Consider the following 144,179-nt stretch of genomic DNA (forward strand, 5'->3'; position numbering starts at 1 on the left):
TCTTCAAAGACTGTTGCTGTAACTTGGAACTGTGATGAAACAGTGGGCAATACATAAAAAAGTAGCCTTCTGAATCAGTGTACTGCCCAAAACAAAGTGTGCCTGAAACCTCAAATCAAGCTAAATGGGAGCAGGTGGTTCCCAGCTTCTAATAGACTGCAGGTCTCCAATCATTTATGCTTACCTCAGGGATTGTGTGTGTGTTGTTCTATTGGTCAACCACAATGTTTTTTTATTATTATTGTATTGCTTACAATACTATATTATCTTTTTTTCGATCAAATGAAATGATTGTGCTGTGATGTGTTTTCCTCTTATATCACATTCAACTGCCCAATACAAGTTCCCAAATGTATGTTTATTTGTTTTCCTAAACTCCAATGTAACTTAAATTAATTTACCATAACTCAGTGATAAAATGATGAGTTGAACAGAAATAGCCACTATGGTTTAAAAACTAGCCTCATGAATGTTTACCACAGTATAGCCTGTTTGCTTGGTAATTTGGCCGTTTACAGATGGATTTACAATGCATTGTGCATTGCTTTGCCATGGTTTACTATACCTTTTCATGTGTTTTATAGATATGTACACATACTGTATATACTGTATATAATTTCATACTTATATACTGTATATCAGATTCTCTTGAACCATTGTCCAGTTCCCCAGTCCCTAATCCTGCACTTATTTAATGTTTTAAATGTAATTTTCAGATATAACCTGCAGGGAAATTGTGAGACTCTGTGGAAATACTCTTAAAAATAATTATACAGTATGAGTAAAGTATATGAGTTGTTCTGTCTTACATTTTATTTAATTTTTACAACAGTGTACTGCAGTACATTGTAAAGAGTATTTCCACAGAGCCTCACAATTTCAGAGCCTCACAATATACACACATATATGTATATGGAGAAATATATAAAGAAATTGTGAGGCTTTGTGTCAGAAGTCTATGTGTATGCTTTGAATTGTTTTGTATAATGTAAATTTGAATTTGTAATTTTGATGCCTTGTGCTTAACTGTATTCTTGCACTTTCTATTGCGCTTATATTTTGTAAGTCGCCCTGGATAAGGGCGTCTGCCAAGAAATAAAAATAATAAATAATAATATATATACGCAGACACACAAATAGACTTCTGATCTGAAAAGCTTCTGAATATATTTATCTGGGCTAATTTACAGGAAGTGTATTACAAGTAAGGGCTAACTTGAGAAACTTCCAGGTACTTGGAGAAAAATAATATCTTTAGGCAGTAAAAATACAATTATATTTCACCTCCTTCAGGGTCTCTGGCAGACTGGAGTCTATTTTTAAGCTTGTACAGCCTTTTTGGATGGTAATATGCTTCCCATGTGAAAAGAAACATTTCAATATTCTCTGGGGAGAGAGACAAAGAGTCCTGCATATAATAAGACGTGCAACAAGTATGAAACTAAATAAAAGCAAAGTGCAGATGACAGACTACTTCTGTATGTTCTTGACAGTGTATGCACCGTGTTAAAGCAGCAAAGATTTACAGATGTAGTTACCAAGTCTGTTAGAGGCACAGCATTTGTAGCTTGTATTTTCAATCCATATACACGCCATCCATTTTTCACAGTTTGCTTGTGAACAGCACTCTCCTTGCTGTTAAGAAATGCAAATGGAATCCTTGGGCAATAAAGCATTAATAACCTGCATGGCTGTGTGTATATGTGTATATATATCCATATCGACACACACACATAATACTGTGGAGAAGTATGTGCCCAGTCTGATTTTCTGCATTGTTTGACATTTTACACATTTAGTCAGATCTTTTTGTGGGTTGTAGAAGTATATAGAGGGAGTCTGAGAGGGTGCTTCATTTGTTTGGCATGCCAGGTAATCAAATATGCAATATTCAGATGTAAAAAGTCAACTTGTCACAGTTAAAATATGGAAAATATGGATCAGCTGCTTGAGTACTTTGAGTACCAGCCCAATCGAATATTAATCTGACTTACTTTGGCCCAACCATTACAGTGAAGATGTCAGCACATAGAGGCACATCGTGCCAGGAGAAGAATAAATTCCTGAAGACCTCTGGAAAAAAGTTGTTGATGACTATCAGTCTGGAAAGGGTTACAAAGCCATTTCTTGACAGCCTACTGTAGCACGGCGGAACCCGCTGATCATTAAGAAGGATATGTGTAAGCAGAATGGAGTAGTGATAATTGCTGGAACATTTAAATGTTTTTACATACATGGATTCTTCATTTAACCAGCTAGCGTGATGTTCATGTAACATACATTTTAACAGGCTTGACGAAAATATATCACCCTGTTTTACAAGGCCTCCATGTGGGACATCATGCTACACCAGGTTCCAAAGGCTTAATTTAATAATTAATACTTGATCATGCAAGATGTCACCTACAAATAAAATTCTGACAAACACATGGTCTGTTCGGGACATATGGAGGTTGTTTCTGAAGAGCTTCACTGAAATGTAACTTCAGAGAAAAGAAGTGGAGTAACAAGCTGAAATGAAGGGTGTGGGCCTCTTCCTGCCTGTGGTACTTTCTACCCAGCTACTATTCAACATCCCATTCACTGGCTAAGTTCCCAATTTCAGACCTCCATCTTCATAACATAACTGGCCACATATGGGAACTCTATGGCTTTATACTTATGTCAAGCCTCTATATAACATATTCCAGTGCATCATTTTATAATTAAGCAATTCATCTGTGTGATGTATTCAGTTTTCATAGGGACAGCCAGCTTTTAACAACCAGTGTGTGTAAATAATGTGATTCATTATATTATGCCCTTTGTGAAACATCACTAATATGTTATAAAAACAAATACAGCTCAAGCATAATCGATATAAACTCCGATTGGGATTTTATAATGGAAGACCAGGACTAAAAGAAAGCGGGTGGGTGGGGGGGTTGCTATCATAGATGCTTTGCTGAACATGCCTCATTGTAACTTCCCTTGAGAATCCAAGGTGAGATTTACATAGGTGTGGGAAACCTGCTGATTACAACCTCAAACTACAGATACACAGAGGTATCAATTACAGAAACACAAAAGGAAAAAAATAAAAGTATTTATTTCTAAACAGTCAGTCAGCATTGGACTGATTACATCAATAATGTATCATTATCTTTCATCAAATACGCATCTCATTCATGTTCAAGGGCATTTGGGGCCTTCATCAGAAGTACTAGACTAATTAAAAAGCCTTCTCTAAACATAATCCTTAATACCGACTTTTAACCTACAGTGCAGGATAAGTTCTTCTTCAGTGTATTTATCCAAGCGGGTAGTTTAAGCGCCATCTGTATGCCAGAGATTTTCCAGCACTATTGATTTTCTTGCAGAATTAAATATAGGATTTCATAAATTTAACAAAATGGCTTTAAGAAAAATCCAATTATCCCCCACAAGCTGCTGTAAAACTCATTAAAACCCAGCAATTTACTTCAGTCACTCTGACTATGCAAGCAAAAGCCTTTTGTGCTGTGTTAAAGACTAATGCAAAAAAAAAAAAAAAAAAAAAACAGCCCTCATAAAAAGCACAGTGTGCTTTTGTGTTAGGCCTGGAATCTTTGAAGCCGAGATGGGATTTCACAAACCCACCTACCTTTAATGGAAGGGTGTCTTGGAAGAGAAGAAGGAGATGAAGATAAAAAAGAAAGAATAATAATGAAAACCCATTAGCAATTTCATTTAAACATTTTCATGCGTAGTTCGTAACCGGAAAAAAAAAAGTTGAAGACGTAAGTATCATGGATAGACAATACCAAGGTTCCTACATACACTTCTGGTGCGTAGGCCCCACTTCCTGTGTAAAGGTACACCTCAGATATTGACCTACTTCCACTACACTTCAGTCCAAATTGCACAAGTGCACCTTTAAGATATGTGTCTACTGGCAGACCTGCTGTGCTCTTTAAGATCTATATCTGGGAGACAGGGCACACACAAGCTTGATAGAGGAGCTAGGAAGACTGATGTCTGTGTTTGAAATGAACAGCCCCTAATTTATACAAGTTTGACGAGCAATATTAGAAATCTATCCCCGTTTCCCTAATGGAAAAAAAATAAATACAAATAAAATGATCTTGAGGTTATGTTATTTGTGTATACAATAGCAATAAAAAGACAGTACAAGGTCGGGTACTTCAGTTATTATTTCTGATGTTGTCATTTCCTTAGATTTATAGCTAAAGAAATAAATGAGATAAACACATTCCATCACCTGTATCTTATATCTTAAAGCTATTTATATGACAATGCTTTTAGTTTTTTTATGAACCATTTTGTATTATGTAATTACGCTCAAGTACTTCCTTATTGCAAAAACCCAACAAAATAACTACTAATAGATATAAAGCCTTTCACATCACAGCAAGATTAATGGCAGCTTTTCGATGCTCTTTTCATTTCAGATCACTGGACCATGACCATCAGACCATGGCATTGACTCCATATGGCCTGGCTGTTGATGTTTTTAAACAACAATGGACTGGGAATGGATTAATGGAAAGCCAGGAGTAACCAGGATTGGAAAGTAGTTTTCTTTGCAGCTGTAAGGGCTGCTAGAAAGAATTTACGATTTGCAAAGGCTAGACAGAGTTTAGAATGATGGTTCTAATTTGAAATCAGATTGGAGTTGGTTGAATTTCCATTTACTTCAGAGATGCAGGTAGCCGCCAAGTGATTCCAAAAGGATGAATATCTTATATAACACGTGGCTGTCGAGCGGGCGGCCCAGAGTAACTGTGATTATGTGTGACTATGAACAGGAGATTTACGATTTTATGAAAACATTCTGCTATCGAAAGTCATGGAATAACAATGCATGAGAATATTAGAAAAAGTCATGTTTTTTTTTTTCTTTATTAACAGCACCTTGAAATGTCCAATGTAATGGTGAAAACACAACACAATTTGTGTCATGTAAATGTAGTCTGGTACAGTACTGCGCATGTTCAAAATTACCAGATTTCCTCTTGGCCTGCTACTCCCTCTGGGCTAGTGCCCTGCATTTTCGGGGAAAAGATGTGTAGACGTCTATCAGAACTTTAACTGGCTCGTCATGTGAACACGGTCATGTGAACGTACTGTCTGATCTTACCTGCCTGAGCGATCAGACTACCTGTCTATTCGGATCTGGGTGGAATGTTGTGTACTACTCCTGATGTTGTGGTTCAGTTTGATGGATAAGTGTCTCATTTCCACTACCTGGGATCTATCTATCTACCTTATTTAGCATTTTGGTGCTGTGGCCCATATTGTGTAGCCATTTACATAAGAATTATGCATTATGTTAGTTTATAAGAAGAGGGCAGGCATTTACACACCTAAGAGGGCAAAGGGTATATCTGTCTAGGGTACACAGATTACCTTGACTTTGTTAAATAGATAGATAAATAAATAAATACATAAATAAATAGGCAGAGAAGGCATATTAATCTGTGCACTTTATTCTTGACAATGGAGGCAGCACCCTAGGGAGGTGAGCTGCATAAGCCTCTAAATTAATTCATCTTTTCAAAAAACATTCGTTTAATTTTGACAGGGAGTATAACCCTGGAGTAAATAAGTTCAGTGCGTAGGTGTAGGGCGAGACCTATTTCAGGTGGAGACATGGAAAAAGCTTGGATGTAGACTGCCTCTACACGTCATCAGGCATTCAAACATGATTCAGAGGCCTGAGGTTTCCTGAGCAGAACTGGACCCATTTTATATAATGGACTTACCAACTCCAGATCAACAGAGCCGCACAGCATTATTCAGTTGCGTATAATGTGCGCATCAAAATTACAAATATTTAAACATGTATTGCTATCTAATTCATATAAATTGCATGTATATTGAAATATCCAATTCAAATTTGGTTTATTGACATCACAATGAGGTTTGATTTCCAAAGCACATACCTGGCATACACTTACACAGAAATAACATATATTATATAAAAAAACACATGAACATTGTCCTGCAATACACTGCATCTCCTATCTCTCCCTCTGTGCCATTAGCACTGCTGTACAGACACTGACATCTGTCTCTTTTGATTAAATTGTGATTCAAATGAAATTAAATATATATTACAAGGTTGCCAAGTGTGCTCTCCAAACATTCTTCTTCTCTTTGGAGTTCATTTAGTGACGTTGCTGTAATTTTCTCATATATAATTCCATCAAATATACAGTCAATATACAAACTCATTTGATTGCAATATATTGCTTACAACACATAATTCAAGATAATACCTTGGATTGAAAGTGATTCATGCAAAGCACAGCACAATACTTTGATGGCATCAACATATGATAAGAGTTTCTAAAGCAGATACAGACAGAGTAAAACTGACACATAAGACAACTTTATGCAGCAAGAAAGAATATGAAATTACAGTAACTCTCTCATCTGGTCCCTGATGTGCTACATAAGTCTACATGATCCACTATATAGCACCCCATGATAACCCCTCCAGTACTTAAACCTATACATCAATCCCAGTCTTCACCACATTTGAAACAAACACATTTAATCACATAACAATCATTATTGTAGCAAATACATGCATGGCATAAATGACTGAATGCATTTTTATACCAGTGTGTAGCCAGAGATTTAATATTATAATACTGTAATTCACTATTATTCATAAGCATATGTGTTAAGTATATTTTTGCATATCATCATATTAACATAGCCTGCAGTTAATAAAGGTTGAAATATTTAATCAATTCAGGGGCAAAGGATGTGAAACTAATTATCCTTTAAGCGCTGAAACAGTCAAATAAATATTTGGATGGAGATCTGTATTTACTTTTTACCTACTTCTCATATCTTTATTGGATGGTTTCTCTGCCCTTTTGTGCATGAAAAAGGGACTTATTTGATTAATTGTATGTTTATTTTGCCTTGCCCATGTGTAATATTATGATTGTTTCAGTTTGCAGGACAGAAAACCCTTAGCCTTTTGGTAATGTGTAAAGGGAAGGTGCAATATAGAACTCAACAATATTTTAATTAAATTTTATTTAAAACTAGGCCATGATATAGCCTATATTTCTGATTTGGTTCAAATGAAATATATAGCATATACACCGCATTGTGATTTACTTTACAAATCATAGGCAATATTTTACACAAGTACAACTACAGTACAAAACTTAGCTATGTACACTGATTCAGGGACATTTTTTTTTTGTAATATGTATATGTGTTTCTGTGTGTGTATATATATATATATATATATATATATATATATTTCCTTTGAGTTTCAAAGACAAACATTCTCATTCACATCAACATCAACTGGACATCAGACTCCTCTCTTAAGCTTCACAAGATGCAACCCTTGCAAGTATTGAGACTCCAAGGTGAATAGGGTTACGCAGCAAAGCGCATCACAGTGTGAAATAAGTGTAACTGTGCCAAAGCATGATAGCCATGTAAATTAAATGTGTCTTTATCATCATATCTTTGTCCTGCTTTATCTGGTGATATTAGAAAATCATAGCCAGCTATGACTGCAGTTAATCCATTGAAGACCCGCCCATTATTAAACAAAGTTTATCTTTTTCATTTATTATTATTATTATTATTATTATTATTATTATTATTATTATTATTATTATTATTATTATATTTCTTAGCAGATACCCTTATCACATTATTTATAAATACAATTACCTGTTTACACCGCTGGATTGTTCAAGGGTACAACAGCAGTATACCCCACCTGGGATTGAACCCATTATATTTTTTTAATCACTATTAAAGTTTGATCTTAAAATATGTACAATTACAGGCATTAAAATCAAGGTTTGTTTATTTTTATTACAACACCACATGCAATATGCCGTGGATGATATTGATCTGCAGTTGTTTAAAAAACCTTGGTCGTATCTTTCAAGTGGAAAATATCAAAACAATACAAATGGAAGATCTCTTCTGTAAACTCACATCACCATAAGAAAAAGAGAGACAAATGCTAAACATTAAGGGTGATTTTGAAACTTTATATTCAAGTGCATTAATGGTGCTGTAGTTGTATTTGGTTTTTGTTTTTTCTCCCCCAGTAACTATGACATATATTAAATCAGACTTCGGCTTTCCATCTGGATAGACACAAAACGCCTGTGGCAAAAAAAGCTGTAAACAAGTGATACATTGGGAAATTGCTGGTGCTGGTTAGGTTGAAGTATTTATTCAATCTCCCTCTATGTCTAAACTGGGGACCTGTGGTTTAGCTGACATAATGCACTGCAATTTCTACTAGCAAACAATGATGTAAAAACAGTTATTTAATGGCTCTTAGTTCAGTGCACAGGCGATCAAAATAAGTGTGCCTGAAGCTGATACTCCCAGCATGGTATTGTACTCGTCAGGTCTTTCACTTGGGTAACAGGGTAATCTACTTCTCACATAACCCAAGCCTCAGAGTATTCCAAATTTGAGCAATAATAAGAAATGTATGATGCCAATTTTGAGATCTCTTAACAATCTGCTTTTTCTGCTTGTGGTCACTGAAAGATTGAAGAAGTTCTGCAAATCGGAGGCGGGGGTTCATTTCTTTAATGATTTGACTTACAGATGTCTGTTCCAACAGCTCCCTCAGTAAAACAAACAACACGCACAGTGCTGGAGTTGTGTGGCCAGTGAAGATTTCCCTGGAGTTTCCTGCTCATCCAGAAAGTCTCATCTTTTGCACAGCTACACAAGAGGACTGCATTGATCTCTAGAGAAATGCCTTCAGGTTTGTGCCTGGCTCACTGCATCTCTCCAAGGAATCACAAACTTGCTCAGACCAAAAGAATAATGAGAAAGTTTATGTAACCATAGAAAGAAAGGGAAACAAAGTGTGAGAAAACAAACACCCCAAACAGAGCTTGTTACTAATAATGTTTTTATTTATTTATGTATATATAATTTTTGTTCAGATATCATGAGAAGCAGCATGAGAAACATGTAATTTTGTTCCAAACATCAACCCGTATAATGAATAAAATCAATATCAATATCACTGCCAACAGTGTTTTCTTTCTTTCTTTTCCTTAAAACAACAAAAACAACAAGTACTTTGAGTTTGTTTTACATGCCTCCAGGAGGGATTTATATATATATATATATATATATATATATATATAACACAGAATACATTTGTAGTGTATGGAAGGTTTTAAGCATTTACATATCAAAAGGCCTTTCTCTGAACTATTTTGTGTGCTTTAGGCAGTATAAATAGAGCCTGCAGCCTTATTCCACAAAAGTTCTGACCTGTTTTTTGTTTGTTTGTTTTAAAGAATATAGTCCAATTTCCAATTTATTTTACTTTTTATTTATTTTATTTTGTTGCCTGTAAACAACAAGTAGTAAGAGGTGACGGCTTTTACACTTTTCCTGTATCCACATCTTCTTGCCTTAGATCCCGTTCAAGTCCACCCCAGTCTTGTAGTGCTGACAGATGAATTAACAGGTAACTGAATTCTGGGTAGTTTCTGTTGACACCCCCTGCATGTTTTCTCCTGAGCTCCTTAGCGGAAAAGGCATTGAACTTTGCAGCCACTGAAGTATGTAAGTGCTGACGGAATCTGGATGAATGGTCAAGTACAATGGCTTTGGGACACTTAAATAGATTTAAAAAATAATTATGTAATGTCATGCAGACCTAGACACTGATACTACAGGGTATTGACTTGTTGCTTTTTTATGTGAAATACATCCCAGAGAAAGTAACTAATTTTTGTTAAAATCCACAAAATACCAACAGAGGGTTTATCCGGGCATATTGTTTTCCACTTTTCAAAGTAATTTTGTTCAGAATACATCTTCCTGTCTTTATTTGTGTGCTGCTAAGGAGCTGCAAGACCCTCACTGATGTGAAGTGAAGTATACACTTATATACATCCCGAGCAAGAATTCAGAATTCTAGCATCAACAAGGCATTTTCGCCCACAGGACTGCCGCTCCTTGATCTGGACCGTTCCATACCTGCTTCTTTCTGCACTTGAGTCCTCTACTTCCCTGGCTGTTTGCACAGTCGTGACAGAACCACACCTTGTATCAATAAGTAAAGACAATTATCCCCAGTCCAGAATCAATGCATAGTAATTACTGAAATATATGTGTAGATAGTTATTTCCACAAGTAAGATACAAATGTGATTTCAATTGATAGATAATCTAACAACATGTATAGCCAATTCCCCATTCTCAAAATGAATCCTCATTAAACTTTAGTATAATTGATTAAAGTACATTCATAGATAGGTTATGGATCAAATATTCAGTAAAATAATCATCATAAAAAAATATATCAAATATATAAAAATCACCAATATCACATGAACCTACACTATGAGAGAAATTATTCAATAATTACCATTTATATAATTCCTCAGAAACACATGTTCAATTAGTGGACAAAAATACAGCCAGGTATTCTTTCTATGTTAAATTCCCAAGACAAGGCACCCCAGTTTGGAAATAAAGAAACAGACAACATTATTGTACGGCCATTATTGGGACTGGACAAATATCAAGGCTTCATGAAAAAATGAAAAAATAAATTACAGGAATCCAGACTGTATACACATGTTTTGATGAGCTTACCAAGCTTACTGAAGCTAGAGGAGAATGCCTTTCATTTCAAAAGAACAAGCAAACAGCATAATTTTACTACATTCTGACTTTGAAATTTATTATCACAAGGATCGGATATCAGCACTACAATTTGGAAAAACCTAATGAAAAAAACAATGAGAATAAAATGGAATGCAATAACTCTCTATGAATATTGGAAAGAAAAAATAACTCCAAGAGGACCACAGATATATAAAGCGTCTTCCTTTGGGATGAACTATATGGAATTTCTCCAAAAATGGGAACAGATCCTTATTAAATGCTCAATGGATTTGATTAATTTAATTATCTACCAAACAAAAAGAAAGAAAAGATTGAAAAAGAAGTGGTAGCTTTGGAATAAACCCTAAAGGATCAGACTGAATCCACTGCATACTACAAAATGGGACAAAAAATTCAAGGGACTCAAGGGACACTTTTTAGAAGGGTCTAAAAGATTAAAAAAAACAATTAAAGGAATGTTACAGACTACAAAATGTATAATTGGAATGGACAAAACAGACAAAATACAGAATACATCCTAGATGGTATAAACAGAAAGGAGAATACTTGACAAACTCATCAGCTAGTGATCGTGACTGCATTGACCAAAGTGATGCAGACAATGAACCAGCTCGTTTTTTAGAGAACGACAGTCAAATTAAGGAGGAACAAGAGGGGGAAGAGACGTAACACCAGAGCTAAGGAGATCTCAACACAATGCAATGAAAATCCCACGGTAATTGACCTTTACCCTGTCTCCCCCACAAATAAGTCTACATAGCCATGGATTGTCTTTTGTTCCAACCAGTAATATGAATGTTCTGGGTATAAAAATAGATTGTTTTAATTTACACATCAACTGCATTTGAAAAACTATTTTCTTAAAAACACTTAATCGACTGTTTCAGAATTATCTGATAATGTCTCAAGAACTAAATTTAAAATTAAATCTTATTTTCTGCCAAATACAAACTTAAATCCTAATATTGTTACTTTTGGACTTCTATTGAACTGTGATATGGACACACTTATTAAAAGGAAATCTCAGCCCCCATATTACAATCTAATATAAGAACAATCTGCTTTGAAACAACTGAACTTGAAAAAATATATTACAATCAAATCAGCAGACAAAGGTGGAGTGATCATTGTGATGAATACAGTAGTCTACAGAAGTGAAAATAGATCTCAAGTTGGATCAATATTTGGAGAGCGGTTGGCTCAACAAATCAGAATGTGATTTTTTGAAGGTAGACTATGCTATCTGTCCAGCCTTCTATTGTCTTCCAAAAGTGGACAATGACACAGTCAACTCTCTGGGGAAACTGACTGTGTCCGGTATAGGCTCGATAATAGAACCCCCATTCCAATACATTGATTTTCATCTACAACACTTTGTATATAAACTTCCTTCATTCTCTGACACATGATGTTTAAATTGCATAAAATAAATGGGTTTTGAAGAGAATCACATTCTTGTGACATTGGATGTAGCCAGTTTGTATACCAACATCCCAAATACAGGTGGATTGATATTGGAATTATTGGATTTTTGCTTAAATTCAAATTATGGCAAATACTCTTTTACAAACCAGAGGTACGGCTATGGGAGCAACTTTTGCCCCAAGTTTAGCAAACCTGTATATGGGATGTTGGGAGAAAAGTTTTATTTGGAATGACACTCATTTGTTTTTACACCACATATCTCTTTATGGAAAGGGTACATTGATGACATATTATTAATTTGGTCTGGTTGTGGAGTACATTAATTCAGCTGATGACAACTTGCAACATAAATGTGAAATAGATACACAAAATACTTATTTTTTAGATTTGGAAATGTACAGACATGAGAATAAGCTACATACCACTCTATTTAGCAAACCAACAGACCAAAAATATTTTTTCATTTCTAATAGTCAACATCCATGCTCCTTGATCAACAATATACCTAGAGGACACTTATTACATGTGAAACACAATTGCTCCACAGAGGATCAATTTGTTGACAAAATTAGGAAATTCAGAAGAAAAGGATACAAAGACGATCTTCTTAAGAAAACTATGGTCCAAGGGAGTTGCTGTTCCTTTCTTTGTGTGGTTTTCCACTGCCACATATTCTATATATAACAGTCTTGATAGGGTTCTTGGATCATTAAGCTACTAACAACCAACTGAGCGAGATGGGCTTAACTATCTCCTCTCATCCATAACTGTTCTTATGTTCTTATAATTATTATTTAAATATACTGAATGATCTCATTTGAATCTTAGCTGAGTCTCACACTGAGCCTCCCTGTGAAGAGACATTGTGATTGAAAAAGATAACTATTATTTACAAAACTAGGACCAACTTACACTTTTACATATAAGCATATGTTGGGATTACCAGGCTGGTATGTATCAGACTATTATTTTCCTTCTGACAACACCAATCTGATATTATAACAAAAGGGAGTTAGGCACTCCTAATTCACATTTTAACAATGTTGTCATTTTACTAGTCTGCTCAATGCTGAAAACAGATTTGTCCTGGGAGATATGTGAGGGCAGAGGTGTTGAAAGGACTCTACCCTTTGGCCCATGGGCTGCAATTGCACTGCAGTCTACAAAATGGCCTGCCCTCAGAACACTCAATTACCCATAATACTATGCAGGTGTACAAAGGTAGTGGGCAGACTTGCACAGGATCAGATTGAAGACCAGTCCTACATAAAGAGGGAGTCGTATTCGTAAGTCATAATGGTAGTAATAGTAGTAATAGTAGTGGTAGTAGTGGAAGTAGCAGTTCTTGTAGTAATAATAATAGTAATAGTTATTTATAGTATTAGTAGTATGTAACTATCCTATTGGTTGTTTTGGCCCTTTTTTGGATGAATACCAGATCAGAGTTCATGAACTTTCTGGTTCTGGTTTTACAACGTTTGATTACAGGAGTCCCCAATACAAACAAAATAAAATAAAATAAAATGCATAGGTGTCTTCTTGATGATTAACCCTGCAGTGACAATGCATTTTTTTAATAGTTGTGTTGAAACCAGTTGAAAATCATGAGTTGTGTTGCACTTAATGTAATTAAATAATTCTACATGATAAAAGACTACTTTATTAAAAGGTAATTCACAATGTCATGTTAACAAGCGCATTTATACACCATTTGCCTTTACGATAATTCACTACCTTAGTCCATTAATTAAGTAGCAGTGAGAAAAAACAAGTGTCACGTTCATATTATGAGTTTAACTGTGCGCACAGCTGTGAATAATCAATACAGAATGGTTATAAATTAATGGGGGGAGGAAAGAAACATGTCCACTTGCAAATGCTTTTAAGAAGAAAGCATCTTAATAGAATTTCAAATTACGGTTTTCATTAAAATAGATACATAGTCTCTCTCAATTCATATTTCCTGCTCAATAAATCTATGTTGATATCTCTGGGAAATTAACCTCACCTAAAATGTCATGTTATACTAAATCACATTATCTTTACTGGAGGGAGACACAAAATATTCATAATTTATAATATTGCATTATACATATCTGATCTGTATTTTAACTGTAAAATATGCTACTGCTACTATGCAAGGATTCATGTTCATTTTTTATTTTTTTAGTTCATAAAGACCATTGCACAGACATTTGCTTGTGAGTCCATTCTTCTGTCTGCCTGAGAAAAAAAATTCTAACAAAAACAAAATGTATTTTTCTCTTTGATATTATGTTTGAAACCATACTTGCTTTTGTGGTATTGAAGTGGTATTCACTTCAGTTTATGTGCAGCTTTGTGTGTTTTGTGTAGTGTATATCTTCTAAATTGAGAACTTCAATTGAATACATTTAGTGTAAAGGTACCAGGCATAACCCATTAAATATGTCAAAATAAAATAGTACTGAAAGAATTTGTGTATTGTGGGTTTTTTGCTTTTGTTGGTCAAACAACCTGGACCAAAATGCACCACAATGGCTTTGCTTTGCTGTGCATTTAGATCCTTCCATTCTCTTCTCAGTGTGGGTTGAATAACTAATAATAAGTTCTGCTACCATCTACATGCTTGTCTGTATCCTCAAGTGAAAGAAGTGAGATCTTCGTTAGTCCTTTGTCACAGTCAGGTGTATTTGACATTCAGACCCAACCTGCAAAAACCTGCCAATATTCTGCAGACTTTGCCAAACATGTCCCCCTGCCACAGTTCTTGAAGCAATTTCTTCCTGTCTGACAGAAAGCATTTACCATTGGCTACAAAGCCCCTGCTGCCTGGCTCATCTTGCTGTGTGTGGGCAAAGAACGCAGAGGTCTTTAGTCATTCATCATCGAAGTTGGCTGTGCTCTGATCAGTGTACAACTAGAGCCAGAGAAATGTTGTGAGATCTCCGTTTTTGACATCATGTCCGCTATATCACCTCCGCCTTAGAAGTAAAGGCTGCAGTCTTAGTAAGTACAGCTAGGAATTTGAAAATAAAGGTAAAAAGTGCACAAAGTGGCACCATACAACATTCTGACTGTTGTGGACCTTTTGCATTAGGAAAAATATAGATCTATATCTATAGTGTGACAAGATCAGCTATCCTGCCGAAAACTGAAAGACTATTTAGGTGTGCTGGTCTGGGAGGCTTAACTGACTGATTATACACATACACACACACACACATATACACTGATCAGCCATAACATTATGACCACCTGCCTAATATTGTGTAGGTCCCCCTTTTGCCGCCAAAACAGCCCTGACCCGTCGAGGCATGGACTCCACTAGACCTCTGAAGGTGTGCTGTGGTATCTGGCACCAAGACGTTAGCAGCAGATCCTTTAAGTCCTATAAGATGCGAGGTGGGGCCTCCATGGATCGGACTTGTTTGTCCAGCACATCCCACAGATGCTCAATTGGATTGAGATCTGGGGAATTTGGAGGCCAAGTCAACACCTTGAACTTGTGATTGATCAGACCAGGCCACCTTCTTCCATTGCTCCGTGGCCAAGTTCTGATGCTCACCTGCCCATTGTAGGTGCTTTCGGCAGTGGACAGGGGTCAGCATGGGCACCCTGACTGGTCTGCGGCTACGCAGCCCCATATGCAACAAACTGCGATGCACTGTGTGTTCTGACACCTTTCTTTCAGAACCAGCATTAACTTTTTCAGCAATTTGAGCTACAGTAGCTCGTCTGTTGGATCGGACCACATGGGCCAGCCTTCGCTCCCCACGTGCATCAATGAGCCTTGGCTGCCCATGACCCTGTAGCCAGTTCACCGCTTTTCCTTCGTTGGACCACTTTTGATAGGTACTGACCACTGCAGACCGGGAACACTCCACAAGAGCTGCAGTTTTGGAGATGCTCTGACCCAGTCGTCAAGCCATCACAATTTGGCCCTTGTCTAAGTCGCTCAGATCCTTACGCTTGCCCATTTTTCCTGCTTCTAACTCATCAACTTTGAGGACAAAATGTTCACTTGCTGCCTAATATATCCCTCCCACTGACATGCCATGATAACGAGATTATCAGTGTTATTCACTTCACCTGTCAGTGATCCTAATATTATGGCTGATCGGTGTATATATATATGTTAATATATAAAATAGATATATGGATGTATGGAAGATGAAATAAGTATTTTCTGTGCATATTCTGTCCAGATTCCTTTCACAGAACCAGTCCACAGAGCCATCAATACATTTGTGAAGAATTAACTTAAAAAAGGAGGTGCCTTTCAGCGCTTATACATGAGTGAACCTTCTGTGACTGAAGGTGACATTCTCTACAAAATCAAGCTAATGAAATAACTTTATAGTAATGTGGTGTTTAAAATGTACATGTGCAGTAGGTCTGTATGGTTTATAAACCTATTGTTTATACAGTGAGGGAAAAAAGTATTTGATCCCCTGCTGATTTTGTACGTTTGCCCACTGACAAAGAAATGATCAGTCTATAATTTTAATGGTAGGTGTATTTTAACAGTGAGAGACAGAATAACAACAAAAAAATCCAAAAAAACGCATTTCAAAAAAGTTATAAATTGATTTGCATGTTAATGAGGGAAATAAGTATTTGACCCCTTCGACTTAGTACTTGGTGGCAAAACCCTTGTTGGCAATCACAGAGGTCAGACGTTTCTTGTAGTTGGCCACCAGGTTTGCACACATCTCAGGAGGGATTTTGTCCCAGTCCTCTTTGCAGATCCTCTCCAAGTCATTAAGGTTTCGAGGCTGCCTTTTGGCAACTCGAACCTTCAGCTCCCTCCACAGATTTTCTATGATATTAAGGTCTGGAGACTGGCTAGGCCACTCCAGGACCTTAATGTGCTTCTTCTTGAGCCACTCCTTTGTTGCCTTGGCTGTGTGTTTTGGGTCATTGTCATGCTGGAATACCCATCCACGACCCATTTTCAATGCCCTGGCTGAGGGAAGGAGGTTCTCACCCAAGATTTGATGGTACATGGCCCCGTCCATCGTCCCTTTGATGCGGTGCAGTTGTCCTGTCCCCTTAGCAGAAAAACACTCCCAAAGCATAATGTTTCCACCTCCATGTTTGACAGTGGGGATGATGTTCTTGGGGTCATTCCTCCTCCTCTAAACAGGGCGAGTTGTGTTGATGCCAAAGAGCTTGATTTTGATCTCATCTGACCACAACACTTTCACCCAGTTCTCTGAATCATTCAGATGTTCATTGGAAAACTTCAGATGGGCCTGTACATGTGCTTTCTTGAGCAGGGGGACCTTGCGGGCGATGCAGGATTTCAGTCCTTCACGGTGTAGTGTGTTACCAATTGTTTCCTTGGTGACTATGGTCCCAGCTGCCTTGAGATCATTAACAAGATCCTCCCGTGTAGTTCTGGGCTGATTCCTCACCGTTCTCATGATCATTGAAACTCCAAGAGGTGAGATCTTGCATGGAGCTCCAGACCGAGGGAGACTGACAGTTATTTTGTGTTTCTTCCATTTGCGAATAATCGCACCAACTGTTGTCACCTTCTCACCAAGCTGCTTGGCGATGGTCTTGTAGCCCATTGCAGCCTTGTGTAGGTCTACAGTCTTGTCCCTGACATCCTTGGACAGCTCTTTGGTCTTGGCCATGGTGGAGAGTTTGGAATCTGATTGATTGATTGCTTCTGTGTACAAGTGTCTTTTATACAGGTAACGAGCTGAGATTAGGAGCACTCCCTTTAAGAGAGTGCTCCTAATCTCAGCTCGTTACCTGTATAAAAGACACCTGGGAGCCAGAAATCTTGCTGATTTATAGGGGATCAAATACTTATTTCACTCATTAACATGCAAATCAATTTATAACTTTTTGAAATGCGTTTTTCTGGATTTTTTTGTTGTTATTCTGTCTCTCACTGTTAAAATACACCTACCATTAAAATTATAGACTGATCATTTTTTGTCAGTCGACAAAAGTACAAAATCAGCAGGGGATCAAATACTTTTTTCCCTCACTGTATGTGGAGAAACACAGAAACACAATAACTGGATTCCTTTGCCTCGTGGAAATGAGAAAAAACAGCTTACTTTGCATTCAGTTGTAAATATAATAAGTTATATAAGCAAGGTATCTAGATTTTGCTAGTTGGTATAGTGTCACCTCTCAGCTCAGACAGTAACACTTCCAGCCTGTACTGCCCTTGTAATGCATCACATTATTGATGCAAAAATACCAGCCAGATGTTTTATTATAAGTGTTCATACTAACTACAATTTGTCAATGAGAACAAAAGGTAAGGTTATGGATACAGCGGGCTTACATCTATTCAAGGAGCGTGGGTTGCATTTAGAATTATTTGATTCTTTATCGCTTGACAGCATTTTTCTTTTTTTTTTTTTTCCTTTGTTGTTTAACCCCTGGTTCTTCATACTTACATTAACATAAATGCCTAAGTGAAAGGGGACAAAATCAGCAAGAAGCTGGTTTGTAAAGTGATTTTGAAAGCCTGATTTATGGAACTAAATTGTCCAATTTATATGTTCGTTTATATTAACTGCTTGAAAGCAGTTGAGGATATAGAAAAGGATCTGCACACATTTTATTTTCTCAACAAGATACCAATGTGACCTGTTACAATGATGTGTTTCGAGGGCCTACAGGTCTATATATAATATAATATAACATAATGTAATATACTATAAAATAATAAAATATATTCTCCCAAAAATACTTTGACTAGTGTGATGAATTAGAAGACACACATGAAGAAGAAACACAAAGTTCTGTGTTAGCCAAGGGAGAACATTTCCTCTGAAACCAGAGAATTGTTGTGTTTTCAAAACTGTTTGTTTCCCTGTTGTCTGAGAGTAATTGCTAAAATGTTAAAGGTGCAAATCTAAAGGATGATAAAAAAAATAATAATAATGTATCTTTTAACACACCTAAAAACGTATTTCGGTCAGTGGAATCAGCAATTGGTTATAGCTGAGCAATGTCCGAATGGCTTGGAAAAAATTGTCTACTAGATCTGTAAAATCAGGAATCTCTCTCTCTCTCTCTCTCTCTCTCTCTCTCTCTCTCTCTCTCTCTCTGTATATATATATATATATATATATATATATATATATATATATATATATATCCTTACCACCTACTTTAAACAAAGCTTTATTTTATTTTATTTTTATTTTATTATTTTAAAATGTTTGTTTTACACTTTTCCTAGAACTCTTTTGCAAATCTGCAAAATTGCAAATACTTTTATAAACCTGTAGCACATATAACTTATTCATAATTGTATCTGATGCCAGTTCTATTTAAATAACTCCTTCACTGAGCTGGTGTTACAGACATCTCTTACTTTAGTGGATTTGAAGTGGGAACACACCAAACTAGGCCAAACACTCAAACACAAACTGTTTATCCAAAACCAAAGGAGACCCTTTTCTTCCTTCTCAAAATATTATATCATTGAGGGGGAGTCTCCTCAAATAATCCTGAGAATTAGTTTCACTATTTAAAGAAGGGTTGAAACAAAAAGTTTATGCAACTGCTTACTGCAAGTGTGAAACATAATATGCTTTTTCTGTACTGTTTTATTGCACTTTGTATTGCTCTTGTATTTTGTCGCCCTGGATAAGGGTGTCTTCTAATAAATTATTATTATTATTATTATTATTATTATTATTATTAATAATATTAATAATAATAATAATAATAATAATAATAATAATAATAAAATTGTTGTTTTTCTAAAAAAAATATTTATTTTTAGTTATTTAATGAATGGCTGTGTGGGCTTCCTTCTGTATGAACTGTACCAACATTTACATTGCAGATATCTTAGAAGGAACAGGAATTCAAGTATAAACTCTGATTTCAATTAACTTTTTTCGGTCCACCTGAGCTCTTCAGCTACTTAAAGCCACCATTACATGGACGGAGCGGACTCTCCGGCAAGTTAAGACTTCCCTCGACCAGCTTCTCATGTGCCTACCTTTACAGCCACCTACTTCCCTGATGTTGGCTGCTCCGGCTCCTGCTGCCTCCTCTGCAGTTCCTGTCCAGCTGGTTGTTCCAGCGAAATACGATGGTTCCCCAGACCATTGATTACCAACCAACTTTTTAGCTGCTAAATTTGTGAAAAAGTTTGAATTACACCCTTTTAATTCAGTTAAGTGTTCATTTGAATAATTTAGTGCTCACTTGAAAACACAAACAAGAATACAGGTACTCCAAGACCAATGCCTGAGAAACACTGTTCTGAATACATTTGATTGTGTGGGTGACATTATTAGGGTCACATAAATTCCAGAATATCAAGACATTGTGACAACCACAATTTAATGCACTGCCACATGTCCCAGTCAGAGGTCGCCATCACCCTCTCCATACCAGTCACCTCTACTAGTTTCAATCAGTGACTCAATCAATCTTACAGCAGCAATCTGATTACTCACCACAAACCTGCTCTACATCATCTGCTTCTTGTTTAAAAACCGCTCCCTGACTCTCACTTACTGCAAAGTTTTGTCAGTTTACCTACAACTCTCCAAGCAGTCTCCCTGTGCCTTGTATTATCCTTTGTATCCTTGACCTTTACCTCTCGATCATGACCTTGGACTTACTTTTAAAATGGTTTCAGACCACTTACATTTTTATTTGTTGAAGATTATTGTAGTCATATAGATAAATATAATTGAAGCTTTCAAGCATTTTGTGTCTTATTAGATTCAAGTATTTAAGATTAGTGTGGAAAAATGAGGGCAAAGACGACTGAGTCATTCAGGGCGGGGGGTCTGGGGTTCTGGGGTTCCTCCCCCAGAAGATTTTGACAACTGGAGACCTGAAATGCGCCATTCTGAGTAATTTCGAAGTAAAAAAAACAGCTCAAAATCTCCATGAAATCAGGCAGATTTGGACTCAAACATATCTTTGCTTCACAACCACACATCACCAGCAAAAAATATGCATCTGCATTGGAAATCATTTGTTTCCATCACTGATGTAGAAGTTTCTAGGTGAACACAAGCTGTTGTGTTTTTGAGGAGTACAAAGTGCTGCTCTTGCCCAGTCTAGACTGTGTGCAGAGATGCCAAACCTGGAATCTGCGTGCAATCAACTCACTGACTAACTAACACTAGCTCTATATAGGACATCCCATATTAATGTGTAACATCCTATTGGCTAATAACCAGGAATTGCAGCGACTAGGTTCCGCACTGTAACAAGCACTGAGTGCAACAAACCTCCATAACATTACATAAAAAAAAAAAATATATATATATATATATATATATATATATGATAATAAGTTAATTAAAATTATTCTCGCGGTCCAGTCAAAAGCGTCTGGCGGTCCGGATTTGGCCTATTGACGACCCCTGATTTAGACCATTAAAGATCTCAGTGTAATTTACAGATGTTGAACATGTATATCAGTAGAATGCCAATATAAATCACAGATCTAATGATATGCATGCAGAGATATTTTTTGATCAGCTTGAACTGGCTGCAGTAAGCTTTCAGCTTGACCTATGTAGTTTTCTCGGGTGTAGTGGATGTACCGCACAAATGTGTGATAGGTGTGTGTGAAGGTTGAAAAGGTTGGTAAACACTGAGTGAGGACACAGTAGTCAGGTATCACATGAGAAATCGTAAAGATTGTAATGTCGATTACTATACTTAATACATTCCTCCACAGCAAAACCATCAGAATGATGTCCAGTACATAAATACAGCTTTAAAAATCCCATTCCACAAATACATTATAAGCTTAGGGGAGCATGGGGTTTTTCTAGTACCCTTGCAAGCAACTGAGGGATGGCAGTTGTACTGGAAAATTATGAAAACTGAATAGCATGAAATTCTGATTGAACATAATTGAATTTAATTACAACACAATCTTTATGTGGTTATTGTTTTTTCTTTCTTTCTTTTATTTTCTTGGTAACAATTTAGGCATCCATTATGAATCACTATAAACAATCTATTAACGTGTTATTAATTATGTTATAAATGGTTATATGAAGAAATTCTAACAATATTATAAGAACATAAGAAAGTTTATAAACGAGAGGAGGTCATTAGACCCAACGTGCTCTTTTGGTGTCCATTAATAACTAAGTGATCCAAGGATCGTATCCAGTCTATTGTTGAATATTCCCAAACTTTCAGCTTCAAATACATCACTGGGGAGTTTGTTCCAGATTGTGACGAATCTCTGTGTGAAGAAGTGTCTCCTGTTTTCTGTCTTGAATGCCTTGAAGTCCAATTTCCATTTGTGTCCCCGGATGCGTGTGTCCCTGCTGATCTGGAAGAGCTCCTCTGGTTTGATGTGGTCGATGCCTTTCATGATTTTGAAGACTTGAATCAAGTCCCCACATAGTCTCCTCTGTTCCAGGGTTCCAAGGTTCAGTCTCTCCGAGTAGGACATTCCTGTCAAACCTGGAATAACCTCTGTGAAATACTATTTTAGAATAATAGGTAATTATTACAATCTTGTTTGTTTTCTAAGATACTTCCATTTTTAGCATTTGCCCGTTTCACTTCCTGCTTTTTTTACCTCTTGCTGTTATAGTATTGAAAAAAGCTCTTTGCATTACTTTTAGCTCTAAGAGCTGTTTCTTTCCATTTCCCTCTTTGCTTTCCTGATCCCTCACTTAACATCTCTTTGCAGTTCAACATATTCTTTGTAATTTGTTTTGTCTCTATCCCTTTTGTCCACATTGTCTTTCTCTTGATATATTTTTGCATACTTCCATTAAACCATTTTGGCCAATTGTTATTTGATCCTCAATTTGCTAAGTTTTGGTACAAATTTCTCCTGAGCATCAAGTAGTATATTCTTAAAATATAACCATCCATTTTCAACTGAATCTGTATCCAGTGTGCTCCAGTCTAACTCTTCTAAGTGCCACCTCATACCTTCAAGGTTTGCTTTTCTAAAATTGTAGACCATTGTTTTAGACTTGGTCCTTGTTTTTTGAAAGTATGCCTCAAAGCTAACCATATTGTGGTCACAGGTCGCCATTGGTTCTCTAACTAATGCTCTTCTGACTTTATCCTGGTCATTTGCAAATATCAGATCAATGAATGTTTTCTCTCTGGTTGGTTCACTGACAAATTGAGTTAGAAAGCAGTCATTTACCATCTCAACCATTTCTATTTCTGCTTCTGTAGTTCCAACTGGGCTTTCCTAGTCTTTGTTTGGGAAATTGAAATCCCCCATTATAACAGCCACATCCTTTCTACATTCAGTCCTGATTACACTGTACAATGCAACATCTTTCTGAATATCTGAGTTGGGTGGTCTGTAACACTCTCCTACCACTAATCCTCCAGATCTTTAATTCATAAATTTTGTTTGCAATTATTATGTTTCGTTAGCAGGATCTAATTTGAGTTCTTCTACGTCAATGTCATTCCTGATTATAAAACATATTGTTTGCTATAACATGTTATAATATATATAACATACTTTCTAGCAGGTATTATATTACAATTTTGACATTCCAAAATCTATTATCATAAGCTGCCATGCCATTTATTAGCTGCTATAAAACATCTTATAATGTAATTTAATTACATCACATCAACTATAAGAACACTATTTAGATACATTATAACACAAACATAGGGTACATTTAAAAGTACTATTTATAAATAAATTTAATTTTGCAGCTATTTTAAGTATAATATAGTATATCATCATGCTATATTTGTATATTTCCCATTACATTGCCAGGAATTCTGTATGTATTCTAATGAAAATAAATGGGGTCTGCAATTTTTACTTACATATCCTTGACTTTTTATATCCTGCAAAACATTAAACTGGCATACAAACATTGTCATATCCCTGTGCATAGATGTTACTATATTGTCCATACTGTCCATCCACATCTGTGGGAATTGATAACCACGTCACTTCACTTGCTATTGAATTGTGTCATTTCTTTTAAATCCTATTATACTACGTTTTGAGAGATACTACATAACCCTGGTAAGTAACCTATCATAATAATTAATTATTAAAAAATGCCAATTACAGCTGTTATTGCTTGCTGGTATTAATCAATATATAGACTTGTATTATAGCCCTTAAGGGCTATAACTTAATCATTATTGTATGGAGGGTGTGGTGTATTCACAGCACAGCTAAAACATCTGTGGTCCATGTCATTAAAAACATACCCTCTGAAACCTGCTAGCTCTTCAAAGAGAATGCCAGCTGACAACTTGCCCTTTAATTTATATTATTATAAATATACAATTATCATTATATATTAGTAAACACAAATAACACATCACATGACCCTAACACCATTGTATAGACCTACACTTAAAATACAAATTGATTAAAATTAACATAACTAGTAATACAATTATTAAATTAAACTAAAGTGATGCAACATTTGTATCTATAAGAGCATTATCAATATATATATATATACACTCACCTAAAGGATTATTAGGAACACCATACTAATACTGTGTTTGACCCCCTTTCGCCTTCAGAACTGCCTTAATTCTACGTGGCATTGATTCAACAAGGTGCTGAAAGCATTCTTTAGAAATGTTGGCCCATATTGATAGGATAGCATCTTGCAGTTGATGGAGATTTGTGGGATGCACATCCAGGGCACGAAGCTCCCGTTCCACCACATCCCAAAGATGCTCTATTGGGTTGAGATCTGGTGACTGGGGGGGCCAGTTTAGTACAGTGAACTCATTGTCATGTTCAAGAAACCAATTTGAAATGATTCGACCTTTGTGACATGGTGCATTATCCTGCTGGAAGTAGCCATCAGAGGATGGGTACATGGTGGTCATAAAAGGATGGACATGGTCAGAAACAATGCTCAGGTAGGCCGTGGCATTTAAACGATGCCCAATTGGCACTAAGGGGCCTAAAGTGTGCCAAGAAAACATCCCCCACACCATTACACCACCACCACCAGCCTGCACAGTGGTAACAAGGCATGATGGATCCATGTTCTCATTCTGTTTATGCCAAATTCTGACTCTACCATCTGAATGTCTCAACAGAAATCGAGACTCATCAGACCAGGCAACATTTTTCCAGTCTTCAACTGTCCAATTTTGGTGAGCTTGTGCAAATTGTAGCCTCTTTTTCCTATTTGTAGTGGAGATGAGTGGTACCCGGTGGGGTCTTCTGCTGTTGTAGCCCATCCGCCTCAAGGTTGTACGTGTTGTGGCTTCACAAATGCTTTGCTGCATACCTCGGTTGTAACGAGTGGTTATTTCAGTCAAAGTTGCTCTTCTATCAGCTTGAATCAGTCAGCCCATTCTCCTCTGACCTCTAGCATCAACAAGGCATTTTCGCCCACAGGACTGCCGCATACTGGATGTTTTTCCCTTTTCACACCATTCTTTGTAAACCCTAGAAATGGTTGTGCGTGAAAATCCCAGTAACTGAGCAGATTGTGAAATACTCAGACCGGCCCGTCTGGCACCAACAACCATGCCACGCTCAAAATTGCTTAAATCACCTTTCTTTCCCATTCAGACATTCAGTTTGGAGTTCAGGAGATCGTCTTGACCAGGACCACACCCCTAAATGCATTGAAGCAACTGCCATGTGATTGGTTGGTTAGATAATTGCATTAATGAGAAATTGAACAGGTGTTCCTAATAATCCTATAGGTGAGTGTATTTATACACAGCACTGTGCAAAAGTTTTAGGCAGGTGTGAAAAAATGCTGTAAAGTAAGAATGCTTTCAAAAATAGACTATAGATTATATCTATCAATGAACTAAATGCAAAGTTAGTGAACAGAAGAAAAATCTACATCAAATTAATATTTGGTGTGACCACCCTTTGCCTTCAAAAAACAGCATCAATTCTTCTAGGTACACTTGCACACAGTTTTTGAACTTGGCAGGTAGGTTGGCCCAAACATCTTGGAGAACTAACCACAGTTCTTCTGTGGATTTAGGCAGCCTCAGTTGCTTCTCTCTCTTCATGTAATCCCAGACAGACTCGATGATGTTGAGATCAGGGCTCTGTGGGGGCCATACCATCACTTCCAGGACTCCTTGTTCTTCTTTACATTGAAGATACACTCACCTAAAGGATTATTAGGAACACCTGTTCAATTTCTCATTAATGCAATTATCTAACCAACCAAATCACATGGCAGTTGCTTCAATGCATTTAGGGGTGTGGTCCTGGTCAAGACAATCTCCTGAACTCCAAACTGAATGTCTGAATGGGAAAGAAAGGTGATTTAAGCAATTTTGAGCGTGGCATGGTTGTTGGTGCCAGACGGGCCGGTCTGAGTATTTCACAATCTGCTCAGTTACTGGGATTTTCACGCACAACCATTTCTAGGGTTTACAAAGAATGGTGTGAAAAGGGAAAAACATCCAGTATGCGGCAGTCCTGTGGGCGAAAATGCCTTGTTGATGCTAGAGGTCAGAGGAGAATGGGCCGACTGATTCAAGCTGATAGAAGAGCAACTTTGACTGAAATAACCACTCGTTACAACCGAGGTATGCAGCAAAGAATTTATGAAGCCACAACACGTACAATCTTGAGGCGGATGGGCTACAACAGCAGAAGACCCCACCGGGTACCACTCATCTCCACTACAAATAGGAAAAAGAGGCTACAATTTGCACAAGCTCACCAAAATTGGACAGTTGAAGACTGACTGGTCTGATGAGTCTCGATTTCTGTTGAGACAATCAGATGGTAGAGTCAGAATTTGGCGTAAACAGAATGAGAACATGGATCCATCATGCCTTGTTACCACTGTGCAGGCTGCTGGTGGTGGTGTAATGGTGTGGGGGATGTTTTCTTGGCACACTTTAGGCCCCTTAGTGCCAATTGGGCATCGTTTAAATGCCACGGCCTACCTGAGCATTGTTTCTGACCATGTCCATCCCTTTATGACCACCATGTACCCATCCTCTGATGGCTACTTCCAGCAGGATAATGCACCATGTCACAAAGGTCGAATCATTTCAAATTGGTTTCTTGAACATGACAATGAGTTCACTGTACTAAACTGGCCCCCACAGTCACCAGATCTCAACCCAATAGAGCATCTTTGGGATGTGTTGGAATGGGAGCTTCGTGCCCTGGATGTGCATCCCACAAATCTCCATCAACTGCAAGATGCTATCCTATCAATATGGGCCAACATTTCTAAAGAATGCTTTCAGCACCTTGTTGAATCAATGCCACGTAGAATTAAGGCAGTTCTGAAGGCGAAAGGGGGTCAAACACAGTATTAGTATGGTGTTCCTAATAATCCTTTAGGTGAGTGTAGTTCTTAATGACTGTCGCTGTATGTTTGGGGTCGTTGTCGTGATGCAGAATAAATTTGAGGCCAATCAGATGCCTCCCTGATGGTATTGATGATGGATAAGTATCTGCCTGTACTTCTCATTGAGGAGACCATTAATTCTGCAGAAATGCAGCCCCAAACTTGCAAGGAACCTCCACCATGCTTCACTGTTGCCTGCAGACACTCATTCGTGTACCACTCTCCAGCCCTTCGGTGAACAAACTGCCTTCTGCTACAGCCAAATATTTCACATTTTGACTCATCAGTCCAGAGCACCTGCTGCCATTTTTCTCCGGACAGTAGATGGGTGTACCAGGGTCCCACTGTTTTCTCCCAATTCTGAGCTGATGGCACTGCTGGACATCTTCCGATTGCAAAGGAAAGTAAGCATGATGTGTCTTTCATCTGCTGCAGTAAGTTTCCTTGGCTGACCACTGCGTCTACAGTGCTCAATGTTGCCAATTTCTTTGTGCTTCTTCAAAAGAGCTTGGACAGCACATCTGGAAACCCCTGTCTGCCTTGAAATTTCTGCCAGGGAGAGACCTTGCTGATGCAGTATAACTACCTTGTGTCTTGTTGCTGTGCTCAGTCTTGCAATGGTGTATGACTTTTGACAGTAAACTGTCTTCAGCAGCCTCACCTTGTTAGCTGAGTTTGGATGTTCCTCACCCAGTTTTATTCCTCCTACACAGCTGTTTCTGTTTCAGTTAATGATTGTGTTTCAACCTACATATTGAATTGATGATCATTAGCACCTGTTTGGTTTAATTGTTTAATCATACACCTGACTATATGCCTACAAAATCCCTGACTGTGTGCAAGTGTACCTAGAAGAATTGATGCTGTTTTGAAGGCAAAGAGCGGTCAGACCAAATGTGGATTTGATTTAGATTTTTCTTCTGTTCACTCACTTTGCATTTATTTAATTAATAAATATAATCTATTAACATGTCTATTTTTGAAAGCATTCTTACTTTACAGCATTTTTTCACACCTGCCTAAAACATTTGCACCGTACTGTATATATACAGGGGTGGAAAGTAACGAAAGTAACGAAAGTACTCTCGTTCATGTAATTGAGTAGCTTTTTCATGTACTTATACTTTTTTCAGTATTTTTCAAGTTTGGTAATTTTACTTTTACTTAAGTATGTTCTGAGTAAAGTATTGTACTTCGCTACTTTTACAATTTTTAAAAATGTGCTTGACAGACAAAAAGACCAGTAAATGAAGGCGCAATACATTGAGGTAAGTTAACTAGCTATCTAGCCACAAGTATTAGTCAGTAGGGGTGTACATTTTTTTAATCGAAATCGAAGATCGATCGAAGCGAGCGTTTCATTTTCGACCATCAAATTTAAAGACAGTCATGATTTATTTATTTATTTATTTATTTGGCTTCGCCAAACCAATATTAATTCAAGTATCAGAAAAAAAAAAATGACAGCAGACAGTAAATATCTTGGCATGCGTTCTTCTATGTCACTAAATATTTGAATTAAATACTGATACGGTGTTTCAGCTGTGAACTCCTCAAGTGTAATAAGTTATAAACACTTTCTTATCCAACCGCGGAACCTGCAGTTTATGCGGTAGGATATACTGAATACAATATAGCCGACAATCTGGGCTTTGTAATAAAAATGAGTAATTGTGAAAGAGTTATAATCGTGTTGATTCCTGAAACGTGATTTTCTACAAGTCATATATTCATATATTATTGCCATTATTTATTTTCTTAGCAGATTTGCACCTGCTATAGCTCTCATCTGCCTGCCCTGTGATCGGCTCAGCAAGTTTCTACCTTTCCTGTGGAATTCAGTCTCGATCTCGTTGCAAACCCAGGTCTCTGGATCAGTGCGTTGATCAGTCATCTGTTTGATGCTATTTATTTTATATTATAGGGCACTGTAGTGTTGAAAAGTATGTTTACTGCATTGATGCACACAACTGTAATATGGAGCCATTTCAAAGCGCTTTCACATTGCATAATACTATAGGCTATGTAATATTTCAGTTTCATGCTAATTTTATAACTAGTTCTTTGTTTTATAATTGTATATGTCTTCTACGTTGTGTGCATACTGATTTATATAATGTATTGTGTGAAGTTTGTTTCATTTATTTTTTTCTTGTGTATGTGTATGTGCACATTTTGATATACAATTGAAGAATGGCAGCTGATCTAGCTCGTCTGCCTGTCCTCTGATCAGATCAGCAAGTTTTTAATGGTCCTTGGAATTCAATCATGAAACTCCAGAAAAACTGTTCATGCAAATCTAGAACTACTTAAAGTCCATTAAAGTGCGTTTCATAAGCCCTTACTGTTAATTTACTGTTAATACTGTCATTTCTGTTTTCCTGGATGACAGTGTTAAAATAATTGTTAGATTTTTATCTACAATCAAAAATTGAACCGAATCGAAAAGTTTTGGAATCGTTACAACCCTATTAACAAACATTTGAAGAGCTTTGTGGCAAAACGTGATAATTAAGCCAATTCCACACATAACTCAGGTTCTTGCTATGGATTTACTCCTAGAGAGTACCCTTTTCATGTAGTATACACAGTTGAATCTAAAATGATTTATGTCTTGTAATCCCAACAGCTTTTTCCCCCCCAAAACACAACATTTGACATTCCAGATTTATATCAAAATGCAATATACTGTATCCATTTTCAAAGCAGCACTGATCTTTGAAACAGTAAACGTTCACACAATCACAATGAATACATCATTCAGCAATTTTGATTAAATATCAGCCAAAATCACAAATTACAAACCCGTACTTAATAGCAATTTGCTGTTTGTAAAGAGATGTTTCTGTAAAATAAAGGGACAGATTACACTTTCTTTAAAATAACCTCATATAAAATATAAAAGTGGAATGACATGGAATGACAGGCCTGGAATATCGAAAATGCACTGAAAACAGCACAAATAGGTTTCACTGCCTATATACATAATTTTCAATCACTGTGAGTTTATGTTCAGGAGGCTGAAGGTGTACATTGTATTAATCTAACAACTGCCCTCTGCACTTCAGAGTCTGGTTATTGTATGAATTTCTGGAGGTTGCAATGTCATCAAGGCCAGCATTTTATTTATTTATTTATTTATTTATTTATTTATTGACTACATTCAAATGAGCCATATGCATCTGAAATGTGAAATTTCAACATACATTGAATCATCTGATTGTGCCTTTGTAGTTGTGTTAATAATTCAAAACCTTCCTGTTTTCAAATCCTGCTTGTCAGCACCTCTGTCAGCATCATGCTAATAACCTCTATATCACCAGAATGTTAAACTGCTATCTGAAAGTCAAAATATGAAAATAGGAATAAAAATACTCAGATATGTACTTTTATGTATATATATATATATATATATATATACACACATACATGCACCCACCCACAAATACATACATATATAAAGAAACCAAATAAAGGAGAAATGGGAAGTGAAGTAATTTTATTTTGTGATTTTACTAAAGATACTGAGTTACTGATGAGCAGCTTACAAACTCGAAGAGTCAGAGCAGTAGCAAAGCAATGAAGGAAACATTGAGGATTTAGGTGTTTAACAGTGTCAAAATCTGCTTGAATTGTGTTTACAATACTGCACTGTCACCACAAAGCTGAGGTTTTGATGTTCATCCTAAGTGCATATACTATATTAGTGCATCAATTCTTTTGTGGGTTAGTATTCATCGTCAATTCATATAATGTAGGTTGCCTATTAACTGCTATAAATGTAACTGTATAAAACGAATAACCAAATATTTACTGTGAATTAAAATAGCAATTACCCTGTGTCCTAGTGTACCAAGTTATAATTAATCTTCAAATGGCTTTGTCACAGCTATGTAGGTGTTCAAATAGGCTGATTAAACAGCTAGCATTGGCAGCCTATTTAATAATACAGACACACTCCTATTTTGTTTACAAATATATGCATTATTGCACCATCGTGCAAATCTGGGGAGGTAAAATATGTGCAAATATGAGGCACAGGATTGTCTAGCTGTGTAGGGTGAGGTTTTCCTTCTGTTGCAGTGTCTCTTTCCTAACCCAGGTCTGTATTACCCACTGTGTTAATAAATAGAATTGACTGAATTAAGCAAAAAATTATGAGTGCAATGTTTAATTGGAGTCCACTGAAAGTTTATGCTCAATACACAAAATAATCAAACCATTTATTGTTGTTCAACATAATCAAGCATCTTACAGGTTTTCTCTACATATATTTACAAGGTGGATTCTGAACATACTTAATGTATATTAATATATCATGTATACGTTAATCAGTGAATATATATCATTCTGAATATACTGTACTTCTGCGTTACATTCTTTTATTTTTTGAATATATAAGCAATCAGTCTGAAGACTTTTGAATACCAATAGATATATGGATAATATAGAGGAGGATCCACCCCAAACTGTGCTGTGCTTCCCCAGACCCAGGTGGAGTTAAATTATCCGGGTGGGTGGGGATCACATGATTCACTGTCCCTCTGTGACTGGCTCTCACCTCAATAAAGCAGGAAGACACCGACCTCCAGGTGAGGAGAGGCAGGTGTAGAGCCAGAGAGTGGAGTGTTGGAGTGTGTGTGTGTGTGTGTGTGTGTGTGTGTGTGTGTGTGTGTGTGTGTGTGTGTGTGTGTGTGTGTGTGTGTGTGTGAGAGAGAGAGGGAGTGCGAGAGAGAACTAATTATGGTACTGAACTTAGGCAGTAAGGTTTTGTTTTGTATGTTTTGGATTTGAGCACGCACACTGTATATAATAAACTTTTGCACCATACCTTTCAGAAGAGTGTGGTAACTGTCTAGGGGAATGATTGACTGATTGAGACAGTAATCTGATTCATTATCATCCTGGTCGGTCAATCATTGACAGGCACACCTGAGTGTGTTTTTTTGCAGCAGCAGAAACCTCTTAAATACATATAAAGATTTCAGTTCACAGTTCAAATTAAACTGGGCATAAGTATGTAAAAACAATAAAACAATAATAATAATAATAATAGTAAAAAAGGGATAAACTCAATAGTTTAAAGTTATCCAATATGAATTTTGTGTGAAACAGTCTTCTCCAGAGAGAAGCATAACTCACATCAATTAGTTATGTATTTAGATGTTATGACTGCCGTATCACTTCAATGAAAGGAAAATAGATATAGATATTTTTATATTTCCACTAAGCCTTGCAATCCACTGGAGGACCGCAGAAACCAGACTGTGATTATATACCCCCTTTTGCCCTCTTAAAGCGATTTGTCCATCAGCTTAGGGATAACACAATGAATATCGATTTGGATTGCATGCTCGCCAAAAGACAGACTGCCAGTCACCTCCGCATGGATGGAGTCTGATGGAGTCTGAAGAAAACTGCCATCCTTTGCTTGCGTCACCATTATAGTTTTATGATTTGTCCCGTATATTTTTGGATAACTTGGTGGACATGTTTATCACTGCGAAGGACATCTCTTAATACTATTCATGACAATGGAATTAGTCCCCCTCCCTACAGCCCTCTTTTTTGTTTCCTTTAAATATGGTGTAGTTAATCCAATGTGACATAAACAGGATAAGTTCCACCACATTAAATAATGTCCATATGGCTGCTTGCATCCCTTAATGACTAGAATTGCCAGCTACGTGGATTTTTTTTTCATTAAGGCTTTTAGCAGTCTGGATTTATGACAAGGCATTATATAAAGTGATTAAATTCCAGTGATGTTTTTTTTTTTTTTTTTGTCTCCTTCAGGGTTTAATTCAGGACTTTTGGAAAACATTGTCAGTACTAGTGCTTTTTATTATTATAATTATTGTTTCTAGGGGAGGGAGGTGAACTGAGTATTCTGCATCGTCATTAGATGGATAATGCAGTCATGAATTATACTGATACAGTCACACATTAATATTCAAGCACGCATATTCATAAATGTAAGCAAGAACAAAACCATGGGAAAATCTCCCTAAGATATCAATCATCAAATGAAGGATGATTGAAGAGAACAACCACACAGTAACAGCCAGGGAAGAAGATTGCAAATAACTACGTTCATGGTATACTAGACACCTGCACTTCCTTCAGTTGTTTCTCTGAGGAACTAATTGAATTAGAGACTGTATTCTCTATATTTTTGTTATATCATTCTACAGTATTTAAATTTTGAAAATAGTACATTTCTACTATTCTTAGATGACTGGACTCATGACTGGAAGGTTGTGGATTCAAATCCTGGGTGGGGCAGTGCTGTTGTACCCTTGAGCAAGGTACTTCACTTAGATTGCTCCAGTAAAAAATATCCAGCTGTATAAATGGGTACAAATGTAAGTCGCCCAGCCAAATGACAATAATAATAAATCTAATAGTAATAATAATATGCTACCCCCCCACTTATTTAATGTCTGTGTGTGGCTGTTTAGATTGGTTTCCAAATAAGTCACTATATATCTTACTGTCTAAAATGTCTTGCTTTGATTTCTTCTTTCCTTCTTCTTGTTAATAAAAGTGTTAGTACATGTGATATGAAATATTAATGATATTAACTCACCTCACACCTTTTCTCATTTATACATTGCTGCAAAATCCATTGGTAATGGTTTTGTTCAGTTGAGAATCATTTAGATTAAACTGCCTGTTTACGGGTTTGGCTTGGCATTTGCCCCTTGCCAAGAGCCCACCAAAGTGGCTGCCAATAGGTAGTGCTGGCAGACACCACTTATCAAGGGTTGTTAGGTGCCAGACTAAGATAGTAAGGAAGTGCTTAAAACAGTTATTTTACACAGAAATGCACTTTAGACATTTCTGGACTTAAAATGTAATTTAAATAAATAACACGTGTAACAAAGCGAGGGGCAGGAATGAGGGATTGGGTTAAAGACTAGGTTTAGGGTTAGGGCTTACACATGTGCTCAACAGCAGAACTCAGTGGAAGTGCTTGAAGCATTCATGTGTTATTCCTGTGGGATTCATACATTCATTCATTAAGAATTGGTGCCTATTAAAGTAAATTGTTACCATTATATATTGTGTTTAGTTTATGATATTTCTTCTTCCAGATTGTTATATTTATTTATTTCTCCCACTATGTTGCGTTATCCCTTGTGTAAGCCTAACCCATTTCCGGCCTGTGACAATGTCTCTCTTATCACTTCAGCTAAAGTCAGTGGACTGGCATGCTGAAAAATGGCATCATAATCTGTTAGTTGGACAAGGCTGATCATCCAGGCACTCATTAATATTGCATGGTGGTAGATGTGGGAATTTGATCTTGCCAAAAGACATTAATAACATTTGTTTATAAACGTACACATACTTCTTGCCAATGTACGTCAAAATTACTATCAAAATGGTCCTTGCTGACTTATACCTACAGGACAGGTATCCCAGTAGATGAATATGGTTGTTTTCCTCCCTTTTTAATTTTTTTTTAAATACCCTGTGGTGAACGTGCCATTTCCAAAGCTTTGTAGCTTTATAGGGCCTCAGGGAAAACGTGTCATATCTCATGATCGTGCACTTTTTTTCAATCTTTAATTCAGTGTGATTCCCAGTCTGATACTGGAATACGATCATAATAGAGACAGACAACTTAAGTTCCTCTGAAGGGCTTGCTTAGCAGAGACAGGGTATGGTTAAATGTGAGCCATGGCAGTAAAGCCTAGTAATGCAGTGTTGCGCATAAGTGGTGGTATTTTGATCAAATCGCACTAAATTGATGGGGCCAGTAATTTCAACAAAACAGCTCACTTTCATAGATGATACATCTGGTAAGGCAGGATCACAGTCCTTGCATTACTTACTAAAACCCAACTCTGTATTGCTTTGACAACAATAACTTATGACCTTGGGGGAGGATAACAAATTCCCCAGATAAAATTAAATAATAAATTGTAACAAACACCACGGACTAAGGGGAGAACGTTAACACCGGTACCAAATCAATAAATAAACTATCTTAGCCTATCTTGGTGTCAGAGTGGGATCTACTTTCAGAAAGCACAAAGTGGAAAAGTATTTAATTAACACTCTCATGACAGCTTAGCCATGGATTTTCCCCAAGTGTTCCCCACTTGTTACGTGTGCTCAGTCTCGCCGATGGGGTAGTGAGATTTGTTTAGCTGATACTGTGCTTGCCCCAGTCTTTGTCAGTGAGTGTGTCCAGTTTACCCCTCCCGTGTCTCCTGTGTGTCCCAAAAATAACTGATAATACTGGTGAGATAAAGTTACAAGTTATCCGTGAGAAGCTTATAGCTGCCCATGGGCTTACATTTCCATCACGCAGGTTTGGGTTTTGTACAGACACACTAGGCTAGTCCACAGCCGGGTGCCACAACATGTACTTTTGGGCTAGACAAGGAGGGTTGTTAGTTAGAATAGTCAGTTTCCCCTAGTATGATAGATAGGTGTTCTGACGTGGGCTCAGACTTGTAGCTAACTCCTCCCGGAATAGATGGCACAGTCACACAAAACACTTTCGTAGAAAAACTGTTTAAATTTAAAGGCAGCCCAGCATGAGAGAACACAAGTGCAAAAATAAAGAAAATACTTATAATTTGTACTAAACAATATCAAACTTCATTAAGGCACACTTCCCCGAGCTATACAGTCCTACTGCCTATCCAGCCCCATCCTTCTCCCCCCCTAAGGAAAAGCCATCCTTATATATACACTCTGCCTCACCCACAAGGACATCCATTTATATTCCCATATTCCGATGTATATTGGGCTACATACTCAGCCATTTTATTTACCACCATATGCCTTGGCATATAAAAAACAAATCATGATAATAATCTCTACCAGCTACCATCTAATACCATGATATTCTATATTCAAATAAGGTTCCCACATCCCTAAATAATCGCACCGTCTACTGGAGCTCTATTTGTTTTTATATATTAGACCGTTCTGTGAAACCTGGAAAAAGTGTGAGGAATGGAATGTTTAACCAGTTTAAGTAATGCGGTGTGTGCACTCACCGCAATGACTAAGATTAATGGGTAGATATATGTTTGGAAAAATCTGATGTCTACTTGTATCTAGTATCTGTATATATAAAAGTGTGTTTACCGAGTGCAGCCCACGGACAGTGATGGCTTCTCCGTCAAATTACTTCTTCACCTGAGGCAACGATATTAGGCAACCGAGACAGGTAATCCGCAGTCACATTTTCTTTACCTGCTTTGTGAACTTGAAAGGCTGGAGTTCAAGGTACTACCTGGTTACTCTACAGTTGCAGTCCTTCATGCTCTGGATCCAAGTCAGTGCCCGATGGTCTGTATGAAGGTCAAACTCCCTGCCAAGAAGACTTAGACTATCAAGACATTCTTTCTTGATCGTCGAGTACCTTGTTTCTCGAGGCAATGGTTTTCGACTCAGGTATAAAACTGGCCGTTCTTCACCTGGGTCTGCCTCAGCCAACACAGCACCAATGCCAACCCCAAAAGCATCCACCTGGACCAGGAAACGCTGCCCTAAGTCTGGACTCTGAAGCACTGGGGATGAGGCACATAAGGTTCATGAAGGCCTGAAAAGCACCCTCCACTCCTCTGTCCACTGTACGGGGTTGTTGGCCATCTTACTGGTGAGGTTGGTCAGCGGTGCAGCAAGGGTGGAAAACTGGGGAATGAACCTATGGTACCATCCCACCAAACCAAGGAAAGATTTCACCTGAGTCTTGGTACGGGGTCGAGGGCTGTTTCAAATAGCCTCCACTTTGTCCACTTGAGGCCGGACTTCTCCCCTTCCCAAATAATAGCCCAGGTACTCGGTGTCCTGCTTTGCCCAAACACGCTTTTGCAGATTAAGTGTGATTCCTGCCCCATTAATCTTTCCAAGGACCCTGCACAGGTGCTCCAAATGTTCCCTCCAAGTGTGACTATAAATGACCACATCATCCAGGATCACTGCAGTCCTCACAACCCTGGAGGACCCGGTCCTTCAGCCACTGGAAGGTCGCTGGCACCCCATGAAGCCCAAAGGGCATGACCTTAAACTGGAAGAGGCGATCAGGAGTCCGGAAAGCCATCAAGGACTTTGACTGTTCCTCAAGGGGAACCTGCCAGTACCCCATGCACAGATCTAAGGTGCTGATAAAATTGGGTCTTCCAATCCTCTCCAGCAGGTCATCGATCCTCTGCATTGGCATCACAGAGGGACACAGCATTCACCTTAAGGAATTCTATATAGACCCTCAGTGAGCCATCTTTCTTTGGAACAATTACAACGGGACTACTCCAGTCACTTTCTGATTGCACAATAACCCCCAGCTGCAGCATGGTCCTGACTTCATCCTTCAGAGCCCCTACCAGTCTTTCTGGCACTCAGTAACCCCACTGACCCACAGGCATCTGGCCATATTTGATCCGGATGACATGCTGCAACACAGTGGTCAGCCCTGGCTGCTGTTGGAATAGGCTGGGAAAGTCATTGCACACCCTCCACAGCTCAGCTGACTTGTTCACATTGAGGTGGGTAAGGTCCACCTTCCCAAGCTCCTTTCAAGCCTCCACAACACCCTCATAGTCATCTTCCTCTGCCACCTGGCGGGCCAGGAATAATGTACTCCTAGTAGGATCCCCTCTGTCCTTCCAGGCCTTTAGGAGGTTCATATGATAAATCTGCTTCTCTTTCCCATTCTCTGGATGTTGCACCTCATAAGTTGTTGGATCCCTTTTCTTCCCCATTGTGAAGGGGCCCTGCCACTTTGCAAGAAGCTTGCTAGGTGAAGAAGGCAGCAAAAGAATAACCTTCTGGCCTGGCTGGAACTCTGGCGGGCATGCTGGTGATACCAGACCTTCTATGTCATCTGAGCCTCCTGTAGGTTAAGCCTTGTTTCTTCCCGATACTGTTCCAGCCGGTCCCTCATCTGGAGCACATACTGAATGATGCCCTGATCCTTGGAAGTAACCGCCAGCCCCTCCCAGTGTCTCTTCAGCGAGTCCAGTGGTCCCTGCACTGGCCAACCATAAAGGCGTTCGAATGGTGAGAAGCCGGTAGATGCCTGTGGCCTGTGGCGCTATACGCAAAAAGCAGAAAAGTGAGCCACTTATCCCAGTCCCTCCCGGTATCTGCCACAAATGTCCCCAGCATCCTCTTCAAGGCCTGATTAAACCGTTCAACCATACCATTGGTTTTGGGATGGTAAGGGGTTGTCTTCAGGCCGATGATCCCCAGCTCCTGGAAACTACATTGGGCTACCTACTCAGCCATTTTCTTTAACACTATATGTCTTGGCATATAAAAACAAATCATGATAATAATCTCTACCAGCTACCATCTAATACCATGATATTCTATATTAAAATAAGGTTCCCCCTATCCCTAAATAATTGTGTCGTCTGCTGGAGCACGCATGCCCAAGATGAAACGGGCACGATGTAGCCAGCCCATACACAGCCGATCGGGTTAGGACCCCAATGAGAAATGTGGAATTACAGCAGCGTATTCAGGACAACAAGCCAAACAGACAGATCAGGCAGTTCCTCCAAACTGGATAAGCAAGCAAGAAGAAGACTGATCAGAGAAGTCACCAAGAGGCCAATGACCACTTTGCAAGAGCTACAGACTTTATGCCCAAGATTGGTGAAAGTGTGCATGTGACAACATTATTGCCACAAATCTGGCTTGTATGGTGGGGTGTCAAGAAGGATCCATAACTCAAGAAAGCCGAAAACATTCTGTGATTCAAGAGATTCCGCACAGATGCTCCTCCAGTCCGCTACACCAAAAGAAAAGGTCTTCTGGCTTATCACTGTACTGATTTTATAGAGGGGTTATGTCACCTGTAACATACTCATGTACAATACAATTTAAACACCACTGACCAACAGTGAGGGAAAAAAGTATTTGATCCCCTGCTGATTTTGTACATTTGCCCACTGACAAAGAAATGATCAGTCTATAATATTAATGGTAGGTGTATTTTAACAGTGAGAGACAGAATAACAACAAAAAAATCCAGAAAAACGCATTTCAAAAAAGTTATACATTGATTTGCATGTTAATGAGGGAAATAAATATTTGATCCCCTATCAATCAGCAAGATTTCTGGCTCCCAGGTGTCTTTTATACAGGTAACGAGCTGAGATTAGGAGCACTCTCTTAAAGGGAGTGCTCCTAATCTCAGCTCGTTACCTGTATAAAAGACACCTGTCCACAGAAGCAATCAATCAATCAGTTTCCAAACTCTCCATCATGGCCAAGACCAAAGAGCTGTCCAAGGATGTCAGGGACAAGATTGTAGACCTACACAAGGCTGGAATGGGCTACAAGACCATCGCCAAGCAGCTTGTTGAGAAGGTGACAACAGTTGGTGCGATTATTTGCAAATGGAAGAAACACAAAATAACTGTCAGTCTCCCTCGGTCTGGAGCTCCATGCAAGATCTCACCTCGTGGAGTTTCAATGATCATGAGAACGGTGAGGAATCAGCCCAGAACTACACGGGAGGATCTTGTTAATGATCTCAAGGCAGCTGGGACCATAGTCACCAAGAAAACAATTGGTAACACACTACGCCGCGAAGGACTGAAATCCTGCAGTGCCCGCAAGGTCCCCCTGCTCAAGAAAGTACATGTACAGGCCCGTCTGAAGTTTGTCAATGAACATCTGAATGATTCAGAGAACTGGGTGAAAGTGTTGTGGTCAGATGAGACCAAAATCAAGCTCTTTGGCATCAACACAACTCGCCCTGTTTAGAGGAGGAGGAATGACCCCAAGAACATCATCCCCACTGTCAAACATGGAGGTGGAAACATTATGCTTTGGGAGTGTTTTTCTGCTAAGGGGACAGGACAACTGCACCGCATCAAAGGGACGATGGACGGGGCCATGTACCGTCAAATCTTGGGTGAGAACCTCCTTCCCTCAGCCAGGGCATTGAAAATGGGTCGTGGATGGGTATTCCAGCATGACAATGACCCAAAACACACAGCCAAGGCAACAAAGGAGTGGCTCAAGAAGAAGCACATTAAGGTCCTGGAGTGGCCTAGCCAGTCTCCAGACCTTAATATCATAGAAAATCTGTGGAGGGAGCTGAAGGTTCGAGTTGCCAAAAGTCAGCCTTGAAACCTTAATGACTTGGAGAGGAGTGGGACAAAATCCCTCCTGAGATGTGTGCAAACCTGGTGACCAACTACAAGAAACGTCTGACCTCTGTGATTGCCAACAAGGGTTTTGCCACCAAGTACTAAGTCGAAGGGGTCAAATACTTATTTCCCTCATTAACATGCAAATCAATTCATAACTTTTTTGAAATGCGTTTTTTTATGGATTTTTTTGTTGTTATGCTGTCTCTCACTGTTAAAATACACCTACCATTAAAATTATAGACTGATCATTTCTTTGTCAGTGGGCTAATGTACAAAATCAGCAGGGGATCAAATACTTTTTTCACTCACTGTATATCAAATCTTCCCTTCATTTCTAAGGATCTACAGAAAGTAATTAAAAAGCAATTGCAAACTATTTTAACAAGCAGTTGAATTGGGGACAAATCCCTGCCCTGATTTGCACATGGTACTCCACTGCTCCGCTCCCTCCACTGGCTCCCGATCCCGGCACGCATTCAGTTCAAGACATAGACCCTCATCTCTCCATACCCCTCCAGACCTCTCAGTCTTCCTGTGGTAGAAGACTAACCATGCCTCCTCTCCACTCCCTTTCCTCCAGAGCCCACTCCTTTTCATACCTGACCACTAAGTGGTGGAACAACCTTCCCATTGAAGTCAAGACCGGTGAGTCCGGCAATTACTCAAGACACATCTTTTCAAACTGTATTTATCAAGAGAAAGAAAATGTATAACACATACAAATTAGATAGAGACGAAACAAAATACAAAGAATATATAGAACTGCAAAGAGATGTTAAGAGAAAAGCAAAGAGGGAAATAAAAAGAAACAGCTCTCGGAGCTAAAACTAATACAAAAAGCTTTTTTCAATACAATAACAGCAAGAGGAAGTGAAAAAGCTAAAAGCTAAACATTAAATGTAGAAAATGTTCTAAATGAGTATTTTACAGAAGTTTTTATAAAGAAAAAATGGTTATACTTTACAATAAAGTACCGTGATTCCTCATTAATTAATATATGAATACCACAGGAAAAATACATGAATATGTCAAGCAATTGACCACCAAATCTTGATATACTGCTTAGAAAACCTTGTTGGCCTATCTCACCATCATAAATCATATCTGACAAACAGACTCCAAAATATAGAGATTAATAGAACTACTGAAATATAACTGAGGTTAATTATGGAGTACCACAGGGATCAGTCCTTGGACCTATACTTTTTACATTGTACAGTGACTCTCAAAAGTATTCACCCCTCTTTAACTTTTCCACATTTCATTGTGTTACAACATGAAATCAGAATGTATTTAATCAGAAGTCTTTGCCACTGATCAACACAGAAAATAATTGAATACATAAGTAATCACTCTCTTCAGTCAATATTTGGTCACCTTTGGCAGCAATTACAACCATGAATCTATGTGGATAAGTCTCTACCAGCTTTGCACAGCTGGACACAGCAATTTTTGCCCATTCTTCTTTGCAAAATTGCTCAAGCTCCATCAAGTCAGATAGGGACCTTTGATGAACAACAATTTTCATCTCTTTCCACATATTCTCAATTGGACTGAGGTCTGGGTTTTGACTGGGCCACTCCAGGACATTGACCTTTTTGTTTTTAAGCCATGACAGTGTGGCTTTGGTTGTATGTTTAGGGTCGTTGTCCTTAAGATTAATCTTCTCCCAAGTCCCAGTTAGGAACCAACTGTAGGACATCGCAGAGACAGGTGTCTTTAACCAGAAATCATGTGACACACCTTATTTGCACAGCGGTGGACTCCATTGAACCAATTACATGACTGCTAAAGATAATTGGTTTCACCACAGCTCAATCAGGTGATTACTTATTACATTCAATTATTTTTGGTTTTGTAATTAATTTAGAACAATTTGCAGATTTTATCTTTCACTTTGACATTATGGATATTTTCTTTGTTGATCAGTTGCAAAAACTCCTGATTAAATGCATTCTGATTTAATGTTATAACACAGTAAAATGTGGAAAAGTCCAAGAGGGGTGAATACTTTTGAGAGCCACTGTAATATATCATATTTTCCGTACACCTGAGACTGTCATACTATACAAAATATCTTGTACTGCTTTGCTCAGGCATTTAACCAGTACATATTTTTGACTAGAGATTATGTTTTTAGCAGCATGACAGAAGCTCTTTTTTTCAGAAGAGGGCAATGCAATATAAGTAAGGAAACTGGCTTTAACCCCTTTAAGGAAAGAAATCCTAGGTACAAATGTGAGAATTGTAACCTGGCAATTGTAGATGTCACACGGTCATAGGTCACACGATTTGTATCTCTCAAGCTCCATCTGGTGGATGATGGATCCAATGCAGGGTTAAAAACTAAGTCAGAAAACAGTCGTAAAGTCTGGGGCCGGAAATCACTGTATGAAAGGAGATCCATAAAGCAGGGTCGGTAAACTAGCAGGAGGTCTGGCGATCAGGCAAACAACACAAGAGAGGTACTCCAGAAGGCATGGTCGAGGAAGGGAAAGCAATGGTCAGTAACTAGGAAGCTAACAAATAACAAAAAGCTCAGATAAATTTGGTGATAATGGAAACAAGACTTTGCAAGGAAGTCTGCTAAAGGAGGGGAATATATGCTGAATGAACAGAGATATGTAACAGGGGACAGGTGTGAGTTAATTGAACAGGGAATGCAAATCGATTATTCACTAATAAGGTGTGGGACAGAAAACCTGGGCAAAGGAGAGAGAAAATGGTATAACAGGGGCATCTGGTGGTGAAATGTGGAAACAGTCGAGCTAAAGACATTACAAACGCAGATTTTATATTGTAATATCCTGCATGCTGCCCCAGAATTCCCTTTCTTTTGCATTTTGATACTAACTTCATAGAGGCCCCTCCCTTTTTTTAGAGCAGATATTGTCTTATGAACTGCACACAATATGTGTCCTCATTAATCCATAAATGACATATCACATAGTATAGTAATCAAACATGACAGACAAACATGATGTTGTTATTTTTCTTGTGTATTTATTGTGTTGAAAGCAATTTGCTTCATGTTCTGTTGCAGCAATGGCTGACAGTTTACACACTTCAAAACCAAACACACACACACACACACACACACACACACAAGAAACCTCCAGAGGGATCTCAGTCTTTCTGTTGTCTGTCACAAAGAAAACTGTCTTCTTCAATACTTTAAAGGAGACACTTTATATTATGTCTTCTCTTTGGTTCTCTCTGTCTGAATAATTGCAGTGTGACAATGTACTGTGGTTTACATTCACACAAACATTTTTCATTACACCACCTGAATAAGAACTTTTTTTTTTGTATTTGCAACTTCCTCACACAATACAAATGTGTGGAATGTAGGACAGCCTAAATTATTGTGCATTTAAGATTCTGTCATCTGTATTCTCGTTAATTGTATATTCCTTCTTCCCATAGTTTATGGAAAAACCCTTTTGATTCTTTATAAAATTTACAGGAAAGGAACAGCACACAAAATGAATAAATAATAAAAAAAATGAAACATGCAGAAGTGTCCCGAGTGATTTCTGCATAGCATTATGTTTTTGTGTTTTTCCCCCAAGGCTACGGCTGCATCTCAAAATGCACACTGGCTCCCTACACCCTTTGACAAGTGTACACTTTGCGTGATGTTGTGCTGATGTCACAGAGTGTGCACTTGAGTGAGCGAGGGTGGAGGGTGCAGGTGAAGCTAAAAACGCTCAATGGGACACACTTCAGCGTCAGCATTCAGCGTCTTTGCCTTTGACCGAAAAAGTACCTACGCAGTATTTTCTTTTTCTGTCTCTGTATTTAATAATAATAATACTAATACTAATACTACTACTACTACTACTACTAATAATAATAATAAAAATAATAATAATAATAATAATAATTTTGAAATACATTTTCCGTTAATATCACCTCCTAGTTTTATAGGATACTATTTCAGCAATTAATTCATTGATAGGTGCCAAAACTATTTTGGCTTTCTAATCATATATTTAAATAATGATTATATAATAATTTTATATTATCTATCTATGTATTATAATTTTCTTGATACATACTTTGGCAATTTCTACAACTGTCTAGCTAGCATTACATTACATTTATATACACCCATATTTTCCCATTTGACTTGCCTCCGCCTTTAACACAAAGAGTGCTGGGACTTCAGCGCTTTAACACTTTCGCATAAGTGTACTATTTTGTACACTCCATCGAAGAGAGCATTGAGGAGCACAAAAAGCTCGATTAGGCTCCCTTCAATTGTTCCCTAAGGGATTGGGACACCCCTTAAGAGGGCCACCATAGTACTTACACCCCGCAAGAGAAGGCAACGAGGGAACAATGTGCGATTTGGGATGCAGCCCAATACTCCAGCTTGATAATACTACTGCCAAGGAGCAAAATTACAATATTTGATTAAAGATAAAAGGACCTCTTAAACAATCAAGAAAGGTCTTATATGCATGTATTTAATCCACCATGTTCATGTAAGCAAGCTATCTATAAGAGAATAATCATTGTCAATATAATAACAATCAATAAATATACTGCTAAAAAAAAATAAGGGACCATGTAATCATTATCAACACCAATTCAATTAAACTTCAGGGATATCAATATGTCCAGTTAGGAAGCCTAAGTGATTGTGAATCAATGTCACCTGTTTTGGTGCAAATGAAAGTGACAACAGGTGCACTGGAGAGGCAACAGCAAGACAACCCCAAAAAAGGGAATGGTTTTACAGGTGGTGGTCACAGACAATTGCTCTCTCCTTATCCTTCCTGACTGATTCTTCTCTAGTTTTGCATTTTGCTAGTGTCCTTGTCACTACTGGCAGCATGAGGTGGTACCTGCAGCCAATTCAGGTTGCACAGGTAGTCCAGCTCCTCCAGGATGGCACATCCATACGTGCCGTCGCAAGAAGGTTTGCTGTGTCTCCCAGTACAGTCTCAAGAGCATGGAGGAGATACCAAGAGACGGGCCGTTACATGAGGAGAGCTGGACAGGGCCATAGAAGGGCATCAACCCACAGCAGGACCGGTATCTGTTCCTTTGTGTGAGGAGGAACAGCAGGAGCACTGCCAGAGCACTACAAAATAACCTCTGGGTCCAACCTGGGCTACTGGTGTGCATTTTTCTGACCAAACTGTCAGAAACAGACTCCATGAGGGTGGCATGAGGGCCCAACGTCCTCTAGTGGGACCTGTGCTCACATGCAGCTCAATTGGCATTCGCCAGAGAACACCAGAATTGGCAGATCCGCCATTGGCGCCCCGTTCTGTTCACAGATGAGAGCAGATTCACACTGAGCACATGTGACAGACATGAAAGAGTCTGGAGATTCCGTGATGAACGTTATGCTGCCTGCAACATCATCCAGCTTGACCGGTTAGGCGGTGGGTCAGTGATGGTCTGGGGAGGCCTATCCTTGGAGGGTCGCACAGACCTACACATGCCAGCCAATGGTATCCTGACTGCTGTTAGGTACCGGGATGAAATCCTCAGACCCATCGTCAGACCTTACGCTGGTCCAGTTGGCCCTGGGTTCCTCCTGGTGGTCATGTGGCCAGAGCGGGTAGGCAGTTCCTGGATGACGAAGGCATTGATGCCATTGACTGGCCCTCATGTTCCCCAGACCTGAATCCAACTGAGATCCTCTGGGACATTATACATTGGTGCATCCGACTCCGCCAAGTAGCGCCACAGACAGTCCAAGAGCTCAGTGATGCCCTGATCCAGGTCTGGGAGGAGATCCCCCAGGACACCATCCGCCGTCTCATCAGGAGCATGCCCAGACGTTGTCGGGAGTTCATACAGGCACGTGGGGGCCATACACACTACTGAGTCACATTATGAGTTGCCGTGATGAAATTCACACAAGTTGGAACAGCCTGTGATTTCAATTGTTTACTTTGATTTTCGGTGTGAGTTTAAATCCAGCCCTCAATCGGTTGGTGATTTTGGTTTCCATTGACCATTGTTACGTCATTTTGTTCTTAACGAATTAAACAATGTACAGTAAAGATTTTGATCTTTAATATATTTCGTTCATCGAGAGCCAATGTGTGATTTATGTGTTCCCTTAATTTTTCTGAGCAGTGTATATTACTTGCAAATAAACTATTAATTTAAACTATGAAATAAATCAAGAGATTATATGCACAGTCATGGATTTATGACACAGTGCATATAAAAGGCTGGGATCTTAATGGCAACACTTGAAGCTCTCCTCATCCCCTACTCTACCTGATTTATCTAGTAAAACACAAAGCAAACCTTCCTCTTTTTGATGGAGTTTAAGGACTTATGTGTGACCTCACAGCTTTTGGGTAGTATTCTCTTTCACAGATAACTGTGGTTGTATTTGTAACCTATTGTTATCTTTCGAAGTGACAATACTACCCAAAGAGGGATAGGGTACAGAATACCCAAGTCACCGTGAGGGAGGCCAGCAGCGGACAGAGAAGGAAGCTAGCCCTGAGGCTACAGCCTACTAGGAAATGTGGCCTCAATTTACAGAAATAGACAAAGAGGGGGAGGAAACCAGCAGGGACCCACAAACCAACAATCAGTAAACCAGGAGCTGGGACTACAGGGCCAGGCTCTATTGGGAAACATGGTTAGCAAACTGAAAATGGAGGAGCATTGAGCAATAGATTCCTGCACACCATCCAGGCAGGAACCCAGGAGCAGGGTCAAAGGCCAGGCTCTACTGGGATATAAAAATATCACATACTGATCAAGGCGTAGGAGACAACAGCAGAAGCCACACTTCACTGCTCATTGCATACACAAAAATAAATCCATTTTTTTTTGGAGGGGAGCAGTTCATAACAGCGACACCTGAGGCTAGCAGCCTACCAGGATGCACAGAGGCTGGCAGACAGGTACAAGTTGATGGGATGATGCTTCTCAACCGCCCACATTACAGCAGAGGCAAGGTACATGTGCTGCACAGGGTACTGAAGCTCAACTGAAGCCAGCTCCAGATTCCCCACATTCAGTCTGTAGGACCAAAGGAAATTACGTCATGAAGCCCAGCACGGCTGCACCAGTGTCAGTTAATGGGGTACCTTGAAAAAAAAACAGGATGAAGCCATGCTACAAGTAGAGTGCACAGACACTATGATGCATGCAGACTCATATACCATCGCAATAGTGTGAACAATCCAATGGTACAGCCACTGTTTAGCTGGTCTGTGGCGCGGACCCCCTTGAACAGTGAAGTTAGCGGCAACAGCTCAGACGCGTCGGAGATAGAATGCCTGCACCCACTGCCCCCGACGTGGACAATGACTGGTCACCAGCACCCCGGCCCTGATGGGTTCCAACAGTCTATGACCCACTCATTCACCCCACAGCAACTCTCAAATTGATTGCACTGCTACATGTAAAAGCCTCCAAACCAAGGATCCAGTTACAGGATAGGCAGCAACTCCTCCAAGAACAGTTACACACCACAGAGGCCTGGGCCATTCTCACAAACAGCAAGAAGAGATGCCACATGCAAGATTAGCCACCACCACTGGGCTTTCCAGGTACAATACAGAAAGTGCAAGAGCTTTGATACAAACCAGCTGGTCTTCAGACAGCACAATGCCCTCTCCATCATCTGCAGGCACAGGGATATGCCAGGTTGGTCATTGGTTGTGGTTATTTTCCTGCACATTGCCAAGAAATATGTGTACATTTAAGGAAAATTTGTATTAATGTTTCTTGGCAAGATCAGATCAACTTGTCTGCCACGTTGCAATATTAATGAGTGCCTGGATGATCAGACTTGTCCGACTAACAGATTATTATGCCATTTGTCAGGTTGCAGACACCTGGGAGCCCCTCAGCAGATGTGTTCTTTCAGTTTTTTTCAAACTAATTTGACTGTCTGACACTTGCTGTGGTTCACTTGTCGTTGCCAAGCTGGCAGTAACCTCTTGGGGATACCCATTTCCGTTTTTTTACTCTATTGCTGTGCGTTTGTTTTATTTCTACATTTAGTCTGGCACATACTACCTCATTATCTAATATGTTGCTCAGGCTCTCCCATATATATATATATTTGTATTTTTTTATTTTTTTATCTTCTGCATTCAGCTCTTTGCTTATACTACCGAGTGCTATCTGTTTGTGGTAGTGGTCATTAAAAAGTTATACTGGAGAGAAGCAGTGGCAGCCAAGCAATTCTTATTACCAATTAGATGTTATTACAGGCCAGCCAGATCCCTTCCTCTCCTGCCAAGACTTAGTTTAGTTGATATTTTGGAAGAAGACTTATTTTTAATTGGGCCATAACAGACTTCTCATTCATTCATGCTTTGGGGAATAAAGTCCTGCATAACCCTTCAGGCCCCCAACCCCCTCCTTCCCTCTGTCTTCTGATTGTATTGTATATCTTCAGATTTGTCAGCAAATGTTTATTTTTCTAGCAGTTTTTAATTTGAATCCACCTCAATATGAATTTCTGACAATAAAGGCTCATTCTGTGTGTTCAAATATCATTTTCAATAAACTCTGGTGGCTTTGGACACCTCAGGTACAGACCCTTCTATAAATGTAACATTACGCATGTTTAAAAATTTAAAATGATCAAACCAGAGTACATTATAGTGCAACCATGGCACATCTTACGAACGATAGTACAAAAAAATAGCTCATGTAAATAAAATAAAACAAAAACTTGAAGAAATTACATTGTTATTGAAATTCAGACAGTTTTGTTTATCAGTTCTAGTTGACATCATGTATTTGCCCATTATTGGGGAAGTTTATACCAGTATGTAAAAACGTTTTTTTTTTTTTAATTAAAATTTTCATTCAGAAGCAAAAAGTGTGTTTTTTTGTATTTTGAACCTTATTTAAAATTGCATTTAATGCATTTAAATGTTAAATAGATAAAATAATAATAAAATAAAATAAAACAATAAAATAATTGCATATGTGCCACAGAGTGCACTCCCATCTGTTTCTACACATACTAAGTATGTCATTCCCTCCCACTGAAAACTGCAAATGCATGGTACAAAGAGCATTTGAAGCACAGATGAGTCTTCAGTGAAGAGTATATAGCATGGCATTGATAGTGTTCATATATGAAGGACCACACAAGGATCTTGACACCTACTTACTGTACAGCTGTATCACACACTTAAATCCTGACAGTTAATCATAAATGTCATAAGGAGAGGTTTGTTTTATTACATTATATGAAGAGTGATAATTAGTTATGCTAGAACATATTCACGTGAGAACTGGCATATATATATATATATATATATATATATATATATATATATATATATATATATATATATACACACACACACAGTATGAAAGTAACATAAGTAAAAATAATATAATATTTTCTGTTTCTGTACTCTTTTTATTACTTCTGTCTCTTACATATTCCTCCTGAATTACTGGGGCAATGGGGTTGATTTCAGTAGGTAATGCCAATACAAATTCTTTATTCTGTTTTAATTATCATTTTGTTTGGGGAATAAAATTGAAACATGTTTAAGTGATTTGGCACATTTGGACTATGGCCCCAGACCAGATATCAACTGCAGCCCACCTGCCAAATGCAAATTATAAAAGCTGCTTCATGGTAGGTTTGGATTCAGTAGAATGTTGAACAAAGAACTGCCATCACGTATTATCTTTCTAATTTTAAAACAGCAGCCGAGCCAACATTTTGATTTGGTTTGGGTCTATGTGTGGTGTGTTGCATCCTGGCCAAAATGAACGGAAATATTTGAACATTGGCAAAACATGGAGCATCATCTCAAAATAAATCCACCACAGAGTAATGTGTAAGTCCCTGTATTTACAAATGTTTAAGACAAATAATACCTTAAACTTAGCCATTACACTTTACATTAGGGGTTGCAAACTACATATAGATTTGTTTTATTAATTGGAATGTTTTAATAATTGCAATAACATGTTAAGTAACATGTAGTAACCAACATTCATATAGACAAATTGTATGTTATCAATAACTATTACAGTGTTCCCATATGTTAACACGTCAGAACTGTATAATGCTTTGTTCATAGATTCATAAAACGTATACGCATGCAGAGACAGAAATTCAAATCTGCATCATACTACAAAGTATAAAATTACATATATAAAAAAAGAAAGTAGCAAGAGATATGACATACATAATCATGCAAAATGCGGGTTTTGTTGTCTCTGTCCGTTGGGCGATAAATGATCCAGGGAATAAAATGTTTTTCTTTCTCTACAACCTCTGGTCCATTTGCATACAAAGAAACTGTGTTTTAATTTTTTGGGGAAAATATTTGAATTAACAAATTGGATAAATAAGGCTCTTGACCTCTATAACAGGGTGGAATTGGTTAATAAAAAATATAGTCCATGAAACAACTTGAAATACAATTGTATTTGACAGTTAAATATTTTATTAATGCTTATAACACCATAATTGGTTACATTAAGTTACTTTACTTTGGTATGCTTAGCCGTATGTAAACACCGGGAACACTGACCTCTCTTATCAAACGTTCTAGGAATTATTTTCAATTTTCAAAAGAGATTTGCTTGATTTGAATGATTACCTTATTAATTTCTAAAACTCTTGCAACTTAAAAATAAAAAAAACAAAGTGAAAACCTCAAGGGAAAAATGTTCCAGCTCTCTCTCCCTCTGTCACCTCTTTGTGTTCCTTGCTGAAACTGGTTTAAATTGATTTCACATTCTTACTTTTACAATAATTGAAGAAAAGAAAAAACATAATATCATATTTGTGTTGCTTTCAGAATGGATTTTGTTAACATACACCTGTTCTCCATTAGGTTAATTTTAAAACCAAAGACTCGATATTTTGAAGTTGATTATTCCATTTTCAAATCAAAGATGCAATGAAGAATAACAAATGCTCAGAACAATCTTAAAGGTAGCGCTGGATTCATTATCATATATCTCCCCCACTCTTGTAACGGTTGTAAATAAAATATTCTTGAACTATACTATTAAATCTCAGAAAATAGACAATATACGTCTAGCGTTTTAAAGCATTGATGGAATTTTTATGGGCAGGATCCATAAATCTATCAGCAAAATATTAAATATATTGTGAAAAGCCATCTTTTGGTATATGTTCATTATGTCATTTATAGTGACCTGATGAAGGTCCTTCAAGATAGAAACATGCAGCTATGCATATTTTTTTATGTTTTGGTTGAAAAATGCAAATGTTGTCCGTGTATTCTGCAATGAAACACTGTGGATTTAATGCACTTGCACTTGAATGCATTATTTAACCTATGCAGGATATATGAAATAAGTTACTACTGTAACCTTTTGGACATGCTCAAATTTTTTGAAATTCTGCCTTCGCAATAGCCTTTCTGTACCTTTCCAAAAACATTAATGTTTTTATTCTCTGGGCCTAATGGCCTATTTTTTTTTTTATGTCACACCTTTGTATTAATTGTTTAAATCTGTAAAGCACTGTAGCTACCTTGCAAAGGGCACTATACCAAATACAAATCAATCGATTGATTGATAGTTACAGTTAAGTATTATAAAAAACAAAGATTCAAACCAGCAATACAGAGCGTTGACTGCTCCTACATCTTGTTTTTACTGGTTTAGCCATTTGAAAGCTCATTCTTTCACTGTAAAAATATGTTTTCTGCTGACTTCATTAATGTAATTTGTTGCCTAAGGCAACTTACAGGATTTATACGAATCATAATACAAATATTTCACCTCATTTTAAATAGAAGTATGGTCTGGTATTCCTACTGTTTTAATACATATGTCCAGTGTTTATTTGGTTTTAAAAAGGATGGGATTTTCAGTTTAAATGTCACAGGGCTGGGAGACAGCATTAGACTGTGCATGGGTATGTGAGGTGTAGATTGTAATTACCTGGAAGGAAGTTCTGAGTTCTGTCTGTCTTCTTTTTTTAGCTAGCAATTAGAATATGCCCATTGTTATTTTGCAAAGGAATATTTGTACATCAACACATTGTGCCTGTTGTTTGTTTATTTGTGGCTCAAAGGCTTTTATCTCTGAAGAAAGCACTGTTGTAGACACAAATCCAGCAGAAAATGCCACTCTTCATTGCATGCTGAGAGAATTGTGATATTTGTAGTTTATAAAGGGAAATAAATCAACAATCATTTATATATGATATCTAAGAGAATTGAAATTGCTGACATTTGAACGGAATTAAAAGTAGTCCATAGTATGCTCTCGAGGCAGTATGTTACCCATCAATACTCTCAGCAACACAAGTAAGCAGAGTGACAATACAATAATATATTTAAGTGTTTCAAAGCCTAGTGGAACAAAGACAAAATACACAAGGTGGATTGTCAGTGGCACAGCAGATGCAATAAAGGTGAAAACTATTGTAAACATTCAGTTTAAACACTAAGGATAATGATAGACACAAATATAGTGGTAGTACAGATGTATGGCACTGCAATGTAAACTAGCATATTCCAAAGTTTTGTACACAGGTAAAAGTGCATAATATTAAAAATCAAATAAAATTATGATCTGTAAAAATGCATTCCTCAAAATTATAAAACTATAATTTAAGGATTGCAAATATCACTTACAAAGGATTTATAAACAAATCAAACAGTATTGTACAATTTTACAACTTGTTAGCAAGCAGCAGTTAATTACTAGATGTCAGTTAGTAGCTGGTTATTAACAGGCTGTTCATATTTTAATATGTTTCAGATTATAATGCACTTAAACATCATTTCAATCCCCTGATCTCAGATATTACCCTGAGAACATACACCAGTATAGACATCGGAAATATTGAGTTGAAACTCAATATATATATGGGGTATATATATATATATATATATATATATATACACAAAAGTATACAATTATACATTGTCATGATGGAGCATGAAACTATTCTGTGACATGAGACACTACTGCAACAAATACAAGTCCAAGAGACATTCAATGTTTTGCAAATGCACACAACACTTACAGCTTTTTAATTGCTGCTTAATCACTGCAATATTAATCACATTAGAACTGCTGTCATTTCAGGAAATATCTCTTGCTTAATTGCCACCAGAAACATAATCAAATGGTAACTCAGCATTCTGTGCTATAAATGTTCCTCACTGAAGATCCTAGACGTTACAATGTGGAGGTTTTGTGTGATGGGGTTTAGCCAAGTAGAGGTGGGATACATGCCAGCTTTCAATACTTTTGCATTAAATCAGTAGTGTATTCAAACCCAGAAATGACATATAATAGCTAGGGTTGCTCAATTTAAACTTTTCCTTTCTTTATTTTTTTAATTGCAAAGATTCCCAGAACATAACACACATTTTTGAAACGTAATTGTTTTGTTACAGCTGACCCATGTTGATTACGTCATTGGTCTGTCCAGTTTGCAGTGAATTTCTCTGCTTCATGTGATGCCATGCGTTTGTTGTGTTTTCTTTTCCTTCTGCATTAAATTATATCAGTCCTGTCATCTCTGTGGGAGAGATGTCCTCTCTGCATACACTCTGTTACATTAGTAGCCTACAAAAGGGAGATGCTTATTAAATCCTACCATCTTATTTTCCAAATGGACTTAATGTGAAGTAGTCTCAGCCCATCATTGCAGTAATTTTAACATTCAGCAGGTGGAAAAAAGGTTTAAAAGACTAACTACAAAGAAACACTTGATTTCAAAAATCCCAGTGTTCATGGGAAGATCTGTGCTTGGCACTTAGCAGGCCACATTATAAAAGACAACTGGAGAGAGAATAATTGACATATTTGGAAGTCATTCAAAATTGTGCATGAAAACGGGGGCTTAAGTCTTAGGTCACAGATGTAGATGTACTGTATCCTCAATAACTGTGACAGGAGAGCTGAGGTGGATGAAATACGTGTCCAAACAGTGATCTAGTGGTAAAAAGATGATTCATGCTTTATTTTTAAAAACAACTCGCACACTTTTACAGAGTGCGCATTTAGCCATCAAACGCAAACCATGAAGTGAACAACAGAGAACAAAAAAATAACAAATCTTTCAAGTTAAACAAGGAAAAAGAGAAATAATATTTACATACTTTATTTCTTTTGGTTGAGACCAAATACTGAAAAACAAAAGGGGGGATGGTTGACACAGTTAATTCTTATAGAATTGCTATTTCTTAGAATTTCACAATTTCAATTAAATAAATAAAAAACAACACTTGTTCTATCAGATTCCCGACTAAGAATCACAACCCTTATACCCAATGGCTAGCTAACTAGCTGTAAAGAGATATGTTTACAAGACCTGCTACCTTTTAGAGGGTTAACATATTCTAGAATAAATGTAAAATTAAATATTTTCAAAAAAGTACCTCCTTGCAAATTTTAAAAAGGAGACCAAAGACACATTTGCTCAAGAAAGGAAGAAAGAAGATAAGTGATGACAAGCCCCAAATAAGAGAATGGTGCAGTCCAGATACACAAATGGTCTGTACACAGGTCAGTACTTGATTGAGGCCAGAGATTGAACCCCTCAGAAATGCATCATACTTTACATACTTGTTAAAGGCAAGGAAACAAAATAAGTGCAGAGAAAAAGGCTGTCTAGTTCTTTGCAGAGAGAAAATCATTGATTTATTATTAAACATTGTGTCTCTTTCTTAAAGGATCCTCATCAGCTGACCAAACTGGACGCATAAGTTATTATTTTTAGTTTTTTTTGGTATGAAGAGGGAAAGGACCAAAAGCCTTATTTTAAAGTCAGAAAAGTTTTTTTAAGAAAGGTCCCAAAATGGAGGAAGAATACAGAGCCAAGATGGTGCCAAGTCCAGGGGGCGCATTTGTTTAGAGCGTTTCAGTTTTTAGAAAAAACTCCCTTTTACTACCTAAAAATAAAATAAAACTTTAATAAACTCATACCTCTAGAAAAATCTGAGTAAGGATTACAGACCTCTACATCTAGAGGGCAAGCTTCGGACGTGGCAACAACGACTGAAAACAATGCTGGAAAACACTGACATTGTATCCTAAAAGCAGTTATTAAGCAAATGAAAGAGTTTTGCACAAATTAAATACATATTCACAACAGCAGTGAATGTCTTAGTTGCCACAGCTTTTGTTTCCCTCCCACAATTTGTATTTATAGCATTATATTAAAGTATCCCATCAATATATGTAACTGATGTCAATGTGAGAATGAGTTGTGGTTACTCAAACTTTACCCGAAAGCAATGTTGATGTTTGCCACCTGTTCATTTTTTATATCAAGATGTATGGAGTCTTATCAGCTTATATTTTTGATTCCAAATATTTTTGATTGCTACCAGGGCTCATTTAACACGTCAGAGCCCCGGTAGCATGCTAGAACTATGGCTGGTTACCATGGCATCATATCCACTGCGCCGAAGTTTTGCCAACTGTCTAAAGACAGATAAGCCATTGACTCGATATGATAATATTATTTTCAATAATAGTGGTCATTTTTCCTCAGTTGGAGGGTATTTGTTACAATAAACATTTTACAATATCTAAAATGCTTAAATCTCTATTATCAAGGAGAGCCAAAGTCATGCAGGTTAAACAGTACCTTTGCATCACCAGGTGTGGAAAAGGGACAGTACAGATCATCACATTGTCACACCAGTTTGTGTTTTTCCACATGGAATGTGCATGGGGCCACTACATGGGAGGCAGCTTTGTTCTTGTGGTTGTTCCAAATGGAAAGTGTATTTATAGAAGCTTAAAATCATACATCCACATTTGTCTACATCCAATGTCTGACCCATAGAACTGGATCGGGCAAATTATTCTGATCTTTTTCTTGCTAGGCCTAAGAAATTGAGGCTGTGTGGCACTCCTTCAGCTACCTCTCCTGGTCCTTGCCAGTTTCAATCAGAGAAGTCTTCACATTCCCCTTGTTCAAATCTCTGCTTCTCATGCACATGCACTGCACATCACTTTTTAACATATTCTGCACTGGCTAACACGAAAATGCACAAAATTTTGGGGCAAACAAGCAGACATGTTTAGGGGAATTATTGAGGGGAGAAAACAGCCATTCAAAACACTGACTGTGAGATGGTAAACAATGCATTGTAGATGTATGATTTGAATAAGATATTCATGGGTTACAGCTTTTTTGAAACTCAGATATATTGTGTATGATTTTCTTGTAGAAATAAAACAAAAATACTATGAAATATATAAAATATTATATATATATATATATATATATATATATATATATATATATTCAACATTGATTACTGGACTTTGCTGGACCATGGCCCTTGCATGTCCCTGGATTTTTCTTCAGCTCTGTACCTGAGTTTGTTCCCTTGGATTCCAACCTGTTACATATATATATATATATATATATATATATATATATGTACACACACAGAGACAGGTGACAAATTAAAGGAAAAAACAACATAATGTGTCTAAGTAAGGTTTTGGGCACCACGAGCTGCCAGAACAGCTTCAATGCTCTTGGCACAGATTCTACAAGTCTCTGGACTCTACTGCAGGGATGTACACCATTCTTCCAAAAGATATTCCCTCATTTGGTGTTTTGATGATGGTGGTGGAGAGCGCTCTCTAACACGTCGCTCCAAAATCTCCCATAGGTGTTCAATTGGGTTGAGATCTGGTGACTGTGAAGGCCATAGCATATGATTCACATAATTTTCATACTCATCACACCATTCAGTGAGCCCTCGTGCCCTGTGGATGGGGGCATTGTCAACCTGGAAAAGACCACTCCCATCAGGATAGAAATGTGTCACCATAAGATAAAGGTGATCACTCAGAATAACTTTGTAATGATTTGCAGTGACTCCTCCCTCTAAAGGGACAAGTGTACCCAAACCATGCCACAAAAATTTCCCCCACAGCATAACAGAGCCTCCGGACCCCCTCACTGTAGGGGTCAAGCAGTCAGGCCTGTATCGTTCTCTTGGTGTTGCCACACACACACTCACCCACTTGTCGAGAACACTAGCCAGTTGAGCATCTTTGTGACTGAAGCTGCTGCCATTCGTGCCCCAATAATGACCCCTCTTTCAAAGTCACTTAGATCCTTTCCTCTTGCCATCTTGATCTAAAATCGAGGTCAGCTGGGCCTGCTCAGCATTTTTATACATGCCACAGAGCATGATAGGATGTCAATTGCTTAATTGTATCATACAGTACACCTGTTTGGTGGCATCTGCATTTGTTATGTTCCTCCACTCATTTATTTAAGGTTTTTCCTTTAATTTGTCACCGGGCTGTATATATACACTACCAGTCAAAAGATTTAGAACACCTCAATTTTTCCAGTTTCTATTGAATTTTATGCAGTTTAATGTCTCAGTGTATTCTTTCTACAATGGAAATCAAATATTGTTCGAAAAGTTCTTCCCAAAACTTCTGTTGCAGAAGTTCCCACAAATGTGTTGCACTTTTAGGTTGCTTTTTCTTTCACCCCTCTGTCCAGTTCATCCCATGTTTTGGGTCATTATCTTGCTGTAGGTTGAACCCCTGACCAACTAGGCATATACCAGAGGGTATTGCATGGCACTGCAAAATGCTGTGGTAGCCGTTTTATTTCAGGGTGCCACTCACTCTGTGCAAGTCGCCGACTCTGGATCCAGCAAAAGAGCCCCAGACCATCACGCTTCCTCCTCCATGTTTGACAGTTGGTGTCACACACTGAGGAATCATCCTTTCACCTACTTTCATACTTCGTGGCCCAGGCAACTCTCTTTTTCTTATTTTGCCATCTTAGCAATGGCTTTCTTACTGCCACTCTATCTGTGAAACCTGCAGTTCAAAGTCTTATCTTCACAGCTGAAACTGAGACTTGCTTACTGTGACCAGTGTTAAGCTGTGATTGAAGCTGTTGTCCTGTGAGCCGCCTATCACACAAGCTGTTGACTCTCAGAAACTTGTCTTCCGATTCTGTTGTGGCTTTGGGTCTGCCAGACCTCTTCCTGTCAGATTTTCTTCCAGTTTCCAAGTGACTTTTGATGGTGTTTCAATAAAAACTGGAAAAACCAGTGTGTTTTAAAACTTTTGACCAGTAGTGTATATATATATATATATATATATATATATATATTGTGTATTTCCAACAATTACCCAACAGTGGCTTGTGTACTGTGTAGAGGTTGATTTTGAAGGGCAACATTACCACCAAAGCAGACTGATATTTTGGATAATTTGGATGGTGAACTTCCCGCATTGAATTAATTGATTTCCATTGAGCCCTACATCTTCCAATGCCATAACTTGTCACAATGCTGGGAGTGTAACGCAGTGAGCGTTTCAAGGACAAAGTGTTGAAAACCTGTCACATCCTGCCCAAACTACTGACCTCAAATCCACAGGATACTTGATACCTGATACTGGATTGGACCTTCAGGAAAAAACTGCAGAAGCATAATGTCTTCTTGCACTAGAAACTGTGGGGGGGGAATGGCACAATTTAATCTGGTATCTAGGGAAGAGAAAGGACTTACAGCTATAAAATTCACTGATAGCAGCAGCCTTTTGGTATTTCTAGGGTTGTCTCACTAATACAGTGTACGTTCTCAATGTTACAGCATGGTGTCGAAACACCATTGCCCAATATCCTCCATATCGTTTGTCTTTCCTTGTGTACATTTGTCTGTCTTTGTTTGTGGTCCAGAGTCAGTCATGTGGTGTGTGAGAAATTTCCACAGATGTATTTCAGTGAAACAAAAAAATAAAATAAAAAACACAACCACTTTGAAAAGGGAACGAGACTTTATACAGCGTATCCTTTTTTTCTGATGTGAGCCGTATGCTAATCCCTGTAGTTAGTTAACAAACCAAAAGCCTCCTTTAATAGTTCTCATTCACTTTTTATTTTCTTCCCTTCCTCATTTCTTTACTGCAGATTCATTACATTAAAATTAAACGCTCCCTGTGAAACACAACAACTGTCACTTTTAGTATTTCTTTGCTTATTTTCTCACTGGAGCCCCATGTGTTGTTAGATGGGTAGGAAATGAGGCATTATCGCAAAAGTACCCTATTCTGAAAACTGACAGGTGTAATCATTTTAGAATACTCATATTATTCCAATATATCAAATCTATTTTGTAATATAACCAGCGTATGCAGTATATATGTATTTGTTTGTTGTTGTTTTTTTTTATTTACCAGATGTGATATACAATTTAGAGGGTTTTGCTTCCAGATATATTGGATTTTAATGTGATGACTCAAAACTAATCTATTTTAACAGTCTACTGGAACCTTCTTTTACTCTCTATGTTGCCATGACTTTGTGTATGCTTGGTGTGGGTTGTCTTCAGGAAATTTAGTCATGGATCAGCAGAAGTACTTCTCTGGCTTGGTCTCTATCATTCGCTTCCATCTGGGAAAAAATCACATTCTGCAGAACTCCTTACTAGATTATGATCCCAAACACAGTTCTCGAAAAAAAGGTTTTGAAATTGATTAATGAAATGATAATAATTATAATAATAATAATAATAATAATAATAATAATAATAATAATAATAATAATGGTTCTTAACAATACACACACGCTCATAAATCATATGTATCAGAAGTGATACAATAGAGAGAAGTGTTGCTGCATTAAGAAGCTGTTGCTCTGAATAATAAAGCCTGTTGCAGGAAACCTGTCTCCCTCCCTTTGTTGTTTTGGTGGTGATCCCTCATAGCATAAAGCAGATATCCCTACAATATTTACATTTTGCATAGAATTAATACTGGCACTGTGGGTAGACCTACAGAAAAAAAATATTTGCATATATATATATATATATATATATATATGAATATATCTTGAAATGAATTTAGAGATATATCTACATGATAATTTGGCTTGCCATAAATTCATGAGGAATTAATGCCCATTATTGTAAAGTGTTACCCAAAAACCAGCAACGGACAGGGACAAAATGTTACTGTTAACTTCTACAAATAGTGAATACATAATGGTTTGCTAGACATAGGCCCAAACCTCTAGCTATCAAATACAATTATACAGTATGACAAAATATTACAGAACTGTATTCCAAGCCAATATGAATCTTTGAACCACAAGCTAATATCTGTGACAAGAGGAATGTAAAGAGTTTGATGCAAATGTCAAAAAGATGTGTAATAAATTTAAATGGAGAACGCAAATGTTTCTCAGACAGAGTCTGTGGTTCAGCTGAGACACCCGCACATAAAAAGTCAATCGAGCCTTCTGACTAGCATGCCAGCACTGCCATTGTGGCATGGGCCTCATTTGGATCTACATGGACTAGTAAGCACAGCACAATAATAAAAAAAACAATAAGGAAAAAGCACCAACCCCACTGTCTAAAAAAATACCCAGCGGAGTCAGACTTGGAAGAAAAATATTCATGTGATGCAAAGCACATGTCCAGGTCAACAAATGTCAGAGGAAAAATGTCACATTGTCTGATAGGCCATTGCATTTATGTATCAGAGACGACTGAAATGTAAGAAGTGGTGAAGGTAGCCGTGGCTTTTGATTTAATATAAGATTTTTATGTTATTTTATTTTTTAACCTGTATTCACTTACATATTTCCAGAGCTTATGCATAAGGGTAGATACCTTTGAGAAAGTAAATCACTTTAATGTAAATGAAGATGATTTAATTTCATCAAGATGACTTTCCAAAATATCCCCAGATTTTCATGTAGTTCTGTCTGCTAGTGAAAAAGATCTGAACTATTGCAGTGTCACCCACTTGCTGATTATTAATTTTGGTCATCAAACAAATGAGACCCACATAACTGTCGAGGATCACATCTCTATTTTCATCCATACAGCAAGTGTGTATTTATGTGCAGGAAATGAGCCTGGGTGAAACGGTTAACTAACTCAAGGTTAGATGAACATACACATATGTTACATGTTAAAATTAGCAGGCTTGACATTGAGATCGTTTGTTAATACGACAGGTCATCAGGCACAAAATGGAGCAGAAAACAACACTGCAGGATTTTTTAACCTTGCCTCGTCACTTGTGCATGGCCTGACATCTAGATTTCTGTAGAAAGGTCTGTACATTTGAACCATTTTAAATTATATAATTACACATTAGGCTGTTATTCTTGATAAATTCCTGTGTCGCTGGGAAGTAGATTTTTCCTGATTGTTATTTATACACATGCTGGACATTTATAGTATATTACACAAGACACACACCAGCTTTATGAGTTTATTTCAATACATTTTAGCACATACTCCAGAGGGAGACATACTGTACCACAAAAACAATGAGGTGGTTCATTAGTGGCATAGTAGCTGTACTGGTACATCTTTCCCAAGACCTTTCCTAACCAGGTACTAATCCTGCCATGCAGCTTCACATTGCCCACACTGGAGTCACCAAACTGTCTTTGAAGTCAAGGTGGCACAAGGGTTTATCCACACACAATTTAATGAGTTTGACCCATCACTCTGGCAACAGCACTGCACTCTAGTTTATCTTGGCAAGGGAGTTTCTTTACTATTTTTTTTTCTAGCAAGGATAATTAGAAGCAGCCATGCATGCAAATTATAGCATTGCAGGGGATTCAAAACTGTATTGGTCAAATTATTGCATAGGCAACCAACTGCTAAAGATACCATTTGCTTCTTAATGCAATTTCTCCAGGCTTTATAAATGAGCTTTTGGTCTGCTCTCACTGCAGTCACCTTTTGGTGCCCCTTTTAGAGTCTCATCACTCTTTTACCTTGCCAACTATGGTCTCCCGGATTTCTGCCATTTTTGCTCTAATTTCAATTATGGACTGGCAATCAGATTTTGGTCTTGGATCACAACCAGACCACTCTTTTCTCCTCATACTTTGTTGGGCCCCAGTTTCATTGATGCATTGCATATCACTGCACTGCACACTGTGGGAGTTCAGTTTACTTCTCTGAGATTGTCGCAGAAGTAGTAGGCTTACTGACTGGTACTATAAAGGAAATTACTTTATACAGAAAAGGCCTAGTCTGTGAAATGACATGAAGCAGATCAATCAGAATCTCACGTACAATTGAAAAGCGTTAAGGAATAATTCTTCAACCATGATGGCTCAAAATCCAACCTATTGTAATGTTATTTGCATTAAAAATAAAACACTTGCACACTGTGACAGATGTGTGTATTTAACATGGAATGTACCACCAAGATTAATATCTCATTATCTTTATTATTATGATGATAACTATAAGTATTATTATTTTATTTTACTTTCCCACAGGATATCTGGTGGGCAGCAGTATATTTGGAGGACAGTATTTAGGACTGATTTTGTAAGCTTTTTAATGTTAGATTGTAACATTATGATTTTATCAGTACCATATTTAAAAGTTTATATATAATACATAATCCATATGGTCTTACTAGCATTGTGTCAGAGCATTGTTTTGGATAATTATTTAATTTAATTATTTTTCCAATACAATCATCACCACACAGGCTTCAGGAAAAACATACTGTAGCCCACAGACAAATGAGGTGATAAGTGTTGCAAAATTAATATTTTTTTGCTCAAAATTGCTGTGTCGCGACACTTGGAATTCCGTGTTCAAAGTGTCTCTCAAAAAGTAAACAAATGTATTTATCTCAGGATGACTCTCAAGGCAATTTCTATTCCAGTATCAACTTAGGTGTTTAGTGAACAGGTGAAAAAAAATAAAAGAAAGGAACACTGGGATCCACTTGTGAGAAACCTGTCCAAGTTAGTACAGCAATACAACAGCTGTGGACCAACTCTTTCTACTTTGCAGGTTTCATTTTCCTTCGCCTTGCTCCATGCTGCCGTAAAAACAGAAATAAATGTTTCTCCATTTAAACTATCACACACACACACATTTGTTTGGACTGACTGAATATGAAATACAATGCTGTGCTTTACCTCAGCCATACAGGCCTGGTCAGCTGTACCTGGGGAAATGCAGTGGAGACGGGGCATTTTTCATTAGTGACAAGCACAGCCGCCGAGTTGCCAGGGCTTTGGCTCGCCTGGCTTCCTTGGGGCTCTATTCAGTTGTATGGGTTGTCTGTACATGAGGCTGCCACCTGATTCATTGTCTGAGGCAGCTCCTATTGAGGATTGTACATCCTATGAGCTGGGGCCTGTACTAGTTAAGAGTTCATTACCATAAATGTTTCACTCTGTTGGTCAGTTGGTCAATTTAACTAAAATAAATAAATACATAAAATAACTTGTTAACTTGTTGTTAACACATTTGAAAAATAGGAGCCCCTACAAACTATAGCATCTGTATTAAACCCAGGGTAAGGTAATTCTCAATCTAATAATTTGTTTCTTCTTTCTCTGTACATGTCTTGTACATTTTTCCTCTTTCAATCTGATATGGCATTGCATAAATGTGCTGGAGAATTTGAAGGCACGTTGTGTTACATAGCATCGCAGACAATTTGTTTATCCAAGTGTAATGAGCGGGGCATGACTGGCCTTAATCATTTAATAATAATAATAATAATAATAATAATAATAATAATAATAATAATAATAATAATAATAATGATATTATCCAATTATTGATTGTTTTTTTTTTTTTACTTTGTTGATGTGTGCACTTAAATACTCTTTTCTTTGTGATTTTGAAATACTTTTTGACCTTGTTTATGGTTATACACTGAGGAGTAGGCAGCACTGTGGAGTAGTGGTTAGGGCTCTAGACTCATAACCAGAAGGTTGTAGATTCAAATTCCAGGTACCTAAGCAAGGTACTTCACTTAGATTGCTCCAGCAAAATGCCCAGCTGTATAAATGGGTACAAATGTAAGTCACCCTGGATAAGAGTGTCTGCTAAATGACAAATAATGTAATGTTATATGCATTATATTATTTTTCTTAATACCTTTTTAACTGGGTAATTAGTTGCATGTGTGTTTACTTAAGTTAAGCCACATGCTCACCTGGACTGACCCACATTGCTCTCCCTGATTGCCTTCACTTGCACCCCTGACTCCACCTGTATAAGCTGGGGGCTCTGTTCATCCAGGAGCTTACACTCAACTGGAACACCTGAAACCAGAGACACACGCAGTTTCACTGGGAAGCCAAGGGCAAGTGCTGGAGGGGAGAGAGGAAGTGGATGTGGCAGCGAAGAGAGAGCCTGGAGATATCGCGATCGGATTACAATTCATAAGAAGCTTTGGGACGAGACCTGTGGAAGCAAAGACCTGACGGTGAAGATTCCCTGTGCAGCTAAGTACCTTTATTCACTCTTTCACAAAAGCAGTGATTGTGTTGAGATTAGCACTGTCACGGCGAAGAGTTGCAGAAAATAGCATAGCAACTCATTGTGTGGTAGAAGCTGGGACGTGCAGAAGGGGGGGTCCCAATCACCCCTCCCCCGATCTTTGCCATGATTCGCAACCCGGTCAGCCGCCCCCACCCCGGACCACACCTCGTCAGCACCCAGCACCAACCCTGCCACCCCCCCCGGACTGCACTTCGCCCCCCCCCCACGGACCGAAATGCCCCTTCGTTTGTTTCAGCCACTGTCCCCCTCAGGCTGTGCACATCACTGGGTAGAAGGTAAAGTTCTTTCCTTCTTGATTGGTGCAAACAAGCTTACTAAGCAAATTGTAACTTATTAACAAGAGACATTTAAATTACGTTCTACATAGACTTCTTAATTAATAACCTCTTGGTCAAGGATGCTACCACAGTAAGTTTTGAAAAAAACAAAACAATATGCAGGTCAACAACAGAATGCAGAAGCTTAGAGATAACATAACTATATTTTAAATTGCACCACTTGTTATGAAAGGATATCTATTTCTGGGTTAGCACCACCAAGTGGTCATTTTCAACAATTGCTTGTAATTGCAGCCTGCTGTATTCTTGCCTAGTTCTTAGTATTTTTGGATTGGATGCCTTTGGTCACATTGCAAGGCCAAAGTGTGATCAGCCATTTTACTCAGAAAAGTAATAGAGAGAGCATCCTTTGAGCCTGTCTTTTGCAATCTCTACATCTGCTTGTGTTAAACCCTGGAGAAGCTTTGCTTGTAAGTAATATTCTATATATTTTCAGTAAAAGTCAGTTTCCGTTAATATTTTTTAATTTCATTGTGTATTTTTGTTACGCTGTGTAGATAAACAGCTGACCTCATTGTTACATGGTTGCATTGCTATTGAATGTAGTTAATCGGTTTGATGCAATGCAATAATTAAGTAATCATACATTTTTAAAGGTATGATTTATTTACATTATTACCCAATTTCTTAGCAGACACCCTTATCCAGGGTAATGTACAATATAACACATTATTATTACCTGGGATTGAACCCATTGTATACTTGCCTGTATTAGCACTTTTTTGTCCTATGTATGGAGTCTAATTGACAATATTGTTTGTATATCTGTCATTCCAGATCACAAAATAATAGGATCCAGTGCTGTGAGAATGCACATGTTACTCAGGACATTCAAGTAAACAGCCCAAACTTTACTTCAGCACATTGGTCTTAGTTCAAGCCATACAGTACTCATCTTAAGTGTTTAGCTATGTCTACTCATGCAGAGCCAGGCATACGGGAGACAGAATACCACTGGCTGTGGTATTGACATTGTACAACTAACTGCTGACAGATATTGCATTTGCACTTTAGATTCCTGATTTGCTGCTGTCGACGCTCACTCCCCTCCAGTGTCCGCTCCCGGATCCGCATCTGTAAAAGAAGAGACATTAGCACAATCTGTGACGTTTACAACCGGTTCAATCATTGACTAACTCTTACCTGCACTTCTGGGCCCTGATATGTTTATGCATATTGTATATGTAGCAGGGGTTTTTGGAGGCATACACAAGGCAGCTGTTCAAATCCAGATTACCGGTGCCTATTAATGATTGTGTTCTTCTGTTTTATAAAAGCCAGGAAAAAAAGCCCCTATTGTGCACTGCAAACCACACCAAGGCAGGCTTTTTCATTGGACAGTTGGTTGAAAAGGCCAGCCCCTCAGAGCAATTTTGGCAATGAAACTCAAACCAAAATACTAGAACTGATCTGCAAAAACTGGAGTTAACAGGTTACGCTGGTGTTTATGAATGTTTCTACTAGTTTGTTAATAGTTAATGCTGATTTATTAATGGGCTTACTTCCAAGTCATACCACAACATTTGCTCTATAAGTTTACATGAAAGTAGGATAATTGAGAAGTTATAATGCATCAAGTAACAAACAGTATATTAACTTAAACTGTTAATAGACTAGTTATCAATGCTTATAAATAGAAGTAACAAATAGTCTATTAACTGATAAATAATGTAGCCAAAGTTTACTAATACAAGTTACAAATGTTTTATTGTTTATTAATGTACTTACTAATAGTTTGTTAATTGTTATTATTAGGCACCTGTTAAAATAAAGCGTTACCCACGTTTTTTTAAAAGCTTAATTTCAAATTGTGCTCACCATGGGATTCTGTGAGTGAGCTGTATCCAATAACATGAAATCGCCTTGTTCCAGGAAGACCGCTGACCTTGCCAGAAAGGGTCAAGGTTAAGCAAGGATGCGGTTCTGTGTCAGTTAATTAAGATATCGCTTGAAGGGGAGAAAAGAAAGAAATAAGTTTACACACGTTTACTGATAAGTTCTGACTCGCTGACCTTGGCTTTCTGACAGATTTAACAAGTTATCAGACTGACCTGAATCGTAAATTGCAAAAAGAAAAGACAGGCTTGTCTTTGAGGCTGTAGAACAGAAATACATGGAAAATATGGTAATCTTGCACACGTTCAACACACCTGTCTTGCATTTGGGATGGATGGGTGGGTCCTTTGAGTTAGCCTGGGGAGGGGGTTGTTTTATTCATTTTAACTAGACAATTTAAAAGTCTTGCTAAACGAAGAGGTAAATCTGCTCACTTATATTACAGTCCGTAACATGACTGTAACACCATAATGCATGCAAAATAAAGGCCTGTACAGGAATTAGGTGTTTAGCTCAAGACATAGTGAATCTTTAACCTCAATATTTTCCCCTCTTATTGTATTAACCTTTTAAGAGCTTTGGGATTAGACTGGGAAAATAGTTTGGCCAAATTCTAATTTCCCCAAACTGCTTTATTAACAGCGATGAGGTGAATGGTTGTCTTCCCCTTAGAAACAGAAGAGGCATAATTTTTCAAAATAGCATAACAACACAATAAGGATGTAGGTCAGTTTATATGCACCAAACCCTTCATATATAACCCACCAGAGAAAAAACTGGCCGTTACATTGGCAGGCTACTGGAAATGAAATCAGAGAATTTGATTTCCTGTGGGGTGGTTCACTGTTTGGAGACCAGTGTGCATCACAGCAGACAGGGCTGTCTTTTCAATATGCTCACAAAGAGTTCTATGATATGTCACGTTTAATTGTAAATGCTTCTAAATAATAGAAGTTGATTTAAAAAAAAAAAACTTTCATCTGAAAGTCAGTTTGATAGATATCTTATATTTTTTCCCCCACACCAAGTTAATATTGCATAATACAGGCTGTCAACTAATACCAATAACACATCTGTGTATTTTTATATTCAATATTTGAATTCAGAAGCAGCCATTTAAACCTTCTCAAAACACGCACACATGGATTAATCAAACCGGTCATCTGGAAAATGTAGGATGAAAGAAAATAACTAGATTCTCAACTCATCAATATGTAGGTCAAAGACACCATCGCCAGCCTTTAATTTAAACGATAAGATTTTACATTTGTGTTGCTGAAATCACCAACTCGAGCAGGACACGGACTCGGTGCATTGCGATTTTAATTCCAATCGGGAGTGTGTGGCAAATGACCAGTAACGGTTCATAGAGTCTTATCACTAAGTGTGATGGAGCAGGGATTGTGGACTAACAGAATCTGGAGGTCATGGGGTCTTACATTTCGCACAAACCTCAATATCGCTGTCTCTCTCTCTTTTTTGTTTCTGTACAAAGGGAAGTTGAAAAGCCATGTTTTATTGAAGAGCCCCTTTGTGAATGTAAAGGTTTTTGTTCCTAATAAGTATCATTTGAACTCTTATTACTAGGTTAACACTTTACTACATTCTTCTTCTCCTTGTATTTTTTCCTTTCTTTCTTTCTTTCTTTCTTTTTTTTGGCTCATTCCTTAGTGTTTGAAGTGAGCTCTTTGACTGACATCCTTCTACATTGTGAGAAGCAGATCTCCAGCCTGAATTCATTAGTGCTCTTTGGAGAAAAAAAAAATATATAGTTGCAATATATCTGCTGCTCCTTCATGCAGTGGCAGGGAGCAAGGGTGAGACGTTATTATTGTGGATAATAAATAAGTGATAATTGTTTGCCTTCAGTGGCTGAGCCTCTCCTAGCCCAACTAGCATTGACACCATAATAAATCAATGACATATGCAAGCAGCTGAGCCCCAGTGTTACAGATTTAGGCAGAATGAGATTATAAGGCTGACTGAGGGAGGAGAGATCACACAGCCCTTCACAGAAACATGATGCCTTTAGGTAATATATCTGACCAGGGAAAAACTCCAGCTTTGATTTAAAAGAAACAACAACAAAAAACATTTCAGATTTCAGTGCTTTCTTAAGGCAGGTAGGGTGAACAGTTACACAAGGAAAAGAAAGAGAAACCAATAAACTTTCCAATCAAAGTTGATCACATATGTATATGCTTTTATTCAAACCAGCGAAAACGTGGACTGTGGTGTACTGCGGTAAAAATAGTAAAATGTAAAGTGTGTGTGCTTAGATCGCTATTCAATACACACACTCTCTTCTGCGCACTTGGACCAGTCCTGTGAGACCTGGGTTGTGAATGCTCTTTCAAATCTTGTGGAGTGGCATTACTTGAACGGGCCCAGGACACAATAAACCCTCTCAATCTAAGCTCTGTGGCGACTGAACAGCTGCTTGATCCAAGTCATGGCACAACTGTAATATGTTACGCTTAAATCAAAAGTGCATCTCATTGAAGTTATATAAACAAAAATGGTAGGGAAATAACAAAGTCTAAGGTAATTCATACTGAAACATATATCTCTGTGACTGTCTGCCCTGGATAACTGTTTAGCTGTATTGGGCCCACATTTTGATTAGTTTTGGGCCAATGAGTGTGAAGCATGTGGCTCCAGGGGCCCTGAATTGTGATACCAGGTGGTATTGCTGTTGGTTTGTGATTTGACTTACAACATACATTTGAATACGATTAAGTAACAATGTCTGCTGTCCACTACTACAGGCATCCAATCCCTGCTCGTTGGAATAATTTACTAAACCAGGACAATACTGGAAAGGTAGATTAAACAAACTTTCAGTTATGTTAGGTGTCCCTATTCTGCCTGACCTTGTACCTTGTAGAGCACTCCCACTGTCTTTAAAGCCAACAAAAGTTCAGCTGCAATTAACAGATAACTGCAAATACGAAGGGAATGCATTTATTTGTGTAATTCAAGGTTTTGGGCACAATGAAGTACATTTAACATTTAAAGGAAATTCAGCACGCTTTCTTGCCAATGTTAAAGTAACCTTGAAAGCATGTCATTCAAATTGTTCACGGTCCTGTAGGGGCACTGATGTACCAAGAGAAATTATGTTTACCTGCCGAGGAAAAGTGGACACCACACAAGAAGGCCTTCAACAATAACTTTTTTTTTAATGGCTTTTGATTATTCTTGTAGCAGGAGTGCTTGATGGAAATCTTTACTCAATTGGGACGTTTCACATGTAATAAGACCAGCAAATGTAATAAGACCAGCTGTATGAAAATGTTTACACACACACACACACACATATAAATTCAGGTTTTCCCATTTTCACCTCAACAGTGAATAGTAACATCATTAAGTGCACTCTACATCGTCAGCACACAATTTATTGATAGTCCCCACTTGCTAGAATCTGTAGAGAAGAGCTCTACTGAGCAAATCCCCCTGCTGAGCACAGTGTACCTGATGTGGCCCACTTGCAATACGAACATGCTGTCAGGTTACAGGATGAATATCTCTTCTGGTATTCACTATTAATTTATACACATATGTGTTGTGACAATTAAGGACTAAACACAGGTGGCTCTCATCCAGCAACTGGCCAGCAGTACAGGCTGCTCGGTGTTATCACTGCACATTACATTTCTCCATAAATAGACTTGTTTCAAAATGTAAATAAATTAATATCACGTTCTATATACAGTATGTGGTATGAAATTGATTGTTGGCAAACTTTGTATATTTGTTCCTTGCTATGATGTATGAATACTGCTGTATGATAATGCTAAATGAGAGTTTGATTATATATTGTGCTGTATAGGTTTTAACAAAATTGCAGTAATAGTCAGCAGCATGTGTCCTTCGTGATAACTAAAAACACTGTTATGGAGAGGGCTAAAGGCTGTTCTTTATTGTAACAACATTAACACCCTTAACGTCTGAATAGAATTACTACGCCACCCCTACTATGCGATTTATACACACTCTATACATCATATATTCATTATTATCATTATTTATTGTATTAAATTTGCACCTGATAGAGCTCTCTTCTGCCTGTCCTGATTGGCTCTTTGGAATTCAATATTAAACACGTTGCAAACCCAGGTCTCTGGATCAATGCCTTGATCAGTCACCTGTTTGATCATGAATGCTAATTATTTTGTATTAGGTGTAGGGCTTGCGACAGGTTGACTGGTGCACAAAATGTATTTTTCCTTACATCATTTCATGGACATAATAAATGCATATTCGGGTGTTCATTCCGTCCATGGAAGGCAAAGTACATTTTACTTTTTTGTCCACAAAATTGCCAAGCATGAAATAAGTGGGCATTTTTTTAGACAAAATGTGAATTATGTGCACGAAATTGTGAATGCCACAAATGGTGCCCCATAGTTTTGTGAGACCTCTGCACATGTCCAGGCCAGATGATGGGGAGTGCAGTCTGTTAGAACAACAAATGTGTTTTGTGAGGACTAGGTTCATTTTAAATACTTTCATATGTCACCACATCGTTTCTCTGACCTGCTGTAGCACCAAAAGCCATACATTGTACACCAGTTGACCCACCACTGAGCAACTGGCAGCGGCTTTCAGAATCTCCATGCTCAACCAGTCAGCGTTTCCTTGATGCACAGGACCGCAGAGATGCGCCAGACATTGTTGAGATTTTGGAGGAGTGTGCGTTTGCTCCTCTGTGAGCTACGCTTACCCAGAAACCCCTTCTCTGCGTCGCTATGTAGACTATGCAGGGTCTCATTCCCACAAGTTTATATTCTGGGGGCATGACCCTGTCTCACCACCCCTGCCAAGCCTTTCTCTCCCTCCAGATATCAGGATGACTGGAAGACACTGTGGGACAGGAGCCACAATTAATCTACAGGTAAGTAGAAATTATATTTCAGTTTAGTAGACAGACATCAAGTAACTTTAGGCTGTGAGTCACAGTTAAACAGGTTGCAGAAGCACCTTTACACTTACATAGTTCCATCACTATATTATTACTTAACATTGCCATAATACTAAGTTTTTATGTTCTCCTAGTTCATCGGGAGCCACCTGCAACAGATATTTCAACACATCCTGTCTGTCAGCTGCTAGCACTACACAAAACTAGCTGCACACACAAAATAAAAGAGCAACAACAACATAGAGACACTATATTATATACATTAAAACCATAGGTTGCAAATGCAACCCCGGTTATCTGAAAAAGGAAGCACTGCCCAAGGGGGAGGGGTTTCTGCGCACTTCCGTAGGAACCTGATCAAAATGTCACTTTATCAAAGCTGCCATTGGCCCCTGCGCTCGTCACTCAGAACAGGCCTTGCATTCTTTATGCAGTTTGATTCTGAACAATATTTATGACATGCATTTTAAAATATGTTTAAGTATGGGGAGAAGGGGAAGATTTCAGCAGAAGCATGAACATAGAAGATAATAGGAGAACTTAGAGAGACTTGGGGAGAAAAGTGGTTCTCCTAGTCTCAGCCCCTGGGGAACCCCCTACACAGACAGAAATGATGATGAAGCCACGAGGGGGAGGGAGAGAACCAATGCCTAAGATTCCAAGGTCAAGAGTGTTGAAAGCAGCAGACAATTCACAGAGAATTAGGAAGCGGGATATTAAAGGTGCAAAGGCAGCAAATAGATATTTAGGAATGTAGAGCACAGAATAAGGAAAAAAAAATCGTAATTAAAATCAGACTGGAAGAGGTCAAGCAGGGAGCATTCAGTCTTGACTGTAGACAGCTGGCGATGAGATGTGTTGAGACTTTTCAAGAGGAAAGTGAATAAAGAGGCAAGGTCACAGTTCCCGAGAGAGGAAAGGTTAGGAAATGTTATTTTGATGCATCTTGTTTTCGATCAAGAACCAGATTCATTGGCAAGGGAGAACCCCCCTCCTTTTTTTCTATCACATCTCCCTTCCCCCAACCACCTTCAATTGAACTATTATTGGCTGCTATAAGTGCATTTTCTATGGAAATGTTCACTTATTAGCATATCAACTTCTGGAGCTGTGTTGTAGCAGTCAAATTCTGTTAAGTAAAGTACATGTAGTTATCTAGTTATCTTAAGTGCACCTTTGGGCAATTAAAGTTGGCAATTCAATATTCAATATAGGGCCCCGTGCTCTAAAGGAAAATCATGGGGGAACCTCTTTGGGCTTATTATGGTTTGTGTTTGTGTGTGTAAGGTTTTATTTTGATATATTTATTGTATAAAGGCATTATGTGAATATAAATTAAATTAAAATAGGTGATGTTTTATTTTTAAGTGGGTTTGTTTTCACTAATTCAACACATTTTTAGCTATTTAAGCCTATAAAATGATAGGTTGCGTACACAACCCCGGTTATCTGAAAAAGGAAGCACTGCCCAAGGGGGTGGGTTTTTCTGCGCACTTCTTTAGGAACCTGATCGAAATGTCACTCTATCAAAGCTGCCATTGGCCCCTGTGCTCGTCACTCAGAACAGGTCCCTTCCACTTCCTGTTCTATAAAATGTGACGTCAGCCCAGTTTCGTCCTCTTTTGCTGGGAGCTAGGACTCTTGCGCGACCTTGCAACCCTTGAGCAGTGCTTCCTTTTCCAGATAACTGGGGTTGCATACGCAACCTATCATTATCTTTCAAGTCAGAAGCACTGCCCAAGGGGGAGGGGTTACTGTATAACAAAACCGTCACAAGGGAGGAGGGAGCAAGCTGATAAGGGAGCCTGCCCCAAGGTGTACCACTAGGGGCCTCGGCAACACAACTCCAGACAGCACCACAGAGGCCCCTTGGGGCCAAACTGGGCTGTCCAGGAACGAGGACCGTAGTCACGCTCTACCGAGGACTGTCTGAAATCAGCATATACAAAGCGGGGCTACAGAGGTCAACTTTTATGCCGTCCGCTTACAATAGCAAGGCCGGCTGCTCTACTAGAGCATCTAGGAGCGAGGTTGTGTATCTACTTGCACAAAATGTGGCACGGGCAATCAAGCGACTTGTGTGCCTTCCGCACATTAATGTGGCAGTGAACCCCTGATCCTGCAGGAGCGGGGCCACAGACCTACTGAATAACACACAGCTGGCTAGTCACTGAGTAGCCACACCTGGACATAACAGTATACACAGCGTGGCAGCAGGAACATTCATGCTGCCTCCGCACAGCACAGGAAAATCACGTTCACTGAACGGTACAGAGCATCCAGCTCCACTGGACAACTAAACACATCGCGGGGTGCAGGAAGCAAATCATGCACCACCATGTGGCACGGGAGCAGTTGTCACCTATTAGCGCAGCTAATGCAGGACAATAGCAGGCTCTACCATTACCATCAAACCATAACATTGCGGTGTGCAGGAAACCGTTCACGCACTCTTCGCATAACATGGGAGCATTAGCCGCTTGCTCCACTAGCCCAGCTAGGAGCGAGGCCACACCAGCTCTACAATGTTGTACAAATGAACAACAATATATATCACGTGGCAGCAGGAACATTCATGGCGCCTGCGCACAACACAGGAGCATCCAACTCAACTGAATAGTACAGAGTGGAAGAGCTCCACTGTGCTGACAATTAGATTTCGTACAAACGAACTATATACACCACGGGGCGCAGGAGCCTGCACATGCTCCACACGTGGGACGTCATACCTGTGGCCACTTGCTCCACTAGCACAGCTAGAAACAAGGCCACACCAGCCTGACTGTGTCGTGACAAACTAACTATATACATCACAGGGCGCAGGAGCCGGCTCATGTGCCACACGTGGAAACACAGGCCGAAAAGCGCAGCTAGCGCAGGGCAACAACAGCTCTTACCGTGTGAATAAATTAACAATGTACTACAGCTGGAGGACAACAGCAGCGGTCCCCTTGCTCCATGGCATACACAGCCAGAATGGGCCACAGACCTGCTGACCAAGGAACTATATACACAGCGAGGCAGTGAAACTCGACCGCCATCAGCTGGAAACAGCGGTAGTGAGCTCTGTGCTGCACAGGTCAGACGGAGCAACAGTCCTGCTGTTTAACACATTTATATATACAGAGCGGGATACAGGCCAGACGCATGCACCACCATGACACAATGCATAATGAACGAACTATATACAGGGCGGTCTCATAAGGCAACGTGCCTGTAGGCCGCATGACAGACCATGGGAACACATCGAACACATGGGAACACATGGGCTGTCAGTAAATCCAGGAGCAGCTCGTTCACGGGTGCTCAACTGGAAGGCATAGTCCTGTGGAAGGGAAGACACCGTTCACTAGCTCCCTCAGGATGCACTTAACAGGGGCAAAATGCAGGAAAAATGCAGGAGCCAGAGCCCATAGGCTATTAGGGCTCGACTGCAGCCAACACCGGGTTCCCAATGGAAGGGACCGGTCCCGTCACGTCCAACCTGTAGAACCGGGCAAATGTAAGCGGTGAGGCCCAAGCTGCAGCCGCATAAATGTCTGCCAAAGGGGCACCTTGAAAAAGAACCCACGATGTGGCAACGCCTTGAGTCGAGTGGGCCACCAAGTGATCAGACACCGGGGTCCCGGTAGACTCGTAGGCCATGGTAATGGTGTCCACAATCCAATGCGAGAGGCGCTGCTTTGAAAGCGCCTGGCCCTGTGTCCACGCTCCATATGACACAAACAGTTGGTCTGAGCGCCAAATGTCCTTAGTGCGTTCCAAATAGTATCTGAGGGCTCGCACAGGACAGAGCAGGTGAAGCCAACTCTCTTGCTGTGAAGCGAAGGCAGGAGGAAGAAAAGCTATCAACTCAATAGGTCTGTTGACATGGAATAGAGACAGCACTTTCGGGAGGAACGCAGGGTTAGGATGTAGCGTGACCCTGGAGCCATCTCCCGCAAAACAGAAACTCGGTACAGACCTGGCATGTGACCAGCACTACATCAAGACGCCATGTGGGCAGTGAAGGGGTCCGAGGAGGCTGTAGCCGTCGAGCTCCCTTTAAAAACTGCACAGCCAGGAAATGAGACCCAGGGGGCTCGCCATCAATCCGGACATGACATGCGGAGATGGCTGCCAGATACACTTTGAACATGGATGGGGACTTGCCCTGGTCCAACAGCACTTGTAGAAATTGCAATATGACCCCAATAGGGAAATGAATTGGGTAGCGGTAGGAATACTGCAGGAATAGAGGGAGCTCCCGCCGACTGAATAGTGGCTACTAAAATCAGTCGATCCAGGCCCAGAGCTGGAGGAGGCCCGGGTTGGGGTGCCAAAGTGTGCCCTGCACCTGGGACAACAAGTCCACTCTCACTGGGAGCTGCCATGGCTCTCCGCGGAGGAGGGCGATCAGGTCTGGCAACCAGAATCTGCGAGGCCACCGAGGGGCTATCAGCAGAACTCTTGCTCGTTCTCTCCTGACCTTCTCAAGGACCACCGGGAGAAGGGGGAATGGTGGGAATGCGTAAAGGAGACAGTGCGGCCACATGTGGGCTAGCGCGTCGATTGCTATGGTTCCTGAGCAGTCTCGGACGGAGAACCATAGTGGGCAGTGTGTGGACTCTGCCGAGGCAATGAGATCCACGTCCGCCCTGCCGAACCGGCTCCACAGTTGCTGTTCCACAGATGGGTGGAGGCACCATTCCAAGACTGGGGGGCCTCCCTGAGAGAGGAGCTCCGCCGCCGTGTTGGACAGGCCTGGGAGGTGAACTGCTCTGATGGAGCAGAACCATGGCTCCGTCCACCTGCCTCGGACTCCACGTCCGTCGCAGACTGCTCCCCAACCTTGCTTGGAGGCATTTGTCGTCATGACTGCTCGGTGGTAGACTGGCCCCAGGGACACACCGAGGGTCAAATTGTGAGGGATCCGCCACCAACGGAGCGCCTTCCAGCACGCCAGAGTGACTGTGCCTTGGTGTGCATAATCACGGCGAGGATGCATCTGCAAAGACTCGAACCACTGCTGCAGCGTCCTCAATCGGAGGAGGCCGAGGGGGAGGGTCTGTTATACTACAGCTAGGAGGCCCAGCAGCCTTTGGCAAGGGGACACCCTGATGCAAGCTCTCAGTTGGAAGAGGGAGAGACACACGTGTATAGAGATGTGGAGGCCCTGGCAACGCAAGGGGCCGACAATGTCCATGCACTTGGAAAAAGGCTCAGCCCTCTTAGGTGAAGCGGAGGAACTTCCTGTGCACCTGCGCAATAGGGATGTGAAAGTAAGCAACTTTCAGATCCACTAAAATGAACCAGTCGCTGGGCCTGATGGCCTGGGACATGGTTCGTAGTTTGAGCGTGCTGAAGCGCAACACCCTGAGGTGGCGGTTCAGGCGTATCCAATCCAAGATGGGGCAGAAAAACGCCACTATCCATAGGAACTAGGAAGTGTGGGGATGAGAATCCACCCTGCTGCCCCAGTGGGGCAACGGGTCCCTCTCTCACTGCCACACCACGCCTCTGAAGGGGGGTGAAGGGGCCTGAAACTACGCTGTTATAGTTTGGAGTTGCTGGGAGGTGTATGGGTGGGCCAGAGACCGCTGGAATATCACAGGGTCGAAATGCAGAAGGGGGAGGGGGCGGAGGTCCGCCAGCCGTCCTCCTGATGAATGTCATGCCGGACCGCCGGCGGTCAGGACGTAAGGCCTGGCATCCGGCTGCCGTGTGGGGTGCCTGCCTGCCGGTTCGAAGATCAACAGGGGGGCGGGATTGCTGCAGTGCTTCCAACTTGAAAGATAAACATTTTTTCCAAATTGTTCTATGCCCAGATGTATTTGATTATTAATCTTGTAATTGTCTTTGTCTGTCCCTCCTTGATTATGCTAAATACTGACAGTTAAAATGAATATCTGTCTATTTCCAGGTGTTTGAATAAGGAATGTCAAATCACTGCTTGTGTATCTGCAAACAAAGGAGATCAAAAATTGTTTGATTATTCTTGTTGATTCTTAATTGCATTGATTCTGCTACATTACTTTCTGCAGATTTGTAAGTCAAAAGCAGTACAGTGGATTCAGTCATTCAATCAAAAGATGGATCATAGAATGAAAATATTTTAAATCCGTAACTTTTTCAGAGATTTCAACCAGTGTGCAGCATGCAAACCTGCATCAGCTGTACCAGATTGCTGGGGCCGCTCAATTACTGCAAAGTGTTTTTGGCTTAAGACAAACAATACATTTGTTTCCTGTTTCAGAATGCTGCTGAGTGAATTAAGCCGCAACACGGAAATATTGGCAGTATTTTCAAGTAACTTGTATTTCATAATTTATATTGAAAGGTTTAAGCTAGAAAACAGAAAGCAGAAGAATCTGGATACCAGCTGTGCAGTGCGATTACATATTGTGACATGCTGACCAGTCAAACAGCAGGACAGAAACACAAAAGATACCTTGTAGCAATGCCTGAACAGGAAATACAAACATATTTAAAAATGAAATACAATAATATCCATTGCTGTATATAGAGAAACACAAGCATGACAGTATTACTTGTATTGTTTAACATCTGATAAACATATACAAAAAATTGCACTTAAAAAAACGATTTTAGTTTTTTTTAAAGGAATAATAATCCTCTTTTTACAAAAACAAATGTTTTGTAATTGAGTATTTTTTGCAGTTTAAATTGAGATTACATTTCTCAGACTCATAATTCCAACAATGCAACAAACAGAGATAATACAGATATACAGTCAAAACATATTGAAGTGGGCTGTCATCAAGGGGTGTGTGCGCCAGAGAAGAAAAAAAAATCTCACTAAAATTAATACAATTACCCAATCTTTCCACTTGTGCTGCTCACAGTCACCCAATCACTGCTCACCTCTATGCACACATTTCAGTTTTTGCATTTTTTCATGAACTGTTGGGCAATTAATATGATCTTTCATCTTCAAACTGTTGAGTACATTTGTATAAATCAAAGGGAAAAAGCTAACAATTTAAATGCTATTTAAAATACAAATTTCAGTTTGTAACAAAAAAAATGTGAAAAAGTCAAAAGGGGGTGAATACTTCCTATAGCCACTGTGTAGCCATCTTGTGTAGGGTTGTTTTACAGAAGTAAATTAAGGTTTACTGTGCCCAGGGATGCTCAGGATCACACATTACAAGGTTGGTAAAGGCTCAGACTAGCCAAGGCTATGTTATATGATAGCAAACACCAAGGGAAAATGTAATAGACTTATGGTTCTATATTCCTCATTGATTTGAAAAAACAGGTTATACATTTTGCAATGTTCATTCACAATCTAGATATACGTAATGTCTCTGGTTTGGACTAGCTAAGTAAATCTAAAATAGGGTGTCAACGCTAGGGCCCTGAGGACTACTATGCCTTCTGGCTTTTCTAGTGTCCAAGTTCTCAAACTACTTGATTGAATTAAACATTCGATTATAGGGCAAACTTTAACAGCTCTCTTTTTAAAAAGTGAACTGGACTGTGAATCAAAGGATATCTCTTCAATCTACTATAAAAGACCTTGAAAAATATTCCAATATGTCCTATTGAGAAAATAATTAAATTGAGAAGCTTAAGATAGAATTTACACCAAAAGGCCCAGTACTCCTGGTTCCGGCTCTTGGGAACTGGAGTTTGAAACCCCTAATCTAAGGATTCTTATTCACATTAGATGCATTATTGACTGAAACTTACTTTACTTACTGTCCTTTGAAAATGTTGCCGTAGGCTCATTGTTAAAGTACTAAGCATAGTACTGCAGATATTTTTAAATGGCTAAGAAACCTAATTACGGAATACAAAAAACGGAATTCAATTAAATCACTCACTTGAGACTTTATTCATTTATATTTGTGTGTGTGTGGCGGGGGGTAGCAACAATATTAGGGTACAAACTTAAATGAAATCATCACATAATCGTCCACAAATGAGGGCAGTGCTGGCTGGAGAAATGTCTGTGTACCGGTATTGGAACCAAAGTTAACATTTGTTGAATGAACCACAGTGGGCAGGGTATTATGCTGTGGCTGAATGCAGCAACCACATGAGCAAATACCAAAGAAGAGCCAAACAGTGAAAGCAGAAACAGGACTACAGATACTTATTTTTATGATGCATTGCTTTGCACTGGCTAACCAGTAAGCACAGTCAGGTTCTGGACGCATTAATGAAAGTTAATACATATGTTAAAAAAGGGGGGAACATTGTCAATGTACACAAAGGATTGAAATGGTGAAAAATATTTATTTTAGGATTGCTGCTGTGTTAGCTGTGATTTCATTTTCATGTCATTCTTTTCAGCTACATACAACAAACCATGCTTGTACTTTAACAATGTCACTATGTCATTTTGATTGAATTTTGTAACACTGCCTTCTGGTATAGTCCAGTACTAGCCACTGTATTTCACTGTTACCAGGGTGCAAGATACCATGGGAGAGGCCTTGTGGACTTTGGGTGAACTGAGCAGCCAGGGTAGCAACCAGCGCCCAATGTAAATAGTTATTTCTAGGACTCAGCAATCTGTGTGTTCCCATCCCTGTATATGTGCCTGCGTCGAGTCACCCTGTGTCAGTGAGTGCCTGTCACAGACTTCCTCCCTTTCGCTTCTTCCTCTTGTAAGAATGGTGTTAGAACTGAAATAAAAAGCATTTCTTGGTTCTGTAAAAGCAGTGTTTTCTTATGTGTTCAACCCAGACAGTATATACAACTGTTACACACATAAATATATACTTTTTGTTAAATTAAATACAATTTTAAAGAATAGCTGATTAGTTATCTATTTCATTGAATAACTAATAATAATAATAATAACATATTTGAGCTTTAGCTGATGGTGGTTTTGCTTTGTGCAGTGAGAACCCAAAGGGCCCTTGGATTATATTTTTGGAACGACCTGCCCTGAGGGTTAGTCAGCAAGCTATTTTATTCTCTGAAGACGGGCTCTCACAGCAGGGTCCATCTGGCCAGTGTGTTTGAACATTCTGGGCCCGCCCTGCTTCTGAGACACTCTATTGACTTGTACTGTAGGTTTGACTGACTAACTTTAAGAAAGTAGTGCTCCGCACTCCCAGAGTCAATAAGGACAGAACTTCTGAGTGACAGGTCTTGGGATGGCATCAAAATGGATCTAATCAAGAAGTTTTGATGGCTGTTGTGTCAAGCTGTTCATCTGGACTTTTTGTGTTGGTCAGCGGAAGAATCAATCCAGTTTTATTTTTACTTTGTTTTATGCCATTTTAATGCTGTTGGTTTCATGTAACAAGCTTTCATCTGTAACAAGTAGCCTGAGAGAAGAAAAAAAAAAAACTTCAATATTTTTTTTGTTTTTTTAGGGGTGGGAGCATGCTAATTAAGCTATTTTAAATCTACTCTCACAGGGATACTCAAATATGTATCACTACACAAGGGAATGCAACAGATTTACACAAAGATTTGATGGTTAGGCCTAGTTATAAATGTAGCACAAGAATGGCAATAAAAAATGTGAATCGAACAAACAATTTTGTTTTGGTCATCTCTGAAGAGAAAGCTGTGTTAACACCTCTTCCAGCACAGATACGACCTCATTAACTCTTACAACTTAGTTAATCTATAGTAATATGAGAGAGAGAACAAACTTACATGAAGTGTGATAGTCTTCTTTCTATGCTGACCAGAGTTTTGTGGACCTCACAGACAACATAAATTGGTCTTGTAATGGGTATCAGTGACAGGTTAAACAGAGAAGGAGTCCTGTTACATACAGTTCATTACAATAGTAGCCACTACTTTGGACAACTATAAATAACTTGTCAGTTCAAAAACCTACCATTAAATCAAAACAAGTGAAAAATCCAGAATGGTGACCCATCAGTCAAAATGTATAAAATAACTGTGAAATGGAGAGTAAATCTTTAACACTAGCACCAACTTCGTTGCTTTTTGAACAGCTTTTGCAATTTAAATGTAAATATCTCTGCAGATGTGAATTTTTCACACATTTCTGTTCCAATGTGTTACTAAATATTTTAATAAATACCTATACAATGTTTCAGTGTAAACTCTTCAAAATCAATGTTATAAATTCTTTCTTCTTCAAACGCCGGACCCGCAGTTTATGCGGTAGGCTATAGTTAATGTTGTAGGCTAAATTGAATATAATATAATCGACAATTTGGGCGTTATAACAAATGCCCCTCAACCTTCAGCCAGTGCTGTGCCCACTGGCACACAGAATGAAAGACAATGCCAGTTTGCTAAATGCAACACAGACCTTGTTAGGTCTGCACACATTGTAAAAAGGTTGTCTGTGGCAAATGAACTGGTAGTGTTGAGAATCGCATTGATTTTCTGCATTGATTGTACGCAGCTGTAATACACAGACAGAGCCTGGAAAGTTCATTCACATTACATAAGATGCTATCTTTTTGTTTTATGCTATTTTTATCACTGGTTATTTAAGTTTTATAATTGTATAAGTCTGCTAAAATATTTGTGTACACATCTCTACACCTGTTTACACAGTTTATTGCATAAAGTTTATTTTATTATAGTTTTTTCATGTTTATGTATATGTGTTATATTTGAAAAACACTAAAATGTTCAATGTAAATGCAGTATTTCTGCCATGAAAATGTTATGTGTAGTGTTTCCAGCCCGGAGACCCAGGGCACCGGCAACCCAGGGCACCGGCAACCCAGATGATTTCTCAACCCCACAAGCCCGGTTTTGGTATAGGTATAAAACTGGGGTTGACGGGAAAAAAAACAAAAAACATACTTGCGTGCACAGTAAAACAGCGAACTCTTGTATACTTTCGTGTATTTTTTCATTTGGTGAAAAGATTGATGTTTATCAGTAACCTGTCGGCAAAACCTACAATATTGAGCACTGTTTGCAAAATACGAGGAGTTCAAGAAAAAATTTCTGATCCAAGCTCAGTTTGGTTTTACTTCCTATAAGAAGTAAACGGCCAATCACCCAAATGCAAAACATATCCAAACAAGGTATTGCAAACAGCTGGGGGCTCTACAAGGTCACTTCAGATTATACAGATGATCAATACATAATAACTATGTGAATGAATAAATAATAATAATGCAGTATAACTGAATTTGTGTTTAATTTCAGCTCCACATAAAATACACACAAAAATGGCGTTTATGATTTTACTTATTTAGAATTAGCTTGTTGATATGGCCAGGGGTTCTAGTTTAATGAATAAGAGGGAAAAACTAAGATTTGAGGAGTTCAGACATACATTTGATGTGTCCAACAGTGTGTGATGGGGGGGACCCCGGGTTTATGAATTTTAAACTCCAAAAACAGGGGCCTGGAATTTTCTCCCAGTTTTGGAAACCTTAGTTATGTGTGACAATGGCAGTTCTATCTTGGATGGCTCCCTGGGTGAACCCCACTTTAGCCCCCGCCAAAAAAAAAAAAAAAAAAACATAATTCTGCACTAACTGTAATTTATACAGTTGTAATTTGGAACAACACAAATAAATATAATATATAAAACTGTATAAATATAAAATTATATACAAGAGTCATCAATATCAAAAAGTAACAAAGACAAATAGAAACAAATTGTAGTATATAAATACAAATAAAAAAGAGAATCGAATTATTACACTGAAAACTGAATATTGTCGCCCTGTGTGTAATAGCATAGCAAGCAACATAGCAACATAGGCTAACAAACATAAGTGTTTTACTAGCCTATTTCATTACATGCATAATATTATAGTCATAAAGAGATTACATAGCTGCATACTTTTATCTTTTGCGCATTTCTCATCTTCTTCTTTCCTCTTTTTCCTAAACTGGGCACCTGATGGTTTAGACCTTTTCTTATCCATTTGTGTTGATTTGGTACTCAAGCATCAATACATTACCCATCCCCCGACACTGTCAACCAAGAGCCAAGACTAAACCAATTCACCTTGGTGGTGTGCAGACTGGTTTTATATTATTCTTAATGATTTCGCACAAACCAGAAATAAATGCAACAATATGTCTGTGAAACTATATCTTCATAGTATTATGAATGAATTGTGTTTTATTTAGTAGCATTTCATAGTTTGACTGATTTTACTAATTGCATTAGTACTGTATAAAGTTAGAGGTGCGCTATTTGATAGATTGCCCCGCCCCCACGAGCTTGAGCTTCCAGTGGGGAGACCTGAGGTCAACCTACACCCGCCCCCTCCCCATCTTGTACTTCTGAGTGGGAGACCTTCCCAGGCACTAGCCTGCCTAGCTCACAAACTAGAATTAGGGCGCCCACTCCACAAAGTTAATTGACCCACAGTCCCACATGGTGACATGATCTCATTGACGTGACGTGCAAATGAGTGATAGAAAACCGCAAATGTCGCCATTCCGATTTTTTTTGTGCAGGTGCCCTGTGCTGCCCCCGGCAAGATGCCGCCCTGGGTGGCTGCCCATGTCGCCGCTGACGTGTGATATTCATAAATACAAATATTAAGTTTTATCCAACTCTTTGTTTATCAAAGCTGTTTTATAAAAGAGACATACATTTTGCATGTTTGGCAGTTGTACGTATTCCGAAATCTATATGGTTCTAGTGTTAATTTGCTGAGAATGCTGCTTTACTTTATGCTGCTCCATGGATTTATTCACAGCCTCTGTGGCTCTTTGTGAACAGTGGAAATAACTGATTATTGCTACAGTAACTACAATACAGGTGTACAGTGCACGTCACAAATTAGATGTTGCCCCACATCCATACAAACTAAATGTTGCCTATTGTTGGTACACAGAGAGAATATGTTGATATTGAATGTCATTTTTTTGGTTTTGTATTATGGCCCATAATCAGCCAGGATCCGGCTGCCGGCATCGAGCCAGGTCTCGTCGGTCTGATTCCAGAATGTAAACCATAGCCTATTTTTACAACAGTATGCTCACCTAGGATTTTGAATAATCCATCCATCCATTCATTAATTTTCTACACCGCTTTTCCTTACCAGATGCCCGAACCACCCCAATTGGCTCCTCTTGATCTGGAAAAGTCCCATTCGTTGGATCCAGCTCACCACCAAGTGGTGATCAATTGATAGTTCTGCTCCTCTCTTCACCTGAGTGTCCAAAACATACGGCCTTAGGTCTGATGATACAATTATAAAGTCAATCATAGACCTTCGGCCCAAAGTGCTCTGGTACCAAGTACACATGGTGTTCGTTATAGACAATCCATTCCTAGCACAGAAGTCCATTAACAACTCACCACTCAGGTTCAGATCAGAGAGGCCGTTCCTCCCAATCACCCTCCTCCAAGTATCTCCAAGTTCCCTACGTGAGCGTTGAAGTCCCCTAATAAGACTACAGTGTCAGTAGGTTGCACCCTATCGAGCACCCTACCCACCTTCTCCAAGAACGCTGAATACTCCGAACTGCATTTCGGCAAAGACAACAGTCAAAGATTTCCTCTCTGAGAAACGAAGCCTCATCGAGGTGACCCTCTCACACACAGGGACAAACTCCAACTGTGCGGCACCCAGTCTGGGACTTGTGAGTATCCCCATAGCCACCCAGGGCCGCTCACGCAGTTCCACTCCGGAGTAGGAAAGAGACAACCCCCTGATCAAGAAGTTTGGTTCCAAAACCAATGCTATGCATGGAGGTGAGACCAACTATATCTAGTTGGTACCTTTCCATCTCCTGCACAAGCTCCGGCTTTTTCCCTAACAGTGACGTGACATTCCTCATCCCACAAGCCAGTCTCCATCGCCAAGGTCCAGTCTATTTAAGTCCATCCCTACCACTGCCAATCTAGCATTGCCAATCAGTGCCAATCAGTGTCCAAAGGGACAGTGGACTTGGATACTTAAGGTGAGAGACAATTCTCAGTACAAGCTCATCCATTCATTCATCTTCATTCACATTTTAAGGCCACGATACATTTCATTTCATGAAATTCGAATGTGTTTGATTTTGTTGGAATGTGTGAAATTGCATGATTTCTTCAGGTGAAATCAGATTAAATCAGATAGCATGACTACATGGTGAAGTTTGGAGTTTAGAAAGAGAAAACCAAGAAACAAGATCTCAGCTAAGGGAGCTATACTTTCTGTATAGGTATATTTAGTTATGAAAGCTTCAGCCATGCTGTACATTGGGGCAAAAATAAGACAGTTGAAGTCTATGCAAGTGTACACTCAGTATTTGTTGCAGAAATTAATGAAAGCAATACTAGTTTTAATATTGTACTTTGCAGAGATATATTTGTCTAACATATTTGAATATTTGTTCAAAACCTGGACTTATTTATTTTAAAATATATTTTTATGATATCTAACACTGATAGTCTTACATTGTTTCATGTGTGCATGTATTTATACAAAACTAAAATTGATTGGTATGAATGATATCAAAGCACTTTTTTTTTCAAAATGGGTACATTACACAGACACAGATGAAACAAGTATTTATTTGCGGGGTAATCTTGTAATGCTACACAATGTGTGTGTTTTTCAAGCACATGAAAGACTGTAGACCTTAGGTGAGGTAGAGATTGCGACTTGAACTTGATTTGCGTTTATGCAACTAAAACGCAGTAGGCATATTCTATACATATATTTAGGAAAAATCACGAACAGGTATGCACAGAAACACAGCAATTTAAATTAAATCTGTCAAACTGACCAGCCCTGCGCTTCTAGTATTAAATTATAAAGGCCAATCATGCAAGATCACTAGAGCTACAGTACAGTATCTGCACACAAACTGCAGGGCTACAAGCAGCTAATGAGAAAACTAAACTTTGGATTCAAACTGGATTAGTAAGGAAATATTGGAAGACAAAGTAAAGGTTTTCTTTAATGCTTTTCTTACAAGGGCAGTTTGAGTAGTTTCATTTGTGAGCACAACACCCTTTTGCTGTAGCAATTATAATTTAGTTTTCTGATTGAAGAACCGGTATAATGTTTTATATTAAAATTAGCATTAGAAATAATAGCATGTACAGTGAGGGAAAAAAAGTATTTGATCCCCTGCTGATTTTGTACATTTGCCCACTGACAAAGAAATTATCAGTCTATAATTTTAATGGTAGGTGTATTTTAACAGTGAGAGACAGAATAACAAAACAAAAAATCCACAAAAACACATTTCAAAAAAGTTATAAATTGATTTGCATGTTACTGAGGGAAATAAGTATTTGATCCCCTATCAATCAGCAAGATTTTTGGCTCCCAGGTGTCTTTTATACAGGTAACGAGCTGAGATTAGGAGCACTCTCTTAAAGGGACTCTCCTAATCTCAGCTCGTTACCTGTATAAAAGACACCTGTCCACAGAAGCAATCAATCAATGAGATTCCAAACTCTCCACCATGGCCAAGACCAAAGAGCTGTCCAAGGATGTCAGGGACAAGATTGTAGACCTACACAAGGCTGGAATGGGCTACAAGACCATCGCCAAACAGCTTGGTGAGAAGGTGACAACAGTTGGTGCGATTATTCGCAAATGGAAGAAACACAAAATAACTGTCAGTCTCCCTCGGTCTGGGGCTCCATGCAAAATCTCACCTCGTGGAGTTTCAAAGATCATGAGAACGGTGAGGAATCAGCCCAGAACTACACGGGAGGATCTTGTTAATGATCTCAAGGCAGCTGGGACCATAGTCACCAAGAAAACAATTGGTAACACACTACGCCATGAAGGACTGAAATCCTGCAGCGCCCGCAAGGTCCCCCTGCTCAAGAAAGCACATGTACAGGCCCGTCTGAAGTTTGCCAATGAACATCTGAATGATTCAGAGGAGAACTGGGTGAAAGTGTTGTGGTCAGATGAGACCAAAATCGAGCTCTTTGGCATCAACTCAACTCGCCGTGTTTTGAGGAGGAGGAATGACCCCAAGAACACCATCCCCACCGTCAAACATGGAGGTGGAAACATTATGCTTGATAAATGGGTCGTGGATGGGTATTCCAGCATGACAATGACCCAAAACACACAGGCAACAAAGGAGTGGCTCAAGAAGAAGCACATTAAGGTCCTGGAGTGGCCTAGCCAGTCTCCAGACCTTAATCCCATGGAAAATCTGTGGAGGGAGCTCAAGGTTCGAGTTACCAAATGTCAGCCTCGAAACGTTAATGACTTGGAGAGGATCTGCAAAGAGGAGTGGGACAAAATCCTCCTGAGATGTGTGCAAACCTGATGGCCAACTACAAGAAACGTCTGACCTCTGTGATTGCCAACTAAGTTTGAAGGGGTCAAATACTTATTTCCCTCATTAACATGCAAATCAATTTATAACTTTTTTTAAATGCATTTTTGTGGATTTTTTTGGTGTTATTCTGTCTCTCACTGTTAAAATACACCTACCATTAAAATTATAGACTGATCATTTCTTTGTTAGTGGGTAAATGTACAAAATCAGCAGGGGATCAAATACTTTTTTCCCTCACTGTATAGAGACCTAGCAAATTGGATTGATCAAGCTAGTGAAAAGCCAGGAAGGTGGTTGTTAAGGGTACATCCTCTAGAAGTTCCTCTCTCTGCTTCCACTTTTGTTTTTCTATGATAAGAGAACAACCCATGGATGTACAGCCCACAGGTTTCTGCCAGTTTGCTTAGTGTCCGTTTGTGGATTTCCTGTTCTTCTCTTAAAGCTGAAGATGTTACCTCATTATCCATAATTAAAGAAACCCGCGAGACCAGCAGTTTGTATGCTGTAACAGGAAGACACCTGCTTCCATGATGACCCCCCCCCCTCCTCCGTAAGAACTTTGCAGAACTTGCAAGTTTTTAAGCTTTTGATTAGATAAACAGTCACAGTACCCTACATAATTTTCCCTTTAAAACTGCTAATTTCTGCTAAGAATTAAGTTTCACTTCGGGGTTGCCCCTCGCATGTGATTCTTTCGAGCTCGTTAAATAAATAAATGTATCCTCTGTGCTTCAAAGACTTCAATTCTTTACAGTGCTCTTCTCAGATTGTGATTTACCATTAACGTTACAGTGTTTTTATATTGTAATATCAATGCCTAGTATTTATTAAATTACTGTGTGGCAAAATCACTTAAAGTCTGTTACACTTATTTGAATAAGTGCCCGATTAATCTACCGATCAACTAACACCCATTGATTAACCAATCAAATATTTTAATTGATTGACAGCCCTAATATATATATCTATATATGTATTTGTGTGTGTGTGTTATTGTAATTAAACGTATGGTTTGTATTATTATTAGCAACTGTACACTATCCAAAACTGAGATATCGAATATTTTGCTTTTGCCATCTTAAAAAATAAAAAAAGACTAATCAAGGCTAACCAGTATACAACATAATATTTATAAATATAAATGTATAACTTTTCATGTAATTACTAGGCAAATATTTTACAAAGTAACATCAAAACACAAAAGAGAAAACCCATGTTTAATTAATGGCTTTTGCCAATTTACCAGTTGTATGTGTACAAGACAGTAGGCGTAAACAGTGGGAAAACTGGCACTTCTCTGGCTCTCTTCTCCTGTCCAACTTCCTTGAATGTTGAGTGCCTTTCCTGCCCTGATATCGGATGTGAAAATTGTGATTGGAAGAACTATGAAGTAACTAAATAATTTCACTAAACTAACAACTACTTAAATAACTAATTAAACATTATGGAACAAACAGCTATAGCCAACAGAAGAGCAAATGTAATGCTAGCCAGTATCCATTTATATTAGGTTAGCATACATATTCTTGTTAAAATATATCAGCATAACAGCAGTAGTCAAGTTGAGCATTCACTGTTGTCACTCACAATCAGATTATTATTATTATTTTATTTATTTTATTTCTTGGCAGATGCCCTTATCCTTATTACATAAGTGCAATACAAAGTGCAAGACTACAGTTAAGTACAAGGCATCAAACATTACAAATTCAAATTTACATTAAACAAAGCAATTCAAGATATAATACATTTTACAACTTTACAGACACCACGCAGAAATCCGTGTAAGTATACTTTCTTAAAGTGTATCTGTACCGTAGAACCACATAAAGTAACACACTCACCATGGATTGAATGTCTATTCTAATTAATGCATTTTGTAACTGAAGTTCGGACATTGCAGAATTTCAATAATTCATGCATCTCTCTCTATATGGACTGAAGGCAACTTTTAAGAGACGAACACTGCATCGAATGACACTGCTGTCCAAGCAGTTGTAGCGTAAAGCATATGGAGATGTCTGGATTATATTTATGCATCTCAGCAAGAAGCTGAGATGCGAGATTCCCTCCTGTGACTCTTACACAACTTTTCAAGTTCACACATTGCGAACATTTTTGATTTAATCCTGTCCCTAGTCTAGGCAGCCTAGACCAAATTAAAATCTTGACCTACTTCAGAATCACATAGTACAAAACTGTACCCTATGGCAATTGTAATTATGAATAGTATAAAGAATACAAGTTTATGATTTGTAATTCGTAGATAGGGCAACATTTTGACTGGGTCTGGACATCAGTCAATAATAAGGAGTTGATTCTTTACCCTGCAAATCACAAATAATCAACTTTTAAGCAATAGCAGTTTAATTTTGTGAGAAGCCACTTATGAAAAGAACAAGGTTCAGGTTTGCAACTTATGTTTTGCAGGTATGTCAACATTGTAATTTACTCTAGGCCTAAGTTTTCTAACAACAACCAAAATAACAACAACTAAACAACAGGGACACAGACGCTTTGTGTTATCTATTTCATTTAGACAGGTTTACTGTTAGGAACTTTCATGTGTTATTAAAAAAGCTTACTAAAATTTACACACCTTGTTCATTTCTGAAAACAAAATGCTTCCATCCATGCTGATTTAAAACTTATCTTAAAAACAATGAAGGTGCATTCTGAATCAAGCTCCAGCTGGAGCTGTTGTAAAATGGATTTTGTTGAATCCATGGTTGCAATTCCTTTCCTGGTGTTTTTTGTTAGTTTGTGTCTTGTACTTGAATTGCATCAGCTGAAATGTTCTGCCTCTTCAGTACTCTCATACCAGGTTAACCATACACATTATCCAGGTATTATGAAGTGTTTATTGACTTCCTGTTTCGTTTAGCATTGATCATTGCAGTGTTGTTGACTTTAAAGATTCTTTACTGTGCAGTTCCATCATACCCATCTGATCTAGTTTCTAAATATGTACCTTCACAGGTCTCTTCTTTGATTTCCTAGCCCTATATAGAATGTGATTGAAGACAGTGGGGGGTAGTGTTTTCACTTACCCACCTCCATATTTATGAAATTCACCATCTCACTCACTTAGAGATAAAACAGCTTTTACTCTTTATAGAGCACCTTTGAAAAACATTTTTTTTTTATTAAAGTGTTTTTTTCCTTCTTCTTTTGTTAGACTTGAGATTGAGTAATTGTTTTGGGGGAAGACTTGTTAGAAATATTTACTGCATGTTGTACATTTATAATCTATATTGTCAAAACACACAAGAACACTGCTCCCACATGGAAATGAAATATATTGCAATATATGATAACAAAAAATGGTCAACTGTAAAATATAATGCATGATATATGTTGGTAAAATAAGTTTACATAAATTACATTACCTGTATATTTAAAAATATATTTAAGGACTTAAATCTTTGGATAAGCACAAATTTGAGGCAATAATCAATAAGCTTAAGAACTATTACTGTTCCTCAAATATATATATATATATATATATATATATATATATATATATATATATATATATATATATATATATATATATACAGCTCTGGATCACTGCAAATATTTCTTAAATCAGCATCTGTACATGTATGGCAGCCATTCATTCCATTCAATCTTCCATTCATATTTTTATTTGGAATTTGGGAGAAATGCTGTCAGTAGTTTATAGAACAAAATGTTAATTTTAGCCAAACACGTACATATAAATAGTAAAACCAGAGAAATGGTTGAGAAATGCTGAGAAATGTTCAGAATTGCTTACACACACTTTCTAAAATGTTGCAAATTTTGAAATTGATGTTACTTTAAATGTTGCATTTACTCATGCATGATGAAGTTATCAATATTTTGAAAAGTTTCAAAGGTAAATGGCTAAAGTTACTGTGTATATTTGTTGTAGTTAAAATGTCCATGCAAAAATAGTTTGTGAAGAAATGTTTGAGTAAAAAGGACCATATGTACTCCCTGCAGTCTAATGTAGTCTAATTTTGTATTTTGCTGGTCCATGTCATTATGTTTGTAGTATCAGATTGAAAAACGATATGCAACCCCGGTTATCTGAAAAAGGAAGCACTGCCCAAGGGGGAGGGGCTTCTGCGCACTGCCATAGGAACCCGATCAAAACGTCACTCTATCAAAGCTGCCATTGGCCCCTGCGCTCGTCACTCAGACAGGTCCCGGTCACTTCCTGTTCTATAAAACGTGACGTCAGCGCAGGGTCGTCCTCTTTTGCCGGGAGCCAGGACTTCTGCGTGACCTTGCAGCCCTTGGGCAGTGCTTCCTTTTTCAGATAACCGGGGTTGAATATGCAACCTATCGTTATCTTTCAAGTCGGAAGCACTGCCCAAGGGGGAGGGGTTACTGTAGCCGTCGCAAGGGAGGAGGCAGCGAGCTGATAAGGGAGCCTGCTCCGAGGTGAGCGCTAGGGACCTCGGCAACACAACTTAACAGGGGCAGACTGAGAGAGGAAAAGGCAGGAGCTAGAGCATGTAGGCTACTGGGGCTCGACTGCAGCCAACACCGGGTTCCCAATGGAATGGACCGGTCCCGTCACGTCCAACCTGTAGAACCGGACAAATGTAAGCAGCGAGGCCCAAGCTGCAGCCGCACAAATGTCTGCCAAGGGGGCGCCTTGAAAAAGGGCCCAAGATGTGGCAACCCCTCAAGTCGAGTGAGCCACCAGGTGATCAGGCACCAGTGTCCTGGTGGACTCGTAGGCCATGGTAATGGTGTCCACAATCCAATGCAAGAGGCACTGCTTTGAAAGCTCCTGGCCCTGTGTCCACACTCCATAAGACACAAACAGTTGGTCTGAGTGCTGAATGTCCTTAGTGCGTTCCAAATAACACCTGAGGGCCCACACAGGGCAGAGCAGGTGAAACCAACTCTCTTGCTCTGAAGCAAAGGGAGGAGAATGAAAAACCATCAACTCAATAGGCCTGTTGACATTAAATGGAGACAGCACTTTTGGGAGGAATGCAGGGTTAGGCCGTAGCGTAGACAGGGCGTGTAACTCGCTTACGTGTTTTGCAGACGTGATTGTCAGCAAAAACACAGTCTTAAGTGACACCAGCTTCAGCTCAGCTGAGTTCAGTGCCTTAAATGGGGCTTGGGAAAGTGCATCCAGCACTACATCAAGACGCCATACGGGCAGTGAAGGGGTGCGAGGAGGCCGCAGCCGTCGAGCTCCCTTTAAAAACTGCACAGCCAGGACATGAGACCCAGGGGGCTCACCATCAATCCGGACATGACATGCGGTGATGGCTGCCAGATGCACTTTGAGCGTGGACGGGTGCCCTTGTCCAACAGCTCTTGTAGAAATTGCAATATGACCCCAATAGGGAAATTAATTGGGTCTTGACCGCCATCTTGGCACCAGGTGCTAAACGTCCGCCAGCGGTAGGAATATTGCGACCTCGTAGAGGGAGCTCTCGCCGACTGAATAGTGGCTACTACCGCTTCTGACAGACTGCAGGCAATCAGTCACTCCCGCTCAGGGGCCAGGCCCAGAGCTGGAGGAGGCCCGGGTTAGGGTGCCAAAGCATGCCCTGCACCTGGGACAACAAGTCCACTCTCACTGGGAGCTGCCAAGGCTCTCCGTGGAGGAGGGCGATCTGGTCTGGGAACCAGAATCTGTGAGGCCACTGTGGGGCTATCAGCAGAACTGTTGTTCGTTCTCTCCTGACCTTCTCCAGGACCACCGGTGGGAACGCATAAAGGAAACAGCGCGGCCATGTGTGGGCTAGCGCGTCAATCCCTAGGGATCCTGAGCAGTCTCGGACGGAGAACCATAGTGGGCAGTGTGTGGACTCTGCCGAGGCAAAGAGATCCACGTCCACCCTGCAGAACCGGCTCCACAGTTGCTGTATCACAAAACGGGTGAGGCGCCATTCCGAGACCGGTGGGCCTCCCCGAGAGAGGAGATCCACCGCCGTGTTGGCCAAGCCTCGGCAGTGAACTGCTCTGATGGCGCGGAACCATGGCTGTGCCCACAGAAGCAGACGGCAGGAAATGAGACAGTCCAAGGAGTACTGCTTGTAACTCCAGGATGTTGATACAGAGGGCTGTCCACCTGCCTCGGACTCCACGTCCGTCGCAGACTGTTCCCCAACCCTGCTTAGAGGTAGACTGGTCCCAGGGACACACCGAGGGTCAAATTGTGAGGGCTCCGCCACCAACGTAGTGCTTTCCAGCATGCCGGAGTGACTGTGACTCGGCTTGCTCGATCGCGGCGAGGGTGCATCTTGAGAGACCTGAACCACCACTGCAGCGACCTCAACTGGAGGAGGCCGAAGGGGGAGGGTCTGTGATGCAGCCGCTGGGAGGCCCAGCAGCCTCTGGCAAAGGGGCACCCTGACACAAGCTCAAATTTGAAGAGGGAGAGACATGTGTGTATGAAGGCAACTCTCTCTGGCGGCAGGGTGGCGAGCATGGCAACGGAATTGAGGTGCAGTCTGAGGAACTGTGCCTGCTGAGTTGGCGTCAGGCGGCTCTTCTCTCCATTGACCCGAAGGTCCAAATCGGAGAGGCGGCCTAAAATCAGGTTTGTGTGTTTCTGAACCTGCTCCCTCAAGTCAGAATAGACCAGCCAGTCGTCTAGATAGTTGAGGACGTGGACCCCCTGACAATGCAAGGGGGCTAACATGACGTCCATGCACTTGAAAAAAGTGCGTGGGGCTAGCGACAAGCCGAAGAGGAAAACAGCAAACTCGAACACTCTGCCCTCGAAGGCGAAGCTGAGAAACTTCCTGTACGCCTGCGCAATGGGGATGTGAAAGTAAGCATCTTTCAGATCCACTGTGGTGAACAAGTCGCCGGGCTTGATGGCCTGGGACATGGTGCGCAGGTTGAGCATCTTGAAGTGCAACACCTAGAGGTGGCGGTTCAGGCGCCTCCAATCCAAGATGGGGTAGAAATCGCCATTTTCCTTGCATACTACGAAGTGTGGAGATTAGTATCCCCCATGCTGCCCCAGTAGGGGTGCTTCGCAAATTGCTCACTTTTCCAGGAAAGCGGTGATTTTGATGCAAACTGCAACGGGTCCCTCACTTGGACTGCCTGTGATGCAGTGGCTGGGTCTGGGGCTTTAGCCAGCTGGGCCAGCTGGGCCAGATAAAGGGCCATCAGGCTTTCTGTGTTACACAGGCGAGCCACTTGGGCTCCAGCCTCGTATGCCCTCTGGAGCAGGGTCTCCATCATGCAACATTGCCTGTCAGGACAGGCCAAGTGACGTGACTCCACGGACAGTGGGGTTAAGGAGACCAGCACGGCAATGATGGAGTTCACCAGGCCCGCTTCAGCCACACCCTGGGTTCTGGCATAGGCCTCCCTACCGGGTGGTCCCAGGTGGCTCTCAGGTCATCCAGTAGGCCCAGCAGCAGCGGGAGGGCCCTTGTGGGCTACTGCGGCCGGTACCCCCTCTCGAACCTGGAGCATGGTGGGGGGGGTTCAGAGGGCCAGGGGATCTGCAAGCAGTCCACAGCCCTCTGGATCACTGCCCAAAAACTCCTGGTCCTGACTTACAGGAACAGGGGAAGTGTTGTTGCTCAATTGACTGGGCTGCTGTTTGCTCTGCCTGAGCAGGCAGGAGGGCACAGATGTGGTCCGTGCTGCTATTCACAGCAAGGATGGCCTCATCTCGCTCTCTGTCCGTGAAGCCAGACCTCCGACGGCGTGACGGGGAGGGGGCTAGCTAGCCTGATGACTCAGAAGAGGGGGAGGGAGCCCGTGGGCATCACTCCACCACTCTTCCCTGTCCCTCACGTGTTTGCGCAGGGGCACACGCGGCTGTAGCAGTGTGCACCACGGGCATGTCAGGCATTGGGGTGCGGATGCCGCTGGGCGAGCAGCTGCCGTGGCAGGTGTGATCGTGGCAGCAGGCGCAGCAGCAGATGCAGACAGAGAAGTGGGCACAGGAGTCTCCAAAGCTGTGTGTTTGGAGGAGGAGACAGCCGTGCCATAGCGGACCCGGAAGCTGTGGCCAATTTGCTCCCGCTGTCGGTGCTCGGACAGACAGGGCACAGAACCCCACCAGCTGAAGCGGGGCCTAGAACCGAGGCCACACCCGTGGACTGTGGAGCGCAGCAGAGCTCGATCTCAGCAAACTGAGAGTTTCTACTACTTGCTGTTTCTACTATATTTCCTGTGGTGTACAAAATAACCTTAAACTTTCTCAGTACTAGCTGCCTCCATGTTTTATGGTAGGCACTACACAATGTTCTGACAGCCCTCATCTGACTTTCTTCTGTTATACTGTTGAATCCTGACGCTGAAAAATGCAAACCTTGTTCCATTTCTCCATAGCAGTCCATTGGCGTTACTTTTGTAACCAATCATTGTGATTTATGTTGATATTTTTGACAGTGTCCTCATCTGAATAGATGTTTTTTAAAACTGCCTTTTTACCCATCTAGCCAGTTTATCGATTAGGTTTATGATGCTATTTGAGTCAAAACTAAAAAAAAAATGTAATTGTCAACACTACCTGGATTACATACTCATGTCTCTTTTCTGTTTTTTGTTTTGTTTTTGTTATCCAGATAGAAGTTCTCTTTAATAGTGACTAAATGAACAAATAAATATTATTTAATAGACGGCTTTATCCAAGGAATGGTTTAACAATGTTCTACAGGGTTCTACAGAGTAGACATAAGAGAAGATTATAATAATTAGATTAATTATACTAATATTAATACTAATAATACAAATAATAATCATATTTGGTCTGTTTAATCCTGTACAACAATATACCATTGTATGTTTTCAGCAATAGGTATGTTTTTGTTTTTTCTTATTGTTCTTTTTTTTTTAAAGTAAATTATTCATTTTTTCCCCTAGTAAACAGGTCTCCTGCTCAAAATAACACTCAACGGGGGAATCAGACACTGTCATAAGATAAAATGTTAAGGAATGCATAAACAGTGTGTAAATTAGAAACTTTAGGGAAAAGTGAGGGTGAAGCTGAATCTTTAATCAACATGATAGATTGCAGTTTGAAGGAAATAAATGAAGGATAAAGATGATAATGCAGACCCTTGGGGAGTGTGTGTATGTGTGTGTGTTTGTGTGTGTGTATGTATGTGTGTGTGTTTCGTTTGTAATTTACTTATTGTATAACCTACATTACACCAGTGTGGATTGTGTAATTATGAGCACTATTTAATTTGGTGTTTATTATTTTTATATCCAAGCTGACATTGGTGGCCTGTAAGAATTGTTTTCCAACATGCTCTTAGCAGTTTGCTGCACAGTAGCAGCGTTTCTGAAGATCATTATTTGAAGAGATAATTCCATAGCATGTTCTGAATGTATTATTTATTACTATTAATATTATTATCGTAGTTATCACTGTTCGGACAATAATCAATACATTATTTGTTCTTTATTTTTAAATGTGTGTGGTCGTCTTGCTCAAACCAATGACATTTGTTTAATTTCAGATACATGTCACTATGTCTGACTAAATATATAATAATATAATATATTAAAGACATTTTTGTGAGGAAAATGACAAAGTTGCTGCAAGTTTCCAGTGTGGATTGCAGATTATAAATGTTTAACACTGGCTGTCCACGTACCGCTCATTCTTCAGTGCCCATGATAAAACACAGCTCAGTGTCTGTCACTTTCGCAACAGCAATTAATTGGTTCTTGGAGTGTGGTGGGCATTCATTTAATTAGTTTCAATTATGCCTTTGCGTTTGTACCATCATTAGCCATGCCTGATGTTGATGTATCGATGGCATGTATGTTTGTTTATCATGTAGATGTTGGAAACGATTAAACGGAACAGTGCATTGTGCAAGGGCTTAATAAATATCAGCGTAGGCAGGTTTTCTGTGAGTGTGTTTGTGTGACAACTACAGTTCTTGACGGCCTCCAGACATTTAATAAAACTCATAATGTACAAAGAAAGAAATGGGAGAGTAGCCATTTGAGGAGGTATTTAGAAGCTGCTGAGTTTTCTGTCTTGATTTTTACAGCGGTTCAAAGGAAACTAAATGTCAGATCCGTCTCAGAACAAAAACGGGAAAACAAACACACCATTCCAGAAACTTAAACATTCAAAGGGTTGTTTAACTTCACTGAACACACAGGGCCCTGTGTTTACAATGAGCCGAGGAGCACTTATCAACTGTATTGTATAGCCTTGGACATATCGTGTAACTAAAGGAAAACCCCATAGTCCAGTCAAGTTATTTCCATTGAATGGTTGAAATTACCATTAATCAGAATGTTTTGAGACTGGGCGAATTGAATGCTTATCACATATTCTCAATGGCTCTTTATACTTCAGAGAGGGATATGAGGTGCATTCAATAGTTGTTTCCATATGGTGATGAGGTTATTCTTATGACCCTGTGAAAAGAAAAACAAACAATTGGAGTGTGAACAGCACAGTAGTCTTCCAAAGTATATATTGCTGTAAATGAACACAGTAGTTTGCAAAGTTAGAATTCTCACTAAGTAAAAGGGAAATAAACTGGCATAGAAGCCACATTTCCATTAATTAGAATTAGCCAGACAAAATTCCATGGTCTACCTTTAAAACAGAAACCCTCTTTTCCCGTCCTCCTACCCCCCACAAATGTGCAAAAACTAGCTTTCCTAAAAGCACACAGGGAGTTTGAAGTCTAAAGTGATACCAGGAAAAGCTGCATACTTGATTAATAAAATAGATAAATGAACAGATGTTTTAGAATGCCATTATTACTAAATTAACTAATCTGTATGAGAGATTGTTTTAAAATGCAGGATCTCAGTATAAGATGTAGGTAAATGTGCCTTGAGTTGCTGGCCCTCATAGTATGGTCACAATATTATATAGCATTTTTTGTATTTTACTTTCTCTGTATAGACATATAGGTTTAAAATGCACAAACACAAACAAAAAGCTTTACATAACATGTTTCTGCCATATAAGTATTGTCACACATGAGGAACTTGCTCTCTTTTATTCCTGCACTGGCCAAAATCCACTTCACTTCAAACTGTAATTTCTTATTTACATTTTCAAACTCAAGCCGTTTGAATGACAGTAAGAGATGGGGCATGTTAATCACAGAAAAAATACAGTACAATGTAATTTAAGATTTACAAACACAACATTCAAATATTTGCCCAGATTCTTTGGGCTGTGTTTTCTGAGATTAAGTAGTTGGGGTTGCTGGGAAACTTTTTCGTCTTAAAATATCTGAGTTCAGTCAGATGGAACACAACTATAGAATTATGCACATTTCCATGAAGGAATTTATAATGCCATTCACAAAGTGCATTTATATGACCAGTCCACCATTTTCCACCCATATTTAGGATGCTGAACTTATTATTTATGAGTACATGAGTCAGAATTATTATTTCAGATAGCTTTTTCTTAACACCATCAGCTAAGATTTATTCATGGCTATATCAGATTGTCTGTCAGCAGTCATCTACCTGATCTGTATCACTTTTAATTATATATATATACAGTATTGTGCAAAAGTTTTAGGCAGGTGTGAAAAAATGCTGTAAAGTAAGAATGCTTTCAAAAATAGACTATAGATTATCATCTATCTATCAATGAACTAAATGCAAAGTGAGTGAACAGAAGAAAAATCTACATCAAATCAAAATTTGGCGTGACCACCCTTTGCCTTCAAAACAGTATCAATTCTTCTAGGTACACTTGCACACAGTTTTTGAACTTGGCAGGTAGGTTGGCCCAAACATCTTGGAGAACTAACCACAGTTCTTCTGTGGATTTAGGCAGCCTCAGTTGCTTCTCTCTCTTCATGTAATCCCAGACAGAGTCGATGATGTTGAGATCAGGGCTCTGTGGGGTCCATACCATCACTTCCAGGACTCCTTGTTCTTCTTTATGCTGAAGATAGTTCTTAATGACTTTCACTGTATGTTTGGGGTTGTTGTCATGCTGCACAATAAATTTGGGGCCAATCAGATGCCTCCCTGATGGTATTGCATGATGGATAAGTATCTGCCTGTTCAGCATTGAGGAGACCATTAATTCTGACCAAATCCCCAACTCCATTTGCAGAAATGCAGCCCCAAACTTGCAAGGAACCTCCACCATGCTTCACTGTTGCCTGCAGACATTCATTCGTGTACCGCTCTCCAGCCCTTCGGCGAACAAACTGCCTTCTGCTACAGGCAAATATTTCAAATTTTGACTCATCAGTCCAGAGCACCTGCTGCCATTTTTCTGCACCCCAGTTCCTGTGTTTTTGTGCATAGTTGAGTCGCTTAGCCTTGTTTCTATGTCAGCGGTATAGCTTTTTTGGCCACAAGTCTTCCATGAAGGCCACTTCTGACCAGACGTCTCATGGGTCTCATCAGACAGTAGATGGGTGTACCAGGGTCCCACTGTTTTCTGCCAATTCTGAGCTGATGGCACTGCTGGACATCTTCCGATTGCGAAGGGATGTAAACATGATGTGTCTTTCATCTGCTGCAGTAAGTTTCCTTGGCCGACCACTGCGTCTACAGTGCTCAATGTTGCCAATTTCTTTGTGCTTCTTCAAAAGAGCTTGGACAGCACATCTGGAAACCCCTGTCTGCCTTGAAATTTCTACCTGGGAGAGACCTTGCTGATGCAGTATAACTACCTTGTGTCTTGCCATGGTGTATGACTTGTTAGCTGAGTTTGGCTGTTCCTCACCCAGTTTTATTCCTCCTACACAGCTGTTTCTGTTTCAACCTACATATTGAATTGATGATCAATAGCACCTGTTTGGTATAATTGTTTAATCATACACCTCACTCTATGCCTACAAAATCCCTACAAAAGCCTACAAAGTGTACCTAGAAGAATTGATACTGTTTTGAAGGCAAAGTGTGGTCACACCAAAAATTTATTTGATGTACATTTTTCTTCTGTTCACTCATTTTGCATTTAGATAATTGATACATATAATCTATTAACATGTCTATTTTTGAAAGCATTCTTACTTTACAGCATTTTTTCACACCTGCCTAAAACTTTTGCACAGTACTACATACACTCACCTAAAGGATTATTAGGAACACCTGTTCAATTTCTCATTAATGCAATTATCTAACCAACCAATCACATGGCAGTTGCTTCAATGCATTTAGGGGTGTGGTCCTGGTCAAGACAATCTCCTGAACTCCAAACTGAATGTCTGAATGGGAAAGAAAGGTGATTTAAGCAATTTTGAGCGTGGCATGGTTGTTGGTGCCAGACGGGCCGGTCCGAGTATTTCACAATCTGCTCAGTTACTGGGATTTTCACGCACAACCATTTCTAGGGTTTACAAAGAATGGTGTGAAAAGGGAAAAACATCCAGTATGCGGCAGTCCTGTGGGCAAAAATGCCTTGTTGATGCTAGAGGTCAGAGGAGAATGGGCCGACTGATTCAAGCTGATAGAAGAGCAACTTTGACTGAAATAACCACTCGTTACAACCGAGGTATGCAGCAAAGCATTTGTGAAGCCACAACACGTACAACCTTGAGGCGGATGGGCTACAACAGCAGAAGACCCCACCGGGTACCACTCATCTCCACTACAAATAGGAAAAAGAGGCTACAATTTGCACAAGCTCACCAAAATTGGACAGTTGAAGAGTGGAAAAATGTTGCCTGGTCTGATGAGTCTCGATTTCTGTTGAGACATTCAGATGGTAGAGTCAGAATTTGGCGTAAACAGAATGAGAACATGGATCCATCATGCCTTGTTACCACTGTGCAGGCTGGTGGTGGTGGTGTAATGGTGTGGGGGATGTTTTCTTGGCACACTTTAGGCCCCTTAGTGCCAATTGGGCATCGTTTAAATGTCACGGCCTACCTGAGCATTGTTTCTGACCATGTCCATCCCTTTATGACCACCATGTACCCATCCTCTGATGGCTACTTCCAGCAGGATAATGCACCATGTCACAAAGGTCGAATCATTTCAAATTGGTTTCTTGAACATGACAATGAGTTCACTGTACTAAACTGGCCCCCACAGTCACCAGATCTCAACCCAATAGAGCATCTTTGGGATGTGGTGGAACGGGAGCTTCGTGCCCTGGATGTGCATCCCACAAATCTCCATCAACTGCAAGATGCTATCCTATCAATATGGGCCAACATTTCTAAAGAATGCTTTCAGCACCTTGTTGAATCAATGCCACGTAGAATTAAGGCAGTTCTGAAGGCGAAAGGGGGTCAAACACAGTATTAGTATTGTGTTCCTAATAATCCTTTAGGTGAGTGTATATATATATATATATATATATATATATATATATGTATTATTATTTGTTTTCACATCAACATTTGTATCTCTCTCTCTCTCTCTCTCTCTCTCTCTCTCTCTCTGTATATATATATATATATATATATATATATATATATATATATATCAATACATTGATATACAAATGTAGATATGAAAATAGTAGTAAATAAAGGCATAGACAAAATTAAGACAAACAGAGAAAAAATGATTGGAACAAGCAACAGAAAGACATAGGGAGTAATACACAAATTAATATGAATCTTTACTTTATGATCACAGCTAACTGACAATGTATAGCATGTACAGTGCCTACATGTGGACTAGGAAATAAAAGTAGTCAGAGTTAAAAGTACCACTGAAAATAATAAATCAGGGGCACGTGTTAATGATCTAACATTAACATCTCAAGGAATTATTGTACCACAGGGAAAATGCCTTTCTTAAATGACCTAATGCAAATAATGGCATTTGAAATACATTCACTGGCACCATACTTACCACATGGCCCAGACATATGCTCAGCTTATATATATAAATTGCCTTCATAATGTATGTCATTATAGGAAGATTCATTGAAATATACAATTATGTATCTTTTCATTTCTATATACAAACCTCACAACACGGAGTGAAAACATTATGTACTTTTTCTTCTCTCCCACAATGTGAAATTGTAAACAGATGGTGTATGTGGTTTACAAGTGAGGAATAATTCAGAATTATTTGTTCGTACCACCAATGGAATTCCTTTGAAGAAACCTGGGATGCAAAACCTAATCTAAAAGCATTAGTCACTGGTAGAAAGCTATATTATTAAATTTGTATGTTTTTTTCTTCACCGTTATTTCATCCTAAGATAAAGGTAAAGATTTGTGCAGAGCTAGTGCTATGCCATAAAGGGTAAAAGTGCACTTGAATATTAGGCATAATCAGATACATCAAAACTATTCCTGGGCAGTTGCCTTTTTGTATATTTTTTTCAGCAGGGTTATTGCCATCTCTGCTCCCTCCAATCTTGATTTTGATTGACTTATGTACTAAATTCTTGTTGGACAGAAACATACTTTGCCTCTCAATAGACCACTGTGTCATTTATATCGCAAACACTGTCTTAATAGTTGTTAGTTTGGAGACTTAACCCCTGCCAAGTGCAACACTTTAGTGTTTGATGATGCCATAAGGACCCTTTGAGAAATATTAACATTTTCTAGAAAAGAGACCCTTGTCTTAAGGCCTAACTTGAGCACAGCATCAGTTTGGACAGCCAGTGTTAAACATTAATTATAAGTTGCAAATCTAAACTGTAAATTTACTTTATGTTATTATTATTATTATTATTATTATTATTATTATTATTATTATCATTATTATTAATGATAATAATAATAATAATAATAATAATAATAATAATAATAATAATAATAATAATATTTTGCTATTCTTATTGCAACTTGAATTGAATCTCAGCAGGTCCTGAAGTTGTGTATCCATTTTAAACTAGAATGGATTGATACGCAAAATGCTGTTGTTTCTCTAGAGGCTGTAGGCCATTAAACTTTGCTGATTATACCTGTACTGCCTCTGCATTATTCATGAACCGGGGACTAGAACATCTTCAAACAGCCTGTCATTTTCTATTACCTTCCATCAGAGCAACCATATGCTGCTCCAACAGCGCAGGGACAGCAGGGCAGCCTTGTAGCAAGCAAACACACACAGCGAGACATTGTACCTTGGGATTATTGAGGCAGTTTAGTGTGGCTATGAGGCGATACTCTAAATGCCTGTTTCTCTGAGGAGGCACGACAGGGACATCCTGTCACCTTAGGGAGGTTCAAAACAGTGTGGATATAGTGCATTCCTGATGCCAAAACGATTACGAACTCTTTAGAAGATCTTGTCAGGAAGGTCCTCTGTCAATACACACTGTTATCTCTGTTTTTCTCTCAAACACGGAAGTCCAGTACAGAAAACATCAAGCATATATAATGTGTTATATTATCTGCTATGATGGTATACAAACAAACAAACAAACATAAAGGTTTTGTTGATGTTTTTTCCTCTCCAGGAGTTGAAATGATTTAATTTTGCACAAGTTTCTTGTTACACCCCCCCTCCTATCTTACCCTGTGAAGACCAGCAAAGCCATTAAGGTCTTACAGTGCAGAGATAGTCTTAGATCCCCTTATCATTTAATTACCAATTAAAACCTTTAATTGAAACAAAAATGCTTTAATTATTCTTAAATCTGCTAATGTGAATGGTCCATAACTATTGCAATTATGTAATTGTTTGAATCCCAGCACTTATAAAATAAAATAAAAATGCTGTTGATACCTGATTTGTCTGTTGATACTAGACAAACCAGAATCTCTGTATAGAGACTCTTAAATTAGCACATGAAAGATGCATGTCACATGTTTTGATCAGAAAACTGAAAGCATATGCTATGTTCGGGGTTATATTTTAAAACCACTTATGTCTAAGGCTTGGACTAAAACAAAATGTTGCCTTAACCTGCGGATCACAAATTACAAACTTGGACCCTGTCATGGCTTAATTTAATTTCTACTTAAAAAAAAAGTGTTCACAGGCTATGGTTTCGTCTGGGTGTAAGGAAAGACACACAGACACACTATGAGATAACACATAAACAAACTAGTTCAAAGATGAAATTTCAACTATTTCTTGGTGCCCCCCCACTATATACAAGGGGTATAGTATGGTATAATCTAGTGCAAGGGTCTAACAACAATACACAGCACAGTGTCAGCTGTAATTAGCATTCATTATCATTATCATTATTATTATTATTATTATTATTATTATTATTATACATATAAATTCTGCCCTCTATGGCTCATATGTTTTCCATTTGCTTATTATATCAAAGTTGTATTCATTTACATGCATGAAAAACACCAGGAAGAAAATGACCCTGGCCTGTTCAAATTTTTCCTCATCAAAATTGATGGGCCCTTTTTGCTATCATTTTTTGTACAGTTTTCATTTCAATTAGTGGTACCCTGCCAGATTGACTTACATTTCGATAGTGTCAGTTCTAATACTCCAGTCAGTGATTCTGTAATACTGTTGGCTCTTTCACTTCTGGAATTCAATGAACCCCAACATGAGGCTCGTCGACTCTAAAATTGAATTCTGATTACAAATTAAAATTATATGAGAGACTACGAAAAAAAAGAAAAGAAATCACAGGGATACTGTTTTTTTTCTATATGAATACATACATATATATATATATATATATATTTACAGAAAATGTATTGCATGACTCACAATGTCAGATATTGGTAACCAGTCATGCATATTATAGACCTTCATAGATTGGATAGTTGCTGGGACAGAGAAAGAAATCTGTTTAAGGCACTTTCCATGACCTGTGGGACAAAGTTTTTTAGTTTTTTTTTATGCTGTATGATTATTATATTTATCATCAACCAAAACTGTCCCATTTGTTGTAAATTAAAATATATGGCCTATATGTAGAATATATTTTAGTATTTAGTATTAGTATTTTAGTAATAATACAATCAGTTATAAGACATCAGTTTGCATAGGGAAGGTGTGTGTATGCACGTGTGCTGGAAGGACTCTTCAAGGCCACAAACGGCGAAAATCAGATGCAGGTCAATGAATGAAGAACCAGGCTAACGCAGGTGTGCTTAGTATTTTAGTAATAATACAATCAGTTTTAAGACATCAGTTTGCATAGGGAAGGTGTGTGTATGCACGTGTTCATAATATCTAAATTAGTTTTTGTTTTTTAAAGTTAACAACATTAACAACGTTAACCTGGTTTTTCATTGTTCCAGTTGCAGCCAAACCCTTCTCCAGTAATCCATCCAGTAGTTTCACCTTAGTACTTTTTTAAATATTAAGGATTACATTTGGACTTCTGTAGATGTCCTAGTAGATTTTCCATTTAATGTAATTAAAAAATAACAAAAAAACTCAGGACCCTATGTGACACTTCTGGCCCATAGTGGACAACAGGTCACTATATCTTGCACTACATCTGGCTTCTCCTCAGCTGATGCATCATCATCTGAGCTTTCATCCTCCTCCTCTGCCTGATTCACTGTCTTTGGGTCCTCATCGTCTCACAAGTCTATGTCTGAATCTCCCTCAACTATTCTGAGCAAAATTCTCTCGGCCACAGTCTGGGACCTGTGTCCTGCAGTTTACATAAAACTGGTAAACAACATATACAGCATATCCAGATGTCCATAAATTAGATGTCTTTTATGTCAAAAAAATATTATTCTGCTTTGAAAACTTGGTAGAGTGTTCCTGAGATGTATATTTACTAGAAACACTCTGAAAATCAACTAAACAAAAATTATACTTACTGTTCCTTTTTCCGTATAATGTGATCATTGTGATGGTGGCCATATTGAAAAACCAGGAAGGGTAAGTTATCAAGGTCATACCCCCAAACAGGTGGTATCACATAAAAGCCCTGAATGTCCTCTGTAAAATACATCAGGACATAACACATTGGCAAGTATGGTCTCGGAGATATTATTAAGTCCAGGACAAAAGTCAATGGCTGGGTCTCAGGAGCATTATCCCATCGGTCACAGGTGAGACTGCTAAGATATCTGGATGCTTTATAAACATCATAGAATTAATGTATTGATTATAAAAGTATCTAGACCCTATGTGTGCTAGACCCTTTAAATATTATGTTTACAAAGAAAATATAAGTAATTCTACAAATAAAACAATTTTACTTAGCGTTTACCTAGCTTCAATACCTCCATCCTTCCTTCACAGCACAACCAGGAAGTAAATACAGGTGGTCACATGACCATTCCCATCATTTAGATCTAGAAAAATACAGATGTACAGTGACCATTGGGATTAAATGGGTAAAGCAGATGTGTACAACATCTGAGACACAGTAACCTCCAGGACAAATACCACCACATGGAAGCAAGTGGACATCTTGAAAGTCATTGCATTAGACTTAGAATTACAAAGCAGTTGTAATGATATAAACAAATATCAGGATTTGAGTAAATTAATCCCCTAAACTGCTGAAGCAAAGTGATGATATGCAAGGTAATATTCTTTAGAATCCTGCCATTTGCTCTTTTAAGATCTTTTCATTGTACATACTTGGAATTAACAATGATTATGTTAACCCCACAATGTTATAATGTATTTTGAGAATACTTTTGGATTATTCAGACCACTTCATTAAATAGTACATAGTAATTAAGTAGTGAAGTCAAAACAGCAGTGTCCTTGATCTCCTTCCGGCGCTTACTGAAAACACATCTTTTCAGACAGTACTTGTATGTACATATACAGTACATATTAGCCCTTTACTCTCCTGTAAAATAGCACTTTACATCATTTTATCATACTTCTTGCACTATTAGTACTCATATTTTGATTTCCCCTTTACTCTCTTTCCTTTGGCCCTTGACTGTGACCTAACATCTTGTCTGCACTAAGCTTTTACAATCCAGGATGTAAGACCTCATTATTGAATTCACTTGTGTAAATTGGAATTCGTAAAATTTATTATGCTTTGAATTGCACTGTATTATGTAAACTTGAATTTGTAATGCTTTATACCTTGAACTGCACTGTATTTTTGCACTTTGTATTGCGCTAATATGTTGTAAGTCGCCCTGGATAAAGGCGTCTGCCAAGAAATTAATAATAATAATAATAATAATAATAATAATAATAATAATAATAATAATAATAATAATAATAATAATAATAATCAAATGTACTTGTTACTGTATATCAGCATATATAACTTGTCTTTTATTAGGATAAAATTACTATTAACTGAAAATGACAGACATCTTTACAGTAATCGAAAGATAAGTTATTCTTAATGGGAATAATGAATCAAGGGATCTTACCTAACATGTCTAAAATGTAATCAGTTATGTTTAATTGTTAAAATCACCTAGATCCAAAGGCATTGTTGTGGAGTCCACATAAAATAATATAAATAATAATAATGTAAAGTAATTCACAAGACATGGGATGTATCTTGTATTGACATCTCTGCAGAAAAAAGAGAAACTGACTTAGAATCTAGCAAGAATACATGTAACATAGCTACAATATAAATTATTAATCAAAGCTTTACCAATTGAATAATGCAATTCTTTGACTTTTTTGCAAACAAACCATAAGCATTACATAAATAAATCAATACATTAGCAAATAGCTGAACTTTTCTGTCTGCTTCTGAGGTTGTTTGTTTAAACTTTTATTGTAAAGATTTAATGGCCTGTCAACTGCTTTGGGGATTTATCAAATTCATGGTGCTGTCCTTGAATTTATTTATTTATATTTACTTAATTTATTTACTTTACATTTGTTATTGTTCTTACCCGTAATTGTGATTGCTGTCTTTTTGCATCCCTTGTGTGCAAAAGATATTACCATATCATTATTACCCTCGTCTAATTTTCACAAGCGGTTTCTGAAATCTTTCATTCAGAAAATTAGGAGTCTCAAGTGCTTTCAGTTTCCGCCAGCTGAAAAAACATAAAGAATCTGCACTCAAAAACCCACAACATCCTTATCCTTATCTTACATAAACACACTGTCACTGAAACCATTTCCATTTTCCTAAAGTACAACATGGAAAGTAATATAACCTCATAAGTGTGAAAACGATCTCCATTTTGACTTTCGGAAGATGCACAGTGGAAAATACTTGTTCAACTGCGATAAGCTTTGTGATATAAATAGTTGGATTCTTGTTCAAAATTCCATTGACAGTTATCAAAATCTTTGGTGCTAACTTCAAAAGGCATTTGTAGGAAAGTAAATGTAATCGGAAACAAAAGAACGTTTATGTGAAGCACTCCAGTTGAAAAACAATCATTGGGGTAAAGAGAGCTGAGTCACTGTTTTTAAAATGTATTTATTTTTAAACTTAGTACCAATAGTGTTTTTGAAAGAGATAAATGTGTGTTGAACAATGGTCTAAATTCAGTGTTCAGACACACTAGAGGACTGCCCTCTGTGCTGAATCCTGACTGCAGACTCTGACTTCCTTTGTTAATATATATATATATATATATATATATATATATATATACTACAGTAGGAGAGATTACTGGATTACCGGATGACATTTAATGACTATGCAGCTGACATTATATTTCTGCCTGCATGTAGTGTTTTGTCCAAAGGAGACCTACAGTTAGGTCCATAAATATTTGGACAGTGACAAAATTGTCATCATTTTGGCTCTGTACGCCACCACAATGGATTGGAAAGGAAACAATCAAGATGTTCTTTAAGTGTAGACTTTCATCTTTAATTTGAGGGTAGTTACATCCAAATTGGGTGAACAGTAACTAAATTAATCATGAATTAAACTGTGAGTCTGGAACCCATAGACATCATCAGATGCTGGGTTTCTTCCCTGGTGATGCTCTGCCAGGCCTGCACTGCAGCTGTCTTTAGTTCCTGCTTGTTCTTGGGGAGTTTTGCCTTCAGTTTTGCCTTCAGCAATTTAAGTCTTAAAAGTCTTAAGTCTTAATTTGACACAGATACTCTACCTCCTGGAGGGTGTTCTTGATCTGGCCAACTGTTGTGAAGGGGTTTTTCTTCACCAGGGTCACCCACCACAGTTAGAACATACCAAATAGTTGATTTGGCAACACCTAATGTTTTTGCTATCTCTCTGATTGATTTGTTTTGATTTCTTAAGCAAAACTGAAGGCAAAACGCCCCAAGAACAAGCAGGAACTAAAGACAGCTGATTAGAATGGTGGGCTCCATAGGCATTGCCTAATATTTTATGGCATGTGACGTCACCTGGTTAAATATTCCTACGTCATATCCGGGCGGATGTGTCCACCAATATCGCCCTCAACCCCCACAACCCCCCTCTCCTTCTCTCCTTCTCTCACCCCTAGCCCCTCTCCCTCCACCCACACTGATTAGTTCTGCAGGCCTTTGTTCTTGCTGGAGAGTGTGAATGGTCAGAGTGTGAAGGTGTCAAGTCGGGTAGCTTATGACCCCCCTCACCCATGGTGCTGGAAGTGTACACCCATATCACCCTCATCCCCCACGACCTCTCTCACCCCCCTCTCCTTCTCTCCCCGCTCCCTCTCCCCAAGCTGTTTAGGTCTGCAGTTATTTGTTCTTGCCGGAGAGTGTGAATGGTCTGAGTGTGAAGGTGTCAGAGCATGTCGTCAGGTCGGGTGTCTTCTGACCCCCCTCACCCATCGTCCCGGAGGTGTACACCCATATCGCCCTCAACCCCCCCCCTCTCAAGCTCTGGAAACATCTCAGGATAGGCCATCTGCTTAATAATAAGACTAAGTTAAATTAAAAATTAAATAACAAACCTTGTGTTAAGTCTGTATAGTGGCATTGTTTTTGTAAAAGAGTTAAACTTAAGCTGTTGCTATATTTTATTTATATAATCTCTCTCTCTCTCTCTTGTAATGTGTTCATTCTTTCTTAGTTTCATACAGTCTAGTAACTGCTTTCTAACTGTCTTAAAAGCTTGTAAGAGTTAAACTTAAGATATTCAAATGTTTTTAATTTATTTTAGCTCTCTCTCTCTCAACACATAATGATAAGTCTGAGTTTAAAAATAATAAGCTTGGGGGTCATTCTTTATAGTGACAATTTGTAGTAAACTTAAGATGTTATATGTTATATATAAACAATAATGCTCATTAAAAAATAAAATAAAAAGATTGGGTTAAGTCAGAATAGAGCCATTGTTGTTGTTTTTTTTTAAGTCTTCTGACAGGTAACTCACAAGAGTTAAAATGTAGGGGTTAATATTTTAAATGTACTTATTTAATCTCTCTCTCTCTATATATATATATATATATATATATATATGTTCATTCATTTGTAGTTAAATGCCTCCTAGTAACTTACTTCTGTCTGGCTTAAAAGCTCATACGAATTAAACTTAAATGCTTATATTTATATATATATATATATATATATATATATATATATATATATATATATATACACACAACAACAGCAGTGTGGGTCTTAAACAATAGATGTAAGTTAAATGAAACCGTTTTAAAGAAATTAAGTTACAAGCTTACAAAGATTGTCTGAGTAGCCCTGTCCATAGCAGTATTCTTGCTGGCTATCTGGGGTGTGTGAATGGGTCAGAGCTCCCCAGAATTTTATCTTTTTTCAAGGGTGTCTCTGGGTTTTAGGGCTTGCAGAGTTTCCAGAGGGATCTGGGCCCCCTCTCTTGATTAGGAAAGCTGCTTTCACCTAGACGGCCAAAAACAAGGGTTGTCTGTGCCCCCCCCCCCACCCCAGCCTCAAACATCACCCTACTCATGGTCTCCTTTAAGTAAGGAAAGTACGGAAGTTAATGTGTTAACGCTGCAGGGCCTGGGGTCCTGGCTTTTGGGGGGCTTTCACTCTTTGGACCCATGTAAGGTTAGGTTGTTGTAGAGCAGTTCTTTTGGAAAGTTTTTTTTCTTTTGGGGTTGCAGGAGCAGCAGGGGTCCAGGAGTTCAGGGCTTAACTTACTGAAGTAACAGATGTAAATTACATGTTTTTCAACTTACATGTATGTGTAAATGTAAGGAACTTAAACATGAACCTAGGTTTAAAAGCTGTAAAAACAACCTGGGTGGCTCAGGTGCGGCCCTATGGGGCCCCTGAGGTTACTGTCTGGAGTTGTGTTGCTGAGGCCCCCTATTGGTGCACCTCGGGGCAGACTCCCTTATCAGCTCGCTGCCTCCTCCCTTGCGACGGTTTTGTTATACAGTAACCCCTCCCACTTGGGCAGTGCTTCCGACTTGAAAGATAACGATAGGTTGCATATGCAACCCCGGTTATCTGAAAAAGGAAGCACTGCCCAAGGGTTGCAAGGTCGCTCGGTAGTCCTGGCTCCCAGCAAAACAGGACAAACCGCAGTTCGCAGAAACCCCTCCCCTTGGGCAGTGCTTCCTTTTTACAGATAACCGGGGTTGCATACACAACCTATCATTTTCTGTGTCCAGTAATTCTTCAAATTTTACTCTGCCCTCTTGTAAGCACTCCAGTTTTCTTATTCTTAAAAATATATAAATAAATAAATAAAATGTTGATGTTATGTGAAAGACTAGACATTTTATTTCCTCGAGATTTAGATTCCTTTGTGCATTCATGGTATTGAACACAAACCACCTTGACCCTAATCATCTAAAGGGTGAAAATAATACGCTACTGGTATCAAGTTTGACAAGCCTGAGTGATCTAAATCACTAGACTGAATGGAAGTCAAACACATTAACATATGCCTAACTTGTAACAAATTGCTTTGGAACATGGTGGGAATCTGATATGGGAACAATGTGCTACGTATGCTGAATACATTTGCTTCGGTTTACATAATCGACCGAGGAACTATTAGCACACATTCTGGACAGCAGTGCAAATTAAAATGTTAATCTTGTCGGACTGTTCCTTACGTATGGTTTAAAAAGGGTCACTTCTTCTATGCTAAGTGGCCCCATACCAGGCACGTGAAATACAGTGTTAAATGGGATTAACAAGTGGTTTTCCAATATCAGGCAGTGAAGTAAAGAAAAAAAAAACACAATGTATATTGAAGTTTTAATACCTGATAGATTTGTTTAATGCTCACTTGTCTTGTTGGTAGATGCACACAATAGTTGCCAACTTACACATTTTTTATGTCTGAATTCTCCCTTTCACTAACTCTTGGCATTGCCAATGAAGGGAACCTGTTTAAAAACAATTGTTAAGGAGTGATTTCTACCCTTTCTTCCCTGATCTGTTTTATGGTTTTATTTTTTCTTTACTTAAAAGTATTGACTGAGATGAGGTTTGTGTTTTGTTTTGCTTATTCATCTTTCTGACCATCTTATGAATAATTTGGTCCTTTCTTAATGAAATCAGGTGTCATATACAATATTCCCTCTGCTGTTACATTCTCTGAGTTGTACAGGTTGATTACTCATGCCTTTGTTCAGGTGTGCTATGGCCTGTGCTCAATCTTTCTCCTCACTTGTGAAATGAACTGCCTATAGGCATTACAACTTACCACCACATTGATTTTCATATTGATGTTTAAATGTAGACAATTGTACATTGATGTTTGCTACACCATGCAAATCACTTTAGATGAGCCTGCTAAATAACATTATTATTATTATTATTATTATTATTATTATTATTATTATTATTATTATTATTAACAGAAAATCAAATGGCCTAAATAACTTCATTTCTTCCTGCCAACTTTAAAATACAAAACAATAATGATCTTGAAAAAATCAACAAAAATAATTTAGAAGGTTGTTATTTTTGTAAAAAAAAAAAATCATCCTTTGCTTTGACCTCATTCCTAAAATGAATTAATGGGTTCAGCAGTCATGGAAAACATCTGCCCAGCTGTGTCCTGTCTACATCAATTATATTTGATTCATGAGAATGAGATCCTAACATCCATTGTGTTGTGTTTGCATTGTGCATTGGGCCTGCCAGCTAGCTTCTGCTGGCAAAAGCTAGATGTCTCTTGTTTTAGGCTCTGGTTTTAAAATATAGTTATTTTAACTCTAAAAAAGATGTCCTGTTAAATCCTTTCATATCAAGGCACAATCCCATTGCTTTGGCACCTTGAGCTGTGGGGCATTTCCTTAAATCAGGGGTGAAGCAGTACTCAGATGTAATTCAACAAGTGTTGTGTAAAGTTCAGAATCGTTCAGAATCGCTCAGAAACGTCTCACTTTCCAGTATGTTCAGATATGCTTGACTGCTGAAAAAGTGGGATTATAATTAACCAAACATTAAACTCCGACCTGAGACCAATACATAAGATTAGATATGTGTTTCCCATCACTGGCGTATTGAGTATTCACTTGGTTTTTCTCCTCAGGAATAATCATTTGAAATGTATCAATACCACTTTCAAAAAATATTTTTCTTTCAGACAAAAAAAACCTTTGTACTTTAAGGATGATTCTTTGAGCACATCTCCTTGATATCCCATAATCAATCAAGTGATCTAATCAATAACCTGCAGAGTGACTATCAAAGTATTATTACATGGTTTCATTGGGTAATTATGCAAGTGATAACAAAATAGAGAACAGACACTAATGAAACAAGACTACAGTTTGCTTAATTTAATGATAATTGGTTGATGCATCAGTATATTCTACTGTAGAAAGAAAAAATGATGGGGAAAACAGTACTGTAATAATGTAATGACGCAATATCAATTAATACACTAACAAAAGTGGGGGAGAATCAAAAATTGAAATAACATTTAATACAGAACATGGGTACATTTTAATGGTAAATATGGTAAATATGTATAATGTTTTTAAGTGGCTGGACAAGCATTTTGTGATCATTCAGTGTGCAGAGCAACTATTTTTTATCTGTCTACTTGTGCCACAGTATTTTCCCTCAGGGATTATTTGTGCATGCTATTAAAAACAGGAGATGAACAGTGGAATATTTACTTTCACCTCCAAGTTGGAAGGCGCAATCTCTGAAGCAAGGGCAGAATCCAATATATATTGTTTTATTATTATTTTAATGTATAGGTGCTCAATTCACAGAATCACTAGAGTGAAAGTATGTCTTGCATTTGTTATTACCACCCCCCACCTCACCAACAAAACGTCCAAGGTGTGTGGAAGCATACTTCAGGTAACTCTTTAGATTGGTTAAATAATTTAGCACAGTTTATAAAGCTACCATTAGTGTCTGTGCCCTGCTGTAATATCATGGAAAAAGTGTGAATACTATGCATTTTTAGTTCACATGCAGTAATTGTACATTTGGTAAAAAGGTGCAAAAATGTAAAAGCACCAGTCCAAATTTGCATTGTACATTTAAAAAACACTATTCAAAGAAGTTATCTCTTAACCAAACCTCCTTTAAAAAACAGGTGAACACAAGTTGGATTATCTCTTTAACACATTTAATTGCCAATGGAATGAATGGAAAAACTTTGCTCTTGTTTCCCTTAAATGTTCCTCTTTATGGTTTGAGAATAGTTGCCCACTCTGTAAATGTTAATTAGAGGTGGAATGACAACATAAAATAAAGTACAAGGATGTTAAAACAATCATAAATACTGCTCTGTGATTGGCTGGTTCATCATATGTGATTTATAATAGTCAACTTTGTTGTTCTTTGACCTGTGTTGAGACAACCCTGTTAAATAAACAAGCATTAAAAAAATAAGCTTTATTTTGAGAATTTGACCATCTTCTCCCAAGGTTTGAGTCCTGAGCCTCAGGACTAGGATGCAGCCCCATTATCTTGTGCAAATGAGTGAATACAGTGTGGGGATTTATAATTAGTTTTATGTTTTACTAGTTTACAATTATAAATCACATTTGAGAAACCAGCCAATCACAGAGTAGTATTTCCATAAAATCCTAAACCTCTTACCTTGTGTATAATTGTTATCCCATTCATAGAATTATCATTCAATTAGCCAATCACAAAGCAGCATTTCCAAACATTCATATAGCTGTTATATTGTGTATAAATGAGCATAGAATGATACGTTTTTAAAAATTCTTGTTACCAATGACATAGGTTTCACAGGATGTACATTAATTTTGAATAAAAAGTTTTGTTACTGTGATGGAGTGAACCCATCTCCAATACAACTATACTACGCATCACTGGTTTAGTGTGTTGTAGTTAAACCTGGTTTTTAAAAGTTATTAATGGTGGGAATTTATTGTATTAAAAAAACATTTAAAAATAACTAAAAAGGGGCATGGTTGGCATTAATAACTCTTATGAACTTACCTGTTGTGAAGGGAGAGGGGGAGCTGGGCTGGAGTTGTTGGGGTTGGTGTGTGGGTGACCATGTTGGTGAAGGGTTAAAGTGGTTACAGAGGCCCTGCTGTAGAAGTGCAATATATGTTTGGCCATTACCATATTTATTGTACTAAGGTAGCCACTCTTAATTCTCGGGCCACAAGGGAAGGGTTCAAGGGGTTGTAGTAAAGGGGTGTTTGCAATAATGTGTTTTATTTTTATTTTCGTACTAATGTTGGTTTGTTTTCTTTATGGTATTAGATATAATTAATTTTGTTTATTTATATCATGAGAATGGGTAATATACTGTATTTGGGTTTATACTTTTAGATATTTATATTTTATTAATGGTCTGTTCTTGGGGGGGAGGAATTTTAGACCTTGGGGTATAAAGAGGGAGTGTGAGAACTGCTAGCGGTCAGTTGGAAGGTTGGGTTCCTCAGAGGAGGTGGCTAGTGTAGAGGGTAGCTCTTGTTTTCCCTGCTCTCAGGAGTTTTTCTGTTCTCTTGTGAGGGATGGATTTTCTTCCATCATTCTGTCCAGCTATTTGTTTTTTTTTGTGTATGATAAAAAAACTTAATTAAATTACTTTCTTCTGGAGAACTGTCTATCTGGTCCTACATGTTCCCTGCTTGATAACACCTGACCCTGGGTCCGTAACAGTTACGTTTAACAAGCATGAGAACAACACAGTTTGGCTACTGTAGCTAGTCATAGCAGATCCTGGACCAAAACCAGTTGGGGTTTGGGATTTTATTTTAGGAATAAGGCTTGTTTTTCTTTTAAAGCTAAAAGGAGACATGTTTCAGTTACTTTTATGCCTATACTGTACTACGGTGATATTTTATATATGAATGCTTCTGCTCAGTGTTTGAGATCAATTGACACCTTTTACCATGGAGCATTGAGATGTATTTTAAACTGTAAAGCACTTACACAACATTGCACTTCATATGCTGGGATTGGCTGGCCTTCCCTAGTCACCCGCACACTCAGTCACTGGTATATTTTTATTTATAAAGCCATTCTGGCTTTGCTACCTTCTTATTTATGCATTTTAATTCTTAAAAAATATAGTGGGTACTGTCTCCGTTCACAGGACGTTATTTCGTAACTGTCCCAAATGTTAAAACTGATTTTGGAAAAAGGGCTTTCATGTACTCTGCCCCATCAGCTTGGAACACCTTCCAAAATAGATTTAAATTGGAAAAACTTGTCCCTCTTGGTATTTTTAAATAATTGATGAGGGATTTTGAGGCTGATTCCTTGACTTGTCACTGTTTTTAATTTGCTGTTTTTATGATTGTAAATTATGACTGTGATTTCTTTGTTTTTCTTATTATATGAGTACTAGTATTTGTTATATTGTATTTTGTCATTTTTAGTCTCAATGAGCCTTTCCTGGTTAAATAAAGGTTTGATTAAAAAAAAAAAAACATTTATATTGAGAGAAGAGGTGTTGATTGTTATATTTAACACACACACACACACAAATATCCTTGTGTGTGATTTATAATTAGTTAATAGGTCATGTGAAGGGTGTCTCTTATTGTCATACAGTTTGTGTCGCTAGAAACTGCACAAGATGACATCTCTTATAATAAGAGACACCATTTCACACAACATTTTAACTCCTTGATCAAGGGTCTCAAACTCAGTCCCCAGAGGGCCGTGTGTATGCTGTTTTTTGTTCAATTATTTAATTGGTCTAATTGTTTAATTAGCTAGATACATTTAAACACCTTTCCAGCCCCCAAGATATTTTATAAGCAACTGTACCTCAAATCAAATGCATCAACTGTAAAATACCTAGCAATGTATTTTTTTAATATGTCAAATTGAATAGAAATGATTAATTAGACAAATTATGTAATTGAGGACTCAGTTGGAACGAAAACCAGGATAAACACAGCCCTCCAGGAATTGAGTTTGAGACCCCTGTTCTAGATGATATGATTGAATGATTGGATGATCCATAACAGGTTAATCATGCACTGAAAATTAAGGATTGCCCACCCACTCTTCTCAAACATGTATATAATGTAAATATATTATTAATACATTATTTTAACTAAAAAATAAAAAAAAATCAGGGTAACTTTACCAGTTTCAAAACTGTATAGGTTGATCTAAATCAAATCCACAGTACGCCATTGTAGATCCTCCCATTTGGTTTTTCATTTTGCTGCTTTTTGTGTACACTAAAGTAATAACTAGCAATACTTTGTTGAATTCATATTTATTTATTTATTTGTTTGTTTATTTCTATTTACAATGTATAAGGAATGAAAAAATGAAGCTCTCCTTACAATCACCTCCTGCAGGACAAAGATCTACATTTCCTTATTACTTTTATAAAGTAGTAGCAGAAAGCTATCCACCCTGGTTGATTTCTATCATGCCATTAATGGCCTGTGCCTTTTCCTCTGAGGTGATAGTACAATCTAAATCATTCCATCTGTGTTGAGAATGGGGGAAAATGTGTTGGAGAAAGTGTTGCAGCTACTGCCTATCTGCTAAAGTTCATGATTAATATGTTTGTGACTTTGAATATTGTTTAGGTCCTATAGGATTTAGTGCTACATATGGATGTGGTGGTGGGGGTGGTAAAAATTATGAGACTGAGATGTTTAGATATGGGATATGCATTGATATTCAATTATAATTACTTTGCTTGTAGTGTAATGTATGAAAAAATAAGGAATAAGAAAAAGATGCCAGAACCGAATATGACACTACTAGTAGTAGTAGTAATAGTATTGGTAGCTCAGCAGAAATATTCCCCACTGCTTTCTTTTGCAAACAAAATGTAATCCATTTTAAACTGGTTTATTTTTTTATCCCTACACATTCGTTTTTTTGTTGTGTTTTTTTTACCCCCTCTTCTCCTTCACAGACAAGCGATTAAATGATCATTAACATTGATTCGTCCAATAACAAAATGGAGAGAAACACGTATTCATAATGAAAACAGCACTCATAAACTGGTAATTGAACAGCTGTTTTTGAACCAGTTTCAAGACAAATGGGAAAGACTGGTCAAGGTTATACTACAGTGCATATTAAAATCAAGAATATTTTTTGCTAGGTTGCCATATGGCTCTCCACTTCCTGGGATGGCCTGATACTGATGATATGTGAATGATTCTAGTACTAATTGGGCAAGTAAAAAAAGAGTGTAGGTATACATTGAGCTAGCTACCTTTGACAGTTTTTTTAGACAGAGACAAATAATTGTTGTATATGTGGGGACAAAAATAAGTTACATTAGTAAACTCATAGTGTACTTTCTGTAAGAAAAATGTTTACTACTTTCTTGCTATTGATAATACTACTACTGTTAAATTATAATTATAATCATTGGAGTTCTAAACTGAAATTTGTAAAGAGGACAACCCCAATCTGATGCCTATTGTCTTCCCTCCCAAGCATAGGCATCTGGCAACATGCACTTTCCCAGCATTCATTGCTTTGCATCCCTCCTCCACCCTAAACACTGCTTTGCAGCAACTCCTTGGCTGACATTCCTCCTAAAGGGGGGAGGTTCCGGTGGCTTCATCCTTATGGCCTGGTCCATCATTCATATATTCAAAAAATAAACTCTATTTACCTTCTACAACATATGTCTGTTGTGGTTGTTCAAACAGCTGAATAAAATTATGAAAGAACAGTTGCATGTTGTCCAATTAGCCCTGGATTAAATCCTAACTGACTCATACATCCAATAGAAAATTTAAATTCCAATATTTGATGGCTGTATTTTAGATAGAGCATTGTTCATTCTACCTAATGAGCCGCCACTATGCACTGTTTTGAATTAGCAGTAGGTGTATATTATGACCAGCCGTGCAGAGAAAGGGTTGTGTTACAACTGCAAATATTTAATTATATCAATGCAATTACTGTATTACAAGTGCAATCAATACTTTGAAGCCCTTTTCTAAACTTTAGTTTGATATACTGTTCTTACCAACTGAGTTGAAATTAAGAATTTTAAATTTTAGTTTTAAATGTTTCCTGCGTTTGAATGCTAACTGCCTCACACCTTCTTCTTATTGAATATCAGTAGGTGCTTTAACCTTCATAGCTCTTTTTCCAGATGTCTAGAACAAGCTACACCAATTACAGAATTACAACATTTCTGATCAGTAAACTTATTCATTACCTGAGTGAGTGTAGTGAAGCTCAAATTAAATGTTGTCCTGAAGAGTTATTTATCTGTTACAACTAATGAGGACAGCAGATGCATAGAAAAAAAATAATCTTACATGATCATGTCTGTCTATGAGATCAACCTTCATAAAGTTAGTGTGGAAGGAGTTAAAAAGCTTCTCAGCTAACTCGAAAACAAGAAAACAATATGGTGGAAAATTATGTTTTAAAACGTTTTGAATTAGTAAATAATTAATTGCATTTGAATGTAGTTAGTACCTTAAGAAATTGGCCTTAAGTGAAAGTTTTAAAATAGTTATATTATCTTTGTCTTTTTAATAAGGTATGGTCCTTTAGTACATTCAATAAGAGTACATTCAATTTTCAATAAGAGTTGTAGAATATATTCTGCAGTGTGACACATTCTCACTGAGTACAGATGTATTAAATAATATTTAGCCAATGCCTGTAGATCTAAGCCCATTTCCTTAAATAGTCAATAACCTGTGCCTGAAATAACTGTGTTGTAGGATGTAGTCAACACAGGAAAGTCAATTTTGAAAGATGACTGCATACAACTGATGTATCTTGTTTGCAAAGGTAATTTGTTATTAAATCAGAGCAACTAAGACTTCTGGTTTGTTTGCTTTCCCCAGATATTACACAGGTAAGACACTGTAGCATTCAGTGGCAGAAAGGTATTGAGCATCTTCTATTGAAAGTACTAAGTACGAGCAGTTTAAAATGGAAGAGAGGCTTACGTTACCGATTATAGTGAGAATCAAACAGAACTTATTTTGACTTGATTGATTGTTTTTTAAGCGAGCATTTATTTTAGCCTTGTCGATTTTAAAGTTAAACCCAGCTAGTGTGTGGTGCATTTTAAATTCCAGTACCTTGCACAGCATCAGCATATGACAAAGACACATTTGAATAAACATTATCCCTGTACCCCTCCTCCCATTGGTCTGTGGGTACTTACAGAGCTTTACATTTTAAGCACTGTGTAGCTTAGGGGACCCAGTTGCGGTGCATGGTAGAGGAGGTCAGACAGGCGTGGGTCGGATACCGGCAGGACAGGGCAATAAAGGGCAAGGCAAAGACGTGGTCGTGGTCACAGGCAAGGATCGGGCGATCAGGGCAAACAAAGTCAAATAGGAAGGTTCAAAGTCGTGGTTGGGAGGTCAGGCAAGGAATCGGGGGAAACAAGGCAATGATCAAGGTATGGGGAGAAATGCTCGGAGATGTAGATAAGACTGACAAAACTTTGTAATGGCCTGGAGTTGGTGAGGGGTTTATAAGAGGGGCAGGAGATGGAAGGTAATTGGTGCTGTGGAGTGCTGGGTGAATGAGAGCTGAGGGAGGTGAGAGTGTGTGCACTGGGGATTGAGGAATGTGGAATGACTGGATTAGAACTCCGGTGAGGATGACCTCTGGTGGCGAGGTGGAGAAGTACAGGGGGAAACCGTGACAGAACCCCCACCTCCAAGCGCGGCACCGGACGTGACAGAAAGGCGGCGACGCGGACGACCCCGAGGGGTGAGCCCTGTGAAAATCAGAGATCAGCGATGGGTCCAGGACATCGTAAGGCGGAGCCCAGGAGCACTCCTCTGGACTGTAGCCCTCCCAGTCCACCAAATATTGCAAGCGGCCCCGGAGGTGACGGGAGCAGAGCTGGGAGGGCACCGTGTAAGCAGGACCTTCATCAAGATCCAGAGGGGGAGGCGGACAAGCAGCAGGAGATGAGACAGGCTGGGAAGGAGATGGCAAGGGAGCAGATATCACAGGTTTTAAGAGGGAGACGTGGAAAGTTGGGGTGATCCGGTAGTGAGGAGGCAACTGCAGGCGGTAGGCGACCGGATTGACTTGGCGCAGAATCCAGAATGGTCCGATGTATCGGGGACTGAGCTTCTTAGAGGGGAGCTTCATTTTGATGTCGCGGGTGGACAGCCAAACCTCCTGTCCCGGCAGATAGTGTGGAGCTGGACGGCGGTGGTGGTCAGATGCGGTGCTCTGGTGGCGGATTGCGTGTTGCAGCTGGGTGTGCGCCGCTTGCCAGACCGCAGCACTGCAGCGAAACCAGTCGTCCAGCGCTGGGACATCAGTGGAGTCCACATCCCAGGGGAACAGTGCAGGCTGGTAGCTGAGGGTGCACTGGAATGGGATGAGGCCGGAGGAAGAGCTGGTGAGGCAGTTCTGCACATACTCTGCCCAGGGCAGATAGCGACTCCAGTCAGTCTGGGAAGAGCTGCAGTACGAGCGCAGAAACCTCCCGATCTTTTGGTTCAGGCACTCTGTCTGTCCATTTGACTGGGGGTGGTAGCCAGACATGAGGCTGACATTAACGTTTAGTGCCTTGAAAAAGGCAGACCAGACACGGGAGGTGATTTGTGGACCTCTGTCGGAGACAATGTCCTCAGGCAGCCCGTAGACGCGGAAGACATGATGAAAGAGCAGCTCCGCAGTCTCCAGTGCAGTGGGGAGTCCCTTCATATCGCTTTTCCACCGACAAGGAGCTGGTGCTGGAGCCGGAGCCGGTGCACGGCCTGGGAACCAGCTGTTCTTGTTGTGAACCGGCCCGCTTTTCCACAGGTTTTGGAACCAAACTCTGACGTCACTGGATGTGGGCGTTCCCAAGCACGGAGTAGAAGAGAAACACACATAATAATAATCAGCACCGAGGCGACTGCGACTTTAAACTCTATTTAACATCACAATCAAACTCATTGTAAAAAGCAAAACAAAAAACGTGAGATTACATGTAGACAAGCAGAAACGAAAATACAACTATACGAATATGCTAAGATAACTCAGCCTTTTATTTGTATTGATTTTTTTTATGCATTAAGGGATGCATTAAGGGATTAACACCGCTATTTCAAACACTTTTACTGTATTGAATAAAATACATGCATTCATCACCGCGCACACAGTTCATTATGAATATACTTTGTATGAGTGGATACATTTTCATTCATTTTGTGGCATATTTTTACTTTTATTCTTGTTTAAACACAATGACTATAGGCTAGCCTATTGATTATGGATGCGGCTGTTTTGGGGTTATTTGCGGCGCAGTCGTGGCAGATCAATAAACTGTTGGATGATCTCAGGTGATGTTAATGGTTTGATGGGAAATTGTGCTTATTGATGAAGTCTAGATGATGGTCCCAAATCACTGTTGCATTGTCCCCTGTTGCCAGACACGCAGCAATGTTCTTATGTTTTAAAGTCGCCCTGGATAAGAGCGTCTGCTAACAGATACACAATAATAATAATAATAATAATAATAATAATAATAATAATAATAATAATAATAATAATAATAATAATCCATTGTCAGCACCGCTGGCGTGTGATCGCTCGCAAAGCACATCACTGTAACAGATCTTATGGTGTATTTGATCTTCTCTTACTGTACAATACGTATGTTTTGTGTAATTCGCCCTGTGCTAAGAAAATGAATTTATTCATAAATTAACAGGGTGAACAGGGTCTTCAGGCGGACGAATGCGGCAGTGGCAGAGTCTGTCCAGGTGAAAGTCCGGGGGGATCCCTGATGTAATTGCGGATAAACCGCCGATAAAAGAAGCTGACCGCGGCTGGTGACGTAGACGGATGATTCCCAGGTCCAGAGCCTTCCTGATGTACTCCTCCATTGCCTGAGTCTCTGGGAGAGAGAGAGGGTAAATGCGCCGTCTGTGAGGAGAGGTACCTGAAAGGAGGTCAATGGCACAGTCCCCGGATCGGTGTGGTAGTAAACGGGAAGCCCAGGTCTTGATGAACACCGCTGCCAGGTCTGCGTATTCAGGGGGGATCTGTGTCGGAGCAGAAAGAGGGGGACTCTCCACGTGTGTGGCCCTGCAGGGGTGAGACAGGCACCAGGAAAACAGTTCTGCCCCCAGGAGACTATGTCCCTGTCAGTCCAGGAGAGTACTGGGTTATGGTGAGCGAGCCACAGCAGACCGAGAATGATGTCCGCAGGAGAATCAATGATGAGAAATGGTAATCGTTCTGAATGCAGCAGACCGATAGACATGGTGATGGGACTCGTCTTTTGGGACACCGGACCGGAACCAATGGGCTGGTTGTTGACAGCCCGGACGCGGAGAGGAGGCACACATACACGGTGAGAGAGGTATGTGGTGTTTAATGGCTGGATCTGAGCCTAAACATGACACTGAGCTGGAGTGACGAGTGGGCACAGTGTGGCGCTCACAGGGTCGTCAGGGGAAGTGGAGGAGGAGCCAGGACAACATGGACATGCTTCTCGGAAGTGCCCTGACTGTTCACAATAGAGGCAGAGGCGCTGCTATAATCTACTCTGTCTTTCATCGGGGGACAGGTGTGTTCTGCCCAGTGGCATGGGCTCCGTCTCACACAAGGCGTTGAGTGCATGGCCACGTCTGGCAGGCGGATGAGACACAGCAGGAGTGGACCGGGATCCCCTCGTCTGTATCAGGTTATCCAGCCTGACCGCCAGCTGGATGAGTTGCTCCAGGGCAAGCACTTCGTCTCGGCATGCCAGCTCGGATTGCAGGTTCTGGTTCAGTCCCTGACGGAATACGGTGAGCATAGCCCGATCACACCATCCACTGCTGTCAGCGTCTGGAACTGCAGGGCGTAATCCGCAGCAGATGAGGAGCCCTGGTCTGGTCTGTGCAAGTCAATGTCACCTGTTTTGTTGCAAATTTGTGCGAGGAGGAACAGGAGGAGCACTGCCAGAGCCCTACAAAATGACCTCCAGCGGGCTACTGATGTGCATGTTTCTGACCAAACTGTCAGAAACAGACTCCAAGAAGGTGGCATGAGGGCCCGACGTCCTCTAGTGGGACCTGTGCTCACAGCCTAGCACCGTGCAGCTCAATTGGCATTCGCCAGAGAACACCAGAATTGGCAGGTCCGCCATTGGTGCCCCGTTCTCTTCACAGATGAAAGCAGGTTCACACTGAGCACATGTGACAGAGTCTGGAGACGCAGTGGTGAACGTTATGCTGCCTGCAACATCATCCAGCATGACTGGGTGGGCGGTGAGTCAGTGATGGTCTGGGGAGGCATATCCTTGGAGGGTCGCACAGACCTCCACGTGCTAGTGGTACCCTGACTGCTGTTAGGTACCGGGATGAAATCCTCAGACCCATCATCAGACCTTACGCTGGTGTAGTGGGCCCTGGGTTCCTCCTGGTGCAGGACAATGACTGGTCTCATGTGGCCAGAGCGGGTAGGCAGTTCCTGGATGATGAAGGCATTGATGCCATTGACTGGCCCTCATGTTCCTCAGACCTGAATCCAACTGAGATCCTCTGGGACATTATACATCGGTGCATCCGACGCCACCATGTAGCGCCACAGACAGTCCAATAGCTCACTGATGCCCTGATCCAGGTCTATGAGGAAATCCCCCAGGACACCATCCGCCGTCTCATCAGGAGCATGCCCAGACATTGTCGGGAGTTCATACAGGCACGTGGGGGCCATACACACATTATGAGTTGCCGTGATGAAATTCACACAAGTTGGAACAGCCTGTGATTTCAATTGTTTAATTTGATTTTCGGTGTGAGTTTGAATCCAGCCCTCAATCGGTTGTTGATTTTGGTTTCCATTGACCGTTGTTAAGTCATTTTGTTCTCAACGATTACACAATGTACAGTAAAGATTTTGATCTTTAATATATTTTGTTAATCGAGAGCCGATGTGTGATTTAAGTGTTCCCTTCATTTTTTGAGCAGTGTATATTTATATATTGTGACATGGTGTAGGGTGGGAAACATGTCAGCCCGATATCGGAGAATAAACTATAGCCCTGACAAAGGCTGTACGGGAAAAACAGAAAAGAAAAACCTAGCCTGACGCTTACTACACTGTTTGTAGATTCGCTGACTACTCATGCCACTCCTTGGTTTCCCGATCAAGTCCAGAGTGGATTCAGGCAAAGGGTTAGGCAAAAGCAAAATCGTTATGCAGGAGGAGTGTGGAGTAGCATTATGGACTGTTCTCATTCCTTACACACGGTTGATCAAATTTGCAAATGTCTCCATTGGTTGCTGTTATACAGGATTTTGCTTTCTGTCCTTCATGATGATTGCAGCAAAAAACAATAATATTATAATTCAGTGTTGACAAAGCACTTTGGATCACAAGCACTGCCTGCCTGGTTGTTCTCTGCTTCCACATGCTTACTGTCTGGTGACAGCATTAGGCTCTGTTAAACAAAGTGATGTAATAATGTGCAGCCTTGAAATAAGCACAGATTTATCATCAGGCTACAGCACAAGCAATGCCAGGATTTGTTTAAGCAGTCTTTTGTACACCCAGCCAACTTAGAGCTGAATTTTGTAGAGATTGGGGGGGGGGGAGAAAAAAATACATTACAAATCTTTAAATGTCATTCTCTTGCGAGGAATATATCACAGGTTCACTTTCAGCATACTCTTTTCTTGAAATGTGAACATAGTCATCAAATGAAAGCTCACTAATGGAGTGGTTTTGTATTATGATTCTGTTTTGTCTTGATCCTTTAGCAAATTATGGATTTAAAAACCTGCATTAATGCTGTTTGTACTCATCACCCCCACCCCCTCACCTAAACTAGGTTGCTCATGAGGTTGCCGGGTTGAGGTTAAAACTACAGAGCTGGGATCCTGCACCCCCATTTCTAGAGATCTAACGTTTCAATTGGTTTTCACTCTCAACTGAGAGAGGTCTTTAAATGTATTGTGTTTGCATAAAAAGTATATTTGTAAAGGATATATATATATATACATTTCTGTCAAATGCATTGGAACACCCGTTTACCTCCTACTTATTTTTTTTGGACTCTGCTTAACCTGTAATGTAATATTAATACAGTTATGTGCTGTATATGCAATATTAATTGTGGATGGCTGTTGGTATAAGGTACTTGTGCATTAGCTAAATTGCTGGTGGGTGCCAAATCAACAGGATTGTTTGTGGTGTTAAAATTATAGTAACACCACTACATTTGCAGCTTTGATTTATTAGAATAGCATACTTACAGCTCATCTTCTCACTCAAGATGATCTAAAAGAAATCATAAATTATATTAATTTGAAAAATTACAAAGTGTAATACATAGAATTCAAACTGCTGGTCTTACTTATGCATACTTGAGTAACTACCTACTTTGCTAAAATCAGACTTGAAGTGTAACCAAATTTAGACAAAAAAGGCATCACACATACTGTGATTGTATTGTCCATTGCAACATTATGGTACAGGAGCATAACTGGCGTCCCCCTTCCCCGAGGTGAAATTGGGTGAATGATCTCACCATTTCCAACTATTCATGATAATCATTGCTTTGAAGTACAATCTATTATTTTACAAATGTTAAAGCAAAAGTTAAAAATCATACATTGAAGTCAACATCACGCTGCATTCACAAACAAACAAATCATTCCGGAACTCAGTTCCAATCTTGGCTGTTACCGTGATAAATCAGAGGTGCATAAGGGCCATAGGGTCTTTTGGCTTTTATTCCACCTTCATTCTTGGTTACAGTAAATTAGCGCCTCAATTAAATTAATTGGCGACTTAATTGGGGAAATTGAAAAATGTCTCTAGGTCAGGGATCAGTGGCTCTGGTCCTCAAGGGCTCCTGTCAGGCAGATTGTGTAGGTCTCTATAAATCTTTACCAACTTTCAGCATGATCACATTTATAATTTGGCTTAATTTAAGGATTAGATTTATGTTAGCAATTTGAGTAAAAGGCTCATATAAAATCTGTAGAAAAACTAATGAAAGAGCACATTGAAACCCAGTTTAGACCTATTTCTGGTCATTATTTTTCATCCTTATGTTATTCCAGGAGACACGATTGCCAGCATATGTTGCCTTGGATCAATTTGTATATATTATTCTATGTTTGAGCTGTTACTCGGCTGGCAAAACGCTCAGTTCATCCTCAAGACTTTTATTTACATTATGGAAACATTTGCCAGTTTAAGTAAATGTAATTTAATGAATAAATGGTAACATATATGACAATAAAATCAACTATATGTAGAAAACCCACTTGTTTCTTGTTGTCTTTGCTTAAACTAGTACATCTTCTTCGACATGCTCCTATTTTGTGAAGCACTCGTGTAATCATTTTGAAATGCAAAAGTGTATTTCTTTATATAATTTAACAAGATATGTAAAGGACTACCCCTTAATAAGAATCAATTATATATCAATGGCAACACATTTATTTGAGTTAATTGATAATTAACATCTGTATTGTTTAGAATACGTACCAGTATTTTTATTTTATTAAAATTAATATTATTAAATTCATATTTTGTCACATGCTTAAATCGAAACGTTGACCGTACTGCTAATAGAAAACTATAAACCTGTTATCAGTGGCGACTTCATTAATTCTCAAACATGTTTCTTCTCTTTGTTAATGTAACCACTATAAAGTACAGGTTTGTAGTTTAGTTTTAGCAAGGGGACCAATATTTTGATGCAATCCATCCCAAATTTGAAATACAAAAATAATAATGATAAATTGGAGAAACGTATATATATATATATATATATATATATATATATATATATATATATACAGTGAGGGAAGAAAGTATTTGATCCCCTGCTGATTTTGTACGTTTGCCCACTGACAAAGAAATGATCAGTCTATAATTTTTATGGTAGGTGTATTTTAACAGTGAGAGACAGAATAACAACAAAAAAATCCAGAAAAACGCATTTCAAAAAAGTTATAAATTGATTTGTATGTTAATGAGGGAAATAAATATTTGATCCCCTATCAATCAGCAAGATTTCTGGCTCCCAGGTGTCTTTTATAGGTGTCTTTTGTCTCCCTCTTAAAGGGAGTGCTCCTAATCTCAGCTCGTTACCTGTATAAAAGACACCTGTCCACAGAAGCAATCAATCAATCAGATTCCAAACTCTCCACCATGGCCAAGACCAAAGAGCTGTCCAAGGATGTCAGGGACAAGATTGTAGACCTACACAAGGCTGGAATGGGCTACAAGACCATCGCCAAGCAGCTTGGTGAGAAGGTGACAACAGTTGGTGCGATTATTCGCAAATGGAAGAAACTGTCAGTCTCCCTCGGTCTAGGGCTCCATGCAAGATCTCACCTCGTGGAGTTTCAATGATCATGAGAATGGTGAGGAATCAGCCCAGAACAACATGGGAGGATCTTGTTAATGATCTCAAGGCAGCTGGGACCATAGTCACTAAGAAAACAATTGGTAACACACTACGCTGTGAAGGACTGAAATCCTGCAGCGCCCGCAAGGTCCCCCTGCTCAAGAAAGCACATGTACAGGCCCGTCTGAAGTTTGCCAATGAACATCTGAATGATTCAGAGGAGAACTGGGTGAAAGTGTTGTTGTCAGATGAGACCAAAATCGAGCTCTTTGGCATCAACTCAACTCGCCGTGTTTGGAGGAGGATGAATGACCCCAAGAACACCATCCCCACCGTCAAACATGGAGGTGGAAACACTATGCTTTGGGGGTGTTTTTCTGCTAAGGGGACAGGACAACTGCACTGCATCAAAGGGACGATGGACGTGGCCATGTACCATCAAATCTTGGGTGAGAACCTCCTTCCCTCAGCCAGGGCATTGAAAATGGGTCATGGATGGCTATTCCAGCATGACAATGACCCAAAACACACAGCCAAGGCAACAAAGGAGTGGCTCAAGAAGAAGCATATTAAGGTCCTGGAGTGGCCTAGCCAGTCTCCAGACCTTAATCCCAAATCTGTAAAAATTTGTGTAAAATCTGTGGAGGGAGCTGAAGGTTCGAGTTGCCAAACGTCAGCCTCGAAACCTTAATGACTTGGAGAGGATCTGCAAAGAGGAGTGGGACAAAATCCCTCCTGAGATGTGTGCAAACCTGGTGGCCAACTACAAGAAACGTCTGAGCTCTGTGATTGCCAACAAGGGTTTTGCCACCAAGTACTAAGTCGAAGGGGTCAAATACTTATTTCTCTCATTAATATGCAAATCAATTTATAACTTTTTTGAAATGTGTTTTTCTGGATTTTGTTGTTGTTATTCAGTCTCTCACTGTTAAAATACACCTACCATTAAAATTATAGACTGATCATTTCTTTGTCAGTGGGCAAACATACAAAATCAGCAGGGGATCAAATACTTTTTCCCCTCACTGTATGTATATATATATATATATATATATATATATATATATATGTGTGTGTGTGTGTGTTATGAATCTGTAATACATTCTTAATAATAAAATGATGCATTAAACTTTATAGAAACATTATCACAATGTTTTAATAAAGCTTTCAAATCACATGTGGATGAAACAGTCAAATATGTGTAAAAGTCAAAAGTTTGTTATGTAGTAAAATCACCTCTACTGGACAGACTAGTACAAAGACAAATGGATGAACCCATGGGCTTTTAAACTTTGGTTCTAGACAATAAATCAATCAATTACTGTCCACTAATGCATATTTTAATACTACTGTTATAACTACTACTACTAGGTGCAGCAATATAAAGTGATGAAAACCAGTTATAATCTCCAAATGATTAAATATCCTAATCAAAGGCACAATAATGGGTATTGAACCAAACAGTTAAACTCCATTAGGATTGAGTTTTGTTAGTTGGAACAAGTTAGTGGCAAAACCCCACATCCTTCAGGCTTAAAAAAGGATCAGAAATAGAAAGAAGTTGGAATTCAAAACCTGTGCGATGCTGATGACATGAACCCCCCCTCCCTTTTTTATCTTTTGAAACGATCTTGAATAAATGGCTAACCAAAATCATCTTTGCTTCTGCAAACACATTACACTCAAAATGACATCACAGTGTGCTTTGTAAGCACACAACATGTCTTAAGATTACAGCCAGGCTACATTCATAATTCATACCTAGAAGCAGAGATAGCATTTAAGATATTCTGAGAGCATTTCAGCAGGAAAAAAGAGTATTCACAAGGCCTACATTTCATGAATTTGACTCTGACTCACAAAATGGTCTGGTTGGATTTTAAGGACCCCAGATTAGTATCACTTGCTTCCTGATGATGATTAATAATGTACTGAATAAAACTGCTCACATCTCATTATTTAATTATAAAATACTTTTCCACCATTCACTGTACAAGGAGTTGAAGATAAAAATAAGAATGATTCAATAGTCTCCATTAAACAAACCACAAGTAAAGCGAAGTGGTATTATAAAAAAAAACACGCTCCATTTCCTTGAACACAAACAGTGGGGTAAATGAGGAACCCCGCCCCTTATGTTACGGTCTGAATCACACGGTATTTGAATGGTATTAAACTCATCATAGTTCATCATTGTTTGCTGCTAACTATGGCCTTAGTGTGTAACTGCTGGGCTGACAGTGACATTATTAACACACTCCTCTGCAGTGTTATCACACATTATTAGACATGGGATGCCTATTGTATTGACTTGTCAGTTGAGTATTACCCATGAGACCAATCAGAATGTGCTCTAAACAATCTGCAGCACAATTTTTACCTTTGTTTTGATTTGTTTTAATAGAAACTGGCATCATGTATACATGCAGTAAAATGCACGCCCTCGTCTGCAATGTAACCCATTTTATGAAACAAGCAACTAGTGCATTAAGTACCATACTACACAACACCAATACAAATACAAACTAAACATTTAGTGGAATGTAAGGTTAGAGCCACAGTTCTGGTTGGGACAAATTAGTTAGAGCACAATGTGGAGGAGAATGAGAAATGCTTGTATGCTGATGTGACATGCTGAATACACAATTGTTGTTCTGATTAATTGATGAGTTATGTAGCTTATTAAAGTAAGAAAGGCAACTATATAAAATACTATGGATGGTCTACTACAAACTGTTTTAATTCAATGAGTATTCAGTATTGAGATGTGGCTACTGTTGCAGTTCCCTAGAACTATGCTTTCTATTTAAAATGATGCTCATACAAAGATATGCAAGCTTGCGTCCCGTACTGCGTTGCATGTTGCTGTAAAAGAATAACTTTTATTTGCCTTTCTGTGCATTGATTAAGTAGTGTCTGATGGTTGAGCAGTTAGCTATTTATTTCAGATATATTATTTCACTGTGGGAAAAGGTGGCCTCTGTTAGTAAAGTCAATTCTAACAATCAGGCATTTGAGTATTGAAGCTGACAAGTATAATCTATATACACTATGTAGTATCTTTACAGACAGGAAGCCGAATGCCCTTGTCCAAATAACCATACAGAGCATCTGAAATTTAGGGATGAAACGTACATTGGTCCTTGTTTGACTGTAAATTACTGTTTCTTTATATCCTAAAGGGCAAGCCTGACAAAGTCAAAGACTTAATCCCAAATCTCATCCTGATCTTTTTTTAAAGCACCAGACAATATATAAGTGCAAATATTTTTTTTGTTTGCTTATTTCCTTATTTATTATCAGTTTCTATGAGCAGCAGTGCTTCATTTTCTAGTTTTCTCTGAAGACAGCAGCACGACATGCCTGCAGCACTGGCTCCCAGGAGCAGCACGTGATGCAGAGAGAATCTGGAAGACAGAGGGCATGTTTCATCCTTGTCTGGCATACATTTAATGTCACTTTATTGTTGTCTTTGCCATGATTGTGGCTCTTCCCCAGTCCAGCTCAAGGGACCAGGCGTGAGTGACAAAATTCAGCGGTGATGCAGTTTTGTAAGGTATGAAAAGAAGAACCTGTTCTCTTGACAAGCTCTGTCTCTAGCAGTACACAAGTCGGACCTCCCGAGGGAGCCAAGTACAATTCTTTCCAAAATAGAAGCATGTTGATGTTCTGCCATAATTTTCACACATTTAAATTCTGTGCACACATCCTTAGGGGTGGAATACAGTGCAGCTTTACCTTTTCTTAAGCTAGAACACCCGGCGGTAACTTCTGAAGCAGGTAGTCTATCTATCAGTAGGTAAGTTGTGTATTTTTTAAACAACTTGTTAATAGACATACAGCAGGATTCTAATCACTGATGGAAATGTGATATATTCTACCGTTCAAAAGTTTGGGGTCGTTGTACATGAAATGAGTTTGAAAAGCTGATGCTCCAGATACTCAACTAGTCTATAGAAGGCCAGTTTTATTGCTTCTTTAATCAGCACAACAGTTTTCAGCTGTGTTAACATAATTGCAAAAAGGTTTTCTAATGATCAATTAGCCTTTTAAAATGATAAACTTGGATTAGCAAACACAATGTGCCATTGGAACACAGGACTGATGGTTGCTGATAATGGGCCTCTGTACACCTATGTAGATATTCCATTACAAATCAGCCATTTCCAGCTACAATAGTCATTTAAAACATTAACAATGTCTGCACTGTATTTCTGATCCATTTGATGTTATTTTATTGGACTAAAAATGTGCTTTATTTTAAAAAACAAGGACATTTCTAAGTGACCCCAAACTTTTGAATGATAGTATATATATATATATATATATATATATATATATATATATATATATATATATATATATATATATATATATTACGACACCATGTGGTGTTGGACATGGTGTCTGGGCTCAGTAACACAACAAGAATGATATGGTGCAAAAGTGTAGATATATTTAAAGACAGTGTTCAAAGTAAATAGACATAAAAATACTCAAAAAATACTCAAATGGCAGCAATTGTGTTCACTTTCTGCTCTGAACAGTGGTCAGTGCTCTTGGCTTCCCTACATCATCACTGTCATAACTGCATACTTGGCTGCAGAAAATAAAATTAAATCTTCAGTCTTAGACATCAGTCTAATAACAAAGACTTGATATTTATTGTTGGGTTTGTCAGTTTTCTGCCACTGATCATAGGAGACACCCTTGATCACAATTCCTCCCAGGGTACAATTTCAATACATATTTTCAGTGGACAGGATGCCAACTGCAAAAATTGAAATGGTTGCAACAATAGACCCAATTCATAATTATTTTTACTTTTGAATACCACAAACACGAGATGATTATCCGGTGTGGAAATTCCTGCTGAGCTCTGACACTGACCATATGTAGCCTAGGACTAAACCCTGTGTAACAGGGCTCATTGTGAAGTAAGATCGTTGCAATGATGGTATCCCTTCTCATGCTAACCAGCATTGGTCTGAATCCCTAAATCCCTAACCCTACATTTCTTAAGGTTTAAGGCTTAGGCAATACATTGACAATGATTAAAATTAAAATTAAAATGTAATAATAAATAATAAAATAATAATAAGATAAAACTGCCGCAGTATTCAAGTTTTTAAAAGGAAAATGCATTCCCTTGCCAATGCACCCCCCCTTCCAGTTTATATCTAGGAAACTTTACTGGTTACATCAATTCGCATAATAACTTACACTAAAAATTCTCAAAGCTCAAGAAAGATCATCAGAGAGGAAACATAAGTACTTGAGTTTAAGAGCAGTGTGGTAGATCAATAGTTTTCCAATCTCTTTGCAAGTCTCATTTCCATACCCTGCTTATTTCCTCCCAATTAGTGTTGAAAAGGCCATGCAGAACCCCCCTCCTCCCTCAATATGCTAAGGCACACTAAGCAACAACAACAAAATAACACAGAGGACAGCCATAATTGGAACATGCATATTACACAAACTTTTACTTTAAGAGTTTGTGAACTCAAGGTTAATTCCCAGTGGCTTTATTAATAACACACAGTTTTACAAATATATATATATATATATATATATACACAAATATACATTTGTAAAATGTTCGAAGGAAGGTGAAGATAAAAATAATAAAAAACAGCATCATTAAACAGGTTCTTTAGTATTGGTTTAATACTGCATTTTTAAAACCAATAAGTGGGGAAAGCTACTTCTTAACTGTACTGAAGTGTAATTGTAGCCACACTCAGGAAGGAAGGAAGATAACAGCTAAGAGGTCATAAGTGCCCTGAACAGAAAATTTGTCAATTTGACTCTATGATAATGAGCCTAAAGCTGTGGCTTTTATGACTCCAATTATGACTCCAGGTACATAATATAATCTGGACAGTGTCTATAAAACTGATACAGCCAAGTATTGCTGGCTCTCCTGTGTTATTTTTGTATTAGTAATATTATTATTTTACTGGCACAGACAGCCAAACCAGGTCTATAGGTTAACTCTCAGGGCATTAGGAGGAAATGCGCTGTGCAATCTTCACATATATATTTTCTAGATATTTAAAGGTATATCTGATGGCATAAAATAACCTTGTCTCGGACCATATATTTGTGGAGAGCGCTTCTCAAAAACCTTCTACTGTTTGGCATTATCTTTCTCCTTATACTTATTATGTATACTCTTAATCTGGGTTAAGGATGAACTGGCGGCTCTCGTGACACGGTTGAAGAACAAAGATTGGAAGGAAAAGCATTTGATTTTGCAGTATGTGTCAAATCATTCTACAGCAGTTTAGCACAGTATAGCACTTTTTAACACCCCTGTGTGATTAAGAACTGAAGAATATAACGTTCATGAACTTTGCTGTAAAGCAGTGCTGTATGTTTCACTTTTCTGCAGGTTGAGTTCTTTGCCGGCAGACACAAACAAACGATGAAGTGTGTCTGTGCAGGAGATATGGAAGCTGCCAGATGAAACTGTTAGGCTTCAACAAATGCGAAGACCAAAGATATCCCTTATTCTTTTTGAGAAACTCTATATTTTGACACATAACAAACATGTCAAAACTAACGGAAAAGCCCTACGGTCCCCTTGAAGTTACCATGGCAACCCAGAGTAGCCAACAGCCTCTGGAGTTAAAAGGCTAAAAGGGGCTGCATATCAATTAGAAGAACATCAATAGAAGGAAACTATGTGCCTTTCTGTTTTATGTACTAAAAAACAGAAGCTTAAATAAGATGTAAGATATAAGATTATCAGAAATGTAAGTGGGAATAAAATTATATTCTTTCTATATAATTTGTGTGTGTATATATATATATATATATATATATATATATATATATATATATATATATATATATAGTATATACAGAAGTAGATTTATTTTAAGGTGTACATTTTATGACTCAAGTCATACAGAGTCAAGCTAAAGAATCTTTTCCCTTTTTCCACTGTTTTTGAATGGAAACTGCAATTTACCACAGTAATTAATGAAACCCTAAATAAACAGAACAAAGCTTTCCATCACACAGTTAATACTTAAAAAAATACTTTCATCAAGGAAACTATAATCCTTCAAGAAAGTTCATAAATGGATATCCAAACACTGATGAAAAGAGAAATACTTTTCTAATATAATTTCAAAAGACACTTCAACCAGTTAGTTTCACACAGGTTAGTCAGTTGTCCACTAATTGACATGGCTTTTTTGTTTATATTTGTATTTAGATACAATGCTTTGGTCAGGTAGAACATGAATAAATATATGGCAAGCCAAATTATCATTTAGAGATATATTTAATTAATTCAAAGATATCTTCAAATATTTTGAGATATCTCTAAATCATTTAAAGATATCTGCAAATAATTCAAGATATCTTCAAATAATTCCAGACATCTTCAAATATTTCAAGATATCTCTAAATCATTTAAAGATATCTGCAAATCAATTAGAGATATCTGCAAATAATTTAAAGATATATCATTTAAAAGTATATTTAGAGATATCTTGAAATCATTTTGAGATATCTTCAAATCACTTCCTCTGTGTAGCCCAAGATTATCACTTCCTGTTAACTTGTTAATTAATTTCTATGTAACTGAATGAGGAAACAGGAAATAATTTGAAGATATCTTAATGATTTAGAGATATCAGTAAATCGTTCAGAGATATCTACAAATTACATCCTGTTCGAGAGATATCTCGAAATATTTGAAGATATCTAGAAATGCATTTAGAGATATCTCTAAATTATAATTTGGCTTGCCATATAAATCTGACATTGCAATATAGGTTTGTTAAAATACTTAGACACCCATAATTTTTCAAATTTCTCAAATAATGTGTGCCTAAATGTTTTTTTAAAGGTCTTGATTTGGTCACATATGGAGTGCTGTTAACCTTCGTTCAATTGAACACTTATTCTTAGATCCCACGAAATTACACTGGCATCACTAACACAGGCCAATAAATATTAATTAACTTAATTAAACGCAACCACTGCCCAGCATGCAGAAATGTCCCTGCTCTTTATTATCTGCTATCATGAGGTATGGGGAAGTTGATGAAGATTATACTGTACGGTTTTAGTCTGCCAGAAAATAGCCATCTTGAAAAAATACGATGCCAGAGAATTTTGACATTGTGGAGAAGATTGTCCATGCTACTGTGCTCTAAAACAAAATGTATTAAAGGAATGGCAATACTGTAATGTTATTTAAAGGTCACCCTAGCCCATCTTTATTCTGATGGTATTATAAAGCAGAGGGAACAGCAGAGGGAATTGCCCTGTAGGTTTTGAAGCACCAAAATGCCAAGCCAACAATAGTTATGTGGAGCGTATTCTATGAATCAGAGTTATATAGAACAGCCTTTCAGTTGTCCTTCTTCACATCTACATTCATGAACAGCACTGCTATGACAATACAGCATTTTACAGTATTATGTTGGAAATGTATTCATAGTCTCCAGCTGATGGTAGAACATTACAATCTTAATTTCCTTTCCCATTCATATACATATATATATATATATATATATATATATATATATATATATATATATATATATATACACTCACCTAAAGGATTGTTAGGAACACCTGTTCAATTTCTCATTAATGCAATTATCTAACCAACCAATCACATGGCAGTTGCTTCAATGCATTTAGGGGTGTGGTCCTGGTCAAGACAATCTCCTGAACTCCAAACTGAATGTCTGAATGGGAAAGAAAGGTGATTTAAGCAATTTTGAGCGTGGCATGGTTGTTGGTGCCAGACGGGCCGGTCCGAGTATTTCACAATCTGCTCAGTTACTGGGATTTTCACGAACAACCATTTCTAGGGTTTACAAAGAATGGTGTGAAAAGGGAAAAACATCCAGTATGCGGCAGTCCTGTGGGCGAAAATGCCTTGTTGATGCTAGAGGTCAGAGGAGAATGGGCCGACTGATTCAAGCTGATAGAAGAGCAACTTTGACTGAAATAACCACTCGTTACAACCGAGGTATGCAGCAAAGCATTTGTGAAGCCACAACACGTACAACCTTGAGGCGGATGGGCTACAACAGCAGAAGACCCCACCGGGTACCACTCATCTCCACTACAAATAGGAAAAAGAGGCTACAATTTGCACAAGCTCACCAAAATTGGACAGTTGAAGACTGGAAAAATGTTGCCTGGTCTGATGAGTCTCGATTTCTGTTGAGACATTCAGATGGTAGAGTCAGAATTTGGCGTAAACAGAATGAGAACATGGATCCATCATGCCTTGTTACCACTGTGCAGGCTGGTGGTGGTGGTGTAATGGTGGGGGGGATGTTTTCTTGGCACACTTTAGGCCCCTCAGTGCCAATTGGGCATCGTTTAAATGCCACGGCCTACCTGAGCATTGTTTCTGACCATGTCCATCCCTTTATGACCACCATGTACCCATCCTCTGATGGCTACTTCCAGCAGGATAATGCACCATGTCACAAAGGTCGAATCATTTCAAATTGGTTTCTTGAACATGACAATGAGTTCACTGTACTAAACTGGCCCCCACAGTCACCAGATCTCAACCCAATAGAGCATCTTTGGGATGTGGTGGAATGGGAGCTTCGTGCCCTGGATGTGCATCCCACAAATCTCCATCAACAGCAAGATGCTATCCTATCAATATGGGCCAACATTTCTAAAGAATGCTTTCAGCACCTTGTTGAATCAGTGCCACGTAGAATTAAGGCAGTTCTGAAGGTGAAAGGGGGTCAAACACAGTATTAGTATGGTGTTCCTAATAATCCTTTAGGTGAGTGTATATACACATACTGTATAATGATAAATTGGTAAGCAGTAGAAAACAGTGTTAAAGTGCTATTTTGCACAAATTTCTTAGCAAAACCTGTACTTCAATCACACTGCAGCAAGCTGGTAAGAGAGCGTGCCCTGAGGCTTACCTACTAGGAGCCGTACCAACTCTACAATAGAAGCCACAGGGGCCCCTTGGGGCCATATTCGTGCTGCCCAGACGTGAAGACCACAGTCACGCTGAACTGGGAAGAAATGACGAATGGTGTATCCACTGGGCAATAAGAATCCTTGTGCATTCTGCGAAGCCAAGAAATAGCGGCCTCCTACTCTACTAGCAGGACTAGGAGCGGGGCCAATACCAAGACCACACCATATAAACACAAGGTGCAGTCTCACACCCTGTGCTCAACATACAGCAGGCTAACCAGACTGGATAGCCACTGCTGGATAATTCAATTAAGAAAAATTGAACTATATACACAGCGGGGCAATAAGAGCCAACTCAAGTGCCTTCCACTGGACACAGCAGCGATGGCCCCCGGCACGGCTAGCATAGCTAGGGCGGTGCCAGCTCATGCACCACACGCAGGACACAGGAGCAAGTTGCACACTGCCGACCAGCAGCTAGCGGCAACTGATGCTCTACTGATGTCAATAATAAATTAACTTCATACACAGTGGGGCACAAGAGTAAACTCAAAAGCCTCCCACTAAACACAGCAGCAGCAGCCCTCAGCACAGCTAACATAGCTAGAGTGGGGCCACGGACCTGCTGACTAAGGAACTTTGTACAATGGCGGGGTACAGGTGTAAAAAACACATGAACTCCCAGAATGAACTATATACAAGTCACAGTCCGGTAGGAAGGGAAAACAGTTCTGCATTGCTTTTCCCACGCATGCTCAGCAGGGGCAGACATTCAGCCTGTAGAATTGAACAAAGGTGTGAGGCGAGACCCAACTCGCTGCCGCAGAGATATCTGGCAGTGGGCGCCTTGAAAAAGGGCTACACCTCAAGTCGAATGGGCCACCAGGTGTTCAGGCACCAGGGCTCCAGCCGACTCATAGGCCATGGTAATGGTGTCCACAATCCAGTGCTAGAGGCGCTGCTTTAAAAGTGCCTGGCCCTGCGTCTGTGCTCCATAGGACACAAACAATTGGTCCAAGCGCTGTCTTCAGTGTGGTATCTGAGGTCAACTGATTGCAAGGGCTCAAACGGGGCCTTGGAAAGCATGTCTAGCACTGCATCAAGGTGCCACGCGAGCAGGGAAGGGGCACGGGCCTGCGTACCTTTCAGAAACTGCGCTGCCAAAAAATGAGAGCCCGGAGGCTCGCCATCAATCCTGACATGACATGAGGTGATGGTGGCCAAATAAACCTTGAGCATGGATGGGGACTTGCCCTGGTCCAACAGCTCTTGCAGGAATTGCAGAATGACACCTATTTGGCAATTAACTGGGTCATGAGACACCAAGTTTGAAAAGTCTGCCAGCGGTAGGAGTACTACGACCTCGTAGAGGGAGTTCTTTGCCGACTGAATAGTAGCCACTGCCACGTCCGACAGACCCCAAGCCATCAGGCGATCCTGCTCAGGGACCAAGTCCAGAGCTGGAGCAGGCCCGGGTTGGGATGCCACAGTGTGCCCTGCACCTGAGACAGCAAGTCCGCCCGCAGGGGAAGCTGCCAAGGCTCTCCGTCCAAGAGGGAAACCAGGTCCACGAACCACAGTCTGCGGGGCCAGTGAGGCGCAACCAGCAGAACTGTCACTTGTTCCTGCCTGATCTTCTCCAGAACCACTGGAGGTAACGGTGGGAACGTGTAGAGGAGCGCAATGATCCCCAGGGTTCCTGACTGGTCCCGGATGGAGAACCATAATGGACAATGTGTGGACTCCACCGAAGCGAAGAGGTCCACCTCTGCCCTGCCATAGCTGCTCCAAAGCTGCCGAATCACTAGCTGGTGAAGGCGCCATTCCTACATCGGGGGGCCTCCTCAAGAGGAGGTCTGCCACCATGTTGGAGATGCCTGGGAGGTGGGCTGCTCTGATGGAAGCAGATGACGCACTAGACGATATAGTGTGTGCGGCCGGAGACCTCCCTGCCTGTTGATGTAGGCAACCACCGCTGTGTTGTCTGTCCACACTAGAACATGACTGCCCTGAAGGGCCAGCATGAAGTGACGGAGACTGAGGAACACAGCTCAGTAATATATATATATATATATATATATATATATATATATATATATATATATATATAAAAATACAGTGATTATACACAAATGTAGCGAATTGGTGGGTGGATGGTACTATTTGTGCTACCAGCAAGCTCAAAAACACAATTTCTATTTTTTATTCACAAACACAGAGGCTCTCACCTGTCTTGATGAACCAAGGCGATGGGCAATAAGAGGAAGTCTCTGTGCAGACATCACCTTTTATACAAACAGGAAGTGGAAGGATCCTGTTGAGTGACTGGCACAGGGGCCAATGGCAGCTTCGATAGACAAATGTCTTCGATACATTCCAGCGAATGCACGCTGAAATCCCCTCCCCCTTGGGCAGTGCTTCTAACTCAAAAGATAACATATTTTTGCTTCCCCTCAATTCCCAAGCACAAGCAGATTGCTTCTTATGGTCACAATATGCAGCCTATCAAACCTAACATCCTACTCTGAAACCTCTACTACCCATATACTCTATGTACTATATTGAAAATGAAATGCATAGTTGAAAATGTATAGTGGTCATCTGAAAAATGAATACATCAGAAGGAAAGAAAGAATAACGAGTTGGAAACTAAGCACTGTGACAGTCATGAATGCTTTTGTGGACAATTTTCTGAAAATTAAAAAATCTAAGGTTGATCACTTGATATACTGTAAGGCCTTTAAGTTAGAAAAACAAACCTTGCATTTGATGTCAAAATTTAACTGTAAGAATTAAATCAACAGTAAAATCAGTCCAAATATTGATGGAAGTAACTTAGTCAAAACCTATAGAAGAGAATGGCTCACATTGCTTTTCAATCACCACAGCTCAGCTACACCAGACTGGAAGAAATAAACCTGCATCGAAAATCATTAACAGGTCCTTCCCATCAAGGAATATGAATAGGATCGGAGAAAAGAAAGAACCCATCCAGCAGCACTAATCACAAAGTAAAAGACTCAAGTGTGGATTTTCGATGTCCGTTTCCTTTATACCAAGGTTACAGCCTGTAAATGCTTCATAATTAATTCTGAAAGAACATCAGAAATTAACAGAATAATTGCTGCTCTCAATGGGAGGCAATTTAGATCCTTCTGTTTGTTTTGGTCTCTCAGATGCTTATCAACTCCAGAATCTCACCCGGCTCTTTGTTAGAGGATCCCAGTTATTGATTTCCAACCACTAGACAGGGTACTTTGTCCCAGATCCCTTGGACTCTTTGTGTGACTCTTTGTTTATCCATCTGTTTTCATTCACTGCTTCATCCTGTACAGGACCACCATGAGCCAGAGCCTAACCCAGTGGACACGGGGTGCAGGACACCGGCCCACCGGCAGAGTAGCCAGTGAACCTAAGCATGCAGCCACGGGCACAGAGGCAGACACTGGCTGGGGCTGAAGCTGAGTCCCAGGAGGGGATTCAGCTTCAGCCCCGGCCAGTGTCTGCCTGTGTGCCCATGGCCGCATGCTTAGGTTGACTGGCTACTCTTACTTGCCCCAAACTATTGTGAGAGTGGTGTGTGTGTGTATGTATGCGCACTACCCAGCAATGGGCCGGTGTCCTGCACCCCGTGTCCACTGGGTTAGGCTCTGGCTCATGGTGGTCCTGTACAGGATGAAGCAGTGAATGAAAACAGATAGATAGCAGCACTAACCAACGCGCCACCTTCCCACCCTGCTCTGTTTTTACAGTCCTAAATGCACCTGTGCTTAATTTCCTCAAAATAGTCCTTTAAGTTAGCTTTGTCAATGTTAATGAGTAATTTAAATATTTGATTAAAAGGATTCAGTTACTTTCATTTGTATGTGTACGGCATTCCTTATAGACACTCTTTTCTGACCACTTTGCAGGGCAAAATTACAAACCTGATTATCTATGTGTCATGTAGGTTTATTTCAGTTGTATGCTTTATGGTATGTACACGAGTGTATTGTTATGAGTGGAAAGTGTCTAGATTTGTGGTTCTAATTTTTTTTGCTTGGCAGACCACAGTTATTTTCAATTTTTATTTTTGTCTTTCACGTCTTTGTTGTTTGTTTCTTGGCAGAAAGACATAAACAGAGGGACAACAAGTACATTAGCCCAACAACAAAATATCATCCTGAATCTTAATTCCTAACTGTTATATTGCATTGCAGTGATAAATGGACTTGACACTAAATACCATACTTTTTCACCAACGAGATTACTATGCCAACTCAGAAAGTCCTGAACTTGCTGGAAAAATCACACCTCGAGTGGAACATCTACAATCTTGCTCAACCAGTCAGGTTGGAAAACACTTATGGGAATAAGGCTTTATTGCAAATATACCTCCCTGCAAATATTTTGCATTGTAATTGGTATATAGGTAAGATTCCTAGAATGCCATTTATAATTGGGTATTTGTTTTGAAAACAAAACAATGAAAATGTCCCCAAATCCAGGGCTCTTTGAGAGCATCTGTCTTATTATTAAGGCCCTGCTTAATCTCTTGATGACTCACTTGATTGTTTAGTTTTCCAGTGCTTAGTAAGGTTTGTCATGTTTTCCAATACTGATTGTTTATCTTGCTTAGAATGGATTAGGCTGGACCATCTGCTTTTTTTGTTGTTGTATATATATATATGTCTGAGAGAGTTTTATGATTCAAGGAGATTGATATGAACATCGATCTCCTCCAAGGATCAAAGTGTCTTTTCTATAGAACAATCCATTCTGCCTAGGTTTAGTTGGACTTTTCAAAAAAGAAAATGTAACCTGGATGATGTAGGACAATCATTTGTAAATAATAATAATATCTAACATAAACATCAATAACAAAACTTCAGTTTGTGCAC

At 39.1% G+C, this 144,179-nt stretch overlaps 1 long non-coding RNA gene across 1 annotated transcript; it reads right to left on the bottom strand.

Annotated features, from left to right (window-relative positions):
* Positions 1-65,976: 65,976 nt before the first annotated feature.
* LOC136712764 (uncharacterized) lies at positions 65,977-116,151 on the bottom strand. The gene is made up of 3 exons (XR_010804886.1): positions 116,073-116,151; positions 66,899-67,027; positions 65,977-66,154 (listed from the first exon to the last, which is right to left on the bottom strand). It is a non-coding gene; the product is annotated as an uncharacterized LOC136712764 (long non-coding RNA).
* Between the last annotated feature and the right edge of the window lie 28,028 nt (positions 116,152-144,179).

Source organism: Amia ocellicauda, chromosome 2 (assembly GCF_036373705.1).
Source record: "Amia ocellicauda isolate fAmiCal2 chromosome 2, fAmiCal2.hap1, whole genome shotgun sequence".
NCBI classification, from domain to species: domain Eukaryota; kingdom Metazoa; phylum Chordata; class Actinopteri; order Amiiformes; family Amiidae; genus Amia; species Amia ocellicauda.